The sequence below is a fragment of the Zosterops lateralis genome (genome assembly GCF_965231275.1).
Source record: "Zosterops lateralis genome assembly, chromosome: 24".
NCBI lineage: Eukaryota > Metazoa > Chordata > Aves > Passeriformes > Zosteropidae > Zosterops > Zosterops lateralis.
The window spans coordinates 6973310-7109386 of record NC_139784.1 but is presented as its reverse complement, the minus strand read 5'-3'; the positions used below and the strand labels follow the sequence as shown (position 1 = coordinate 7109386).

At 48.6% G+C, this 136077-nt stretch overlaps 9 protein-coding genes across 18 annotated transcripts in view; 4 read left to right on the top strand and 5 right to left on the bottom strand.

Moving 5' to 3' along the window:
- The window catches only part of CDC27 (cell division cycle 27), a 24630-nt gene extending 4545 nt beyond the window's left edge, over positions 1-20085 (bottom strand). The window contains exons 1-16 of one of the 4 annotated variants that reach the window (XM_083877625.1): positions 19991-20085; positions 14771-14846; positions 11304-11451; positions 10205-10330; positions 9178-9275; positions 8510-8664; positions 8171-8385; positions 7594-7708; positions 5526-5659; positions 5297-5396; positions 4888-5095; positions 3983-4155; positions 2618-2770; positions 1183-1391; positions 303-420; positions 1-69 (exon numbers count right to left, since the gene is read on the bottom strand). The exon at positions 1-69 is cut by the window's left edge and continues 60 nt beyond it. In XM_083877625.1, coding sequence (XP_083733751.1) covers positions 1-69; positions 303-420; positions 1183-1391; positions 2618-2770; positions 3983-4155; positions 4888-5095; positions 5297-5396; positions 5526-5659; positions 7594-7708; positions 8171-8385; positions 8510-8664; positions 9178-9275; positions 10205-10330; positions 11304-11451; positions 14771-14846; positions 19991-20017 — 2124 coding nt within the window. In that variant the 5' untranslated portion in view covers positions 20018-20085. Of the gene's footprint in view, positions 70-302; positions 421-1182; positions 1392-2617; positions 2771-3982; positions 4156-4887; positions 5096-5296; positions 5397-5525; positions 5660-7593; positions 7709-8170; positions 8386-8509; positions 8665-9177; positions 9276-10204; positions 10402-11303; positions 11452-14770; positions 14847-19990 lie in introns of those variants that run through there. The other 3 variants (XM_083877626.1, XM_083877627.1, XM_083877628.1) reach the window with 3 other exon arrangements.
- Positions 20086-23292: 3207 nt separating this feature from the next.
- LOC310918532 (myosin light chain, embryonic) lies at positions 23293-30116 on the bottom strand. Of its 3 annotated transcripts, none has more exons than XM_083877412.1 (7): positions 28496-30116; positions 27572-27599; positions 26846-26995; positions 26125-26298; positions 25646-25723; positions 24867-24910; positions 23293-23881 (listed from the first exon to the last, which is right to left on the bottom strand). In XM_083877412.1, exons 1-6 carry the CDS (start codon positions 28580-28582, stop codon positions 24882-24884), a joined length of 546 nt encoding a protein of 181 aa, XP_083733538.1. In that variant the 5' UTR covers positions 28583-30116; the 3' UTR covers positions 23293-23881; positions 24867-24881. The 3 variants fall into 3 exon arrangements, with proteins under 3 accessions (XP_083733538.1, XP_083733536.1, XP_083733537.1); XM_083877410.1 differs by lacking the exon at positions 28496-30116 and adding an exon at positions 27798-28310 and having other exon boundaries at positions 27572-27689; XM_083877411.1 differs by lacking the exons at positions 23293-23881; positions 24867-24910; positions 25646-25723 and having other exon boundaries at positions 25980-26298.
- A 1260-nt stretch (positions 30117-31376) lies between these two features.
- Positions 31377-36796, top strand: LOC310918863 (parathyroid hormone/parathyroid hormone-related peptide receptor-like; the record flags this gene model as incomplete). Its single annotated transcript, XM_083877836.1, has 13 exons — positions 31377-31454; positions 32474-32579; positions 32962-33072; positions 33189-33313; positions 33448-33542; positions 33871-34048; positions 34398-34551; positions 34690-34750; positions 35266-35332; positions 35606-35700; positions 35948-36089; positions 36176-36217; positions 36479-36796. 13 exons carry the CDS (start codon positions 31377-31379, stop codon positions 36794-36796), a joined length of 1572 nt encoding a protein of 523 aa, XP_083733962.1.
- Positions 36797-38763: 1967 nt separating this feature from the next.
- Positions 38764-54490, bottom strand: DDX42 (DEAD-box helicase 42). The gene is made up of 18 exons (XM_083877474.1): positions 54432-54490; positions 52356-52592; positions 51509-51659; positions 50878-50939; positions 49831-49867; positions 48569-48718; positions 48235-48339; positions 47563-47682; positions 46965-47141; positions 46372-46500; positions 46055-46154; positions 45810-45857; positions 45244-45341; positions 44109-44385; positions 43568-43794; positions 42267-42377; positions 41641-41742; positions 38764-41161 (listed from the first exon to the last, which is right to left on the bottom strand). Exons 2-18 carry the CDS (start codon positions 52574-52576, stop codon positions 40082-40084), a joined length of 3195 nt encoding a protein of 1064 aa, XP_083733600.1. The 5' UTR covers positions 52577-52592; positions 54432-54490; the 3' UTR covers positions 38764-40081.
- A 55-nt stretch (positions 54491-54545) lies between these two features.
- Positions 54546-65196, top strand: CCDC47 (coiled-coil domain containing 47). Of its 2 annotated transcripts, none has more exons than XM_083877382.1 (13): positions 54546-54650; positions 57008-57273; positions 57396-57503; positions 58347-58521; positions 58693-58814; positions 59363-59428; positions 60197-60298; positions 61144-61254; positions 61547-61632; positions 62288-62346; positions 62853-62962; positions 63123-63290; positions 63559-65196. In XM_083877382.1, the coding sequence occupies exons 2-13, from the start codon at positions 57013-57015 to the stop codon at positions 63637-63639; spliced, it is 1449 nt and encodes a 482-aa protein (XP_083733508.1). In that variant the 5' UTR covers positions 54546-54650; positions 57008-57012; the 3' UTR covers positions 63640-65196. The 2 variants fall into 2 exon arrangements, with proteins under 2 accessions (XP_083733508.1, XP_083733509.1); XM_083877383.1 differs by lacking the exon at positions 54546-54650 and adding an exon at positions 54788-54860.
- A 1394-nt stretch (positions 65197-66590) lies between these two features.
- Positions 66591-78343, top strand: STRADA (STE20 related adaptor alpha). 2 transcript variants are annotated; one of them, XM_083877357.1, is made up of 13 exons: positions 66591-66639; positions 67258-67337; positions 68498-68555; positions 69248-69276; positions 72358-72460; positions 72962-73083; positions 73182-73290; positions 73405-73528; positions 74181-74352; positions 74927-75031; positions 75181-75422; positions 76102-76144; positions 76524-78343. In XM_083877357.1, the coding sequence occupies exons 2-13, from the start codon at positions 67302-67304 to the stop codon at positions 76674-76676; spliced, it is 1296 nt and encodes a 431-aa protein (XP_083733483.1). In that variant the 5' UTR covers positions 66591-66639; positions 67258-67301; the 3' UTR covers positions 76677-78343. The 2 variants fall into 2 exon arrangements, with proteins under 2 accessions (XP_083733483.1, XP_083733482.1); XM_083877356.1 differs by lacking the exons at positions 66591-66639; positions 67258-67337; positions 69248-69276 and having other exon boundaries at positions 68541-68555; positions 76524-78340.
- Positions 78344-78658: 315 nt separating this feature from the next.
- Positions 78659-83872, bottom strand: LOC310918489 (E3 ubiquitin-protein ligase RNF113A-like). The gene is made up of 10 exons (XM_083877355.1): positions 83767-83872; positions 83337-83416; positions 83091-83195; positions 82059-82166; positions 81668-81777; positions 81398-81504; positions 80839-80928; positions 80171-80264; positions 79231-79337; positions 78659-78874 (listed from the first exon to the last, which is right to left on the bottom strand). The coding sequence occupies exons 1-10, from the start codon at positions 83864-83866 to the stop codon at positions 78795-78797; spliced, it is 981 nt and encodes a 326-aa protein (XP_083733481.1). The 5' UTR covers positions 83867-83872; the 3' UTR covers positions 78659-78794.
- A 2989-nt stretch (positions 83873-86861) lies between these two features.
- LIMD2 (LIM domain containing 2) lies at positions 86862-98283 on the top strand. Of its 3 annotated transcripts, none has more exons than XM_083877705.1 (5): positions 86862-86890; positions 94604-94740; positions 96518-96562; positions 96969-97108; positions 97563-98283. In XM_083877705.1, the coding sequence occupies exons 2-5, from the start codon at positions 94699-94701 to the stop codon at positions 97720-97722; spliced, it is 387 nt and encodes a 128-aa protein (XP_083733831.1). In that variant the 5' UTR covers positions 86862-86890; positions 94604-94698; the 3' UTR covers positions 97723-98283. The 3 variants fall into 3 exon arrangements, with proteins under 3 accessions (XP_083733831.1, XP_083733830.1, XP_083733829.1); XM_083877704.1 differs by lacking the exon at positions 86862-86890 and adding an exon at positions 92157-92273; XM_083877703.1 differs by lacking the exon at positions 86862-86890 and adding an exon at positions 92571-92676.
- Positions 98284-99696: 1413 nt separating this feature from the next.
- On the bottom strand, positions 99697-134023 carry MAP3K3 (mitogen-activated protein kinase kinase kinase 3). Its single transcript, XM_083877606.1, has 17 exons — positions 133952-134023; positions 127664-127785; positions 127022-127111; positions 124601-124641; positions 121545-121644; positions 120831-120944; positions 118505-118625; positions 115056-115189; positions 113840-113901; positions 113336-113403; positions 113017-113109; positions 111995-112186; positions 110254-110402; positions 108336-108467; positions 107534-107663; positions 106643-106820; positions 99697-104134 (listed from the first exon to the last, which is right to left on the bottom strand). Exons 1-17 carry the CDS (start codon positions 133953-133955, stop codon positions 103906-103908), a joined length of 1959 nt encoding a protein of 652 aa, XP_083733732.1. The 5' UTR covers positions 133956-134023; the 3' UTR covers positions 99697-103905.
- Positions 134024-136077: the final 2054 nt, after the last annotated feature.

The window sequence follows — 136077 nt, the reverse complement described above, 5'->3', positions numbered from 1 at the left end:
GGGGTCGATGTTGATCGCTTTGTTCAAAGTGTCCAAAGCCTTCTCGGATTTTTTCAGTGCATGTTGGACCTGGAAAACACAAAGAAGAGAGAACAATTCCAAAAGGGGAAAAATAACAGTTCATCTGCTGGGCAAGGACAAACTCTTTGGACCATGTTTAGTTACAATCTGCTCCTTTAGAAAAGTTATTTGTCCAGTTCCAGATCAAGTCTGAACAAGCTTCCCCACAGGAAGAAAAATCCTCCTCACCTCCTCCCCACCCCAAACCCTTCTCCCCACCCACGTTAATGCCATGTACTTACTACTCCAATGTGACACAGCAGGACTGAGCTCTGGGGGTTGATATCAAGTGCTTTCTGGAAATGCATTTCTGCCAGGCTGAACTTCTCCTGTTTGTAATAAATCATTCCCAACCCGTACCTGCAGCAGACAAACAATTCTGGTAAGTAGCACTGGATTTTAACCAAATTAGTTTCTGTCAGTGAAGGTGACGTGGCAGGGATGGTTTGTGGCCTTGCCAACCCCACTTAGGGTGGGAAGGGATTTCTTGGGGGGAAAAAACTGTCTAAAATTCTCTTTTCTTTATCCTTTGGGTAGCTGAAGAACTGATGTGTGATACACAGGAAGAGCTAAATAAAAAGCACACAGAAGTTATTAACGCTAAGTGACTCACAGATCTAACTTTTACTGTTCTATGTATTAAAAAGCTGTAAGAAACTAAGTGTGTTCTAAGGTATGAAGAGGCTGAGATCTCATCTCTCCAATTGCAGCTGAAGAAGCAAAATGCACAAAGAATTCTGCCCAGCAGAACAAAACAGCTGGGGTAACACAGCCTAAATAATCTGTGAAAACTAAACAAAAATTCCAATTTTTTTGCCTTCCTTGTGAAAGCAGCCCCCTCATCTTCTGCAGGGATGGCTTTGCTCTCTTCCAGGAGGGAAGAGTGGCAGGGTGATGGTGGCTGGGAGTGTCCCTGGCCAGGCTGGATGGGGCTTGGAGCACCCTGGGGTGGTGGGAGGTGTCCCTGCCATGGCAAGGCTGGCACTGGATGGGCTTTGAGATCCCTTCCCACCCACCCCAGGCTGTGACTCCACGGAATTCCAGCAGTGGCAGCATCCAGGAGATGTTCCTGCAGAAGGAATTCCGCCCCCGGGGAGGAGCAGGGGACAAAGCCAAACTCACCAGGCGTTGTAGTGCCGGGGGTTGACCCTGATGGCGTTTCTGAAACAGGCCAAGGCTTTGTCCAGCTCCTCTGTCAGCACAAACTCGTGGCCCAGCAGGGTGTAGGCATAGGCATAGTTTGGATCCACCTGGATGGCCCTCTGGAAGAACTTGATGGCAATGTCGTGCTCCCTTTGCAAGCTGAAGCAGTTTCCTGCGGCACACCAGGCCTGGAACAGGAGCAGAACCTTTTTTACAACTCTGAGTGACTAAGTTTGAGCTGAACACGTTTATCTATGCTGCTTTAAGTCATTATAAATAACTCACTCCTAGATTTAAAAAGTAAAAACGGGAATAAATCAACGGTCAGTTCAGGTTCATTCCTGTGAGGCAAGCAGGGCTAAACACACCTTCTAAAATAAATAAATAAGCAAACTGAAATACAGAAATGGAGAATCCATGGACACTCAACAAATCTGTGCCAATTAGATCTTTGATGACTAATGACTAAAGCTTTTGAAGCTGCTGAAAAAGCCAGAAATAAAATATATTTGATATTTAAGAATAACAAAGGGGGAGATGGTACTTTATTTCTTCAGCTCCCTCAAAGTGACAAATCTGCAGAGGAAGAATTTCAGCAACAACCTCCTCTTTCCCTGCTGCTCAGCACCATCCAGACTATAAATACCACAGCCAGGGGTCCCTCACTTCCCAAAATTTTTTAGCATCACTGCCAAAGCACGTAATTATTTTCCACTCTTGGATTAGGATCTGCATTTCCCTCTATCCTGACTAATCCTACTACAACCACCAACTGCTTCACTGGGTTTGAGTTTTCCTCTCTTAGGCAAACTAACAGGACAATGTGAATTGGATTTCCTCCTCCATCAAAAATATTTCCAATTCTTAAGAGCACATTTAACAACTCACATCTTTTATTTTCACTGTGACACTCATTGAGAGATTTCTGGGTTTTGGCACATTGTGACTATATTACACACCCCCTGCAGTTTAATGGACTTTGGTATAAAAATGTGCAACATCATGTCTGCAAATAAAGTCTAGAACAAATATTTTAAGTGCCAGTGAATTAACTACAGCAATTAAAAAGTACAGGAAAAAGATACTCCTTATCTCTGCACAGTGACAGCAGCAGGAGTGACTGACTAACCCATGATCTTCCTAGTTGAACGGTGCCAAGGCAAATTTAAATACCCATTAACAGATAAAAGGTTCCAACCTGTTCCACATAAGCTGATATTCAAATTTTAAGGAGCCATTTCAGGCATCAGCAGTTCAACCGAAAACCCTGACACCTCCCTCTCCAGTTCTGCCATGCTCAGGTGTGTTCCCACTGGAGAGTTCCCTGGACTGGAGCTCAAAGCTCTGTTCTCAATCACTGATTTTACCACACACAGCTCCCCCACTTCTCATTCAAGCCCACAGCATTTTATACCTCTGGTGAGTTTTTATCCATGTCTGTCAAATCCTTAGAAAGGACTGAAAGGGCAACATCTTTCTGCAGATGCCAGAGGGTGGTTGAATAGATTTCCATGCCTTCCACTCTGTAGTTTTCAATCCTCCTCACTTCTGAAAATATTCTCTCAGCCTGAGAACAGAAATAAAACTTAAAATAAGATTCCACCCACCAAGGCAGAGAGCACAGAGGCCAAGGTCCAAGGCCTCATGTCCAGCCTGAGCATCCTCTTTGCTTTTTAAGTGTTCTACACAGAGCTGCAAGTCCTGGAACTTTCCTTTCAAGGGAAGGAAGTGACTGTATCCCAGGATATTTTTGCCAGCAGGAATGCAGCCAGCTCTCCCTCCTGCTGACTCAGCTGCATTCCTGTTTCTATCCATGCTCCAGCGAGGCAAAAAACATCATCCACAAAATCAGAAATAGTGCAGCAGACTCTTATGGGCCAGTTATGACTGTTAACCATCCCAGTGAAGAGTGACAGGATAAGAGGTGATGGTTTTGCACTGCCAGAGGACAGGGTTGGATGGGATTTTGGGCAGGAATTGTTCCCTGGGAGGTGGGGAGGCCCTGGCACAGCTGTGGCTGCCCCTGGATCCCTGGAGGTGCCCAAGGCCAGGTTGGACACTGGGTTTGGAGCAGCCTGGGACAGTGGGAGGTGTCCCTGCCATGGCAGGGGTGGGAATGGATGAACTTTGAGGTCTCTTTCAACCCAAACCACCTTGGAATTCTGTGATTAAAATCTGTCCCCTCACCTTTCTCAATAATCTATGAAAGCACCAGCATGTTCCACCTCAAAACAGACTGTGCACAGCTCAAATCCTCCCTCCTCTTTGTCTCCTGCACACGTTCTGCCAAGGAGTGTTTTAAAACTTAACAAATGGGCACATCAGCTGTCAGGACAGCAGTGCCAAGGAGAGGTGAGCTGTGGGATTACCCTGAACTGCTCACTTCTGATTCTGGAGCAGTTTGGCATCACCTCAGCTATGCCAAAGCTTCGTTTGTGAGGCTGGAAAGGAAACTGGGTCACTGATGTGATCGGAATTAACTAGAATGGAGAGAAGTTTTTTTGGTTTAGAGCTTAAAATTGAGTGATTTATTCTAAAATAGTGCAGTGCCAACAATTCCATCAGCACAGCAGGAGGTGGAGACAGGACACACAAGGAGGAGACCCCAACAGTTGGAAATAACATTAAGAAAAAAATTTTAGGAAAGCTGAATGATAAAGCTCAACTGAAGCAGATTCGAGATCTAAATCCATTCCACAGATTTTACAGGAGATCTGCAGGTTTTGTGTAAAACTGCCAAAGCAAAGTGAGAAGAGGAAGGCCCAGCCCCAGCTCTTACCTGCATGTATTCTGCCAGCTCAAAGTAAGCTCTCCCAATTTGGCACAGCACCCAGCCCGTGTTGTAGTGGTGGGATGGCAAATGGCTCAGGATATTGATGGCTTCTTTGCAGTTGTACGAGCACAAGGCCAAATAACCTTTCCCCATGTCCCGGAGAAGGCTCATCAAACCTTCTAGGAGAAAAACACAATAAATAAAAGTGGGGGAAAACAAAACGAAACAAAAAAAGAAAAAAAAAAAAAAAGACAGCTGAGACTTATTTACTTGGAAGTGCTAATCCCAAAAGCTCTCCCTTGTGCACTACTCCTGAATTTGCCTATGAAAAGCTTTCAGGAGTTTCCAAACAAGGTTTATACACTCTTAACATTATACACTTAATTAACATGAGCATGATATTCTGAATATCAGCCTATGTAGGGGAAACTGAAAATAATGAGTCCTTAAACTCTGGGGCTCAGGGAGAGTGGAGTTCTGCATTTCCAGCAGCTATTCAAACATTTCTCTGGGTCTGAGCAGTTTCCACAAGCCTGGTAGCCATGGAAACATTACTGAGCCAAAAGAGGGGAATTCAGCATTTTTGCTTAGGATTTTCTGACAATCTGAATTAAAGACTTGTTTTTAAACAAATGGGAAATATCGAGGGAGAAGAGAGCACATAAAGCCATGTTGAGGGGAGATGGTTGGGTTATGAGTAACTCCTTTAATCAGTTTCCAAGGGTAATAATACCATCATAAATTATATACTAATTTTTTTTAAGTTAACAAGAAGATGTATTAAATCAGTTATTATCACTATATAAAAGTGAGAGCTAAATGGAATGGGAAAGAAGCAAATATTAAAGCAACACCAAAATGAAGATATATCAGATTTTACTCTACTACAGCCCCACAATGCTCAAACAGACCTGCTGCTGCCTTCTGTAGAGTGAAAGCCTGGATTTGTGGTGCAACAGTGGAAATTTTCCCTTCTGAAATGATGGAAGAGTCCAGTTTGGTGATTTCCAAACTGTCATTTAAGTTTGGTTGAGTTATTCCTCCCTTATTCGTTTTACTTTTTGTTTTCCTGTTCGGAATCTTAGGCGGAAACTTCATTTTTAATTTTTTGCTATTTTCCTGCAAACGAGAAAAGTAAGAGTTACATATAAAAGAGTCTTTTAAATTCAGAAATCTAAACTTGAGAGTGAACTGTGTAAAATTACGTGTAACAACAACGCCCAGCCATGCCCTGCTCACTGCAGAAGCTGCTAAAACTGCTATGAAAACGTGGAAATTTTAACATTTGGTGCAGTGGCACGGGTAAGAAAGGTTTGGTACCTTGGTTGTGGAACTATCACTGGTAAACAGGCGAGAGCTTCGTCGAGGCAGCGCGTTGGGTGGAGCAGCAATGGTTGGGCTCAATACCTGAGGAGTTGTACTGAAAACAGACATTTAAAAATTGGAAAGTAAGTTTCTTTGCTCCACTTTTAATAGTAATAACTCTTAGCTTTGTTTTGAACAAAAACACTCCAGTACTTGTGATTTTTTTTTTTTTTTTTTTTTTTACCTTGTCTGTGGACCAGAGCTCTGTGTTTGTGCAACAAGAATTGGAGTGACTTCCCGGCTATTCCCGCTCTGGGAGAAGACAGATTTTGTTCCAGCCTGGCTGATCCTGCTGACAGCCTGCACGACACAGAGTTTCTACAGGTTTGTTATTCTGTCACTCAGGAGTCTCCATCTCTGCTGCACCAAACCCACTCCACCCACCAAACGCTGCACAAGGAGAAACAGAATTATTTTAATAAAGGAGAGGGTTCCCCCACCCGAGGGGAAACCATCAAAAAGTGTTTCTTTCTCCTTCTACCTATTAATAACACCAAGACTACAAAGCTTAGGCACATTATCTGAAAATATAGAATCTCCATCTAGTGGCAAGAAACTATATGTTAAAGTGCTTGTATAAGAACAAAATGGAATTAAAAGACATCATATTTAAAGGCTTTTTCCTGCAGAAAGTTGGAAAAAAACCCACAACAAAATGGAAAGGAAAAGATTTTTGAATTATCCTATCACAACCCAATTCAGAAGCCATTCATGAACTGCACAGCACCTCAGCCTGTTTTCAGAACAGATCCTCCTCTTCCTATTTTTTTAAAAAAAGCTTGTAAAAGTTATCTTTCTGCCCACTCCAGGGACACCAACACTCAATTCAGTGATGGCTGTTTGGAAGAGACCCCAGAAAGGGACAAGTGCATCAACACCAGCACAAGCAATGCCAGTCTGTGCATTATCCAGCCTCTAAAACCCTGTCCCTCCCTTCCTTTCCCAGATCCTGTCACCAGAGGATGGTTCAGGTGGCCAGCAAGGAAACTTGCCCACTCACACAGGAAGCCTTTGGATTTATCCTAATGCTTCATTCACTTATGTAAGTGTTTCCCTGGAAACTGCCTCTGTTCAGCCACAGCTCCACCAAACCTTGTCTGACACAGAACTGGAGGAGCAAAGTGGGACTGGCACAGTCACTGTTTGCACTGGGCAAAGCACGAGGCAGAATTTAAATTGTTTATTAAAATGTATTAATTATTTGTGTCTTGGTAGTGGCACAGGGCCTGAGTGTGGAGCAGTGAAATCCACACCTCAGTGCTGTTGTGTCACACTGAGCAAAGCAAGAAAACACCAGCAAATCTGACTTGATTCCCCAAAGCTTTTCAGCTCTTGGATCTACACCTTACTGACTTTATTTCCATTTTCAGATCTGTGGAAATTTACCTTCCTCTATGTGCACAGTCCACTACAAGCCACTTTTCGAATGGTCCTGAGCAAGTTCAGGATGGGAATTGGATCAGGCAAACAAACCAACATTCCCAACTGACTGTTCCAGCACAGTTCCCAAAATTCCCTTTCAGAATGGCACAGCAGGGTGGGCATCAAGATTTGTCCAGAGCAAACCTGGCAACTCCAGTTCTCCTTTTTGAGGGATTCAACATTATTTCAAAATACTGCCCCCTATAAAACACCAACACTCCTCATGCAGCTTCTGGAATTACTAAAAATACAGGGAAAAATCCTCAGGTTTTTGTTTTTAGAAAGGAACAAATAGTTCTTCAACTGTCACCAACACTCCACCTCTCATTTATCACTATGGCAACTACAGCAGTTTCTTCCTGAGTAAAACAGGCAATTTTTAGTTTTCCCTACCCAAGACTTTGCTGAGTGAAACAGCACCATTCTCTGTCCTTCACTGACCAGCAGCAGGATTTTTTATTACTCTGATCTGTAAACTACAATTCAGTAACTCCTTGCAAGAGATCAGCAGCTTCAGCTCTCTTGAGGCTTCAAAAAATACATTAAATAAATAAAACACAAATTCCAAGTCCTCACAGTCCACCCTGCAAACTGAAAAGTTTGAATCTGCTGTTGTTTGGAAGTTTCAGTGTTTGTACAACCCTCTGTGATGGGAGGTGGACAGAACACAGATTTTCCCTAGGTTAGTCCAGCAACTCCAGGCTGGGCATCTAGGGGGATGAAAAAACCAGCTCACATGGTTTTTTTCCCCTGTAATTTGGATTCTTCTTTAAAGTGCACTGCCATGGCCAGCTCTCAGAAGAGCAGCTGAGCCCCAGAAGGGAAGGTACCTTCTTTGAAGGTGCTCCGGTGGATGGCACGTCGATGACGGAGGAGGAGTTGGTGTAGTTCTGTAAATAGGATCCATCCCCAGGGCTCGGGGTTTCTAGTGGCAAAATTCCAAAGCTGAGAAAACAAACCAGAGAGGAAGGGTCAGTGTTAGACCTGGAGAGCTGGGCTGATGCAGAGGTTAAAACAGAGACCCAGAGTGTGGAATATGCTGAGCTGGAAGGGACCCACAGGATCATCAGGAGCTGCAGTTCAAGAAAAGCCCTTTACAGTTACAGAATCCTTTCATAATGAAGTTTATTCCAGAGCAGTAGCATATTCCTTCAGAGATTCTTCAAGTGAGAACATGGCAATAAAGCAATTATCTTGAATCAACAATTCCTCTCCAAATAACCAACTGTTTGTTTAAAAACCAGAAGGGATCAGTGCTAGGAGCAAGAGCAGCTCCTGAAGTTGTTTGGGTTTCCCTTGTACAGAATTGTTTACAAACTCCACCACCACGTGTGTCTGGGTGTGCTGTGCAGCTCCAAACCCCCCAAAACAGCAGCAGCTCAGCCCTGGGCACCCCAAAGGACTTACCTTGGAGTCAGTGGGCTCAAAGCTGCAGGTCCCCCCAGTAAACTCCGTCCAGTTTTTGGTTTGTTTTGAGCCTGTTTGGACAATATGGCAGTTCCTGACCCCAGAGGGACAGAATCTGAGGAAATCACAGCTGAGTCAATGTAAGACATGGAGGAATCCGAATTCAAGGAGGAATACTTGGAATTGGAGGATTCTAGGTTGATTCTGTTCAGCTCCTGAGGAATAAAAGGCAGCTCTTAGGTACTCAAGGTATAGTTTAACTAACATTTTTTTTTTTTTTTTTTAAGCTGGAAAAACAAAGTGCTTTTAGTAAATGATTTTACAATGAGCAAAACTCACAATTGTGTCCTGGGGTGTCTCCATGAGGACACTCTCGGGCTGTCTGTGGGATATGTTGTGATTGGACACCACCGTTGTGCAAGTGTTGGGCAGACAGCTGCTGAAGTTCTGTAAGGATGTTAATTTAAATGTTTGGTCAGGGTCTGGCTTTTCACCTGTAAGAGTGGAAGGAGATTTAACAGTTATTCCTGAGTCCATACACTGAATATTCAGTCTGAAGCAAGGACAGGGGACAAAGGATTTCTGAAGTGTTTTAAAACATTTCTTAGAATCATAGAACATTTGGGCTGGGTTGGAAGGGACCTTAAAGAACATCCCAGCCCTCTGCAATAAGTAGGGACACCCTTCACTAGACCAGGTCACTCTGAGACTTTGTACTAAAGCAGAAGTGTTCTTCCATCCTTCAGCTACAAAACCCTGGACAATCAACATTTTTAATAATTTTCATTTACTGTTTTTCCAAGCTATTCTCAGCAACAGTTTCTAAGTGTCTCCTAAATGTAGGCTGGAAAGCACATCTGGATTGTTACATCCAAAAATGTATAAATAATGAAGAAGGAAGAAAACAAGACACAAGTTTTAAACAGTGGCAAACTATTTTAAATTAATTTCTGCTCACGAGAATCTCCCCAAGGAATTACACGAGTGAAACAGTTCTGCAGACTCACCTATTTCACATAGTGATTCAAAAGGGGACCAGAGGAAAGGATTTAAACTAAGGCTCTTTTGGTAACATTCTGATCCTTTGGCAAGCCGGTCTGTCTTGCTGCAAAAAAGAATGAAACAGTTCACAGGGAAACCTCAGAACAGCACTTTTGTACAACAGAGTTTTCCAGAAGAGGAGTTGAAAAACAAAAACATGTTGGGAGGCATAGAAACATTCCTCATTTTTCCAAGCCTGAGAAATACTGAGTTCTTTTGAAGTTACTTGACATATTTAGACACAGTTGTCAAAAAAAGTTACATAAGCTCTAGAATAGCTTGAGAATGTTCATTTTTAGGAAGATGCAGCTCTTTGCAACAGCTTGTTTCTTTTTTGCTAACAGTAACCTGATTGCCAGCCTTCCAGCCATCTTAAGTATCTGTGGATAATATTTTTGCAAAGAAATCAGGGGCTAAACTGTTTGGGTATTAAGTATTTGGGTACAATGAATTTCAAAAATAATTGAGAATAGATAAAATAGAGAAGAATCCAAGAGCCCCACTAGTCCTATTCAATCATTCACATTTACTGAAACCTTTCTTGCATCTTGACAAAAATCAAAACACTTAAATTTGTCAAGTTATTCTGCCTGGCACCCTCAGAACTTTGATTTGAAGGTCAGAGCTAGACACGTATAACACAGATAATAAAAATCTAAATGGTAGAACTGAGAAACAAGCTGAGAGTTTTTTTCTTAGGGAAGAATCAGAGCAAATGCAAAGGGATATAAAAAAACTCAGACTCTTGGATTGCATTCTTATCCACCTGGGAAAGAGGAATTTGTGCTCTCAGTGTTTGGGTGAAAACTAAACCAGTCTTGCATTCCCAAATCAGATTTATTCCACAACTCTCCACCTGAATTTATTGTGCTCCAAAATGGAATAACCCAGAGAGGTCTCCTGTAATGACTGAGGATGTGTTTGGCTAAACCTGAGCTTGGGCAAGTAAAAGTCTTTCAAACTTTACAGGGCAAAATGAAAAAACAACTTTACCAGTAGACATGTCCCAGTAAGGAGAGTGTAAAGCATGCAGAGTCACCAAACTCCATAATAATGTCATCATGGCTTTTCTGTTTATTCAACACTCCACCAGACAAGATCTGCTCTCCTTCTGCAAGCCTTTTTAAAAAACAAGAGGTTTAAAGGGGTTACAAGGCTCACAGTACTGGCAGTCCAGTGTTTTCACCCTGCTGCAAACAAAAACAGAAATCCACTGTCAGTGTTCGCAGGTTTTAAACCACAAACCAGTTTCTGCAAATGAACATTAAATGGATGGATTCCTCTACAAGAGAGAGGGTCAGGACTCTGCAGTCAAACAGCTCTACTGGGAGGGAAAGAACCCAAAACAAACCCAAAAGCAGAGGCACAAAATACAGCATGACTTTTCCAAAAGTGACCAATCCTAGGATGAAGGACAGGAAAAATCTCCAAGACACTTGATCTTTGAAGGTGCTTTATCTAAGCTGAAACAGTGCTTAATTTGGCTTTGTTTCCCAGAGAAATACAATCTGCAAGGCCCCCCATGCACTGAGTTAAGAGCCAATGTCTGCCTATGGCAGAGATTTTGGATTTCAATGCCTTTCTTGCCAGAAGGGCTCAAAATGAGAACAAAGGCTCAATCTGCACTTCCTCCACCTGCAGGAGCAGCACCACTCACACAGAATGGGCCACTGGCTCTCAGGCTTCAAAATTACTTTACACAATTGCTGGGGTGGGAGGCATTTTTTCAAACAAACCACCTTTTCCTGCTACCACTTGAAATTTTACTTGTGGGTGTATGCTTCTCTCAGACCATCCCCACAAGAAAATAAGGCAGAGCTGTATAAATGAGCTGTATAAAAGAGATCTGCTGTCTTTCTACACAGCTTGGCAATTCCTGTCTAAGTTACTCAACAACTTTTAGAGTTTTTTTTTTGCAACATGGCTTAATGCTCTTAACATCTAAAAGCAAAATAAATTGACTTTATAATATTTTGTGCTGAAGGACCAATGAATTTCTAGTTCATACAAGATGACACCTTCCAAATCGAAATCCAAGCAAAAACATAAATCCATTTTGTAACCCTGGGCAGAAGGTGAAGGATTTACTCACTTGCTGAGGTCCACACAACATTTTGCAAGCAGGTATTTACACTGAGGGGTGGTGCAGCTGTGTCCCTTTAGGAGCCTGTAAGCTTTGTAGGCCTTTCCTGAGCGGTAGTAACACGTTGCCAGTAAAAACAGTGCTTCTTCTGAGTGTACTGGAAAACAGAACCATCAGTCGGATTTTAATCATTTCAGTGCGAAGAATTTGGGGCCAGGGAGTAAAGGTATGGACAAGATGGAAGAAAATAGGTGTTGGTATTAGAGATCCATTCCTAATCTATATGGAATCTAGAATCCTAATCTAGAATTCCTAATCTAGGAATCTAATGGATTTCTAATACCAGCTTCTAATTGGTATTAGAAATCCCTTCTTCTTTATCTGCTGGTGATTACCAAACTTCCTGTGCCATTTCCTTGGCTCTAGTCAGATAACTCTTAACATCCATCTGTAAGGGAACTTTGATCCTTCTGGCCACCCACCCTGGATAAGTGATGAGGCAGTTTGCAGTTACAACAGCAGCAAGGCAAGGGCAGAGCTGCTTCAACAACCTGCGGGCCACACCAAGACTGACTTGGCTCAGTGTCACCACAGCTGCCACCAGCACTGCACTGCTGGCAGGAGTGCACAAATAAGGCAGTTTTATCCCCAATTTCAAGCGGTCTTTTTCCATTTGCAATTTTACTTCTGGTCTTGCTTTAAAGCACTTGAGGCTTTACCTTCACATCCCTCAGTGGAGATTTTCTGATTTTAATGAGTATTGAAGTTGGTCAGTTACCAACATTGAGTCCTTTTTGCTGCCTACTCTCATTATTTCATTGGGAACGTGGCTTAAGAGCACCTTTCAGATGTTTTGGCTGCTTTATGTCGGGAACTAGCAACAGGGACGAGTTCTGCTACAACCTGGACAGGGTTTGGGGCAAGGTGGGACAGTGGGAGGTGTCCCTGCCCATGTTTGGGGTGGGACTGGATGGGCTTTGAGGTCCCTTCCATCCCAAACCACTCTGGGATTCTGTGACTCCATAAATCCTTTGCCCAAGCTGAGATCTCACAGGTTTCTAAGCTCTGGATGAAGTAGCCAAGCATCAGGAAAACTCATCTCTATCTAAACAGGAGGGATCAGGGCAGAAACTCTTCCTTATGGCAGAGACTGGAACTATTTGGATTTACTGTTTGCTTCCACATTCGCTTCCATTGCAATGAATTATGTGCCACACTGAGGATGTTCTGCTCAAAGAGCCTGACTTGGCATCCACGTTTGAGACTGAGCTCAGACCCACTTGTGATTAAAGGACAGAATTAACCCCTTTAATCCTTCCTGTAAAGTCGCAGCCTTTGTACATCCACGGTGGCTGAACCCACTCTCTGTACTGCCCCCAAATGTTACACTCAGATCACTCTCACACAGGGATATTTTAAATCAAAAGCTGTGTATGAACATGAGCAACTTCAAACTCCGAACAATTAATAAACCCATATTACCTTTATACTTTTTCAGAAGACATTATCCTGCAAATGGAATCCAGCATTAAATAAACAATTCTGCTGTTTGTTCACCCACCTATAGGGAAATCTTTAGAAAAATCAATATGAGCACTGTATTAAAACCTCTTTGGGAATCTGCCAAAATCCTTTGCATCACTGAAAACTGATTATTTTAAGTTTTTGTCATCACCTGGACAGTGACAATGGAAACAAAAGACCCAAACAGAGGACGTTTTATAAGCCTTATCCTAAAAAACATCAGAAAGCCTTCTTGAAAGTTCAAGTTAAATCAATTTTTATCCACTACTTTAACAGACTTTGAGAGATCTGGGAAACGACCAAGCCACAGACGGCCCATCAAGGACAGTAATTGCAGGTACACTTAAAAGAAGTTCTTCTCAGGGTAAAAATCACTGCTGCCAACGTGGAGCCAACAGTATTCAAGTTCTGCAGCTTCCACTCTGCAGAGTAACCACTTATTTTAACCAGGAGCCAGATGTTTTGTTAGCAGTTAATTGCTTGCACCAAGTGTCAGCATTCATGCTGCTTTCTCTCAGCACTGCTGGCCACTGAAAAAGGCTGTTTGAAGTATTCTTGCAGAGAATTATTCTCCAAAAGATGTGTCACTATCAAGTCAGGTATTTTTCTCTTGGCTGCTGCAAAAAAAAGTGGATTCTCTTTGTTCCTAAATCGTTGGCAATTACCTTCAACCTGCCATCTCCCTGCACCTCACAGCGTGTTGTGTTCAGGGGAGCTCTGTCATCCCTAAAATACTATTTTCTTCATGAACACCTGGATTATCAGGTTCCATAATATTCTACACAACAGTTCTCATTTCACCACCAGATCAAACGCCCCAGATTCCATTTGTAACCCTGACACAAGGAAGAAGAAGCCTTTATTTCTCAAAACTTAGGTTTGTGCTTCCATGGTTAACAACTGCATTGTGGGCATGGCAGGCAAAATATTTCATTACAAAACAAGAGCATGAAATAGCTTATACAATTTAATTCAAACTGTAAGCTCAAGTTGTTTAGCATGAGAAATGATATGATGATTGTATTTTAGCTTAAGGATTGGAGTGGTTTTTGTGTCAGTGGTTAGGGAACAATACCTTTTAAAATAAGAGAAGGAAAGCTGACCACCAGTAGCAAGGAGAAAGAAATACAGAAGAACAAAAAGCTTATCTGAGGTCAGGGAGAGGAGGTTAAAGAAATAAAAGGTACTAGAATACACACACAAAAAAAAAAACAACCCAAAAAAACCCCCAAAAAACCCCCAAAAAACCCAAAACAAAACAAACAAAACAAAAACAAACAAACAAACAACTAAAAAAAAACCTGTTTGAAAGACCCAGAGAAAGTACAGATTTGTGTTACTGCTGCCTCCTCACCACCCGAGACACCCCAGCCCTGAGAGCTTTACAGTGAAGTAACAATTAGCAGGGATTCAGCAGGAGATACCTGTTCCATATGTTCTGATTCTCACTGTCTCAATTTCAAAGTGCTTTTCTCTCACCATCACAAGACTCTCTTTGAGCCAATCAACAAATCTGAGCAGCATTATTAGCAAAGACAGCTCTCAATGTCAAGCCAATTTGTAGAATTTCCGAGCTGCACCTATCCTCAAGCGCCCTTGGAACACATGCAATGCTTGAGGGTTATTAAAACCCCCCAACATTCTCCCATTTGATACCATGAACCAGATCCCTGTAAACTGCACTTAAACACAAAAATCTGAGTTTAATTTTAAGGAGAATTTACCATAAAATAACATTTTTGCTGTTACACAATTTGATTTCTCCAACCTAATTGCGAGGCATTCCTCTGCCTTCCCCAAGCAGAAAGCTAAACTTCATTATCAGACACAGGAAGAAAAACGAAGCAGGAGAAGAGGTTCACAAATCTCAAATTAAAATTGAAATAATAATAATAATAATAATAATAATAATAATAATAAAAGCATCAGCTTTATAATTGCAAAGTACACACCTTCTGCATACAACCTTTCTGCGAGGAACACGGCATCGCGGTACGCGTAGTGGTTCAGTGCTTGCCAGATAGCAGCCTGCAAGGCAAGAAAAACCATCTCCATTTAGTGGGCAGCTGGGAAAATGCAAAAAAACTCCTTACCTCTTACTGTCAAAAGGCAAAGTTCAGCTCGGTTTTATAGAGCTGTAAAAAGAAAGGGGAGGATGAACGCTCCAGCCAAGTTGTGTTTGTTTCGGTTGTTATAAGGAGGGTTAAAAATCCCCCACCAAACTCTGCACTGAAGTCATGAATCAACCTTAGAGTTTTTCCCTAATCATCCAAACCCCTGAGAAATTACTGAGTTTTTGCCTGGTGCACAACCCAGCAGGAATTACTGCAATCTGCCACCAAACACCACCTTCAGTAAAGATAAAACTAAAATCCAACCCCAACTGGTGAGAGCATCCCATTAAAGCATCTCTCCAAGACGCCAAACCAAAACCCAACAGGCCCAGAAACATCTCGGTGCTCAGGATGGTCAAGGTGAGACTTGTGTTGATTAAACACCTCAGGATAAAAAGGATCTTCCCTGAAGAGGCAACAGTGTTCCCTTAAGGGTCGAGGTGAACAGGATCCTCTGCTTTTTGTGCAGCATTTTGTTGGGTTTTGGTCACCAACTGTGAAGCAGCACCCAAGGACAAGTGCAATGCAAATGAAATGGAAAACTTGTATTCTACAGCCACAGGTGAACACAACCTACTTCTGATTTTGCTCACACACTCGGCCAAATCCTGCTCCCAGGTACTGTTTTCTTTTCCCTGATCACCGTGTTTGGGTTTGTGACAACCAATATTTGTGCAGACCAGAAGGGTGACACAGCTCCAGGGGAATAAACACACACACAGGTGTGTGTACAACCTGCCCACCAGCAGAGCAGGTGTCATTCCCTTGCCCTGCTGTCACACCAGAGCTGTGCAGGGCTCAGCTAAGAGGGTCTCACACAAACTGATTGGCCAGCTTTATTCAGGTGGCATTAAAAGTTGTCTGTTAGCAGTAAAAGAAGGCTGGGATTTGAAGAATCATTTAAGATCCGTTCAGCCTTTCCTCCCCACCTACTCCAGGGGTGCTGTGGATGCTCATCAGTCTGTGCTCCAGGGCTGGGATCAGGACAGCAGCTCCTTCCCATCTGGCTCTTTGCTCCAGTTCCAAAACCCTCTTCCAGCAGCAGCAAGGAGACATTCTGCAGTAGTTTTGCTATTGCTGATCCCAAACAAGATCTGAACTTATGAATTCAAGGCACTGTGATCTAGAATTTTCTAATATTCATCAGTAATCAAAGACAAATAAAATTTGCTTCTAAAACCTGTGAGACACTCCAAAACTGAAAGAAATCTTCCACAGCAATACCACCCTACAGTGCTATTCCCAGCGGGAAAGGCAAGTGCCAATTTAATCTAAAAAAAAAAAAAATTAAAAAAAATTTCCAAACATCACAGAGTTACATGTACCATATGCTACTCCTTCCAACACAAACTTGACAAACACAGGGTGTGAAAACTGTGCAAGTTCTCTTCACGGGAAGCCCACACAGCCGTCATGAACAGCACACACCAGGGCTCCCAAGTACTACAGGAATATTATACACAAATCCCTACAGAGAATCTGTTTTCTCCCATCAGCAGATCCCAAGAATAACACTTAAGAAGCCAACAGGTGCTTTTAAGCACGTGTGGAAGTATTTGGATGTATTTGAAAGTGAATTCTCTTCGTTTGGTCATTAGAATACGAATACTACTGTTTATCTCTGGTTGTATTTCATATTTCAGATAAGTGACACCCAGAGCCTCCTGAAGTGATTCCTCCCTGCTGCCCCCAGGCTGAAGGTGGTTCTGTGCCCTGCAGACAAGAGCAGCACAAACAGGGAGATGGAAGGTCAGGGTTACAATATTTTAAGCCATCCCGAAGCCAGAGCAGCCCAAAGTCTCCCAAAGGCAGCTCTTCCTTCACCAAGTCACAAGTGACATTTAGATGAATCCAGCCAAGTTGTGGCAGGTTAGAAACCCTGTCTTTGCAGGGCTGGAGCTCAGCCAGCTTACAAAACAAAGGTGTGGGGGTGGGAGTGGGAAAATCAGGGCCATCTGACCGCCCAAACAAGAGCAGGCTGCCAGGAACGATCCTGCCAAAGGCTCAGAGGGGACACCGGGGATTTGGAGCTGTGTCACGGGCACTTTGTAAGAGTTACACTACACACTGGGCTCAAATAACAACCCTTGTGCAGCAGAGTCCCAGGGAAAGCAAGAAACGGGCTGGTAGAATTCCCATTCTGTGACAATTATCATTTTGCAGCCCAAATTGTGCCTCCTGCCCCAAGCTGACCCACAGCAGAGTCTGGATCCTCACACACAATCTCCCAAAAGAGCAGGAGCAGGAAAAGAAGGCAGCAGGGAATCAGCCATACCTATGCAGCAACAATTTTCCATGAGAACAGAGGTCTAAACCTTGACTGTGCCTTAAAAAAGAGGACAGGAAAGGTTCCTGTCCCACTGTTTATGACAGGAACATTAATCTCAATATTGCACATATTGAGATATTGCAATATTCTTGTTCTAGAAGAGGCACAATGCACGTACACAGCACTGGTGGTACACAACTGCTAAACCACACCAGAACAGTATTCTCAGAGCTGTGTCATGGGAAGAAGAAAAGTTGGAAGGGTTTCCACATTTTATTCAAGTGCGCTTGCAGAGAGGATGAACCTCCAGGTCCTAATCGCTCTTTTGAAAAATAATTAATTTGAAATGCAAAATGAACAGGGAATTCCAAAACTACCATTACACAGCCCTGCAGCGAGGCATCCTCAGAGATGAGAGCAGGAAAATAAAACCTGATTCAGACAGGTCCATCTTCCACCCAGAAAATCCTCTGCATTGTCCAAGTGTCACTTCACATCTAAACCAAAGAACTCTTAAGAGATGTTCTCTCCTGACAGCTATACAGCCTTGGAAATTATTTTTCCAAGCTGTTCAGCCTATATACTGCCATGCTAAGCAGATTCTGCCATCATTTCAGGGTGGGCAGGGAGAAGGAGAGCTCGTGCTGATTTCCCCAGTTACACAAACTCTGCCCCCTGAGCCAGCACACCTTGGTCCTGCAGCTCACAGCCAAGTTCAAGCACCATTCCAGTGAGTCACATCACCTTGAACGGCTGAATTCCAAGCAAAGTGCTCATTTTCTCCCCAAGATGTTTTTTCAGCAGTGTCTGGAAGGCATCCAGCCTGTTCCTCAGCACACGGGACACGGAGTTTTGTGCTGGAGCTGAAGGGTTTTAAATCGACCGTATCAGGAAGTGCAGCACGGGGCTGTAAACTCTGGCACTTTGTTCCACTTAAAAGAATTTCAGCAAAAAAAACCCTAACCAGTGGCCAGGATGCTTTCTGGGACGTGAATTTCATGTAATTAAAGCACAATACTTATAAGGCTACGTAGAAACAGGATTTCTGTTATTTATCTGCCTCGCTGTAACAAACAAGTAACATCACAGCTGTGAGGATGTGAGGAGGACATTTTTTTCCTGGAATGCTGGGCCCTGAAGACATCTGAAGGGCTGGGGGAAGAACAGACAAACAGACAGGAAAAATCTCTGCAATGACAAAAATGAGAACTTAGTGTCGACTTCCCCAATCATTTCATTTAAGAAAATTATAAAAACAGAGCTAAGTACATGGACTTCAGCTAAACTGGGAATTCAGAAACACAGTGGACTTTAGCCAGTCACAAATTCCTAAACATACCAGCACTCCTGTAAGCAAGAAACAGCAGTAAAACTGACATCAGCAGAACTACTGCTAAAGGAGTGACCTGCCATTTAAAAGCAGAATCTAAATAGATATATAGTCAATTTAAATATATATATATTTTCAACACAGCAAAGCCTCATCAAAACATCCAAGCTGGGGAGAGGTTAACAATGGAGAACAGCATCAGAGGGGTCTTTACCTTGCTGAAAGACCACAACAAGACCCCACACTATTTCTGCCAGGGGCTCTCAGAAGAGCAGACATTTCCACTTGGCCAGTCTAGTTTAGCCCAGCACCGGAAACGTTTTGTGTTGTTTCCTGTCAACTTCACTCATTCACACCGCGGTGCATTCCTGCTTCCTCCTCTATTGTCATCCCGTGTTTTCCTACAACATCCAACTGGTGCAAAACAGCCAGCCCGGCCCCACAGCTCACACCAGTGGCCTCTGCAGGGGGGACCAGGGGGCAAAGGCATTTCCAGCACTGCCCTGACCCTCCTTCTCACAGGGGACGAGGGGAGCAGGGGCACCAAGGACACAAATCCTGGTCTACGAGAATCCCCTCACTGCCAGCACCTTCCACAGACAGGATGGTTTTCCACAGGAGCCTTTCCTCCCCTTTCACCTTTTCGTTAGAAAGAAAAGAGCCAAGAATTGTCACTGTGTTCATTACAGAACACACAATCGTGTTCTAACGAGGCACTGCTGCCAGGAACCTCATACTGTAACTAGGAAAACAACAAAAAAAAAGCCCAAAACATCCTGCTAAAACGCTAAAAATATATTTTTAAAAAGAACGGGAACATGAATAAGACGACTGATTAACGAAGATCATGAATAGTTAAGAGAACGGGCACACAGGAACTGAGGAAAGAAAAAAAAGCAGCTCTCAACCCTGTGAATCACGACTTTTGGATGGGGAAAGGCTGAGCACAAGAACAGGAAACCCACCAGAGCGACTGCGGCGAGACTGAAACACGAGAGAAAAAACACGAAATTTACATTATTTTTTTCCCCACCAACCCGAAGGAACCAGCTCTTTGGGAAGGAGGAACGTCCTTCACTGGCACCACACGGAGGGAGCCGAGCACGCTGCGAGCATTTAAACACCACACGGCAGCAAAAGGCAGGAAAGGTGAGGGAAGTATCAACAGGTCTCCCGGGGGATCCCCCCGGCGGGGGGACCTTTCCCGGGGGCCGAATGGGCCGAGGAGCCGCGGGGAGCCCGGCACGGCCCGCAGGGCCCGGGGGGAACGGGGAGAGCCGGGCCGGGATGGGGACGGGAGGCTGGAAGGGGAAGCCTGGCGGGAGGGAGGAGGAGCTGGAGGTCCTGCGGGCCCACCGCCTGAGGGGCCAAAGGGAGAGAGGGACGGAGGCCCGGCCCCGGAGCGGCCTAACCCGGGCCGGGCCGGGCTCTGGGGCCTGAGCCGCCCGGGGGTCGGTACCTGGACGGGTTCCTGCAGCACCGTCATCCTGCTCTCCCCGGCCTCCGCCTCCCGGTCGCCGAGCCCGAGCGGGGCGGCCCCGGTCCCGGTGCCGGCCCGGCTCAGAGCGAGTCACGGCGGGGCCCGGCCCGGCCGCGGCTCATTTGAACCCGCACCGACCGTTACCGGAGCGAGCGAGGCCGGCGGGCGCCGAGTCCGCCCGAACCGGCGGCGGAAATAGCCGAAGCGTCCGCCGGAAATAGCCGAAGGCGCGGGCGGAAAGAGCCGAGCCTCGACGGAAAACAGCTGGGAAAGCCGCGCTCGGCAGCGCGGGAGGAAACGACTCGGCGCCGGAGATGGCCGAGCTGGGGCGGAAATGGCCGAAATGGGGCGGAGACAGCCGAGCCGGAACGGAGCCGCCCGAGCTGGGACGGAGATGTCCGAGCAGAGGCGGAGATGGCCGAGCGTGAGGAGGCGGGTGGAGCCGGCGGGGCCTTGGCTCGTCCCTCAGGGCGCCTTTGCCCTCACGGAATGGAGAACTTGAATTTTATGCCCCAGAACCCTGACCTGGGCATCCCCAGGGCTGTGGGGAAGCCCCGCGTCTCTCGGGGGGCTGGTCCGAGGGCTCCTTCTGGCTTTGGCGGGCGGTTCCCGTGTCCCGTGCCCGGGGTCTGTCCCGTCACTGAGGGCTCCGTGCTGACGGTGCTCCCCAGGGAGGTCTGGCCGCGATATCACAACATCGCAGGGTCATGTGGGTTGAAAAAAGAGCTCCCAGATCATCGAGTTCAAACTGTGGCTGATCCCCACCGTGTCAGCCAGCCCAGGGCACTGAGTCCAGTCGTTCCTTGGACATCTCCAGGGATGGGGACTCAGCAGCTCCCTGGGCAGCCCCGGTTCCAGTGTTTAACAGCCCAATCTGTGAAGAAATCCCTTGTGATGTCCTCATATCCAGGAGTAAAACTGGCAGACCGGGATGTAAGTACAGGTAATTTGCCAATTACAGCTGGGATGTGTTTGAAGGTGAGATGTCTGGCACACAGAGCTCTAGCAAAAGAATGGAATAAAGACGCAACAAATAAACCTCAAATTATTAAAAAATACTGACCTATCAATAGTCATCTGGAGCTGGCAGAGAGAGGCCTCCCTTCTGTGGGTTTGCTGCATCAGCCATAACATCACCCCAATGCACACACACAGACTCTGCTCCATCCTGCTCTGTGCAGTGATTTTCACTTGCACTCAGGCCCAAAGGTCAGATCCTGATGTGCTGCCGAGCACACGTGGGCAGGAGCTGTATCTTTATGTGAGAATAAAATCTTTACACGTGGAGCAGGAGGGCTCAGCCTGCCTCCCTCCCCTCTCCCTCTGCACTTCTGAAAGGTGAAGTTACAAATCCAGTTACTGGCAGCAAATCTGCGGCTGTTTGCTCTCAGGGCGTGAGCAGGCAAAGCTTTCTTTACCTGAGACAAATAACAAAAGGGGCCCAGAGCAGTGCTGTCCCCTGGGATGGACACCTGGTTCCCTAATCATCCATCCAGGTCATTTTGCCAGACAGGAGGGCATGAGGAGATGGCAGTGAAGTGTCTCCTCCCCTGAAGGCCTTTGGCCTCGCTGGCTGAGGGTGATGAGGGTGATGAGGGTGGGGTGTGTACGTGGTCTGGGCCCCCAGGGAGCCTTTCAAGGAGCACAGTCCATGCTCACCCTCCTCCTGATCTCCTGCACTGCAGATAACTCCTCCTGGGGATGAAAGCTGGCTCCATCTGTCTCTCCCATTCCCCAGGGTGCAGAACTCCTGACATCCAGACCTTCTTTGGTATGAGAGTCTGTCTTATCACAGCCTGAGGAGATACAGGCTCTGCGGAGCGTGGGGGCTCCTCGTACCCCTCCTCAGAGTCCCCTGGAATTCGTGTGAAACATCCACGCTGTAAAAGGTCAGTATTTGCTGTTTTCTTTGGAGGTCTGGATTTACAGAGACTCCTCAGTCCTGCAGTGCAGTTCTGCCTGTGGGGGCACCCACAGATGCTTTTATGGGACTAAAGCAGCTTTCCCTGTGGAATCCTCAACTTTTCCAGGGGAGGAGGGAGCAGCCTTGCTGGGGGAAGAGGCACAGAGGTACAGACATACACACTGTGCTGTTCCAGTGCCTCATTCCAACCTGCTTTGCCTCAAACCAGCTCTGCCTTATCCTAAAGAGACACAACAGGTCCCCAAAGTAAAGCGTGGCTGGCTCTTCCCCCAGAGGGGGCTTCAGGGGCTGGATTTTTTCACGTGGAAAACTGTTCTCCTGTAGTTCTGTCGTTTCCCACTGCTTGCTTTCTGTCTGTCTCTTTGCAGGTCTCACTTTGGTTTTAATTTAGAGTTACTCCTTTCCAGAGTGGGAGCTGGGGGCTTGAACATCTCTGTGCTCTGCACAGAGGAGTGAGAGTGCAGCCTCTTGGCTTGCGGGGCAGGGATCTCACAGCTAAAGCAGGAATATCACAGCTAGCAGAGATGTCAGGGCTGGTAGGGATATCATGGCTTTAGCAGGAATGTCAAGACTAGCAGGGATATCATGGTTATAGCAGGGATATCACGACTATAGCAGGGATATCACGACTATAGCAGGGATATCATGGTTACAGTAGGGATATCATGGCTATAGCAGGAATATCATGGCTATAGCAGGGATATCATGGCCATAGCAGGGATATCATGGCTATAGCAGGAATATCACAGCTCCAGGGCCCCCAGCCCCTGCTGTGGAATTCCTCTGTGAGTTGAGGCAGGTCCCCTCCTCTCCTCTCTCCATTCCTCTCTGCCACAGCACGTCCCACTGCAGGGGTCGGTGCCACAGCAGTGACAAGGACAGACGTGACCCCAGAGAGAGTGTGCAGCAAGCAGGGTCCCTTCTGACCCTCTCACCAGGGTCCTCTAGGGGGTTAAAGCACAGATAAGTGCATTAAAAACACGAGGTGCCCAGACCCTGCCCAATGGAAGCTGTAGGAATAGCACAGAGAGGAGCTCAAATCTAATCTTGCATCTATAAACAGCTTATGTTGCTTTTTATGAGCAGTTGAATCAAACAGTGGGAATTGAAAGCAGCTGTTCCTCAGTCACTGCACAGGAACGAGCAAGCGGCAGCTGAAGTCAACACATCGGAGCAAAAATGCCTTCAATTTCTAGTCAAAGTCAGGGCGAGGAGGCTGGAATAAGGAACAGATCAAAGGGAAGTGTTTTCTGCTCCCAGGTGTTCTGCTGGTGGGGAAGGCTGAGTTATGTGTCATGAATTATTCACCACTGGTGGCGATGCTGTGAGGATTGCTCTGCAGGTAGGGAGAGGGAGAGGGAGAGGGTGGCCAGCCTGTGTCACACAGCCCCCCGACAGACAGACAGACAGACAGACAGACAGACAGACAGACAGACAGCTCCTGGCTGGAACACACCATTGCCTGGAGAAGAACCATCCAGGGAGCCCATCCCAGGCAGGGCTCTGCCCACACCCCTGGGACCCATCGCCCCGTGCCAGGAGGGTCCAGAAACACCGAGGGCTCCCCTCCACCCGCCATGTCTGTGAGTATTCCCAAGTGTTCCCAAGCCAAACAAAGCAGACAAACCATGTAAGGGAGGGAGGAATGAAATTTAATGAGGCAAATGTCACAGGTAAAAACCTGAAAAGAGTAACCAGTTGCAGAGATGTCGTTGAATCCCAGGTTTAGGCACACACACGTGGTGGCCAACGCTTCACAACAGCTTAGGCAAAACATGCCAGGAAAGGACAGGGATGGAGGAATCTCTCTCTTCATGGTGCTCAGGTGGGCTCAGGCATTTCTGAGAGCCTGGGGGACAAGCAGGAGAGGACTGAAGTCAAAGAGTCTTTGGGATGAGTGTATTCAGAGTATTCCTCCTTCTCAGATGAACCCAAAATGTCAAGAGCTGTAATTCAACACAGTTTTAAAAAGGGTTTTATATGCAAATAGTTATGTGAAGAATTAAATCTCCTGGCAGTGTTTGCCACCCAACCATCTATATTGCTGAGCTGATGAACAGGAACCGGAGAGAAATGGATTAAAAAGAAGATAAAAAGGATGCTGAACATTCCAAGTTCAGACTTCTATCTGTCTGCATTTTAACCTTCTGATGTTTAAAGAGATTTTGGGAGGGGAGAGATTTTTAAATGTTTAATTTCTGTATTTAGCAGTATCTGAAGGTCATTTTTACCTTTTTTTTTTCTCCCCCCCCCCACCTCCTGCCTTTTACAAAAGTAAATAGATAATGAAATCATAAGAAATTGGCAGAGGAAGCTGGGGCCAGGCAGCAATTTGGATTTTCTTTTTGATTGAATAGATTTTAGAGGGATAATTCACCCTCAAAGAAACCTCATCCCCTTAGCAATGTTTCTCTATTTTGCTCAGGCAGATCTCAAGGAACACAAAAAGGTCTGACAAACATCTGTGGTACATTTTTCTGTATTCTTTGTAACATTAATGGGAATGTTGATATTTCTCAGTTTGGAAATTTCCTCTCTAAGTACGTAATATTTTCTTAGCATCAAGTCATTCACTGATACAGGTTTAAAAATACTGATTTCCACTGGCTGCTGTTGACCCCCTCAGCTTCTGGGAGGTTTGAAAATGTGGCACCATAAACCACCTCTTGTTTTCTGAGCAGAGACTCCACACAATTACCCAGACCACAAATGACCATCAGAGGGGTGATGCTGTCCTGATAAATTTTAATTGGCAGGAGTTACAAATGAAATTCCTTATCATCAACACGACTTTTGTGCCTTCAGAGCTGGGATTATTCCTGTGGCATTAATCCACTGCAGGTTTGGGGTTTGGCTTCTCCACCCCTGGCTGTTACTTGCAGGATTTCCAATTTTGGAGTGAGGAGCAGCAGGAGACGCCTCTGAACTCACCTGAAATTTCTCATTTCAGCCAGACATGATGTGCTTGACAAAAGCTGAGGAGAAAAGAGAGTGTGAGGGGTCAGGACATGCTGTGAGCTGGGGGGGCAGGTGGAAAGGCAGCAGGGGGAACCCTCAGCCCAGACCCCCCAGGGATGAAGGGGCTGCTCTGCCAGGACTAATATTCCTCTTTCTGTTCCCATTTTTTGCATGCCAGCCCCAACCTGCTGAGAGTGATGCCAACCCTTTTAGCCTGTACCATTATCCCCATTTTTCTGAGGCCAAGGGAAATGGGTCCCCTCTTTTCCTCACTGCTCTCCAGTTTTAGGGGTTCCTAAATTTAACCACCTCCTACTCCAGATTTTCACCCTCTTGGAGCAGCGAGTGATCCAGGTCTCCAAATGTTCCCAATTAGCCTCTGCTGGGAAAGATGCTGGCTTTGTTTATTTCCAATAGCTTGCAACAAAACAGTGCCAAAACTGTGGATAAAACAGGCCTGAAGTCCTTGGAAACATGCTGTCTTCAGCTGCTTTTCCTGGAAATCGCTGGCACAACCACCTTGTTCCCACCCTGGCTGATATGTCTCAGTGCTTTTTTGGAAAGGCTTTGGAGGGTGGTCCAGACCTCCCTCCCTGTGATCACCAATGTCACAGAATCATGAAATGATTAAGGTTAGAAAAGACCATTAAGGTCATCAAGTCCAACCAGGGCCCTTGCAGAGGATGCATTTTACACCCTAAGACAAGACAGCCGTGTCTGAGATGGCCCTGAAGGGAATCTCCTGCTCCTACCTTCGTAGTTGATGCAGCCATTGGCATCTTCCTGCCCTGCCATGAGCTGCTCCACCTCACTTTCCGTCATCTTCTCTCCTGGAAAGGGAGGATGGAGAGGTGAGGGGAAGGCTTTGCAGCCTGCCAGGACCTTCCTGTCCTTCTTTCAGATAACCAAAGACACCAGAGGGAGGAGAAGGGGATTAAAGAAGAGCTGTGTGCCACTGCTGAGGAATGCTGGTGGGAGATAGTGGAGAGAGGACCACACTGCAACTGCTGTTTGATAACTGAGCACGTTCTGGAGTCTCCACCTTGCCTGGCTCACACATGAAGCTGTGACAGGAGATGGAAATGGCCACACAATCAGGGCTCTTGACTCCTAAAAGAGCCTGTGAGCAGCAGAGTGAGAAGGGCCAGGTTTTGATATGTGAGACCAGAGCCAGTTGGCCAGAGAGAGCTGGGGGCCCAGCCCTCAGTCCCCCGGGGCAGCCCAGGCGTACCCAGTGTCACCAGGACGTGGCGCAGCTCGGCCCCCATCACCATCCCATTGCCCTCCTTGTCGAAGACTCGCAGCCCTTCCACAAAGTCCTCGAAGGTGCCCTGCTCCTTGTTGCGGGTGAAGTGCTGCAGGATGGGGAGGAAGGTCTCAAAGTCCAGCATCTTTGTGTGCATTTCTGGAAGGGGAGGAAATAGTCAGAGATGAATCTCATGGGGCTGAATTCAGCCTCTGAGGGCCTCCTGAGTAACTCTCCTGGTCTCTTTTCCATCAGAGTGCAGGGGAGAAGCCTCGTGAGGAGACAGGACTATTATTTTAGAGATTGGAAGGTCCATATGAAGAATAAAGTATTAACATCAGGGGGCTGCACAGAGACCTTTGTGATATCAGCCCAAAACTAAACCATCAAGTGGGTCATCTGTCACCACAGTAATGTGGCCGCACTGGGACTGGTCTGGTTATACCAGTTTGCACCAGTTCAGGATAAAGTCTGCTAAGCATCACTTGCCACCATTCCTGTGTGAGGACTGCCTATCCCCTATGTCATCATCCACGGTACGGGGAAGGGGAGTGAAGGAATTACACAGGAATGAAGCCTGTCTGCATAATTTCCCTCCCAGTTCCTTCACCTTGCAGGGTCCTTCCTAGAGGGAACATAACCCTCTACTTGCTGCTGGGGAGCACAAGGAATTGCTTGTCCCACCCCATGCCCAGCCTGCTGTCACCTTCTGGCTTGGGCTTGCCCAGCACCTTGAGGACCTCGGCGTTGGTGGGGTTGTGTCCGAGCGCCCGCAGCACGTCCCCGCACTGCCCGTAGCTGATCTGCATCGTCCCCGCCGGCGTCCGGTCAAACAGCCCGAAGGCTTCTCTGAACTCTGCAGGGAAGAAGAGCTGGGATTTGGCCCCCGTGGCCACTCCAGGGGAGCCCGTCGTGCCTGGCAGGCAGGGAACAGACACACATGTGCATGTTGTGCCCTCTGAACGTGCCGCAGCCCCACAGCCCCCAGTGAGCTTGTGCAATGCAGGCTGAGGTCTGCCGGGCTCCTTGGACAAGTCGCTTGGCTGCCCGAGCAGGTTTTGTCACCTCTGCAGAGGTGGCTGGGTGACCTGCTGGATCCCTCCCTGCAGCCTCAGCAGCTGGCTTTGCTGCAGCCATCCCTACTCATCCCCTTTTCCACTCGGATCTCCATGCTCTGGGCTGTCCCTGTGTTGCCAGAGGCTGTTCCTCCCACCAGAAACCCCGACTTTGACCCAGGCTGCATCTCACACCATGAACGAAAAATACCTTTTCCCTGCCAGGCTCTGGATCCTGCTGGCCTTTCCCCCAGGAAGGGATTTGATGTGTGGGGCCTGTAGGGCCTAGGCTCTTGTGTCTGTGGTGAAAACCTACCTGGAAAAAGGATTCCCCATTTCTAAAGCCACCTCTGAGAGAAGCTGAACTCAGCACTTACCTTCAATCTGCTCTGCCGTGAATTCAATCTGTAAAGAGAAGGAAGCAGAGCTGGGCATGAGATGTGGGGGAGCAAAGGAACTCTCCCCTCTGGGCCTCCCCCTCCCCAGGGCAGAGGGCTGTATCCGTGCCCTGTTCCATCGCTGAGCACAGGGGGCTGTATCCGTGCCCTGTCCCGTCGCTGAGCACAGGGGGCTGTATCCATGCCCTGTCCCATCGCTGAGCACAGGGGGCTGTATCCATGCCCTGTCCCATCTCTGTGCCATCTCTGACTGTGCTGTGTCCCTGTCCTGGCTGTGGAGCTGAGCTCCCTGCGAGAGCACAGCTGGCAGCAGCGGTGTGGGCAGGCAGGAGGGATGCTCAGACCACAGTCAGGACTATTTTGGGTGGAAAGGATGTTATTTCAGGGCCTTATCCCAAGTTCAAGTGATTAAACAGCCTCCATGCTGAGCCTGCTCTTAATAACTCTTCTGCCACAGCTCTGGCTTGAAAATGTGAATATCCCAAGGAATCACGGGAAAAGCGAGTTCCTGTTGTTGGATAGAGGATGCTCTTGTGTGGAGGAGGCAATGCAGGCAACAAAATACTCCAGGATGGAGACAGTGGGTGGCAGAGATGCTTTTTATTGCTGCGGGGGCCCCGACACGGGGTCTGGGCAGGAGCGGGGGGTTTGATCGCAGCTCCGGCAGCGCCGTCCCGGCTCCTGCAGCGACTGCTGGGCAGGGCTGGGTGGGGAGCACCGAGACACCTCCCCGGCGAGGACAGCATCGCTCCCAGCCCGCTGCATCCACACAGCCGGATCATTTCCCCTCCCAAGGCTGCCCCTCCCAGCCTGGCTCTGCCGTTTGCAGAGCGCTCTGCATCGCCCGCGCCTGGCGGATGCCAGAGAGGGACAAACACGGTGACGTCTCCATCCCTCACTCACCTTCACGCTCTTGGGATCGAAGGCGGGCTCCGAGCCTGGAGCTGCTTTGGCCGCTTCCTTCTTGGGGTCGGGTTTCTTGAGCGGCATCGCGCTGGGCTTTGCGGAGGTGCGGGATGAGTCCTGCCGCCCGGCGAGGGGAGTGAACGGAGGGATGAAAGGCAAAGGCTGCTCCTTCCCTTATATACGGAGCCCAGTGCTCACCCTGGAGGGGCAGGCCAGCTGCTGGAGCAACTGCTACTTACTATAAAAGGAAGAAAACTCAAACGAGAGGGGCCCCAATTTGACAATTGCCCATTGTCATCGGCTCCTGGCTCCACAGAGACACCAGCTGCCCCCCCCAGCTGCAAAAGGGGGGACACGTCCCCCTCCAGCACCTGCACCGGGTGGGCTGCATGGGGGCTGCTTGCTAAATGATCACTGAAACCTAAACGCCAGTGGCTACGGGGCCAGGCAAGAAAATAGCAACAGGATGACTGATAAACCTGCCCTGATACCCACAGTGAAATGTGCCTCTTTGCTCTGCAGAGCCCTTTTGAGACCAGGATTTATAAAGTGCTGCTTCAGAGGGGCTCAGAACTCTCTGAACACTCCTCGTGCTCAGGGTCTGCTTTGTCCTGGTCTCTCCCCAGGGCTGAGCTTCTGCCCTGGAAAAGACCAGTGTAGGTGCTGACCTTCCTCAGGGTGGCTAAGGAGGAAATGGGAATGATGGCCAAAGCCACAACTGAGTTTCATCAGCACAAATCTTTCCCATCCCAAGCACCTCCAAAACCTGCAGGGCAGATGGGGGTCCTCTTTTGGCTCTTCTCCAGGTGCTGGGCAGGCTCTGGTGGGAGATGCTCCTGCTCTCACCCTCCTCTCCCAACTGTTTGAGGAGTCACAAAGGCACAGAACTCATTGAAGTTCAGCATCCCAGAAAATGGGGCTTGAGGGTTTTACTGAGACACTCTAAACCATCAACTTAAACAAGATGCGTGGGGCACCAGGGCAAAGGAGGAGTTATGGAGGTCATTCAGGAGGAGGGAGCAGCCACAAACTCCTGGGAATTCTCTGTGTGCCATCATCTCCTCACTGCTAGTGGGGACTGGGGAGCTGAGGGGGCTGGATGGGTATCATTTGCAATCATTGCTTTTCAGAGCTCTCTAGAATATAACAAGTAATTTAGCAAAAAAAAAAAAAACACCTCAACATGTTTTGTTAAGTGTGAACTCAGAGCCTGGGTCAGGTTTCGCTTGGGAAATCAAGGGAATCAAATTGTCCCTGAGCTGCCTCCCCCTCAGCATCCATCCGACTCCAAAATAACCTCCCTTTAACTCCATCTTCACTCCCCAGCAGCTTCTGGGTCAGAAATCAGACCCAGCAGAGCCTTCAGAAAACATTAATGGTGCAGTTTGACTGTTTATCCCTTGTTTGCCCTCTGTGCCCGTGCAGCATCCCAAGGAGCTGCTGGCAGGGCTGGTGTCGCACCCACAGCACGGCCCAGGTGGTGGGGACAGGCAGCTGCAGAGTGTCCCCAGTCCCTCCTTGATTTCCAGCTGATTGCACCAGCAGGAGCAGCAGCCCCTCCTGAGCCCTGGCCTTGGGATTTGCGGTGCTCCCTTGGCCTTCCCTCAGCGCAGGAGCCCAGCAGGACTCTGACCCTCATCACACCATCACTGGGGCTCGTGGCTGGGACCAGGATGAGTCTTTCCCTGGCCAGGAAAACCCCAAGGAAGGCTCTGGGGGCTCTGCTGCTCTCTGCAGGATTGGGGCACTTACAGAGGCAGCAAGAGCTGTGTCTGGACATAGATTGTATGGGCCAAGGGAGGGGCCCAGGCTGGGAGCTGCTGTTCCAGGGATTTGGCACTGGGCTGTTGAATTCCAGCCTCATCCCACTAATGACAACCTGCCCGGGGAAAGAGGGCTCTCCCCTCTTCGTGCCCCATTTCCCCAGGGGGTCACGGTGTCAGAACTGGCTGAGTGGTGGGAGCAAGGTGGGCATCAGCATGACCCTGAAAGGGAGGGGACAGCCCTGGGGCCACGCCAGGGGGATGCAGGTGACAAGGGATGGTGACAGCTCTGACCTGATGCCCAATGACTGTGTGAGACTTCATCCTGCTCCCTGCACCCCCCTGCCCCAGGATGGAGCCTCCAGCCCCTCTCCCGAGGGGACTGAATGCAGATAGGTCATTGTGGGTGCCTGGGGGAGCAGGGCAGATCCCAGCACATCTCCCCAAAACACATCCCAGCCCCTGGAGAAGGAAAAGGGTTAAACTGGAAAGACATCCCATCGCAGGAGCATCAGCTCGAGGTGCTGCTCACGTGTTTGCCCCCTCTGCCTCCCTGTGCCTCCAGCCACCTCGCTGGGGTTTTCTCCACCTTCCTCCTGCTCCTTGGGACCAGTCTGGGGCTGGGATGGACTCAGGAGCAGGAGAGCAGTGGGAGAATGCTGCGACAGCTGAAAAATGAGCCACCAGGCAGTGAGAGAAGTTTCTGAAAAGAGAAGAGGAATCTGCCTTGAATGAAGAGGATTTTAGCACCTTGGGCTAAGCCAATAAACCTCTGCCGTCCCCATCTGATCGGGAATTGTTTGCACACATTCTCGGAGCTGCTTAAGGCAGGCAGGACACAAAGAGAGAATAGGATCAAGCATGGTGGGGGGAGAAGCCCCCCTGCCTGGAGAGCCTGTGAGCAGAGCCCTGTCGGGATCCCACAGGGACAGGGGGCTCACCCAGCCCTGATCTCGCAGGGATCTGTGCCCCCACTGCCCCTCACCTCAGCGGGGCTGGCGGCCAGGAAGGCGCTCCCAGAAGATGCTCTGTCCTGCTTAACACACTCCAGCCCTCTCCAGCACTGGCAGCGACTGTGGTCCCTGAGGTCCCCACCCGAGTGACACGGCGGCACCATGGAGGCCTCTGGCCCGCTGGGAGGAATCACGGTGACTCTGCTGTGCTGCTGCCTCCTGAGCTCGGCCTGGGCTCTGGTAAGTTCTGCGTGTCCCCGGGGCTCCTCCGCTCCCTCTCCTGGCTTTAAATGTTGTGCCACCGGCCCGGGCGGGGCTGGCCGTGCTCCCCACTCACATCCCGCTCTGCAGAGCTGCTGGGCAGGAGGGGAGAGCATCTCCACTCCCGCTAAAAGCTTTCCAGCAGCCACGGAGGCACGGCAGCCTGATGGCTTTTCCATTTCTTGGACACGTCCAGGGCAGGGTTCAGAGCCTCGGAGGTTTGGGGGGAGCAGAGTGGGCGGTTTATGAGCAGGGCAGGAGGGGCTGGAGGCCCATCCTGCTGATTCACCCCCAGCATCCCACCCCTGCCCCACATCCCTGAGCAGCTCCCCATTCACCCACCCGGACTGTGCTTTGGGGAAGAGCCTGGACAGGAGTCCTGGATCTCCTCTCTAGAGCCAGATTTGGCTGTGCCCGCTGGGGGCAGTCTGGGGAGAGTGACCCCTCTGCATCCCAGCTCCTTTTCACTTCCAAAGCTGAGTCCTCATCCTGGCTCTAAACTCCTTCAAGCATCTGAGCCCAAAACACCCCAAAGGACATTCATTTGCAGATGTGGTGTCATGGGGAGGCTGAGGGTGCCATGGGCTGCACTGTCTGCTCTGGGCACTGGGCAGTGGCTGCTTTGCTGGGCTCTGGTCAGGAACTTTACCCAGGGCTTGCCAGACCTGGCCTGGAGAGCTCAGCATGGGCAGTAGGGACACCCAGCACTGCTGGTGGTGGGTGACAGGGAGCTGGGGCAGGAGCCCGACAGGACACTTGATTTCTGCACAAAACCATGAGCAGAAATGACCACAGAGAGAGTGGGGAGCAGCTTGGGTCAGCATCAGCCTTGGAAGAGGGAAAAATAAGAGCAGGAAGGCAGGAAGAGCTTTATTCTTCCCTGTGTTGTTGAATCTACCCAAAGCCACCCAAACGTGACTCTCCTGGGGAGGGTTGGGAGAGCACAGCCACGCCATGACTGGAGCCAAGGCATTGTCACTTGGGTTTTGTCTGGGCAGGTCGATCCTGATGATGTTCTCACCAAAGAAGAGCAGATCTATCTCCTGGTGGAGGCCAAGGAAAAGTGTCAAAGGGACATAAAGGCCCAGCCAGAGAAGATCAAAGGTATTGTCCCTCCCCTGTGCTTGGATCAGGCAGCCCTGGTGGAGCTGGTGACACCGTGGGGAATGCTGTCCTCTCTGTTGGGGCAGGATGGGGCTGAGGACACCCAGCTCTTGGGGTTTGTGGAGCTCTGGGTGCAGCCAGCACTGGCTCCAGCATCTTCCAGACAGCTCCATGTACACCACAAACAAGAGCTGTGGAGGGCCTTGCCCCATCTGGGAGTGGTGGGATGTGTCCCCTTCCCTGGCCCCCTGCAGCTTCTCCCTCTCTGCAGCCCAGGGGAATCTGTGGCAGCCTTTTCCTCCCCCTGGTCCAGCCCACAAGGGGGGAAGGCAGAGGTTATGCTGAGACCCTGATGTGAGATGTGTCTTTGCTCTCTGGGCAGGCCCCAGCTGCCCTCCAGAGTGGGATGGGATCATCTGCTGGCCCAGGGGCTCCCCCAGCCAGGAGGTCTCAGTGCCTTGCCCCGACTACATCTACGACTTCAACCACAAAGGCAAGTCTTGCTCCTGGGCAGAGAGCAACCTCCCCCTGGTGACATCCATGGAGCAGGGACAAGTCTGGGCTTCCCACGGGTCCTTCTGCTGCCACGGTGCCCGTTGCTGTCCCCAGGTCATGCCTACAGGTACTGCAGTGCCTTTGGGACCTGGGCCATGGCTCTCAGCATCAACAAGACCTGGGCCAACTACACAGAGTGTGCCCTGCTCTTCTCCTCCGAGAGCCGCAGCCACCAGAAGGTGCTGGGAAAGGGGTGTGGAGGGGGGCCAGGGGAAGTGCTGGGGGCAGGGGGCTCTTCTCTCTCTGCTCCTCCAACCAGCCCTGCTCCCTCTGTGCTCTGGCAGGGAGGTGGAGCTCAGTCCTTCTCTTCCAGGAGGTGTTTGACCGCCTGCACCTCATGTACACCGTGGGCTACTCCATCTCCCTGGCCTCCCTCATCGTGGCTGTCTGCATCCTCTCCTACTTCAAGTAAGGAGAGACCAAAGCCCCTCCTGTGTGGGGGAACCCTCCTCATCCCATCTCCCCTGAGCCCAGGGGGGGACTGTCCCCAAAGGAATGGGAACAATCCCAGACCCAACACAAACATCAGCCAATTTCCCAAAGCCCCAAACACCCCCAGTACGACCAGCTCCTGATCTGCTCCACCCTGCTCTTGGACAGTGTGGACACCCCACTTGCTCCCCGTCTTGTCTGGTTTCCCAGACACCCCAGAGCCCACTCTGAGACCCCCAATTCCCTGAGCCTGAGTGTGATGGGCTGGTTGGGCTTTGGTTGGTGTCACATCCCTCCTCCTCAGGCGCCTGCACTGCACACGGAACTACATCCACGTGCACCTCTTCACCTCCTTCATCTGCCGGGCCCTCAGCATCTTCATCAAGGACATGGTGCTCTACTCAGGCCCCACGTCCAGTGACACCGACAGGATACGGGAGGACGAGCTCAGAGGGCCCTTGCCAGGACAACGGGGCCACCTGGCAAGTGCTGCATGGGGGGAAAGGGGGATTTAGGGGCCATGAGATGTGCTTGGGATTGTCCTATATCAGGGCTGTGCTGCTCAGGGGAAGGGGATGAAGGTCCACCTTTGGCTCTGCTCAGCTCTTCCCTGTCCTGGTGGTCCCTGAGACCACAGCCACAGAGACCCTTGGCCTGAGTACAGGGAATTCCTGTCCTGTGGGAAGGAAGAGGCTGGAATATCCCAGGAGAGAGGCAGGTCTCTGCAAGAAGAACATGGGGCACAGCTGGGTTTTGGTGACAAGAAAACAAAAGCCACCAGGTTTTGCTTTTGGGGACCAGCCTGACACAGGCATCTCCCTGTGCCCCCAGGTTGGCTGCAAGGTGGTGGTGACTCTCTTCCTCTATTTTCTGGCCACCAACCACTACTGGATCCTGGTGGAAGGTCTCTACCTGCACAGCCTGATCTTTATGGCCTTCCTCTCCAACAAGAGCTACCTGTGGGTCCTCATCATCATTGGCTGGGGTGAGCACAGAGCCAGCCCTGGCTGTGGCCCTGGAGCTGTGGCCCTGGCCAGGGAAGGGCAGTGGGATGCAGGAACTGCTTTGATCTGCAAAGGTGATGCTTCAACCTCTGCTCCTCACTCTGTGCCTGCCCCTCCAGGTGTCCCTGCAGTGTTTGTGTCCATCTGGGCCAGCGTCAGGGCCTCGCTGGCAGACACGCAGTATGTACAGCCACCTTCACCTTGGGGAGGGGGAGAGGAGCTGAAAATGCCAGCAAAGTGTCTGTGGGCACTGGAGCTTTTTGGAAATGAAAATTTTCCAAAAAGAACAACCTTAGGGAACACACATTCAAGGCTTGTTCGTAGAATTGTCAGTAATGCAGAGCAATGGTGATTTTGTTCTGCATTTGGGAGGATGGTGGATGCAGGTTTGCAGCATAAATTGATCAATAACAGCACGGAGGTGGATGCCAAAGGGCACATTCTGGAGTGAGGCATTTTAAAAGGAGAAAGGCCACCATATGAGCAGCAGGAGTTTGGGATGAGGTGGCCAAGGAGCCCTCAGGAACATTAATGCTCATTAAATCTGCTTTGCCCCATCATGATAGTTACAAATGCTTGTAGCTACAGCTCAGGATTTACACACAGCCCAGAGATGGGGGTGCTGGGGTGGCTGGGGGTGCAGGCAGCCATCCTTCCCAGCTTTCTCCAAGGAGGTTCTTTCCTGGTCCTCTCAGGTGCTGGGACCTCAGTGCAGGGAACATGAAGTGGATTTATCAGATCCCCATCCTGGCTGCTGTCGTGGTAAGAATCCTGTGGGTGAACCTCCCATTTCCTTTTGGGAAAAGAAGATTGATAGAAACCAGAGCTGTTTGCTTGTGGAGCTTTGTCCTGGCCACTCCAGCTCCCAGGGAGAGCCCAGAGGGGTCCAGGGGCTCTGGTCCCTCCTGCTCTGACCATCCCTGCCTTGTCCCCTGCCTGCACCTCACCCAGAGCTGCCTGTCCGTGTCCTGAGGGCTCCCTGGGCAGCCCCAGGTCACCCTGGGCACCAAATCCACCCTGGGGCTCTGTTGGCAGGTGAACTTCTTCCTCTTCCTCAACATCGTCCGGGTTTTGGCCTCCAAGCTCTGGGAGAGCACCACGGGCAAGCTGGACCCGCGGCAGCAGTACAGGCGAGTGCTGCCAGCCCCAAAGCCCCACGTCCTGCTGCCTGTTGGGCCAGGACGGCTCCCAGAGCTCGGGGAGGAGGAGCAGAGCTGTGGGGAGGGCTGGAGGAGTGAGGGAGGGTGGCAGGACAGTGGCAGCTCTGCTGGATCAAAGGCTGGCTCTGGATGTCCGAGCTCTTCCCTCTCCAGCCTGGGCACTGCGGGAAGGGGCTGCCCAAAGCTCCGGGTAAATCCCCGAGGTCTCTCCTGCCAGGAAACTGCTCAGGTCCACGCTGGTGCTGATGCCGCTTTTCGGGGTCCACTACGTGGTGTTCACGGCCATGCCCTACACCGAGGTCTCGGGGCTGCTCTGGCAGATCCAGATGCACTACGAGATGCTCTTTAACTCCTCCCAGGTGTGTGGCTGCTCCCAGCATTGCGGGATGTCCATCCACGGGGGCTCGGGGGACCTCAAACTCCACCTCTTTTGGTCTCTTGGCAGGGCTTCTTTGTGGCTTTTTTCTACTGCTTTTGCAACGGGGAGGTAAGTGGGAAGAGCGTGGAGCTGAACTCCCTGTCCCGGCCTCTTTAGAGTCAAGGGAAGGCAAAACTTGCAGCCCCAGGCTGTGACAACCAGAGCAAAAAGCTCAGATCCCTCTCGATGGGATTTGGAGGGGAAAAAAGGGAAAGGAAAAAGGGAAAGGAAGGTAAGGGAAAAGGGAAAAGGGAAAAGGGAAGGGAGAAGGGCAGCAAAGGCAAGGCTGTTTGGCCGTCCCTGGGCACAGCAGCCCCCTCTGCTCCCCAGGTGCAGGCCGAGATCAGGAAGGCTCATTTCCGGAGGCTCCTGGCGCTGGACTTGGGGCAGCGGGAGCGGCCCGGGAGCTGCTGCTGCCCCGGCCGGGGCTCCCCGGGCCCCCAAAACACGAGCCTGGCGGGGCGGGGAGCGGGGGGAACCCGGGGGATGCTCCTCCCGGCCCGGCCCCGCCTGCCCGGGTACATCCCCGGCTCCGGCACCTCGGCCCAGCTCCTGAGCCAGAGACCCCGGGGGGAAAACACGGTGGATCTGACAGACCTGACTCAGTGTCACCCCCAGCCCAGCAAGGAGCTGGAGACGGTGCTGTGAAGGGGAGGGTGGATTTCCCACCTGGACACGCAGAGGCGCCTGGAAAGATGCAGATCCTCACGCCTGGGGCTCTGCTTACACCTGAAAGCAGAGCCAGGGCTGGGACAGCAGCCGGCAGAGCCTTCCTGTCAGAGCCAGGGTGCAAAGGGACCGTGTGCTCTCATTCCTCCTCCCCCCGGCCCCAAAACAAGCCATAAAACCTCATTCTCCTCCACGTGCAAGTGACTGATGTGATCTCTGTGCTTGCAAAGCCTTGGGTCTTCACCGGGAAACAGCTCCGTGTTCACTCCTACCCCGGAGTGGGAGGTGACTCCTCCAGGGCGGGTAAAACCCATCCCATGAGCCCGACCTGCCCCAGACTCCAGCTCTGGCCTTGTCCAGCCCGGGGGGCAGAGCTGGAGCTGTTCTGCCTCCCTCATCCTCTGCAGCTCCTGGGTGGAGCGGGAGGAGCTGGGACAGGGTGGGATGAAGGAGGCAGAACAAACTTCACGGCCTGGAAGGGTGCAGGGAATACCTGGATCCCAACACTTCATCCATTACCACAAAGGCCCCTGCATGCAACAGTCGCGGCCCTGTCATCTCACTGCAGGCTGAGAAGTGAATAAAGAGAGTCTGTCGGGCTTGTTTCCACCCTTGTGTTCCATCACAGGCCCAGGGGCTGGTGGCTGGAGAGCAGCAGGGGGGGAAAGGCCCCGTTCCCAGCCAGGTCTGCTCTCCCTCTGCCCCCTGCCCTGGGAAAAGGCATTCCCAAGGAGCTGTGTAGATGGCAGATAAATTAAACAGCTGGTGGTAGCATGGAGCATCTTCCTGCTGCCAGCTCCTCAAGGCAGCAATTTCATGCTCAAGACAGTGACAGGGACCAGGTAAATAATTATGTGCATTCCCAGATCTTCCAGTGAAAAGCTGTGGTGCAAAGCAAACCACAGGGAACGGGAGGGACCATGTCAGGGAAGGGCTCCAGGACTGACATTTTTAAAATCATCTCTTGGGAGGACTTTTTCTCTTTGGAAGACACCAGCACAGCTGCCACTCCAGGGCCAGGTCCCCTCTCAGGGCAGTTGGAATGCTGCTCACACTGCTCCCCTTGTTCCCAGGGATGGGCCCAGCCCTGCCCCAGACCTCTCATGGCCCTGCAAACTGACATTTGTGACTCCCTGTCACTGATCAATATTGAATCACTCTCTTCCCAAGAGGCTCCTGGTGGATGGGAGAGGGGTGAGGAATTTCAATAATCCTACGAGGAGCAGAGGGAAGTGTTAATGGGAAGGGAGAAGCCCCAGCACCTGCCTCACATGGGGTCAGTCCTCAGTGGCAGAGATGGGACCTGGCAGGGGAGGGAGCAGATGGCAGCTCAGACTGTGGGGCTATTTTTACATTTTGTTTTGAAACTCCAGTCTTTAATTGCAGGGATGAACCTTCAGGGTGGGAAGGGGAACACGAGAGCTGGTAAAGCCCTGCCAGTCTGCCCTGAAACAGCCTTGTCTTCACACTGAACGTGCAGAGCTCAAACCAGGGCAACGATTCCTGCCCAGACTGTGGGGAGGAATTCTGGAAACTCTTTTAAAAAACTCCAGCAGATTAGAGCCGGTGCTTGAGGGGGCCAAATAATCCCTTTGTATCTGAACTGTAGCCAGTTCAGGTGTCAGATCTTGGGACTGTTGCTGAATTCTCTTTCCAGGTCTCCCCCTGACCCCACAAAAAGCTGGGATGAGTCACAGGTCCTGGGCTGTATCCTTCCCTCTTACAAAGCTGAGGAAAATCTATTTCCCAGGACGCTTTGAAGCTAAAACAGGGTTTGTGAAACGTTTTGGGGTGAAAGATACTAAAAAAAACCACAGGAAGTATTTTATCAACTAAAATCCACAACTTCTGGTGAGAGAGGCACAGTCAGATCTCCAGTCAGTCAGTTCTCCATTCGCACATCAGGCAGCCGAAGGAAGTGGAGAATAAAAAGCACATGCTGCATATTTTTGTACCAGTAATAAAACATTTACTAGAGCAAGCAGAAAGTAAATGCACAGCTGATAAAGAAAACATCACAATGTCACAAAACCCTGACAGCTTCTGGTACATCTTCCAGTGGAAACGGGCCAGCAGTGGGTGCTGACACGCCCCAACTGAAAAGTTCTTCCCTGCCTTGTGGCAAAAAAACCAAAAAAAAAAGTTAAAAAACGGGAATACACACAAGAAGTTAAAAATGGGCAAGCAAGATTTTACAGATTTACTACATGTGTCCAAAACAGGGCCAGATTTTGTTTCTTTTTGTTAATTGTTTTCTGGGCTCTCCCTAAAGGCTTCTGAACAAAAGATCCCTGAATTTCTGAATCTTCCTCCTTTAGCCACATCTCCTGGGGGCTCCAGCTTCTGATTGTTGTGGTATCTCCACCTTGTTTTCCCTTTTTTGCTTTTAATTTGAAGAAAGCACTCAACCCTCTCAGAACAGAGGGTGCATAGGCACAGCAGAGACACAGGTTTGCTATGCAGGCTTCCACCAGAATGAGGGAGATTAGAAAACAGGAGGTTCTTTGAAAGAAAAAAAAAATATCTGGGCAATGGGATTGGAATTAAAATACTGACCACAAACAAGCCAGGGAGCCCAACCTACACTACAAGTGAATTTGTGGTTTGCTGGGATTGGGAAGGATCCCTTGAACAGCTCCACAAATACACACACACAAAAAACAAAACAAAACAAAAAAAACCTCCAACTTGCTCTGCTCCACCTTCAGCAAAGCAAATTGACACATTCTTAGTTGATGAGGAGAGAGGTAAGGGGTAACCTGGAGGCCAAATTATTTGGGGAGAATATGTGAAAAGGAGATGGGGGAAGAACTCACCATACTGACCAAACTGCTGCAAGATTAATGTCTAACAGGCAGGTCCTGAGCATCTCTAGGTGGACTGGACTGGTTTGTAAATGTGAACGCTGGTTAAGAAAAGACTAATTTATACTTCTATGGACAACAGTTTCTTAACGTTCCAAGGATGTGGAACAGCTTCTTTTTGTCAAGAAGATCCGTTTAAATCCAGCAGAGTCACTTGAGCACTGAATGTTTCAAAGCAGAACCCAGGGAGCTTTATCAAAATGATTTCTTTCACTAAGTGTTGTGTGCATTTCGTTCGGGTGAATCTGTCCGCAGATGAACTTGCAGGGGGGGGGTTTCTCACCGTTTCCTTCTCCTGCCCCAGCTGCTCAACAACCAGTTACCAAAAACCCCAAGAAATCCTCTGGAAAAAAAAAGACAACGCTACCTGCAGAGATTCCCGGCTGAGAACCCCCAGCTTTTAACTGTCCCACCGGCTCTTCTTCCTTTTTGGGGGCTCTGGGACAGCGAAACCATCTGTCTTGTTGTCTCGGCTGTTGGCCTCCTTCCTGTTCTCCCCGTTCCTGCTCTCGCTGCTGTTCCTGCTGTCCCCGTTGTTGTTGCGGTTGGCGCCGCCCGGCGCGTCGGTGAAGTGCCGGCCCTCGCCGTGGCGATGGATGTCGCCGCCGTGGCGATGGACGTCGCCGCCGTGCCGGGAGGGGTCTCCGTGCCGGCCGCCGCCGTCGCCGTGGCGCTGGGCGTCGTTGTAGCGCTGGGGCTGGGAGTCGTTGTTGTAGCGTTGGGCGTCGCTGTAACGCTGGGGTTGGGTATCGCTGTAACGCTGGGGTGGAGCGTCGTTGTAACGCTGGGGTGGAGCATCATTATAACGCTGCGCATCGTTGTAACGCTGGGGTTGGTTATCACTGAAACGCTGGGGCTGAGCATCGTTGTAACGCTGCGTTTCACTGTAACGCTGGGGTTGGGCATCGCTGTAACGCTGGGGCGGGTTATCGCTATAACGCTGTGGCTGAGCATCGTTGTATCGCTGGGGCTGAGCATCATTGAAACGCTGGTTATCGCTGTAACGCTGGGGTTGGGCATCGCTGTAACGCTGGGCCTGGGTATCACTGTAACGCTGGGGCTGGTTGTCACTATAACGCTGGGCCTGGGTATCACTATAACGCTGGGCATCGTTGTAGCGACCACCACCCTCCCCTCGCCCCCCGCCCTCCCCGCGCCCCCCGCCCTCCCCGCGCCGCGGAGTCTCGCCGTGCCGACTGTTCCTGTTCTCGCTGTACCGTTCTCTGCCAGCGCCGCTCTCCCCCCGGCTGTTGTTGGCGCTGTTGAAGGCCGGGACGCTGCTCAGGGTGCCCGGGCTGGTGAAGCCGGGCGCGCCCTTGGCCGCGATGGGGCTCTCGGGGCTGGGGCTGCTCTGCTGAGCTGAACTCGTGGGGACAGAGTTGAGGCTCCCGGCGCTGGTCCAGCCGCTGGCGCCCGCGGCAGAGCTCCCGGTCTTTTGGTTGTTTAAACTGGCGGCGACAAAGTGACTCTTGTACTGGGACTGCAGGAAAGGGAGAGACAAAAGAGAGCAGGTTTGGCTCTGGGCTGTGTTCATGAGCCCACCCTGGATTTTGGGAAAAAAGTTCCCAGAAAAAGTCAGTCCTGGAGTGATTACATTCCTGCTGTGGTTATGGACACACAGTAACAGGCACACACCAAGCAGGGGAATTCCTGTATTGTGGGGTTAATTTTTACACTGAAGAGAAAGAGTTTCTGTTTCCCCTTTTGACTGATTGCAATTACACCACTGCTGGGAAAGAACCTCAAGAGAATCACGCCCGGGTGCAGAATCCAGAAAGGAAAAAGGGCAAATAGGCAGGAGAAAACAAAATTTGGCAAATCTGTGCAAACGTGCCTGCACCTAATTCCACCACCTGGGACTGCTCCAAGTGATGCAGCCACAACCACCACCCTCAACCTCTCTGAAATAACAGGTGCTGCATTTTCAGGGGAGAAAAGGAGTCCAAGCATGGAACCAACCTGGAAAGCTGCTTTCATTGCTGTCAGCCTGTCCCCCATGGCCCCCGTGGATGGCTTGTAGGCCTCGTAGTTGCTCATCACACTGTTGTTGTTTCCACGGTCCTGTGCAAAAAAAAAACCCACAAAGGGCAGCTGCAGAGGTTTATCCCACACAGACACACTCAATTCAAGCACTGCCCACATCTATCCTGTCCCTGCTCGCAGGAAATGCATCCGCTAAGAATGACAGAATTCTGGAGAGCCCTGAGCAGTGGAACAGGTTTGCTCCATTTCTTTTCTGCCAAGAATCGGCCTGGAAATGGCTTTTGTAATTTATTTATTGGTAATTTATTTTTAGTAATTTATTAGTGTTTATTTTACAGTGACAGTCTATTTTATGAGGAATCTTCAAACCTTCTGGTTCACTCTAGCTCTAAAAAAAATAAAAAATCAGCTCTTGACAAGAGAAGACCAGCACAGGAGACTTTTACTTACATGATATATAATCCTAACTCTGAAAGATACTGAGCTATGAGAACTTTTAAAGCAGATATTTATAATCCAGTACCAAGATTTTTGCAAATTAAAGAGTAACCAACACTAAGTGAAAAGAATGTGTGAACAACCTTTTCAGCATCTCCACTTACAGTATTTTCTGAGCCCAGCCCGGGGCGCTCACGGTATCCCAGGCCACCTCCACCAATGTTCAGCTTCTTGCCCTTCCCTCCTTTAAAACGGGATTTCCGGAACCAGGGGTTCTGTAACAGGAGGAAAAATGTTTCTCAACAGAGGGAATAAAAAGTTTCTAAAGGCATGTAATGAGGCTGAGAAAAAAAGGATACCAGGCATTTAGAAAGAAACACATAAATATTGTTTTCCATTCAACCACACAGCTGCTCTAGGCAGTTGTGTCGTGTGGGTCTGATGCTTCAGGTTACAAATGATTTCTAATTTTACACCTTCAACTCTCATTCAGGTTAAGGTTTTGGGGGTTTGCATTCTAATAAACCCGGGAATAAGCACAATTTCCAATGCCATCACTTGGGAGCTCTGCTCTTGCTCATACTTTGGTTTCACTGATTTATCCCAGTGCTTGGCTGAGGAGAAATGAGGGTCTGTCAGCAAAACTTTCTGTACCAGGCAGTGGCCAGGGAATGTCAGCCCAAGCAGACCTGCTGTCTCCAGGTGTCTGAACAACAGTTGGCTGCACCTCTTCTTATGCCCTACAGTCTCTCCAAATGTGAACAAGTCACTTGGCTCCTACACGCTCCTCTCAAGGCAGCCAGGGGAGCTTTGCTTCACTAATTCTGTCCCTTCTGAAAATGCTGTCTGTGTCAGAAAAAGTATTTACTTTTGGCAGCTGCTGTCCAAGCTGCTTGCTAATGTATCCACAGGCCTCCTAACCTGAATCTGGGAGTTGCCAAAGAGCCTGTGGTGTCTCTCAGCTGTACAGGCAGCAGAAGACAAGAAATTAAAGGGTTGATAAGTTCAGTGGCACAAGCACAACTGCTGCAGCTGTCTGTCATACCTATAGAGCAAACCTGCCAGAGAGCAGTGCCAGGCAGGTGGAACGATCAGGCAACAGCCCTTTCACAGAGGTAATGTCCCTGTAATTGTTTTCTAGTTTAGTTTTCAGCTAAGCTGCATCTCCCAGGTGCCTGCTATAAATCTGACTGTAATGAGACACTGGAATGCTCTGCTGGCACCAGCAGATTACAGCTCCTGATTTCCTAGGCAGTGCCTGGCCCCAAAATAGATCACATACTGTGTTCCAAAATCTTCATGGATTCTTTCAAAGGCCATTGAAAACACCAGGAAATCTACTTTAAACCAGGACAGACCCCAAAAGGTCACTGCTAACACATGCTGGAGTCAGCATTGTGAGCCGGCCGATTTTGTGCCGAATCTGAAGCGAAACCTCCCCATCTCAAATTTGTCTGGTTCATACCTGCATTGCCAAATCCAGCAGCTCTTTGGAGACGTGCTGGTTGGCCCCCTCCAGGTTCCTGACGAGGTCCCCAGCGAAGTTGCTGTCCTTGGGGGTCAGCAGGGTGTAGGCCACCCCCTTCTCCCCCGCGCGGCCGGTGCGGCCGATCCGGTGCGTGTGCGTGTCGATGTCCCGAGCCACGTCGTAGTTGATGACAGTCTTGATGGAAGGGATATCCAACCCTCGAGCTGCAAGAAAGAGCAACGTGGTGGGAAGTGTCATTGTCCCCAATTAACTCAAAGCAGTTCCTCTGGTGACAGGGTATGGCCCTGCTCTGGTCCTGTGGGGAAAAGGAATGTCAGCTGATGGATGAACAGCAACCACTTCCTTCAGGCACAGCTTTTCTGGTGCCTTCCAGCTCAGGATATTCCATGGTTCTGAAAAGCACCTGGAACAGTGTCCTGCAGGTGCAGAAGCCAACCTGGTTGCCTTCCACTGAAACACGTTTGCCTTTCTGCTGATACCCACAGCTTGTCTGAGCTCTTTCCAGAAGGTCACCTACCTGCCACGTCCGTGGCTACCAGGATGGGGATCCCCTTCTTCTTAAATTCCGAGATGACTTTATTCCTCTCGCTCTGGTCCATGTCCCCGTGAAGCAGCCCCAGGTTATGATCCTCTTGTTTGAGGTTATTGGCCAGTTCCTCTGCGTTGGCTTTCTTGGTGACAAAGAGCAGGACGCTCCCGGAGGACGTGAATTCCACCAGGCGCCGCGTCAGCCAGTTCCACTTGCTGGGCCCAGAGGGGAAAATCTCCACAATCTGAGTGACATCCTCGTTTGCCTAAGGAGACAAATGTCCTGAGTGTCAGGAAAGTGGGAGGAATAGAGAGACTTCCCAAACATTCTGCATCACAAGTGATCCAGTGCACTACCAGCAAGTTTCTCCGAAAGATTTAGTTTTTACATGTTTTAGTATTGTTTCAAGGATGATGTTCCCACTACACGGAAATAGTTTAGATCAATGAGTAGAGGCCCTGGGATGGAGCTGGGAAAGGTGGTGCTTTTCTTAAGCAAAATCAAGGAAAAAATTTCCCAGAAAGAAGGGGCTTCAGGCAGTCTCTTTTGTTATAAAGAGACCTGATGCAAAAACCAAAAAACATAGATAACTGATTAAAAGAAGGATGTTCTGAAGGCATCTTGTGAAATTTCTCAACAGTCTCAATATATTATTAGCAAAGTTTCTTCCCAGCAAGTTTCTATCTGCCCACTTCATCAGCTTCCCCACAGATCCCAGCCTGCTGACAGTTCAGCTGTCCCTGTCAAGCAAGCCCAGCATCAACATTCCCATGTAAACCACAGGACAGAGATTTTAAATTTCAAATTCTTCACTGCAGAAGTTGCAATGGCTTTGTTTATGCTTTTAAGAAAAAACTAAAAGATACAACCATTGCTTCAGCCTAATAACAAAACAAAAAAAACCCCACTGCATTGATGAAACCTCCCAACACTACAGGAATATTTGTTGGTGGAAAGGTCAGTAAGATAAAAATAGAAACCCACAAACCTTTCTATTTTTGCCGAGCACAAATTATTTAAAACTAACTATAAACGACGATCTTTGCAGTTTAACTTAAATTTCAGAGAACAGAAAGAGAACAATCCCTTGCTCTGTGTTTTCCCACAAGTATCCTGGAATTACCTCTCCAATGTCTCCCTGCACAACCCGAATTGGGTCGATCAGAATATCCCGGGCCAACTTCTCGATCTTCTTACGGAACGTGGCACTGAACAACAGGGCTGGAAGAGAAACAGCCTTCAAACCCCTTGAAGCAGAAACTTCCTTTCAGAACTGTGAAAACACTGCACAGATGTTGTGGAGGAGGATCCGGATTCCTGAGTGTCAGTGAACTGAAGCTGAGGTTTTATGGGTTCTGATGGAAATTACCAACCGCTGTTAGAATACCACAAAGTGGAAACACATTTTGTGACATCTGAAATATTGATAATACGGGGCACTGCTGTGAACTTTCTCTCGTGGCAGCTCAGAACACTGAATTTCAAGGCATATGAACATGAATGCAGCTAATCATCTTTGGTGTGAGCGCGGTCAGTGCAGGGATTACAGAGAGATGAACTGAATGCCCATGTGTCACAACAGCCCACGCTGAGAATAACACCAGTGGACTTTGGCACAAGTCTCCTGGTGTGGCTGCTGTGTCCAGAACTGGAAACCCAAGCTCTGCTCCAGACTCACTGTTTACTCACTCTGTCTGTCGGGACGTACGTGGCTTGCGATTGATCTGACCTGATACTCTGCAAAGGAGAAGAAATGCTCTGATCAACCCTGTGCGCTCATTAGTTAAAAAAAATTAAGTCAAAATGCAGCCTCATTGCTTTATTTAACATATAACCACAGAAAGAATGAGTGCTTCTCCCTCACTATTTAATTTTACAGACCCCCTAAGCTGGGACTGGGCTTCCCAAAGGGGTGACTTTGGTTCAATACCTACCAAACCCCATATCAAACATTCTGTCAGCTTCATCAAACACGAGGTAAGTGACTCTCTGCAGGTTTGTGGCTTTCTTTTTCACGTGATCAATCAAACGACCCTAGTAAGAAAATAAAACACCTTTAAAAACATGTTAATATATACAACCACCTAGCTGCTCTTCATCCTGACTTACCAGAGACTTACAACAGAAAACATCTCAAGGCTTCAGTCTAGAGTTAAGCGTCAATATTCACGTCATAGGAACGGACACTTAAAACATTTTTCAAGCTCGAGAAGGGTGCAAAGCCCTGTTTTTGGTGCACACAGGTACTTACTGGAGTGCAGACCACGATCTCTGCCCCCTCCTGCAGGGCCTTGGCCTGTTCCCACATGCTCCCTCCTCCGTACACGGCCACCGAGCGCAGGTTGTAGGCCTTGCCAAAGCGCTTGCACTCCGAGTGGATCTGAGGATGTGACACACAAACACAGCACAGCTCCCATCAGACAACACACACACCCTGGAAATGCAGCTCCTGAAATGCAGTCTTAGCAACTAAGTTAATGAAATTATTCCCAAACTCCTCAGGGGTGAACACTTGGATGTGTCTGGATCATTTCCAGTAACTTGAGAAACGTATTTAGGCATCCAACAATAATTTAACCTGCAGGCTCTATCCTTTGGTCACATTGCATCTACAGCATCTCATTACCTAAAAATAATATAGGAGCACTGTGCAAAAATTTAAAATTTTAGGTTTGTCATGTCAAGAAAACAATGGTAGGAAAGAGCTGTGAGCTGGAGTCGGGCTGCTCATGCACGAAGTAGTTTTTCCAAATACTTTCCTGAGGTTCTGTGACAATTTTTGCCAAGAATTTTGCCTTTTTCTCCCAGCAGCCTGGCTGGGACATACAGGAATGCTGCACCCACCTGCTGGCAGAGCTCCCTGGTCGGGCAGACAATCACTGCAATGGGACCATCCCCAGGCTCCAGCTCCTTCTGGTCCATGATGTGGATCAGCATTGGCCAGATGAAGGCAGCTGTTTTCCCACTTCCAGTCTTGGCTATGCCAATCATGTCTCTGCCACTTAGTGCCACTGGAACACCCTAAAAACAAGGAGATTCTAAGCCCACGTTATGTCCATCATAGCACATCCTTGTGCTAGACAGCACAGGAAAAATCAGGTAATGAGGAAAGCCCACGACAAAAAAACCTGAACTTCTCATACATTTCTCTAGGAAACAGACATCACTTGAATGTTTTTCATTCTCAAAAAAAAAAAAAAAAAAAAAAAAAAAAAAAAAAAAAAAAAACCAATGAAAAAGGAATATGGATATACTTACAGTGGTCATTTAACAAGACAAAAAGTGGGTAAACTTAAATTTAAAAAATATCAAAGCTATTTTTCTAGAAAAACCCACTCTGTAGGCAACCAGAATTGCATTTGTCACATCCTCACATGGATGATGGAGCTTTGCATGTGTTCTTTTCATTCTCTTTACAAGTTTGAGAAACAAAAACACTCACCTGACATTGTATTGGAGTGGGTTGGGTATACTCAGATTTCCTAATCTGATGCATAAGTTGCTCATCAAACCCAAAATGAGCAAAACTACTGCCAGGCCTTGGAGGAGCAGCCCCGGAGACCTTGGAAAGAGAAAAAGATCTTTGTTCATGAACAGTGGGAGAAAAACAAAGAGAAATCTGTAAAAAAACCCCAACAACTAAAGGGTCTCTCTGCCTCTGAAAAATAACTTTACTTTTTGAGTGGACATTAAATTTAACTGGGTGCAAATCCCAGATGTGTTGTGTAAATGAGACTTTCAGGTATAAAAAATTAATTATCTGTCAACCAACACGAGCTATTAAACATCGTTTTTACCTCCTTGTATGTTCCACCCCAAATAATTCCCTTCACAGAAAGTCACCCCACTAACATGTCACAAATGGCAAAGAATTAACTTCTGCATCTATTTCCAGTTTTTAACTCCTAGCTCTGGAGGTCTTTAGCCCAAGCAGCATTGCTCACTGCCCACTTCCACAAATCCATAGGAGACTTCCAAGAAATCAGTGCAGATGTCTGAGAGGCTTAGATCCAACAGATGGAGTTCCCAGTGAAAATCTCCATTAAAACTAAGACAGTCCAGAAATGAAAGGGAGTTTTTTTAGCTGCTGGAGGGCAGCTCTTGACCAGCTCACCCGGAGGTTCAGCTTGTGCCGTAACTCCACCACTTGCTGCGGGGTCAGGCTGGTGATCTCCTCGTGCTCATCATAGAAATTCTTCTCAAACGGTGGGTATTCGATCTGCAATGTAATTAATTAATTACTCGGTTAGTCCAGAACTCAAAATTCCTTTTTTTCCCTGAAATTCTTAATTGTCTGCCAGAACATTTGCTGAAATGAAGCCATTTCAAGGACCTTCAATATGACTTATCTAAGAAAGCAGGGAAATATCCCAGGGGGCTCCTCAGCTCTTTCTGGAATGCCTCAAACTGAACAGAACAGAACAGAACAGAACAGAACTCCCTCCTACCTCTGAATGGTCAATGGGTGGAAGAGGATCAATGATTTTTTTGGACGGTGCGATTGGGTTCCCATCACTGTCATACTCCAGGTTATCCTCCTCCTCCTCCTGCACCACGCCGGCAGTGGGGTTCTCAGCCATGTACCGAAAATAGGCTTCCTGCAGGGAAACAGATCAGCAAACTCACACACGATGGCGGGCAGAAGTGCCACTGCTTGCTGAAGGGATGTGCTAAGTCTTTGATGAAGGATGTGCTAAGTGGCTGCTTGTTTTCATACCCACCACTGAGGAAAAAGGTAACTATTGGTTCACTAAAACAGATTCTTCTAATAAACACCAACAGATACAGCCTGAAGGACAATAAGTACAAAGGAAGAAAACAACTCCAGTGTCAGCTACACCACCAAATGCTCCTAAAAAACAAACTCCTCTTGTGTCTGCTTAATAACTCCTTCTACCAAGTCTTGTTATGTTTAACAACAGAAAGATCTGTTCCTGTTTCCACATGAATAAAGCACAAAACACTGTACATTTCTAACCAGAAAACACATTGTTACTAAGTATATGATATTGATTTTTTAAAAACACACTATGCCAAAGATAGTTTCTTTACTTCCCCTAACTAGACTTTAGGAAATGAAAATATATCTATTTTTTCACTGAGAGAGTCACCAACAAAAGTGAAAGAAAGTATTTCAGAACAGTCCTTTGAGACCAGCCTGAGTTCAGACACTGTCACCCTGCCTTGTGCCACCCTCACAGCTCACAAAGGTGTCTGTGTCTCTCAGACTCTCACTGGCACACCAGTGGTGAGACTTTCTCATGGAGAAAACACCAGTCTCCCTTGACTTGAAGCAAATATTTAAGATCAGATTTGTAAAGCGAGGCTCAATTACAAATACACATAAATACTCCTGTGGCTTTTGCATTTTCCTGGGCAATTGTCCCTCAGGCACAGAGCCATGCACACAATACATTGAACAACAGTCCCCTCACCACACTGGACTGAACAACCTCTACAGGAAGCTGAAGTTCAAACTGATTGAAAAATATTTTTCTTCATTGAATACAATTGTCTAATATTCTTTCTTAAAACACCTAGAAGGGTAGAGACAGCAGGGTAACCACTACAGCTTCCTGCTGAATTGTCTGGATACTGTGCATGATGCTGGAATTTTGTTTGTGCTCAGTAGTTACGTGTTTGGAGAGGGAAAGTTAAAAAAAATACAAAACAACGAAAAAGAAGATAGAAAGACTGCATAGGAACTCACTTGGTCATCTTCCTCTTCAATGTCATCTCGAATACCCCTGGAAAAACAAGCGGAGAAAAAACTTCCCTGCAAGTGTTCCACAGACTCAGCTCAATAGTTTCACCTGATCAGTGCTGAGCTCCAGATTTCGCAGAAGACACAACACTATCAACTCGGCAACATTTATATTCCCAACCCATGGAGTTTTCATATCTGGTGCCAACCACAGCAGTGACCCTGCAAAGACTTCTCTTTACTTCTAGTACTGAGACTGAAAGATTAGGATTCCATCTTCCCAGCAGAAGCCACATCAAAGATCATCCTGGTCTAAGCTCTCGATGCTACAGGAGTCCCATAACTGAAGAGGAATATGAGCCAGGAAGTGCAAATCCAGTTCAGACCTTCCCCAGGTGGTGATTTGGATCCGGTGTTCTGTGTCAGGACCATGTATAATCTGATCAACCCCATGCAATGTAATTTCTACCGATGTATCTGACATTTCTATCAAGAATCAACACCATAATTATTTTCTTTGGTCAAAACAAATAGATAAGCTGCATGAATTTAAACTGTTTTAAACTCCAAATTGTCGTGTGCTACCTAACCCATAAGGTTTAATGTCTAAAAACCCAGTCCAAGTTTAGAGGAGTCTCCAGTACTCCAGGTACAGCAGCACTGAGTCATCTTGCTCACATAAAGCAAGATTTTAATTTTAAACTAAACCATTCTGAGCTCTCCAAGGGTGTGGGAAGCAGAAAAACTATCCAGGCTGATCTGGAAAGTGGCAGGAGTACAACGTGCTGCCCCCATTTCTGTGGCCTAGAAAGGCTCCTGGCGTGGGCTAACTCTCAGTGTTTTTTGTCACGGCCTGCTGCCACAAATTCTTCCCTATTTTCCCATTTTTACAGCACAAATCGTTACCCACAAGATGTCATGCACAGGTTAATGATGTTTATTAGGTATATACTACACTGTCTGATGAAAAACCATCATCAACAAAATGCACTGGAATTCTCTGAGCACCACACAAGACACAGGCAGGGATGGGAGTGATAAAGAGGAACTTACTTAACGTTCTTTTTTTCTTTGTCTTTATCTTCGAGTCTCTTCATGTCTCGAGCAGCTTGATCCTAGCAGGTCATAAAATTGTCACAGGTTAAAAAGATCAAGATGGTAAAACATGGAAGGGAAAAATGTTCCTGAGTAATAGACCATTATATCACAGAGACAACACTTCCTGGACTCGATTTTCTCTTGTTCTATATCTGATTATGCTTAATAAATTCTCCTTTGAATTTATATACTACTCTAAGCTTGTGATAGCGTTATTGAAAAAATAAATTCCCCCTGTTCCTCCTGAATCCAACTAATACAGAACTGTATTAGAAACAGTTCTAAGAACTAAGAAACAGCTAATCATAAATACAAACAATTTCCATTTAGGTAGTGAAAAACGCACAGAATTTTAGTTTGATATTCAGAGACAAGCAGAGCTCTGTGTTGTGTTGTTCTGACATCCTCAAACCAGTTAAATAATTACTGTCATACCCATTTTTGAGGTCTAACTAACACCATCCTGCACAAACCCCAAAGTTAAGTGACGTTTTGACTGCCAAAGCCCTGAGCGACATTTGCTGGCCCTGAGTGCACACAGGTACAGCCACAGCAATGGATGAACATCCCCTGAGCTGGCTCTTGCCTCCACTTCAGCCATGAATGCCTCCAGGGGATCATCATCGCTGTCAGAGTCGGCAGATTTGGAGTGGAACTGCTGCCGGGTGGGGGAATTCTCTGCGGGGATGTAGGGCAATTCCACATTGCTGGAATCCTCCTCCTCATCCTCAAAGTACCTGAAAAAAAAAAAATGAACAACAGCACAGTCAGCACGTGGTTCACAGCACTGGGCTGTCATTCTGGTTGAGTCAAGGTACCCATGTGGACTACAGAAGTCAGGATGGGCACAAGAGAAGATGCTGAGATTTGTTTATTTACTGTTTATTGTTTTGGGTTTTTTTACTGTTTTTTGTTATATACTGTTTATATATTTGTTTTTATATTTGTTTCTTTATTTGTTTATTCATGTTAAAAGTTCAAAGTGATGGCAGGGCAAATAGATATCATAAAACTGAGTCTCTCTTTATCTTTCTTGTAGGCTCCCTTCAGGTACTGGAAGGCCACAATTAGGTCAGCCCCAAACTTCTCCAGGCTGAACAACCCCAACTTTCTCAGCCTTTTTTTTACATATTTATGCAGCCAAGAAAACTCTTAGAAAAGAACTGTGGAGATCAATGTTTTCCTGTGCAAAAGACACCCAAATTTATCCTGCTTGGCTCCAACTCTGAGAACACCACAGAGTGAATAAAATATGTTCTCAAGAGGGGAAACCTGGAGGAGGAAACCTTCTGCAGGCTACTATAGTATCTCACAGTCTTCCGAGTATATCATGATCTATTTATTTATATAAACATCACAGATACTCCCCCAGCCTCAGAAACAGAAAACCACTAAAACCCAGAGCTACAAACACAAGAAGCAGCTGCACTTACGCGTTCTCCTCATCGAAATTGGCTCTCTTGGAGCCAATCTTGTAGAAGGAAGGCAGCTGGGGCGGCCCCGCCTTGGCGAAGGCGGCCGAGGAGCCGGCGGAGCCGAAGGCGCTGTGGGACTGCTGGGACAGCTTGGGCTCCTCCTTCTTGCCAGGGGTGATGGCAAAGCCCCCAAAGCCAAAGCCTCTCTTGGTGCCAGGCCCGCCTTTATTCCAATTCATGATGCCCCCAGTGAACCTGGTAAAAGGAGGAAAGATAAATTAATGCCCTTTGTGCTTATAGGGAATTGTCGTGATTTTATTTTTTTTGTTGTTAGTTGCTCAGTTCAGTGACACAGGGACTTGTGGAACTCTTGAGTGACAAGAGTTTAATCTGTTTCCCAGAAATGATGGGGCCCTGCTCTTCTGTCAGTGTGAACATACCCACAATTCTTCCAAAGAAGAATAAAACCAAAGTGTCTCCCAGAACAGGTCGTGTCCTTCAAGGATTACTCAAACACCTTTAAGGTGTCGCCTGTCCTGTTTGCAATCTAAGACAAACAAACCCAAGGCCAGAACTTTGAACACCAGGAGAAACAAGAGAGGAAGAGGCAGCTCAGTGCATGTTTTGCATGTCCACACTGTCCCATCTCTAAGTGTTTCATGGCTTGTCAATGCCTCACTCCTGCAACCCAGAAACCTCCAGAGAAATGGGCCAAGAGCAGCACAAGGCTCTGAGTGAGCCCGGGCACATCTCTGCCAAAAGCTCCCTTTGCCTCTCAAGACAGCACCTTCATGATCTCTCTATATTATACATAAACATATTTATGTGCTCTCCAATCTCTGTCTTTCAAACAATATTTTAAACGCTCCACGCAACAATGTCTGCCCAGAACTTGATTTTCTAAGGTGAAGACTGAACTGATACATTAATGTGTTTACAGTTTCCGTTCTTGAGTCATTTAATTATCTCCACGGTCAAAGCAAATCATCCCTGTAAGGCAGGAAAGGGAGCAGGACACCCACTGCTCTCCAATGCATTAAAATTAACTGTCCAAAGGCTTATTAAACAAATCCTCACACTGAGAATCTTCAACGAGATCAGAACTCACTGGGAAAAAAAAAACAAAACCTCCAAAACGATCTGAAGGCAAAGAGTGCAGCAGGTCCCTGTGCTGAACATTTACCAGCTTGGGGCTTGCTCAATAAACTCCAGAGCAAAGCTCAGTAGCAGATTTTGGGGGATTTTCTGCTGTTCTGCTCTCCACGGCAGCAGCTGACCAGGGAGTCCTGTTTTCCCTCCTGTCCTGACACTCTGTAGCTTTTACCCCCGCGGATCTGTGGCACTGGGACATCAAAATGTAAAATAAAGGGGTGAGAGGTGGAACCGCATTTCTGCCGTGACAGCACACCACTGGGAATCTCTGAAAATCGCTAAGTTTTCAATCTGTTAAGTTAAAATCTTCCTCACTGTACTTATCCACCTTTCCCCCCTCTTCTGCCACCTCAAAAAACAGGGAGGAGGTCTTTTTATCGTGATACAGACGCAAAAACACAAACCACGGTCAGTTCGCCCACTGGCCAGCAGCGAGCGAACACCGAGAGGCTCCCACAGGACTCAGGGACCGCAGGAAAACTCCCGAGGCTTCTCTGCCCCGTGGCCGCCGCTCCACGGGCGGAACTGGCGGGGCACGGCCCTGCCCAAGGCGCCCCAGATCCCCGGGCACGGCCGAGATCCGCTCCCGTTCCGGGAGGGAAGGGCGGAGGGACCCCCGCCCGCCCGCCGGGATCGCCCTCCCCGGGCACTGCAGGGACCAGGGCCGGGGAGGGGACAGACAGAAGGCACGGGCAAGCGCTGTCCCGGCACTCCGGGCCCGGCGCGGGGCCCTTCCCGCCCGCGGAACCGCCGTGCGGGGCGGGCCCTTTGTGCGGGGCAGGCCCCGGCTGCCCGCGCCCGCTCCAGGCCGCGGCTACGGCGGGTCCCGCCCGCCAGAGGCCCCGCGGGCCGGCAGGGGAAGATCCACCACCGTGCCCAGCTCGGTCCGACCCCTCAGTCTCCCCTCAGGCCCCTCAGTCTCCCCTCGCCCCCCTCACTCACCCTCGGCCCCGCCGCCGCCGCCGCCACTTCCCCGGTTACCGGGGCGGGGGGTGGAGACGCCACGCACGACGTGCCCACGCTCCGTGCGTCATGCGTCACCGACGGCCGCGCGCTCTTCCCCGCGCATGCGCAGCGCCCGCGGGTGAAGCCGCGGGGAGTGAGGGCGGCGGGACCGGGCAAAGGCGGGAGCGGGAAAACCGGGAGAGAAACCCAGAAACGGTAACGGCACCGGCGGCCCCGGGGCTGCGCTGCTTCCCGGGCAGTTCCTGGTTGGTTCTGGGGTGGTTCTGGTGCCGCAGGGCTGGGTTTGCCCTCTCTCCCCGCCTACGCGTGTGTCCCGCACATGCGGCGGGGCCCGGCCTGCGCAGGCTCCGGTACGGCGGGCGCGGAGCGGAGCGGAGTGAGGGCGGGGGCCGGGCCCTGACTCAGGTAACGCTGTCCTGGACCGGGGACACTCCGCTCCCACCTCCTCAGGCGGCCGGGCCGGGCTCAGCTGCCTCCGGGAGCTCGGTACCGGGAGGGGAGCTCGGTACCGGCGGGGCCCGGGAGGGGGAGCTCGGTACTGGCAGGGCCCGGGAGCGGAGCTCGGTACCAGGAGGGACAGCTCGTTACCGGGAGGGCACCGGGGGTGCGCGGCCTGTGCTGTGCCCGGCGGGGCCGGGGGTGTGAGAGGAGCCGCGCCCGGGGCCGAAGGATCGTTGATTTTATCTCATTAACCTTGACTCGTGTACCGGGAAGGAGCCGGGGCTGCCCCCAGAGCGGCGGGACAGCGAACACCGGGGGTGGTGTCCCCGTTTGGGGTGAGGGCCCGACCTGCCGGGGACGGGCGTTTCTCCAAAATCTGCCCCCGAGCTCGGCGCCAGGCTCGGGGTGTAATGAACCAGCCCCAGGCACAGGGAGCAGCAGCAGCAGCAGAGTTTGCCTTTGGATTGTCGGGAGTTTCTCTTGCAGTGGGGTCTGTGCCGGTGTGGAGATGGGAGAATGAATCGTTTCCTCTTGCGAGGCAAACTCGGTGCCGTGTGGGTCCTGCAGGGCCTGCCCCAGGATTTTCTGCTCCCTGGAGTTTGTGCTTGGAACCCGTTCTGGCAGATTGGTGACCTGAGGGGCTGCTCCAGCTCTCACCCACCTCTGGTTTATCTGTACCCTTCGAACTGGCTGCAGAAGTTTGTTTTGCACGGAGCTGTTTGGAATTGGATCTTCTGGAGGTGGATGTGTTCAAACAGTCTTGGAATTCTTGCTGTGAATTGTTAGAGTTTGGTCGAGCAGGTGGCTCTCTTGTCCTGTCGTTTTTAACAGAGTACAAATTTTTGTCCTGTTGAAATAGTATTTTGGGTGTTTTTTTCCTGCTTAAATTCATGTAAAATTGTGAGATTCCCACACAACGTTTGTTCCAAGGTCCTGGGCTTGGCCTTGCTGAACTTTCCATCCTGGTTAAGGCTCTGTGACCACATTCTGTGCTTTTTTTTTGCTGGAGCGAGGAGTTTTTGACAAAAGGTGTTTATTTCAGTCGTCCTTGTCATTCGCAGCAGTGGGTTCCCTGCTTGAGGCACTCGGAGGAACGCCGGTCAAATTTAGAAACCAATCATTTCTATTCTGAGTTTGTGAGGGAACACTCTGATGAACATTCAGGTTTCCACTGGGATCTGGTTGCGGGAGGGAGGAAAACGAGCCTGATGCAGCTGATCCTCCGGGCCTGGTTGTGAGGTGCAGCTGGGGGGTTGTTGCTGCCCTTTTTTGGACCTTGGAGAAGGTGCCCCAACCTGGAGGGGAGGCTGGGGCTGCTTTGGGCTCAAGCAGAGGAGACAGAAGTTGAGGGGAAAACAAGATGAGCTGACAAACTCTGCAAGGTTCTGGTCGATGTGGGGAGAGCTTTGGGCTCGTGAGCCCCAGTTCACTCCTTTGTTCTGGGGAGCAATGCAATATCTGTTTGGTGTTTTTGTTTTTTTTTTTTTGTTTGTTTGTTTTGGGGTGTGGTTTGGGTTTTTTGGGGGTTCTTTTTGGGTTTTTTTGGCACAGCTTCCAGCAAAAGGCCTTTGTCTCTCTGCAGAAATCATGATGGGGGGGACACTGTGGGACTGAGCTCTGAGTGCGCAGCCCAGAAAAATCACAGATGAGCACTTTGGGATTAGCAGAGGCTGTTTAAAATGAACCAAACGCATTTTAAGATTTACTGCTGCTCTTACACATTCAGTGCTCTGACTGTGCCTCGTTCCTAGTTAACAACAACACAATTTTGGTCTTGGAAATGAGCTGCTGGCAGAGCTGGCTGGGAGGTGCTGTTGGAGTTTTGTAGCAGAACTTCCCTGCTTTCCATCCCAGCTCATTGGAACAATGTGGCCAAATGTGAATTTGCTGCTGCCACAAGCAACAGAGGCCAGAACCTCTCCTCCAGAGTTATTTTGTTCTTGTACCAGTGGTCACTTTCTTTACAGAAAAAAAATCAGACAGGGGTTTGTTTCTCTCTCTGGTCTGGCTCGTAGTGTTTTCAAATTGTGTGTTGGGGGTTACTGGGGGTGTGATGTTACAGAATTGACCAGGACTTTTTGCAATGACTGATGTAATTTTTTTTTTCCCAGTGAAAATGAAGAATTTATATATTTTTATCATCGTCCTGTTCATCCCGTGGAGCTTTTCTTTGGCAAAGTATGATGAATTTGAGGATGGAGATGACATTATGGAATATGATGATAATGACTTTGCTGAGTTTGAAGACGTCAGTGAAGATACAGTCACAGAGTCTCCTCAGAGGGTCATCACTACAGAAGATGATGAAGAAGAAGCCACTGTAGAGCTTGAAGGTCAGGATGAAAATCAGGAAGACTTTGATGATGCAGACACACAGGTAAAGCTTTGCCTCCTTGCTCAATGTGTTTCCTAACAGGGTCTCTGCACCTTTCTTTCTCTTTCTGGATTTTACTTGCTGGGCTCTGGATTTTCATGCTGTTTGTGATTTTTGTCCTTTAGGAAGGTGACACCGAGAGTGAACCATACGATGATGAGGAGTTTGAAGGGTATGAAGAGAAACCAGATGCATCTCACAGCAAAAATAAAGACCCCATAACAATAGTTAATGTAGGTATAACCGTTGATCCAGTTTCTCTTTGGAGTTTCATCACTTGTTTCCTTAAGACACTATGCCAAGAATGTCACTGGGGTAGTAAGCAATGAACACAGTGTGCTTTTAACTTCTCTGTTGATTAAATGTCAGATTAGAACTTGTCAACTGTTGGGTTTTTGAGCCAATTTCTCTGCCCGACCTGCATCACCTTTTTGCCTCCCAAAACAGTCTTTCACAGAACGATCAGGTGCTCAAGCTCTGCGTTTTTATTACCCCTGAGATCTCTTTTTAGGTATTACAGCTGACCTTGGCAGTGAAAATAAAGGTTTGGGTACTTTTATGACTCAAAGGTGGTACAGTGATAGCAGAATGACCAATTAGCCCCTGAGGTGGAAGGTCAGGAAGATTTCCCTGCTGCCCCATGGAGTCTGTGCCTCTTGCTGGCATCCTGAGAATGTTCCTGGGCCTTGGGTGTTACTTTGGATCTGCAGAGAAGTTCCAGGATGATCAGATAATGCTGTGATGGGTGGGGTATCCAGCCCCAAAGCTCAGTGAACTGAACTGCTGGGCTGTTTACTCTGAGGGATGTGTGCTAGCCCAGGCTCACTTGGAAGTGACTGCTCTTTTTGCATTAAGCAGGTATTTTGGGAATGCTGTTATCAGTTGTTTCCTGTATGATTACTGTGCCCCAGTGAGCCAAGTGCATTATGTAGGCTTAGCTCTCTCCTGTTGCCTTTGTGGACTTTATTGCTGTGTTGGGGATGGAACTTCTCCACTACTCTGTGTTCCCCAAATTTTTGTGTGTATAAAATCCACGTGTTCAATATTTAAATCACAGTTTCTGTTCCCTTACACAGGTCCCTGCTCACCTTCAAAACAGCTGGGAGAGTTACTACATGGAGATCCTGATGGTGACAGGTCTCCTGGCTTACATCATGAACTACATCATTGGGAAAAACAAAAACAACCGCCTGGCTCATGCTTGGTTCAACACCCACAGGGAGCTGCTGGAAAGTAACTTTGCTCTTGTTGGTGAGTTCCATAATGACAAGGTTTCAATTTTAGCATTTGAATAAAGCTGGGTTTAGGCTGGCTTTTAGGCTGTAGAGAATCCTTCTCTGAACTGTAAGCCTTCTGCTGAACTACGGTGTCTCAGTTTGTGAGTTTAGATTGCAATTCTCTTTCACTGTTGTTTTTCCTCAGGGGATGATGGCACTAATAAAGAAGCTACAAGCACTGGGAAACTAAACCAAGAAAATGAACACATCTATAACTTGTGGTGCTCTGGGAGGGTGTGCTGTGAAGGAATGCTCATCCAGTTAAAGGTAAGAGTGAGGGAGGTTGTGGTGCTGTTTACGTGTCACCAGTTGTCAGGTTCTAGAGGCTTTTCCATTCCTGTGTGAGCAACATGGAACCCCAGCCTGGCGTTAGTGCTCACATTCAGACACAGAGTTCTGAGTACACACACATGAGGGAAAACTGGAGCTCTGGACAGACCTACATTCTGCCCCTTAAAGTTTGCACCAAAGAGCAGGTGCTTGCAGGAAGAGCACAGAAACCAGAGGTGTAGTGTGAACAGAGGTAACTGTAGGCCAAAGAGCCCATTTGCCACTTAGAGGGATAAATGGACCAGCAGGAATTCCAAGGAAGTACAGCAAAGACAAATAAAGCCCTGCACCTGGGATAGAACAGTCCCACAGTTCATCTCCTGATTTGAGGAAACAACGCCCTGGGAAACTCCTCCAGTGCAGAAAGTGGGCCTGCTTTTGAGCTGTCTTGGTCACACGGGGAAAATTCAGGCTGGATATTAGGAAGGAGATTTTTACTGTTGTCTCTTCAGCTGTTTTCTGTGCTTGCCACCTTGTGTTTTTAGTTTCTGAAGAGGCAGGACCTGCTGAACGTCCTGGCGCGGATGATGCGGCCGGCGTCGGACCAAGTGGTGGGTACCCAGCCCTCGGATTAGCTCTGATAAACTGTTCATTCCTTCACTTCTGCCCTGCTGCTTTTGATTGTTCCAGGTGATCTCTGTAGTGTTCCACATCTTCCAGTTCAGTAACTGTTGAAACAACCTCAAAGAGTTTGTATTTCTTTTCTCGCCTGTGAAATGCAAACTGCTGATGACTGGAAGTTGCTTTATCTGTGGATTTCATTGTTGGAGTGGTTTTGTGAGCAGGTCTGTCATGATTCAAGATGTCATCTTGATAAAAAGTGGTTTTACAATCTGAAATGCTTAGTGATTGTTCATCTGTCTGTTCAGTCTGCCTGAACAGGGCTGCTTAAACCCATATGTTGGTCTGGATATTATATGGATTTATATGGTCTGGATATTATATTCTTAATTACTTTTTGCCTTCCCTCTTGCTCTTAGAGAACATAAGTGCCAAGAGAGGTTAAATTTGGAAGAACAGTGACAGTGTGCACCGTGAATATTTTTCCCATGCATCTATAATTGTATTTACTTATATAAAAATATTTAATTGCAAATTATTTTTACATCTCTTCTAGTCACTGTCATTGCAGCACAATACTGAATGCTGTGCTCAGTCTAATTAAAAAGCTTCCTTCCTTTAAGACACACTGAAAAAGCTTTAAATCAACCACCTTTTTCCTTGCTGTGTCTGTCCTTGCTAGTCCTTATTCTTAGGAATCAAAATATCAGGCAAACATTGAAATCTCTGACCAGGGCTAACAACATTCCGTTTCACAGCAAATAAAAGTGACAATGAATGATGAAGATATGGACACGTATGTGTTTGCTGTCGGAACCAGAAAAGCACTGGTGAGACTCCAGAAAGAGATGCAGGACCTGGTATGTACATGCACATTGATTAAATAATAGGGTGTAAGAATCTAATCTGCATATTCATTGTTTCCTTGGGAACAGCTGAAAACCTGTGACCAACCTGTTGGAATTTATGAGGAAAAGACATTTCCATCTACAGATAAAAGTCTGATGGAATCAAACATCAGAAGTGCTCCCCCCTGTCAGACCTGCAGGGAAAGGGGCAGTGGAAAAGCAGATTACACTTTTCTTTTGGTGTGGAGTTGGTTTAAGAGAGGCTGCAGAATTTTGTCAGCACACACGAGTGTCACTTCACGTCATTTAATCTGCACAAAAGACATCTTCAAGGACTGAAAAGTAAACTTAATTAGTGATATGTGGTGTGGAAAATTTAGGCTTAGGTCATCTGTTTTTACATGATCTGAAATTAAAACTTCCCATATGTTCAAGCCGTGAAAAGAACTGCAGAGCTTGCAAAGAATCCAGTGATAACAAGCAAAGCTTTGCAAATCTTTTCTCTCAAGTAACAGCATGAAGTGTGGTTGGTGGGATGCCAGCTTTGTTCTGTTATCAAACAATGCAAGCAAAATTCCTTAATCCACTTTGGACACTCCAGTATATATTTATTAGAATTGTTTTATCTTCTTCCTTAATGTGCTGAGTCTGGAGGAGAATACTAGCTTAAAGACTGTTGATGCTGTGTGCTTTACTTTGTTTGAAATGTCCCCAGGCAGGATGAGTGAATGAATGTATTTTTTATTGTTTCTTTTCAGGTACTTTTAGAAGTCCCACTCTTCCAGGACAGTTCAGTCTGATAAGATACTTACAGGCTTGTGTTTATTTTTTCTTTTGCGTTGCTCTCTTTGAAACAGAGTGAGTTCTGCAGTGATAAACCTAAGTCTGGTGCAAAATATGGGCTTCCAGATTCACTGGCCATCTTGTCAGAGATGGGAGAGGTCACGGAGGGAATGATGGATGCTAAGGTAAACTTGAATGAATTAATACAAATGCTCCTCGGTAATCCTGGCATTTACAACTTGCATGTTCTAAAAAAGTTAAAAGGAAAAGTTGAAGCGGAAAGTTCACATCTTTATCAGTGTCACTGTGGCAAGCTGGGTACAGCAATTTCTTTAGTGATATATAGAACCACAGAACTGTTTTGGTTGGTTAAAAATCATCCAGTTCCAGCCCTTTGCCATGGGCAGGGAACCCGTGGTGTGGGCGGGCTGCAGCTGGATTGGTGTTGGTAAAAACTAACCCCCGTTTCTCTTTCAGATGATCCATTTCCTCACACACTACGCTGACAAGATCGACTCTGTCCAATTCTCGGACCAGTTCTCCGGTCCAAAACTTATGCAAGAGTAGGTATAAAGGCTGAGCTCTGCTCAGGCTGATCCTCAGCTGTGCCTCAGCAACACACAGGCAGCAGCTCTGCTGTTTTCCTGAGCCTCCTAGTCCAGAGGTGCTTTCAGGGGCTGCTTCACAATTGCCACGTGGTGGGTGATGTGTCTTACCTGAATGACCACGTAGGTTTTTGCAAGGGTCTGTTATGCTCACAGATGTAAAAATAAATTAACGTAAAGGAATATATTTTGATTTAATTATAAGACAGTTGAAGTGTATACTTTCTACTAAAATTGTGGAGGATCTGTGAAATGTAGGCCTGAGATCTTCATATTAAAATACCATGGGATTTTGGGCAGTGAATACTTAAACTCTTGAGAAAGTAATTTGTTCTCTTAAAATATTTAGAGATCTTTAGTGGTATAAACAACAAGGGGGTGTGTGAAGCTGAATGTAATTCAAAATATACAGGCCCTCTTAGTGCTCCCATGCCCTCTTGGCAGTCAGAGGGGCTGGTGCTGAATGTTTTCACACTCGTGCCTTTTCTCTGCAGGCTTTTGGGTAAAACACTTCAGGAATCCCATTAGTTTGAAACTTAACTTTTTAAGTTACAGCTAGGGTTGTATTTGTATTTTTCTTCACTCCTACTAAACACTTGTTTCTTTCCTTCAGGGAGGGCCAGCTCACAAAACTGCCCGAAACTAAAAAGACACTTTTGTTTACATTTAATGGTAAGGGAACTGTTGTCTGTGTGTGTCTGGGGCTTTATTTGTGGAAATGACACGCTCACGATCTGTCACCTGTGGGAGATAATGTGTGATGAGTGATTTCAGTGCATGTAGCAGGGTCATTGATTGATAAACAGAAGGCAGCAATACACTGGGGACTGAGCAGCATACTGTCATGATAACAGGACACTCAGTGTTGCTGCTATTGGCCTCAGCTCACACTCCTCTCTCTTGGGGTGGTTTTTAAACCACAAACCTTGCTGTTTGAACTTGCACAGGCTCAGTTGGTTTACCCTGATTTGAAATAAAAGTGGCCTGTTGGGAGAATTCTAGAAAAGAATAGATCTTGAAATCTCTTCAAAATTCAAGCCCATAGCTCCAAATGAAGCTTCCTGAAGAGCAGGATAAGAGCATCTTTATTTCAAGAACAGTGTTAGCCATAGGAGTATCACAGCAAGCAGACAAGTGCTGCCAGTCTGTGTGAATGAACAAGGAACTCTTTATTTCAGTGCCTGGTTCAGGCAACACTTCCCCAAAGGACATGGAGTCTTTGCTGCCTCTGATGAGCATGGTTATCTACTCCATTGACAAAGCAAAGAAGTTCCGGCTGAACAGAGAAGTGAGTAGTGTCTGGTTATGTCTTCTGAGCATCCTGTGAAATTGGAACCATTACCACTGGATCCTCTGGATCCTTATGTTTCTTGTGTGACCCATAGAGATCCCGCCTCCTGCTCGTGGGGAGATCAGTACAAACCTCCTTTGCTTTTGTCTGTGCAAAGGGCAAACAAAAGGCTGACAAGAACAGGGCTCGGGTGGAGGAGAATTTCCTCAAGCTGACCCACGTGCAGAGGCAGGAGGCGGCGCAGTCGCGGCGCGAGGAGAAGAAACGGGCGGAGAAGGAGCGGATCATGAACGAAGAGGACCCCGAGAAGCAGCGTCGCCTGGAGGTGAGGGGATGCTCACTCACGTTGCTACAGGCTGCTGGCAGATCCCTCCTAGGAGGGGTAGTGTAGTAGCAGTGGCAGCTTTGATTTCTCTTTGCTGGAGGGCAGACAACTGTCAGGGTATTTGCTGCTCCTTTCTGAAACACAGGAAGGCTCCCAGTGAGGTGTGAACGCAGTGCTGGAGGGTTTTGTTTTTGGTTCTGAAATGATCTGCTTGTTCCTCGAGGAGGAGGTGACCTGTGTTTATTGAGATCCCTGTCCTTGCCTGCAGGAAGCTGCTCTGCGGCGGGAGCAGAAGAAGCTGGAGAAGAAGCAGATGAAGATGAAGCAAATCAAAGTGAAAGCCATGTGACTGTGTTGTGAGAAGTGCCACCTGTGGAATTGTAATTCACGGGGTACAAACACCTACATAACTCCATAATCCTCTGATTCCTTGAACACTAGTAACCATTAAGAGAAAAGTTCTTGCATTGGTGTTACTTATTTAAGTATTACAGCAAAATGTGTGGAGAGCTTTGTCTCAGCAGTTCTGTTCCAGGTGGTACAAAAGTTTTTGCTACTTGTCTGTTTAAAAAAAAAAAAACAACAAAATTGCAATATTCTTGAATGCTTTTTGTCATTTGTTCTTTAAAAACAGAAGATTGTAAACCTGTCCATGTGTGCTGGTAACATATTCATGCTTTGGTTTTAAACTTTGGTTTTAGTTATTGTGAGAGAAAGGGGAAAAACTTAGGGGGAGGAAAACTGCACAATAAACATTTACTGTGCATTTATTTGCATCAAGGCACAACACTTAGAGCCTTCCATACACAGTATGGATTCTTCAGGGATTTAAGCCCAGTAGAATAGAAGTTCTAATAGAAGTAGAAGATTTTTTTTTTCTCTTCTTTTTTTTTTTTTTTTTTTTTTTTTTTTTTTTTTTTTTTTTTTTTTTTTTACAAAGGCCTGAAGCAGTATTAGGTCACCTGTGGGCATGATTGGCTTATGTGTAAAACACAAAGATGGTTTAAACCAATGGAATACATGGACAGTTCCCTACTTGTGTGTTTGGATGCTGCAAATTTAACACAGTGTGGAATCTGTGAATGTCAGCACAGTGTTCCTTCAGGTGTGAGTGCATGGTGAGTTAGCAATTCAACCAGCTTTCCTTCAATATTTTTAACTGTTCAAGTTTTGCCTCAACCCCTTCTCTCCTGATCTCAGCAGCTGCTGCCCAGTTCACTTCAGCCAGGAACCAGATCTAGTGGAGTACCTGCAATTCCCAGTCTCCCCAAGGCAGTGAAAACCTTTCAGAGGATATTTGTCCTCCTCATCTGGTCAGTGATCACTTCAGGCTTTTGGATCTAAATGGGAAGAATGAAGTGAATGCCCCGTGCAAGCACTTCGCTGGGAGAGCTCTGCATTTTATAAATGCTTCCTGTCCAGAAGGCATTTTATTGTTGCTTGTAACAGACTTTTAACAGTTTTGTGGGGAAACGGTGTCCTGCATTTTCTTGTTCAATATTCATGGAAACTTGGTTCTGAGGCAATAAGAATTAGCTGCTGTTGAAACAGCAATTGCTTAAACTCCTTGTTCCAGCATGGGATATTTCACCCTGATTGAAATGCAAATGTCTGTAACCTGATACATGCAAATACATTAATTTTATAATGGTTGGTAAAATTATTTAAAACCAAAACTAATGTAGATTATGTGAAATTTTAGCACTATTTAGCTTTAAAGATTAATATGTTATTGTTTCACAGAGTTCTTTGAAAGGAAATACTAGTTTGTGCTCTTTTGAGTTAAGTGAAAGGCTTTCCTGAAGTCCCATCCAGTTGTGGGCCACGGCAGCTAATTTTGTAATACAAACATTCAAATGAACAATCTTAATGAAGAGTAAAATATAATTGAAACACTCCTGCTTTACTTGGCTTGTCTCAGTGTTCCTTTTATTCAGGAGAATCTCTCCAAGCCTCCTTTGTCCTGGGTGAGTTTTGGTGAAGGTTTTTATCAGCAGCAGGAGCCGGTGCTGCCTGTGCTGGGGGAAAGAACAGGGTGTGTCTGCCCCTGGTGCAGGCTGGGGTGGGTGAGATGGAGGATTTCCCCCATCTGAGGGGTTTGCAGTGAGAGGGGGCACAGCAGGATCCCTGTGGGGGAACAGCCCTGGGCACTCCCTGAGGGACCCACAGAACTCACAGGATCCGTGTCCTGATGGTCCAACCTGTGCCTGATCCCCACGTGTCACCCAGCCCAGGGCACTGAGTGCCACATCCAGGCATTCCTTGGATCCCTCCAGGGATGGGCACTCCAAACCTCCCTGGGCAGCCCCTGCCAATGTTTAAAAACACTTTTTGTGAAGAAATTCCTGCTGCTGTCCACCCTGAGCCTCCCCTGGCTTTATTTACTGTGGTGGGATTGACTTCAGTCAGACCATTTTCCATTGCTGCCACAGAACTACCAATACTCGATTCACAGAATTGTTCAGGTTGAAATGGACTCTTAAGATAAAATATTAAGTCCAACCATTCCTGCAGCACCACCATCCTGTTCACCACTAACCGTGTCCTCAGGTACCACATCCACACGTTATTTGAACACATCTGGGGCTGAGGACTGCACCACTGCCTTGGGAAGTTCCTGGACAACTCTTTCCATGAAGAAAATTTCCCTAAAACCCAATCCAAACTTTTCCTGGCCCAGCCTGAGGCCGTTCTCTCTCCTCCTGTTCCTGGGAGCAGAGCCCGACCCCAGCCCCGGCTGTCCCCTCCTGTCAGGGAGTTGTGAGAGCCACAGGGTCCCCCCTGAGCCTCCTTTTCTCCAGGGTGAGCCCCTTCCCAGCTCCCTCAGGGATTCTCCAGACCCTTCCCCAGCTCCCTCAGCCCCTCCTGGGGCTCCAGACACTTCCCCAGCTCCATTCCCTTCTCTGGACACTCTCAGTATCTTTTAGGGCACCAGAACCGGACACAGCACTCGAGGTGTGGCCTCACCAGTGCCCGGCACAGGGGGACAATCCCTGCCCTGGTCCCGCTGACCTCACACCTTTAGACAAGCCAGGCGCTATTTGCCTTGCTGCCCACCTGGGCTCAGGCTGAGCTGCCTATCAACCAGCACCCCCATCTCTTTTCCCCTGGGTCTCTTTCCATCCCCATTCCCTGCCCGCAGCGCTGCGGGGCCGGCTCTGCCCAAACCGCAGGACTCGGCGCTTCCCCTCAGCCCCTCCTCTGAGGGGGCCCAACATGGCGGCGCCTCCTCCTTCCCCGCCGCTCACCGGCGGTGACGTCACGCGAGCGCGCCCGGCGCGAAACGTCCCCGCGCGCTGACGTCACGCGCAGCGTCTCCCGCCGGTGAGCGGCGGCCGCGGCCTGAGGGGTCCGTGAGGGGTCGTGAGGGGTCCGTGAGGGGCCGTGAGGGGCATTGAGGGGTCTGAGGGGGCCGGGAGGGGCCGGGAGGGGCCTGAGGGGTCCGGGAGGGGGCCCGGGAGGGGCATTGAGGGGTCTGAGGGGGCCGGGAGGGGGCCGTGAGGGGTCTGAGGAGGCCGGGAGGGGCCGTGAGGGGTCTGAGGGGTCCGTGAGGGGTATGTGAGGGGCCGTGAGGGGCATTGAGGGGTCTGAGGGGGCCGGGAGGGTCCGTGAGGGGCCGGTGAAGGACCTGAGGGGTCCGTGAGGGGCATTGAGGGGTCCGTGAGGGGCCGGGGGCTCCCCGGGAGGGCCCCGCACGGGTGAGGGACCCCCAGGCTGTTCAGAGTGTCGGTGCTTTTAGCGGGGTGGGCTCCGAGCAGCTCCTGCCGGAGTTACCGCTCTGCTGGAGCTGCCCTGGGGTTACCGGGCCTGGGGGGCGTTCGGAGGTGTCGGTGCCGGTGCCGGTACCGGGTGTGATTACCGGGGTTACCGCTGTCCTGGGGCTGTCCCGGGGCTGTCCCGGGGCCGTGGGTGGGTAGGGAAGCCCCTCGGTGTTTACTGAGGGGGTGACGCGCCCCTTTCCCCGCAGGTGTCCCGCCCTTTCTGCTGCGCGCGTCCCACAGCGGCGGATCCATGTCTTTCCTTGTAAGTAAACCCGAGCGCATTAGGGTGAGTGTTGAAGACCTTCCAGCTTCCCTCGTGTCTCGGTAGAACGAGCCTGGCGTTTGTGCGGGGCGGCCGGGCCTGGAAAGCACCGTAAAGGCACAAAAAAATGTGATTGTAGAGTTGATTACAGGGCAGGGGGCGGTGTGCAGTTAAAAACCCCGCACTAAAGCCTTTATTTCTCGCACACACTCGTGTATTTCTCACACATCTCGTGGTGAGGTGCAGAGGGGCTCTGATGGGCTTTGCAGTGAAGAAAAAGGGCCTTAATATTGATTATTTTCAGTCGTTCTGTAAGGAGCAACCTCCTCACCTGTATCACAATTTATGTTTTTTTTTTTTTTCCTTCACTTTGCCTGCAAAGCCGAACACAACAGCTTTGTTCGGTTCTGCTTTTCTAAATGAGGAATTTTCTTGCAGCAGAACCATTTCTAATGCTTTTAGATGCTTTTCTTACCTACAAGTTTGGAGTCTTCCATCACCTAAAGACTCCTTGGTGCTTTCCAGGACTGGCTTCCCATGCACTGAACAAATTAAATTATTTTGCTAAGTAGTAAATTCTACCATGGGATTGTTTGTGATTGATGATTTAACTTTGTGATCAACACTCTGATGGATTAAAATCTATTCTGTTGTACCCGGTGTGTATTTATGTGTATATTATTTGTATTAGACAGTGGTAGAAACACTACCCAGTGCTTGCTGTGAATTTCAAACCTGAATTCTGGAAGAGAACAACCAGCTTTGGGATATTTTATCTTCCCATTTTGCATTCTGTCAATAGATACGTAACCAAAATAATTTGAATTCTCAAAGATGCCGCCACTTTGTAAAAAGTGAAAGCATTTTTTAAAAAAAAAACTGTTACACCTAAAAACCCAAGTTTTAATTGGCTGTATGAGGGGGTTGTGGCATGCTGGTTATTTTTGCTTTATGTGCATGTATAAAAACTTGTTTGAACGATTTAAATTATATTAACTTTATTGAAATTGCATGTTGTTTGGGAATAACAGCTGGCTGCATGTCATTGGCACAAAAACAAATTAATTTCAGACCACAGTAGAATAATTGAAATTTGTTGGTTTTTTTTTCTTGTGGGGAAGGGGAAAAGAAACTTTTCTCTAGATGGAATAACTGATTATGTGGAGAATTTTTATTTCTTTCAGCGGTGGGTGTCTGAGAAGTTCATTGTTGAGGGCTTGAGAGAGTTCGAGCTGTTTGGAGGTGAGTTTTCCTCCTGGCAAATGACATTGCCAGAAATATTTTATTTTAGCTGTAAAGCGTGGTAATTTGGTAGTAAATATGTATCTTACCACTAAAAGAGATGATTAAATCTCATTGTAAATCCAGATATTCAACCTGGCTATGCCCAGAAATTTATCATGGAAGTGTGGATGCCAAATTCCTGATCAGTGACAGGGAAAACAAACAGAGCATAGGGAATATGTCTAGATTTTGAGCTTCCAGATGGAGGAAAGGAATTTTTTATTACTTTTAATAATATTAGATAATTTCTTCCGTATTTAAAAGTCATCTCTGAATGTGTTTATAATCACAAAATTGTTCAGGTTGGACCTTTAAAGATCACCAAGTCCAGCCCCCCTGCAATAAGCAGGGACGTGACAGAAGGTTAATATTTAGAGTTATAATAAAAAAAAAAAATTGTCAATAAATTACATTTATGTCAAACACACCAACAGCAGCCCTGTGTGAATCTCTTTGATCCTGTACTGCAGCATCACTAGTGCTGCAATTCTGTGTGCAAATTAAATGTCTTTGTATAAAACAAACAAACAAAAAAAAGTATATTTGCTGTCAAAAAGGGTCATCTAGGGTTATTTACTTAGTTTTCCAGCTGTATTTTAACGGGTGTCTGTTGAACACAACATGGTGAACAATTAATTTCTTTACTCCAGAGCAGCCTCCGGGTGACTCTCGGAGAAAAGTAAGTGACTCGTGCAGGTTGTGGTGCTGTGGTTCATTGCATGGAGATTATTCCTTGTGGAAGTTTTGATTTATTTTTTTTTTTATTATTTTTATCTTAGTTCTATCTCTCATCTCTGTATTTAGCTCTACAAGTGTGGAAACAGGTTTCACCCTGGAGTGGAGATTTTGGTGTGTGGTTTTCAGGCTGTATGTGATAATTCAAAAATTTAAACTCAATCCCTCAGATTTCAATTTGTTTTCAATTCTCCTCCCCCCGGCCCCTCAAGGGTCTCTTTTTTGAGGTGATTTAGTTCTGATCCTTCAGAGAAGGAAGGAGGAGTTTAGTTTTGTGAAACTTGTGAAAAGAATTTGTTCTGATTGCTCCCTGTCTGGTTCATAATGAGCATGTAACACATAAAATATCACAATTTACCATAGAATATCTTGATCTAAACGATTCCCCACCTCCCCACACCACAGGTGTGCTCTAGTTTAAGTTATTTACAAACACAAATTAAGGGTGATTCGATCATAACTGTCACTTCAAGCTGCTTATAGTTGATTTTTGTGCCACTGTCTGTAATTTACTGGCACAAACAAAGCTCAGAATAGGAGATACATATGGAATGTTTTGTATAGAATTGAGTAAATTCACACCTTTTTAAAAATTGCTGAGCGTTAGACACGCTTGGCTGGAAGCAAATCGAGATTAGCATCTGTTTTGGTTTTTTCCAAATGGTTTTTTTGGGGTTTAGACACTTATGCTGATTCTCATTTGGATCTTTTTACATCTTTTTCCACCAGGGCTGTAGAGAAAGGTACATAATTTGGGGAGAGGGAGTGGGAGGAAAATTTTTGTTGCTTATGCTGAAGTGAGGGAGGGAGGGAGTGAGGAGGTGGAGGGGAAGACAGCAGAACAAAACTGATATTCCCCTGTTCCAAACTCAGATGGATGTCATTTGGCAAATGCAGATCCTTGCAAGCATCACATAACTGATTGTGGTATGGCATTTATGCCAGTAATTGCCTTTCAAAGATTAATTTCCTTTAAATCTATCTCCAATTAAACTGGACTCCGAGCCAAAAGCCAGCTCTGAATGAATGTCACACCACAAAACCTCTCCTGTGGGGCTTCATTTTGCAGCTGCTTTTGCCCATACACCAAAAACTGTCCTGTGTGAAACCACTGAGGAGCTTTTTTTTGCAGTATCTCATAAATGACATTTCAGTTTAACTTTCTTTTTTTTTAAAAAAAAAAACTGTTGTACGATGTTGATAAATTTCTAGTCAAGCTCCTTTTGCATTAACTCTGTTGTTGGTCACTGCTAACACGAGGAGAGGTGAGTGAAGACCTCACACTGGGAGAACAGAGAATTCACAGTGGGGTTTTTTTTCCATCACTGCACAGCCACACCGTTAATAAGATTAAACTTATTTAATTCTTTGCATCTGTTTTGTCGGCTCCTGCTCTACCTGGAGTGGAACTGGAATAAAACAAAGCACTTTGATGTTGCTCAGTGTCTCACCAGCTGTCACTGCTCCATGGCTGCTTTCCCAGCTTCTGCTTCCATCTCTTTCTGCCTGCGTGTCCCTCCTGGACTTGGTGTGGAATTGCTGAAAGAAGTGACGAGTGATAAAGCTGAGATCAGAATGGACAGGTCTCTTTAGCAGGAGTGTGAAATCCTCAGTTGAAAATTGCTGTTTGTTCTGAGCCAAGAAACAGCTCTGTGGTGTTCACTAAAAAAGGATCTGGGGATGCTGCTCCCAGGGGGTTTTTAGCTGTGCTGAAATGGGACCGAGTTGTTTGAGCTGAAATTACATCAAAAGCACCACAAATCTTAATTTTTGCCTTTTTCCCTTAATGGAAAATGCACCTGTTTTAAAGGTGGGCAGTGTGGTGTTCAAAGCCAGTTGAAAAGGTGGAATTTGGGAAGTGTGGGTCTAATTTACTCCCAGAGTACACTGAGGTGATTTACAGCAGATCCTGTCTGTGCTCTTTGCACTGCATTTACCCCGGGCTGAGGGTAGAACAGCAAGTTCCCTGTTTTTCAGCTGTCACTGTGATTGTTTCCATCTTTCAGTGATGGAAATAAAAAACAAGAGTCTGCTGTCAGGGTAGGAAAAGGCACAAACCTTTTCTGCTTCGTGTAGCACGAGAAAGGTCTGATAAAGGGCATTTGCAGTTGGTGAAGAATGAGGTGGAAGAATTGAGCTGGTGTTCCAAATGCCAGGAGGAGTTAATGTGCTGGAAATTTGAGATAACTGAAGATGGTTTTAAATACCACATAAATCTTAATCCCTGTTAGGACGCTCCCCTCGTGGCTTTGGACATTTGAAGGAGTTGGAAGGTATAAAAGAACTTGCAATAACATTGAAGTTCATCATCTGCAAAATCCTGCTGGGGAAGATTTCAGTGCATGTAAATGAGGCAGAAAGCTTTATGTCAGAGGGAGTGAGGGAGAGCTGACAGCCTTGGGGATGCTGCTTCCCTCTGTGCTCTGGGGGTGCTTTTTCCTCTTTTTATTTATTTTTTTTAATTTTTTTTTTTTTCAGAAGCACTTAGGCTTTGCAGTTTTTTGCTTTCACTCGGAGCTTCTTTTTTTTCATGTATGTTTGATTTTCTTCATCACTTGTACCATTCAGCCAAGCAGCTTCAGCTGTGCTGGGCTCATCCCAGGAGCAGCTGAGAACCAGGAGCTGCCCTGACTGTCACAGTGCAGAGAAGGGCAGTGAACAGCTTCCCTTTGGCTCAGGAAACAGAACTTTGTCATGATAAGAGAAAGGCAGTTACTGTAAAGCAGAGTTTAGGCTGTCCTGGGGAATAATAATTGGCTTTATCCAAATATTCCTGAGTAAATTCTTGCTTACAGTGATTAACAATCCACTTGTTACGTGTTTTGTAACACAAAGGGCTGGATCTTCTGAAATGAGGCATCTCCTGAGTTTCAATTGATAAATGACTATTTTAAATTATTTTGACAGCAATTAAACCCTCTTCTGCATTCTTATTATTTTGAAGTGTATGGTAATATGAGGTGCAGATGATTTTTCCAGCAGGTGATCTTTATTTCCTTTGACCTGATTTATTTTTTCTCCTCAGACAAATGAGGCGAGCTCCGAGTCGATAGCTTCTTCCCCTAAAAGGGACACCATGAGCAACTTCCTGCCAGACAGCACCTGCTATGAGTTGCTCACTATCATAGGTAATTCTGGAGGGCTGGAAGATCAGCGTCTGCTTTGTGAACAAAATAACTCCTGCAGATTTCTCATCCTTTTCTTGATTGATTGCTTATTTTTGATATGGGAGGGTCTGCATCTTTGATTTTTTAAAATCATTTGAATAAAAAAATGAGGTGCCAGTCCTGAAGGTTTTCATTTGAGAGGGGCCTGTGGTGGGTCAGTGATGCTGGGGGTGCAGTGCAGGCAGCAGAACCAGCCTGAAACCTGTCCTTGATGCTCCTGATCACTGTTTCTGCTTCAGTCCTCGATTTGAAGGACAGGATAATTCTCCTGGCTTAGGAGGATTCCTCTCAGAGGGATACATGCCAAGGAAGGTGGTATCTGATGGAGCAATTACTCTTTTTTATAAGGCCAAAAGTAGTTTCAGTGAGTGAGGGTAAAGATGATTGAAGGGTCAGGGGCTGGAGCAGTTCCTCTCAGTGCTTCCAAAGGTGTTACTGAAGTTTCAGCGCTTTCTCTTCCAGGCAGAGGCTTTGAAGACTTGATGGTTGTGAACCTGGCCAGGTATAAACCCACAGGAGAGTATGTGACAGTGAGGAGAGTGAACCTGGAGGCCTGCACAAACGAAATGGTCACGTTCCTGCAGGTAACACCACTCACCGTGCAAGCCTAGAGCATTGCCTGTCAATATTGCAGTCATGTTTCTGCGTTTACTAAATTTAATCAAAATATCTTTTATTTTAGGGGGAGCTTCACGTTTCCAAGCTCTTCAACCACCCTAACATTGTGCCATACAAAGCAACGTTCATAGCTGACAATGAGCTGTGGGTAGTGACTTCTTTCATGGCCTATGGTGAGTGGAGAGGGGGTACCTTTGTCTGACCCTCAGGTTGTGTGACATGAAATTGAAGAGCTGAAGTGTCCATGGAGCTTTTGTTCTGACAGGTGCTGTTCTGTTTCTTTCTAGGTTCTGCAAAAGATTTAATCTGTACCCATTTTACTGATGGGATGACTGAACTGGCCATTGCTTACATTCTCCAAGGGGTCTTGAAAGCACTTGACTACATCCACCATATGGGCTACGTACACAGGTACTGAAAAATCCACTGGTCTCTTTCCTCCTGGTGGAAGTTCTTGGAAATTAGAGCAGAGAGTGAATCAGGAGACACAGAACACATTAAATTTTGTATTGCTTTGCTGTTAGAGCAAATCACTTTGATACTTGTGGGAAGTGACTGGTCTTGCTAAGCTGCATGGAAGTGTCATTGTGGAGCAAACTTACCCCAAAGACCACTGTGTATCTACAATCACAATCCATAACATTTAGTCCTGCATTTCTGCTCACCACAGAAACGTTCTTTGGGAACTTGCTGAGGTGATGGATAGAATCCTGTTAATTGATTCTGCCCAGCATCCAAAGATGGTTGTTGGGAGTCTCAACCTCCTGGCAGGAAGCTGATCAGGTGTTGTCCTCTGTACTGAGCTGTTCAGTAGAGGCCAGAGAACCTGACTGCTTTTCCCTCTGCTCCCCAGGAGTGTTAAAGGAACCTGACTGTTGTTCCCTCTGCTCCCCAGGATTGTTAAAGGAACCTGACTGCTTTTCCCTCTGCTCCCCAGGAGTGTTAAAGGAACCTGACTGTTGTTCCCTCTGCTCCCCAGGAGTGTTAAAGGAACCTGACTGTTGTTCCCTTTGCTCCCCAGGAGTGTTAAAGGAACCTGACTGCTTTTCCCTCTGCTCCCCAGGAGTGTTAAGGCCAGCCACATCCTGATCTCTGTGGATGGGAAGGTTTACCTCTCCGGCCTGCGGAGTAACCTGAGTATGATCAACCACGGGCAGCGGCTCAAAGTCGTTCATGACTTCCCCAAATACAGCATCAAAGTGCTGCCTTGGCTCAGTCCTGAGGTTTTGCAGCAGGTGTGTTTAAAAGAAACTCCTTATGTTTAGTGATGTGTTGTATCTGTATAATTTTGTGAGCTCTTAGGGCAAGAGGTGTAGGGTGGGAGATGAGAGAACCTGCAGAGTTGCTTTCTTGTGATGAGCTCTAGTCCTTTTTTTCTTTTATCTTCAAACCAGTCACCCCTAGCAAGGGGAAGGGGGCATGAAGGCAAGGAAAAAGAAGAGGAGAGGCTAAAGGAAACAGATTTGGGGTGGATGCAGGGCAAGCAGGTAGAATTTGATCTAGCTGACTCAATAGTTTAATTGTAGGCACCTCTATGGGTTATCTCATTAACAAAGTGTTACATCAGATGCAAGTTACCCAGGGCAGATCCCATCCCTACAGACTGGCTGGTTTCAGGTACATAAATGTTGCCCTTAACTGTGTGTTTTAACAAACCAAAAAACTCACCACAGTAAACCAGTCTGTCTGTGGCTTGTACTGTTCCTGTTCTGACCATCTGGGTTTGTTGATTTGCAGCTGAATCTGGGTATTGCCCATTCAATCACATCCAAGTCACTGAAGCTGATTTTCCTTTTCCTTTTCATGCAGAATCTGCAGGGTTACGATGCAAAGTCTGACATTTACAGCGTGGGCATAACAGCCTGTGAGCTGGCAAATGGACACGTCCCATTTAAAGACATGCCTTCTACTCAGGTGAGGTTTGCAAACTCTTCTCCTTCACTCTGGCACCTGGAACCGCTTTCCTGCTCTGGGGTGTGAACACAGAGGGGTGTCCCTCTGAATGGGAAATGAATGGGAAACCTGAACTGTGTCTGATGTTGCTCGTGCCCCTGCTCTTGCAGATGCTCCTGGAGAAGCTGAACGGCACCGTTCCCTGCCTGCTGGACACCACCACCATCCCTGCAGACGAGCTGACCATGAAGATGTCGCGCTCCAGCGCCAACTACGGCGTGGGGGAGAGCGCGGCCGTGAGCGCGGCGCGCGCGGCCAACGGGGAGCCCGCCCTGCACCCCTACCTGCGCACCTTCTCCACCTACTTCCACAACTTCGTGGAGCAGTGCCTGCAGAGGAACCCCGATTTCAGGTGAAGCCAGGGGAAAGCTGCTCTCCCCGCCCGTGCTGGGCTGTTCTAGGGCTGGGTAAACTGTGGGAGTCAGCAGGTAGTGTTTGCAGTTTTCTTTCTGAAAGTGGGGTGGAGTGAGGATGTGCCCCGTGTGTTGAGGGTTGTAGAACAAGCAGTGTGAACTCTTTGAGCACTTCCTGTGTGAGAGCCTGAGGAATTCCTTTGCGGCCTTCCTTGGGGAATGAGTGGTGCTGCACATCAAGAAAATAAACAACTTGTGTTTCTGACCCCTGTGAGACTGGGTTTACCCAGTTCCTATCACTGCAAATGGCTGCTCTTCAGCCAGCAGAGAGCAACGATGGGAAGTGATCAAAGCTGCATTTTTCTTTCTAGTGAGGGCAGTGTGTAGACATGACAGACTTTTCAGGGGTGCCCCACTGCTCAGGCACTATCCTTGCCCAGATGGGGGTGCAAGTATGAAATGTAAAGGTTAGAAGGAGGAGGTTGAATTCCTTGCATGAAATATTACATGATTGTAAATGCTTAATAAGCAATGCTACTGCTGAACAAAGGGAGATACCCAGTAGGTGAGAAATGGGAGAGGCAGGAAGAACCCTGGTCTTTTCTTATTCCCACTACCTGACTTCAAGCACTGATTCATTTTCTTGTGTGCTTCCCTCATTCCACCTCCCTTCCACAGGCCAAGCGCAGGCACTCTGCTCAGTCACCCCTTTTTCAAGCAGGTAAGGAACTAATTTATCTACAGGTAAAACACTTTGTGCTTTGCTTTGTCTTGCCGTGAGGGTGGGGGATGTTGAGTTGCTGAATTTTCTGTGAATGGGAAGATTTAAGTCAGAGTTTTTTGACTATTTGCAGAGCAGTGTGGTGATCCTCACATCCTCTGGGGAGGTGCTTGAAGCATCTCTTATAGATAAGAGAGGCTTTAAATCTGCCTGTCCTGGTAGCCACAACCTGCAGGCTGCTGAGTCCTGGGGCGAGGCAGTTCTGACCTGCTTCTTAACCAGAGCAAAGGGTGCCCTGTGCATTTCCTGGCTGCTCTCTGTGCCTGCAGTGCTGGGTGTGGAGCCAGCCCCGTGTGCTCACTGTGCCCTTCCCCTGCAGATCAAGCGCCGCGCGTCTGAGGCGCTCCCCGAACTCCTGCGCCCCGTCACCCCCATCACCAACCTGGAGGGGACTCTGCCTCAGGATCCCAGTGGCATTTTTGGGTTGGTATCAAATCTGGAGCAGCTGGATGTGGATGACTGGGAATTCTAAGGAAAAAAAAAAAAAAAAATAGGGACTACACTGAGGAGGAGCTTTCTTGGACGTTGTAATTTATTGGTCCTGTTCATAAAAGCTGGTGAGTGTTACACACAGAAGAGTTCACAGGTCCTTGGGAAGGAACTTCAACTGCCTGTTTACTTAAGAAGTAGCCTGGATACAAATGGATAGAGGTGAGCTGGAAAAGGATCAACCCAAGGAGCTGTGGGTATTGCAGAAGGTGCAGTGCTGGAGGCCCCATTCTCCCAGCTGAGCACTCGAGGGGGTTGAGCGAGTCTGTGTAGTTATGGTCTCTATTTATGTGTTTTCTAAAAATCACTGGCTTCCTCACAGCTGAGGCTGCATGTCCCTGCCCTCTTTGGTTATTTCTCTTTTAAGGGTGCCTTAGAGTTGAGGGGAGGTGGGCAGCTTTTAGTTGGGGGCATTCTCTTAGAACTAGTCAGGTTCCTGTAAGAGTGTTGTCACAGGGCAAGTTTTAATGGGGAGAAAAAGGAATAATATTCTTAGTCACTGCTTTGTGATGAAAAACAGGAGATCAAAGACAAGCTGATGCCGTTCCATGCACTCCTGCACTGGGCATTCCTCTGCAGCACTGGGTTCTTCCAGTCTGGAGAGAGCTTTAGAAGACTTCTCACTCAGTGCTGAGCACTCTGAACTCCAGGTCAGACAGGGCCTTTCCAGCCTCCCCTTCAGCTTCTTGGGCCACAGAGCAGTGTGATGCCTGTACAATGTACCAGCTTTTTTACCCCGTTCCAGTTGAACTCCGTGTTAGCTGGGCTGGTTTCACAGCACCAAACACCTGCCTGTTCTCAGTGACTTACCCTGGCACAGAGGAAAAGTAAATTGATTTTTGTGCCGATCCTCTTGCTCACAACTCCTGTACAGAAAATTGAACTTTAACCTTTCCATTCCCATTGCTGTTCTGCCTTCCCTCACTGAGTGACAGGTAAAAGCTGCTCACGTGGCTCCCTGTGATTCAGGTGTGACTCTGCCCTGCTGCCCTGGCAGCTCTCCCCCATTCTGTGGTGTTTGGTTTTTTTTTTAAAAGTGTATTTAAGGCTTTCAGTTTGACTTTTTTTCCAAGGACCACGGGTGCTGGAGGTCATCTTCTCTTCACTGAGGCACTGAGAATCCTTGTGTAGGTGCAGCTGATGGGAGTAGTGGTGCTGGCAACAGGTCCTTCTTGTGTTTATGAACTGTACTTGAACCCAGAGAAAAGTTTGTTACTCTAGTCTGGTTTTTTTTTTTCCAAAACAAATAAAATATTTCAGAAGTTGTTTTTTAAGTCTGCTGTCTGTGCAGGATGATGGAGTGAATCACAGGCTGGCTGTGCTTGCTTTTCCCTCCTTAGTTTCATACAGCTCACCAGTTTATGGCAGCTGCCTTCATGCTTCAGAAACATCAGCTAAAGCAACAAGCTGCAAACACCTGCACTTGCTCTTCTCTGAAAGTTTCAGTAAAATTCTCACATCAGGAGTGTTTAAGGTCAGGCCCAGTTCTACTTTATGATCAGTTTTGGCTCCTGATTTAATCTTACTGATAGTAAGAAATTAATTTCCTGGCTTGTTATGAAATCTTACAAACAGGGCTGACTCAAGAGGTGTGTAGTACACTGAAGTTCTGTCCCTGTCTTGAGTTCTAGGAACCAAGCCAGGAGGGAATAAATGCCCAGGAACTGCAGTGCTCCAGCTTGCTTCCCCATGAATTAACATTTTTAGGGTGAAGGATGAACTTAATGCAAGCTATTATTTCTCATCCCTGCCCATGCCTGCAGCCTGCTCCATGCCCAGAGATCAGGGGCTTAAATTGACTTTGTTCCATGGTTACACAGCAGCAGGATCCATGCAGAGTCAGGAGTGAAACAGCAGCACCGGGGTCAGAAGCAGCAATTACGTTACTGAACCTTCCCCAGCTGCCCTCGGGGGTCCTGGGGGTGGCTCACAGCCCCTGAGTCTTACCTGTCCTGCCTTGTGCCCCCACAGGGCAGCCAAGACAGAGTCTGGCACAGGTGGACACTTCAGTAGCTCCTGGTTGGATACACAACCCTGGCTACAGCTGTGAGGGTTTTTTTCTCCTACAAAAGCTTTATTCAGTTATGTACAAAATGTTCTGCTACTGCGGCTCCTCTTCACGGTCTGACTGTTGCTCCTCTTCTTCCTCCCCTTTGTGTTTTTCCAATTTTGCCATGAGCTCTGAAAAACAGGAACAGGCAGCGTTGAGGCTCCAGGTGCAGGGGCCCAGGGCAGCTACCAAAAATCCCTTTGCCTACAGAGGCTCAGCTTGCAGACAACCCCTTTGCTGAGTCCAGGCAGGAGCTGTCACAGTCACTCCCTCAGAGCATTACTGACTCTGCCCCCATGGCACAACCCCCTTCCCTCTCCAGTCACTCCCCGGGTTCCCCACCTGGGCAAGCACAGATGTTCATGTTGCATCTGTGGCCCCCAAGAACTGAACTGCAGCTCAGGGCCAGGCCCAACACCAGGAGGATCCAGCAGGAGCCTTTGCTGCTCCCCCAAAGCCCCCCCCGCCCCAGGTGCCCATTAATTACCCTTTGCAGGGTTGAAGACCCCGTTGGTTTGCTTGTCACAGACGTAGCAGCGCTGGGATTTGCGGTAGTGCTGGAGAGCACAGCTCTCACAGAAGTAATGCCGACACCTGTGTGGGGACACAGAGGTCACTGCAAGTCACCAGACACGACACAGAGGTCACTGCAAGTCACCAGACACAACCACCGTGTCCTGGAGTCAGAAACCACTGACTGCTGGTCACAGGAACACCAGGGCTGAAAATGAGCTCCACGATCGAGTCCAACCCTTGACCAAACACGGCCTTGTCACCCAGCCCAGAGCACTGAGTGCCACCTCCAGGGACGGGGACTCCACCAGCTCCCTGGGCAGCCCCTGGCAACTCTCTCCATGGTCCCCAAGGGAGGCAAAATGAGCTGCAGGCACAGCTTCCTCCACATCCCTGTCCCCGTGGAAGGTGTTTCAGCCTTGCTTCACTTGTGTGCAGTGACAGCACAGAGCCATCAGTGAGCTCCTCCAGACACAGGTACCAGGACAGTGTTCAGAGTGAGAAAGGGCTGTCCTCAGCCTTCTCCTCATCCTTGCCAAGCTCCTGGCTTCCCCCTCCTCACATTCCTCTGCTCAGGCAGTGCAGCTGCCATTCAGTGTCCAGGAGGAATGATGGCATGGAAACAAAATCTCAAGATTAAGAGAAAAAAATGAGGTAATGAGGCAACATTTGTGGAAATCTAAAAAGTGCCTGAATAAACACTTGAGATCCCTTCCAAGGGGATGCTCCAGATTCAGCTGAGACTCCCTGGCTCTCACAGGATTCCCCCACCCACCAGAAAGCCAGGGCAGACAACAAGCAGGTTCCACCCACAGCCCGAGGGCTGGGTTTGTCTTTGCCTCAGTTGTGAATGAATGACTCCTGAGCTGGATTGACAGCACACAGGTGGCTCCTCATGCCAACCAAACACTTACTTGGTGACCACGGGGTTCTTGAAGGAACCTCTGCAGATGAAGCATTTGAAAGGCATGTCCTCCTCATCACTGCTCACCTCGTAGTTTTCATCGTCTGCAGAAGAGAAAGTGACCCAGAGTGGAGTGAGAGGAGAGCCCAGCCCAGCCCAGGTGTGGGACATGGAACAATAAATAAGGGAAGAGCACAACAGGTGGAATTCAATCTCTGCTGGAAACAATGGAGGCTCTGGCATCTGGGTGTTGCTGATGTCAGTAACACGTGTGGGACTGTGCTATAATTAGGGCTAATGAGCCAGCAGGCCTGTTGCTCATCTCAGGAGAAAATTCTTTTCTACTTCACCCACTCACTGCTATAAACAGAAACATCCTCCAGCCCCCTCCTGTTTTTCAGACCTTCTTCCAAACCAGGTGCCACCAAACTCTGGCTCCAACTGAGCACAGAACAGCCCCCATTTGCACAGCAGCACTCACGAGCCTCAGGCCACAGCTACTTACACTGAGTGACAAATGACATCCCATTTGGGGGACAGACGGTCCCATCTCCCCACAGCTCTCTGCTGGGACCCACAGCAGTGCCAGGGGAAGCCCCCCTCACTGGGGGTGTTGTGTGGAAGCAGCAGGAGCTGCCCAGCTCTGAGCAGAGCCCTGTGAGGGCACAGGGGCCGTACCGTTGACGCCGTAGCGACCTTCGTCCAGCTCCCGTTCGATCTGCCAGCCGTGCTTGTAGTCCGAGCGGTCGTGCAGGAACTTGCAGCTGTCTGAGCAGCACAAGGAAAGAGGAAATAAGAGACAGGCTGTGAGGACACCTCATTCCAGGGCAGCGTGAGCTTTGCCCAGCAGGAGAAATGTGATTGCTCCTTCTCCAGGGCAGCGCTGAGCTCCTGGAGCAGGTACAGGATCCCTCAGTGCTGTGAGGATCATCCTCTCTGTGCCACAGGGACAATTCCAGCAGTTATGCACATGGGAAGTGGGATAACAGGAAAACCAATCTCTCACATGGTCTCAGTGGACACAATACCTGCAAGAATGTGGGTCACTGGAACATCCCAGGGGACCCTCCCTATAACCACTAATTAGAGGCCCTGGACCAGCACGAATGACAACCTTACATAAACAGCTCTGCACAGAAGGGTCTGTGACTCAGCCTCAGCACCCCAAACACGGGGTCACAGCTGGACTGGATCCTTTTTAACACTCCTGTAGCTCAGCTGCAGGCAAGGCACTCACCCCCAAAGCCACAGAAGCCAGTCTCCTTGTAGTCCTTGCAGATGTCGGGCTGGTAGTCCCAGCGCACCGTGGCCCGCAGGTGCTCCGGAGCTCGGATGGGCCCTTTCCTGAAGGGGGCAGAGGGCTCAGTCCAGCTCCAGAGAGCCCCTGGAGCAGGGCCCTGGCCAGAACCAGCCTGGCCAGGCAGAGTTCCAGCCCCAAACGCTGCCTTTGGGATGGTGCCTGAGCAGCTCTGTGGTCACAAACCCCCCGAGGCTGATCCCAACCCACCTGACCATCCCTGAAGAGGCATTTCCCATCGACGTGTCCTTGGGCTTCACATATTTCTGGTAGTTGTTAATGCCACGGTAAATTTTATCATCTTCCTTTCCTCTCAGCTCCTAGGGAAGCAAAAAGAGATGATGAAGGGTCAGGGGAGCTTCATTACACAGAATAATTGTGACCACTCTGACACCAGTCTTCCCTCCCACCCCGCTTTCCTTAACACCAAGATGCCAATAAAGTCACAAAACTCCCTTATTTACACAGGTTACACTCCTGGCTTCTCAAACTTCTAGGGAAGACGAGACTCTGACTGTTGTTGGTGTGCAGAAGGGGATGAGCAAAGCACAGGCTCTCCTGCTGCAGAGCACCAGTTCCTAAAGGAGCAAGGCTGACCCACCTCCTGGATTTTCTGGCTGCGCTCGAAGATGGCCTGGGCATCCTTCTCCTTCTCCGTGTCCAGCTCATACACTGCTGTGGCTCCCATGTCTTCTGGGCCAACAGGTTTCTGAAAAGCAAAGAAAACTTGTGGCAAGAGTGGAGGGAACATCTGGACAAGACAAGACCTTGGCTACCTGAAGAGTTGTCACAGAGCAAGAACTGGACACACCTGCTTTGTCCCTTGGCGTTTGCTAAGGAGAATTCACAACCTGGTGTGTGCAGAGGCCAGAGTGCCAATTCCCCAATTTTAGCCTGCACTCGGGGAACACTTGTTTCACCCCTTCACACTCAGCCCCAGCTCAGCTGGAAGCCCCACTCAGTTTTCCCATGTCCAACACTTAAATCACTCCTGCCCACACACAGGATGTTACTGAGCTCCTGACCCAGCTGGGGGTGGCCAAAATTCAGTTTCAATGCAGTGATCTGGTTTAGATTCCTCTCTAATGGACTGAACAGATACCTATTCCTAGCTTTTATCACGTCTTCGAGAACAGCTGCACAGAAACCAGAGAATAATTACAGCCAGCCTCAATTAAACACAAATCCAACTTAGGTGCCAAAAGCCTGTGGAGTCCCAAAGCTGTCACCTCCTCCCATCCCTTCCCATTGGAAGGCAAACCAAATGCTGCCTCCCTTGGGAGCCAAAGATGGTCTAACACTGAAAACACCAACCCAACAGCTGAGCAAACCTGATCCAAGTGCTCCCTCTCCTGAAAAATCTGTGCAGTGTTGGGCAAGTCCAGTGGCACCCTGGAGTTTTAACTCGCCCCTCTAAGAGGGAAAAGTCAAACTTGTGGCCTCCCACGGAGGGAGGGACTATCAGAATAAACCCAGCACAAGGGGCTTGGCTATTAAGGGGGGGACAGGGAGGTGGATTAATAAGAAAGAATGTCCAGTCCCATGTTCAGAATGGCAGATTCTGTCTGCGAGGAGTGAAACCCCCAGCCCCACCCGAGCTGACCCTGCCCCAGGCCCCCCTGCCCGTCCTTACCGCCGACCTGGTGGATTTGTAGGTGACCCCGATGTCCCTGGCGGGATCCTCATCCTCGCTGCTGCTCGGGGCGTACTCGGGCCTCTCCCTCGTGCAGCGCCGGGTCTGGGGGGGGAAAACAGCGGGGATGGGGGAGGAAAGGAAGAAAGGAGGAAAGGAGGAAAGGAGGAAAGGCTCCAGCGCTGCCCCGGCAGAGCCCCGCAGGGCCCCGTGGATGGAGCGGCCGCTCCCCCGGAGCTCCGTTACCTTCTGGATCATGGGGTTGGGGGTGTCCCGCCGCCGCTCCTTGCGCACCACGGTGCTGCCCTCCTCCTCGCCGCTGCTCTCTGCGGGAAACCCGGCCTGAGCAGCGCGGCCCGGCCTGAGCAGCGCGGCCCGGCCTGAGCAGCGCGGCCCCTGCCCCGGGCGGGTGGGGACACCCCCGGGAGACCCAAAATCCCACCCCGGCAGCTCCCGGGGCTCTGGCAGCCTTGGGGCCGCGACCATTCCCCGGAGCCTGTTCAGTGTCCGCCCTAATCCCCTCTGACACAAGCGCGGGGCTCCCTCCCGCCCTCTGCACCCACACGGCTGGGGAGGGCACCGACCCCCGGTGTGGGCAGCCTGGGGGCGGCACCAGGCCCTCCCTCGCCTCCCCGCCGCCCCGCACAGCCCCAGCCCGGCTCCCCCCTGCCCTCACCCCGCTCCTGGTCGCTGCCGGGCCGTTTTCGCCGCCCGCTGCCCGCGGCTCGGACCCGCTTCTTGAACACGAAGCTGCAGACTCCGCTCTGCTCCGCCATCTTGTGCCGCCGAGTCCGCGGCCGGGCAGAGCGGCCCCTGCGGGCGGACAGCGCCCCCTGCGGGCGGACAGCGCCCCCTGCGGGCCCGGAGGGCTCAGCGCCCCGGGCGGGCCGGGGGTCCCGGGGGTCCCGGGGCTGTTCCCCGTGCGCGGCCCCGATTCCCGATCCTCCCTCCCCCACCCTCGATTCCGCTCCCTCCCTGCGCTCTCCTGCCCTCCTGCTCCTTCCCGCGGCCCCTCAGCCCGCCAAGGGGGCTTTTCTCCGTTTCCCCTCCGTCTCCCGCAGACCTGGCGGGTTTCCAAGGCAACGGGGACGCCGCTGGGTCCTGCGACCCTCGGCCCAGGGTGGGCACGGGCGGGGACCCCGCACTGGCCATTGCCCTGCCTGGGCGGGAGCGTGGGCTCGTGTGTGTGTATATACATGTATGTACATGCGTGTACATGTGTGTGCATGTGTAGACATGTGTAGACATGTGTGTGTACATGTGTATGTATGTGTGTGTACATGTCTGTGCATGTGTGTGCATTGTGCATGTGTATACATGTATGTACATGTGCATACATGTGTGTGCATTGTGCATGTGTATACATCTATATACTTGTGTACGTGTGTGCATGTGTGCATGTGTAGACATGCATGTACATGCGTGTACATGGTGTGTACACGTGCATATGTATGTACATGCATGTACGTGAGTGTACATGTGTGTATGTGTGTGTACATGGGTGTGTACATGTGAGTACGTGTGTGTACATGGGTGTACATGGGTGTGTACATGTGTGTAAATGTGTGTACATGTGTGTGAGCCCAGGCACAAGGGACAGGGAAGTTCCACCATCAGAGAAAAGTGCTCTCACTCGAGGTTACTCCTGCCCCATGATTACCAGTCCTATCGCTAAAAGTGCAGCAAACAGGATAATTAATAAGCTCACAGACAAGCTCATTCTGTGCAATAGGATTGGTGACAGCCGGGAGGATGGAGAGGCCTTTCTGAACACAAGCGTTTTTTTAAGATTTGTAAGATTTTTATCGTGTGCTAGGACAATGATGAGCAGCGGTTGTTGCGGGTGCTGTGCTTGTTGGATTCCCACACATCCGCCCTGGTTTTGGGTGTTTGGCTGCTCCTCTCTCCCCATGCCCTGCTGGACCCCAGCTCTGCACCCCCTGGTCTCCAGCTGTGACTGTCCCACCTCTGCCTCAGCTCTGGAGTGGAATTCCTCATTTATTTGCATTTATTTGATGGCAGAGAGCCCGTTCAGCACAGATGCTCTTTGGGCAACGCAGAGTGACAGAGGTGGTGACTCACATCACTGCTGTCTCCTTGTCCAGTGAACACTCCTGTGAATTCCTCAGTCGTGGTTTTTGCACAGGGAATTACAGGAAAACTGCCCACAGAACAGCTGTCTCTGCAGCCGGGCTCAGGCTTTGGGCCACCTCCAGCCAACATTTGGCTCTTTCCAGTGGCACCACACTGTGCTCAGGAGCCAAACAACAATATTTGTTCCAGCATCATCATCATCATTTTCAAAGATATTCCCATCACCCCATTGTATATTTTCTTCCATTTATGGCCCATTGGAGGGCTTTGGGAGCTTAAGGTAAAGCCCTCAGAGCTACAGGTTATTGCTGCCTCTCTCCTGGCTCAGGGCCATTCCGGCTTCCTCAGCTGGTGTGAAACCACCCCCAGATTTTAACTGTTTATTTTATATTTATATTTATATTTATATTTGTATTTGTATTTGTATTTATATTTATATTTATATTTTTTTCTGATGGTTTACCCTGTTCCTGGGGAAATCCCAGCCCTCCAAACACTGGGGGAAGCTGCCTTTTCAGTCCAGGCAGTGCTTTTGCTCGGCCTGTGGGACTCTGCTCCACTCACCTTGCCAGGCCCCTCTCCCCTGCTCGCCTCATCAGCTCTCCACGGAACAAATCCTCGATTTCTGAAACCATCACAGCTCAGTTTTGAGGAGTGGGGAGCACTGGAATCCTCCTGTGCTGCCGCTGCCTGATAGGATCCTTCCTTCCTATGCAAACAGTGAGTGGAGGTGTGTGTGCGGGAAATGTGGCTCCTGCAGGCGCTGGAGGGAGGGAGGGAGGGAGGGATGGATGGATGGATGGATGGATGGAGGGATGAATGGATGGATGGATGGATGGATGGATGGATGGACTATGGATGGATGGATGGATGGATGGATGGATGGATGGATGGAGGGATGGATGGATGGATGGATGGATGGATGGATGGATGGAGGGATGGATGGATGGATGGATGGATGGATGGAGGGATGGATGGATGGATGGAGGGATGGATGGAGGGATGGATGGATGGAGGGATGGAGGGATGGATGGATGGATGGATGGATAGATGGAGGGATGGATGGATGGATGGATGGATGGATGGATGGAGGGATGGATGGAGGGATGGATGGATGGATGGATGGATGGATGGATGGATGGAGGGATGGATGGATGGATGGATGGATGGATGGATGGATGGAGGGATGGATGGAGGGATGGATGGATGGATGGATGGATGGATGGATGGATGGATGGATCCTTTGGGATGCTCCAGGATCCCTTACCGGGGAGGGCAAGAGCCCAAGGCCATGTCCAGAGCTTGCAGAGAAGCCGATCTGCACACGCAGCTCACGCGAGAGAGGCTGGAAAAGATAATTACCGGTGTGGGGGTTAATGCACCCTGTGCCAGAAAGAGGAAGGGTCGCTCCCGGGGCCGGCGCTGGCGGGTCGGGAGGGCTGCGGGGAGCCCAGGGAGAGAGCGAGGGGAGCGGGGAAGGTTTGGGGTTAGAGGTTGGCTCCACACAAAGGAGCCAAAGGAGCGGCTGGAAGCCGAGAGCCAATCGCTGCTGCGGCCCCGCGATAAAAGCGCTCGGAGCCGGCGGTGGGAGCGCAGGAAGCGGCTCCGCTCCTCGGCCGCGGCCTCTGCGGCGGGACACGGGCAGGAGACCCCCCCGGTACCGGGCAGGACACACCGGGCTCGGCTCGGCTCGGCTCGGCTCGGCGGTGAGCTCGATGCGGGGGCGGCGAGGGGCGAGACAATGCCGGCCCTGGTGCGGGCGGCGAGGGGCTCCAACCCACCGGGGATTTCCCTCCACGGAGAGCCGGGGGCAGCCAGGGGGGCGGCGGGGAGGGAGAGAGAGAGGCTGGGGCCGAGGAGAAGGGATGGAGAGCAGCGGGGAAGGCGCGGGGAGAGCCCCGGGAGCGGCGGCGCCGGGCAGGAGCCGCCCCGAGGTCCGGGCTCATCCCGGGCTCATCCCGGGCTCATCCCCCGGGCTCATCCCCCGGGCTCATCCCCGCTCGCTCCGGGAGCTGCCCGGCCCCGGGAGGAGGCTCGGCCCAGGGGGTCGCGGGAGGCAGATTTGGGGGGTCGGAATTCGGGGCTGTCGGGGGCAGGCGGGGCAGGGAGGAGCTCCCGGAGCTCCAGGGGGAGCGGGGCCGGGGGTCGGGGCGAGCTCCCCCTGCCCCCAGCGAGCCCCGGGAGAGGGGCCGGTACCCCCCAGGCCTGTGCTGGCTGTATCTGCCCCGGGAGGGCCGTTTTTTGGGGCGTATTTCGGGGCTCACGCTCCCCGTTGGGGCTGTGGTTCCCTCTTTGTTGTGCGCTGCAGTACATGCCGGAGGGGGGCTGGACAGATCCATTTTATTAAGCTGATCGGAAAGAGCAGAGATGGAAGAAAAAAACCTGTTAGATCCCGAGTCCCTTATCCCCCCCTCGTTAATGCCTGCCAATTCCCCACGGTGTGTCTCCTACCGCCCCATCCAGCCTGCGTTTAAACCTTCCCAGCGACAAGTCTTTCATCACTTCCCTGGGGAGGCTGTTGCATGACTGTGAGATTTAATAACAACACAAATGCCCTGGGCTCTGACATAACCCTTAACAGCCAGGGATCTCCCAGGGTTTCACAAAGGAGAGCAGCTCTGTTTTCAGTGAGGGGAGGGGGAGAAAAGAGAACAGAAAAAAATAGAAATTATTTACCTGCTGCCACCCAAAATTAGCAGCAGATTTAGGAATCAAGCCCGAGTCCCAGTCTGGTGCTGTAACTACTGTCTTTTGAGCCAGCCTGATCTGTCTAATCCCCTTGGATCGCTTCAAACAAGCTAAGATACCTTATAGATTATATTTATGATCAATTTTCTGCTGATTTTTTTCATGGTGTGGGTATCAGTTTTGAGAAAAAACCTGATAATCCAGGCTTGAAAATTGGGCTTTGTCCACCAAAGACGTCGTGTGAGGGCTCTCACAGGGAAGACATCTGGTGCCTCAGCTGAGCTCTTGTGTGTTTAAGGCCAGGAGTAGTGCATCTGCAGCATTATTAATGTAGATTACAAAATAATTGCAGGGCAATCGACCAAGCTTAGGCTGAAACAGCCCCAGTGTCAATGTCCTTTTTAAAGGGGAGCCCTGCAAGAAGTGAATTCCCAGTTCCAAGGTGAGGGTCTGTCAGAACCAACCTCTTGGGCTTTGCAAAGTGGCTGGATGCATCTTCATTCTTATACAGCTCAAAAACAGGTTCCTGACCTTTTCTGGTCAGCAAAAATCCCATGAGACTTCTCTTAAGGGAAGGGAATGCCTCTTCTGCTTTCCTTCAGTGGAAACTCCTGTGAGTCCTCAACTACCCCTCTGCTCCTGGAGGGTGATGGAGTTTTTCTTTTCCTTTTCTCCCACCCTCAGCTCCTGCAGGGTTTTGTCAGGCAGCTGCCATGTCCCCCCAAGACACATCTGCTTTTCCCTCCCAGTTAAGTCATTTTTATCTGCCATCTGGGGGTGTTGCAGTGCTTACCTTGCTCTTAGCAAAAGCCCTGGCATGGCAAACATTAAATCTGGACAAAAGGATTATTGCAATATCGATGTTAAGCACACTTTAGACATATTTCTCACTCTTGTGGTGTGTCCATAACCCTCTCCATATGTCCAGCTTGGGGTTTTCAGTGACAATGCCTCAGCATGCTCTGATGTGCCCCTCCAGGGATTACTTTTCCCAGCACACTCATTGCTCCACTGCAATCTTGTGGATTTCACACAACCAGATCCTACACTGGGCTCTACAGCACCTTGGATACCAAAAGGGAGGATAGAGGTGAAGGCTGAAAATAGCCAGGACAGCCCAAAAAAGAATGATATTTGGAGAGATTTGACTACCAGTATGATTTTGGTCATGTTTTCTCCTTATACAATCTGCATTTGGACAGCAAACAGTAGGGCTTGTGTGGAGGCAGGGACCAAGGAAAGGGGCTGTGCTGTGTTTTGGAGTGCCTGGAACTGGACCCACTCCTGCTCTTGCTGCACCTGCAGGTGATGAAACAGCAAAAGCTTTTTGTGGGGTCTCTCGGGGCTCAAGAGATCAGAGGAACCAGAGAATCCTTCAGGTTGGAACAGTTCTCTAAGATCACAGTGTCCAGCCATTCCCCCAGCACTGCCAAGGCCACCACTAAAACATGTCCCCAAATGCCACATCCCCAGGGCCTTTAAACCCCTCCAGGGATGGGGACTCCACCATAGGAAGTGCCAGTCCAGAGTCTGGTGAGTAACAGGTGATATTCCACAAGAGGAAGTCAGCCAAGGTAACACTGAGAGGTTGTGTTAAAGGAAGGAGGAAATTACAGGCAGTTACAGATCTGTTAATTGGAGTACGAGGAAAGGTTGGTTTCTAGAACAGGTTCTGGAAGAGTAATCAAAGATGTGCTGTTGGGAAGCAGAATGAAATGCTGGGTGGTTTTAACACAGATCGTGTCACGCTGGCTCAGTGTCTTCCTTGGATATGATAAATGACTTCTGAAACAACAGGGCCTCGTGATAGAGCCCCAAGGAAAGGATTATTTTAGGTGGAGACAGGAAAAAGGAAAAAGAGAGCAAAGTGGAAGGAAGACACTTGGATTCTTCTGCAAGGAGGGATGTGAGGACATGTCAGGCTGGAGGTTTTCAGGGGTGCTGGAGTTTTGTATCAGAATACCAAGGTCTGGGATCTCTCAGACCAGCTCACCTGTTTGCATCGTGGTGGTTGTGACAACAGAGCACCCACCATATGAGAACAGGCTAAAAGGATTCTGCTTCTCCTCAATGTGGTTGCTCTTTATGAATCCCACTGAGAGGCAAATATATGATGGGAGATGAGCTAATGTCTAATGGCAAATGGATGTACATTTGTGTAGGAAACCAGGAGGTGATTCCAGGTGGAGCATGGTTTATGGAAGAGGTTAGGGAAGAGCTGACAAGGGGAGGGAAGGAGCATGAGCTGCTGTTTCCCTGTTGTGTTTGTTTGCACAAGGTTTATACTGCACCTCATTAGCCCGTTCTGCACTTCTGTCTAATGTCCAGCCCGAACCTCTCAACCTGCAATTTATGTCTGGCACTACTGAGAATTTGTCTCTGCTTGGAAAAGTCTCTTCTCATCCTCCTGGCAGAATTTCTGCTGTGCTTCTCTGCTCTATCTGAACTCCCAGCGAGATCCCAGGGAGCAGAGACTCCCTGCAGAACATGGTTTTTAATGGACACCATTAAACACAGCCACAATCCCAGGAATGGGCTGCCTCAGGAAAGCAGGTGAATGCCAGCAGCATCCTTCTGGCTCATGGCCCAGCCTGAGGCAGGGGCAGGGACCAGCCCAGTTCCCCAAGCCTGGTGGTCCAGAGCACCTTCTCCTCCTCAGGGGAGGCAGGGATGAAAGCGGGAGAGGGGAGTGGGTGGGCAGGGGCTTCCCTCGGGCTGCCCCTCACTCCTTTGGGTCTCCCATTGTTGCCCTGACAAAGGCAGCCCTGTTCCTCCCCACAACTATTCCTTGTCAGCATCCCTCAGCATTTCGGCTGCAGATTTCCTGCCCGCTGGCAGCCTGTCAAGAGGCAAACGTGGATGGAAAGGGGATTAGAGGGGCAGGCTGCTGGAAGGGATGTCCCAGCTGTGGGTCAGGCAGGGTCAGGGCCATTCCCCAGGAATGTCACCAGCAGGGTCGGGGTGTCCCCAGAAATGTCTGGATTCTCCTCCACCCTGTGCCAAGCCAGCAGGGACCTGCCCTGGGTCCTCAAGACCAGTGAGGTCAAGTGGTTGGCTCAGAGCCACACAAAGAGCCAAGACCTGGAGCTGAATTAAAGGATTCCATGCCTAAAGTAGGAGCTGTGGCCACTGGGGTCTCTCCATCTGCTGTGCCTGGCTCTGGCCTGGCCTGTTGGATGCTGGTTTTGCCCCACACTTTGTTTCATGGTGTGGATCAGCTGTGAGACCCCAAGACTGCAGAAACAGCCTTGGGAGCTGATCCCCAGGCTCAGGAGAAAGGCTCTTCCAGCTCCTGTTCACCTCCTCCCCACCCTGGCCAGCTGAGAGGGATGTTGGCCACAGAGCTGGAGGCTCAGCACTGTCCCGTGTGTGGGTTTCACTGACCCTGCAGGGGATCCATCCCCACAACCCGTGATTTCCTGGGGAAAAGCCTTACAAACCTCTCCGAGGTGTCTCCCCTGCCCTGGCCGTGCTCTGGGGATGCTCCACGTCCTCTGAGGATGGCGCAGGAAGGGGGCCCGCATCCCCCACGCCGCTCTTTGCCTTGGGGATGGAGCAGTGAGTGATCCCTGCAGTAAACAAACCCTTCCCGGGGCTGCTAATGGGAACCAGATGGCGGAGAGGGGCCTCTGGCCCTCTGCAGTCCCGCTCAGGCTGCCCTGGGCCAGAATCCCACCGGCTGCCGGGGAGACCCGGGCCGGGAACGGGCCGGGAACGAGCTGGGAACGAGCTGGGAACGGGCTGGGAACGGGTTGGGCCAGACCCGGGCTGGGAACGGGCCGGGAACGAGCTGGGCCAGCACCGGGCCGGGAACGGGCCGGGCCAGGACCGGGGACAGCCCTGGCGGGTCCCTCTGGAGAGGGAAACGGGAAAAGGCTCCCTGGCCTCGGGAAGTGTGACCCTTCGGAGGCAGGCTGAGGCTGGGGGATTGCCTTGAGGGGCCACCCCAGGTGTTCCCTCGCCCTCCACCTGCCCCAGGGCGAGGCAGGACGGTGTGAGGGGACCAGGGAGGCGGGAAGGCGTGAGGGGATGAGGGAAGGCGTGAGGGGACGAGGGAGGCAGGACGGCGTGAGGGGATGAGGGAGGCGGGAGGCGGGAAGGCGTGAGGGGACAAGGGAAGGCGTGAGGGGATGAGGGAAGGCGTGAGGGGACGAGGGAGTCAGGACGGTGTGAGGGAGGCAGGAAGGCGTGAGGGGACGAGGGAGGCGGTTAAAGCTCCGATCGAGCTCCGCGGCCTCCCTGCTCCCCTCAGGCTCCTCCCGCCCGGAGCCCTCAGGCACTGCCGGGCAGCTCCGAGAGAGGCTGGAAGGCAAAGGGGTTCTCACCTTGTCCTGAGCCAAAAAACCCTGCCACGACCTGGAGAGAGGAGGACAGCCCTGGCTCCTGCCCTTCCCAGGCTGTGTAAGTGGCTTTAGGGACAGAGGTTGGGACAGTCAGGTGTGGCAGTTACGGTGCCATTCTCCGCTGTGGGGCACGGCCTGGGCTTCCTGGCTTGGTCACATCGCTCCCCTCAAAGCCCTGAGCTTTCCTGAGCTCTGTGGAGGCTTTGTGAGCTCGGTGTCACCACATTCCCCCTGCCTTGGGCTCCACTCCCGACCTGTGCTCTCCTGGGAAGGGCAGTGACAGCAGCCGAGAGGCCTCCAAAAAACCCTCCTGCAGCTTCTCACTTGTTCTGGTTCCCTTATCGCCCCAGCACAGCCTTCCCCTTTGAGATTTCTGCTCTCGTGAGCAGGAAGGAGGTTTAGCTTGTCCTGCTCCTGGAGGGCAGCAGCAGCGAGGGGCTCTCCTGGAAACACTACACAGGGTATGTGCAGGGGGATGTGGAGGGGAAAATATCCAGCCACGGGCTGGGATAAGTGGGTGGAATTGAAGGGAAAGGGGTTTGGGGAGATGAGGAGAAAAGAAACAAATTGCAGGTGGAAGTAATTATGTGTAATCAGAGAAGACCTGAACGGTTTGGGGTGAAGGGACCTTAAAGATCATCTCGTTCCAAGCCCCTGCAGGGACACTTTCCACTCGACCAGGTTCTGGGGAAGGGCAAGAGGGGGATGATGGAGGGTCTGGAAGAACCAAGAAGGTGGCTGGGGTAGGGGAGGAAGATGAGCTGCGAGGGAAGGGAAATTGGGGCAGGACAAATATTTGTAACAAAGGCTGGGGGTAAAGGTGAAAAGCAGGTGAAAAGGGGGAGGGTTGTGGGTCTGTGTTGGAGGTGTGTGTGCAGTGGGGGCACCAGGTTTTCTGGGTCCCTCACGCTCCCTGCAGGGGCTGTGCTGGGCTGTAGGACCCGGCAGACACTGGAGACACCAAGAGAAGGTTCTGCCCCAGGGAATGGGGGCAGGCAGGGACTGTGAGGCTGGGTTTGACCCCCAGCAGATGCTGGGCTCGGCAGCAGCTGCCTGCGAGCGAGCTCGGAGAGCAGGAAATAACAACCAAACCGCAGAGAGGACGGGAAATGGGTTTGATACAACAGGGCTGAGTTTGTGAAACGTTTGCATCCAGAGCTGCGCAGCCCCAGAGCTGTGAGGGGCACCCCCGGTGCCCAGAACCTGCTTTCAACTCTGAAATTCATGAATTTTAGGTGCTTTCCTGAGTGTAACGCAAGCCTGGTGTCAGCTGCTGGGGGTTTGGCAGCCAAGAGCCCCCGAAAACTCAGGACATGTTTGCAGATGTCCCCGTGAGATGGGCATTGAGGAGATGCCCCTACCCCAAGCCCTCCACCCTGACATGTCTCTGCCCTGCGGCTTTCTCAGTGTCTGGCCCAGTCCTTGGGCAGCAGGAAGGTCTTTGAGGTGGCAATGTGAGGCCAAGGGGGTTCAGTAGGACAGGAAAGCAGCCCCAGGCAGAGAGAGGTGCTGGTTTTCCAGCTTCCAGCTCATCCCCATCATTGCAGAGCCAACCCTTCACCCTTCTTTTCGCTGCTCTGCTCCTCCCTTGGCAGTGTTCACTCAACCCTGCAGCTCTGTCCTGTGTATTCAAACCAGGGCTCATCTTTCACGGGTGCTTTGAAGGTAAAGTGTGGTGGGGAAAAACCCCTGAGGAGCTGTCAGTGCCTTTTTAGCTCGTTTTTTTTTACCAAAAAGGGTGATCTGCTGCGCTGGTGGTTTTTTGTTGTGCCGGTCCCAGGCACTCAGCACATCTCACGGGGCTCAGCCCGTGGGCTCCTCGAGAAGACAAAACCCCCGTCACTTGCTCTGCTGAGCTGTGATCAGCAAGACTTTTCTGGGCTAAAATTAGACTAAAAATCACAGCCCTTCCTCCAGCAACACCAGTCCTTCAGTGGCTGCATCAGTGAAACACGGGGTGCTGCTTTTGCTGCCTTGGCTTGGGGTCAGCCTTGCTGCCAGTGGCGTGGTCATTGCCTGGCAGGTGCTTCCATCACATCCATCACCTTCCAGGTGTTCAGAGCCCCAAACTCTCCAGCTGCTATCACAGCCTTCCAGAGCTGCCTCTCCTGTCTGTCAGTCCAGTTCCCTGTGCCTCAGTCTGTCCCTGAGGGAGGCCCAGAGCAGCAGCCCAGAGGAGGCTGATCTCCCCCACAGGAGGCTGATCTGACCCCACAGGAGGCTGATCTGACCCCACAGGAGGCTGATCTGACCCCACAGGAGGCTGATCTTCCCCACAGGAGGCTGATCTGACCCCACTGAGGAAGCTCTGAGCCTCACCAGCTCCTGCAGAGCTGCTGCATTTGGGTGATGAAACCAGCCTCACTCCTGATGACATTTCCTTTCCAGGTGTTGCAAGAGGCCTGTGTTAGACCCCTCCACAGAGAGCATCGACCCACAGAGTTCAAGCCCAGGATTAAACAGAGAGAGAAGGGAAAGGAACCATGTTCCAGGCCACGGGAGCCGCCAGCCCACCCCCAAGTCATGTACGTGGTATCCTGTGGTTTGTATGGGAATTTCAGCTGGGTTTGGGTTCTCAGGGAGGGGGGGTTGTACACAGAAGCTGTGTTCCCATTTTGGCACTTCAGGGTGATCAAAGGCACTGTCACTGCTACTCAAACAACAGAACTGGGGACAGGAATGTTCCAGCAGAAGGTGCTGTTTGCTGAGCACACTGAAAGCCAGGCTCAGGCTGTGGTCCATCCAGAGCTCTCACCCTGAGCTGTCTGGAGTTCTGTCTGTTTGTTTGTGTTTCCATGGCTTTCCGTGATCACAATTGAGAGCTTTCGGGGCTGCTTAGGACTGGAGTGATTGGAGATGGAAAAACATAAAGGTTCAAGAACATCTCCTGCTGGGACAGGATACGGCCCTTCCCCGAGGGAAGATCTATCAGATCTGGAGTAGAGAGTGTGCCTGATCGGGGCCAGGAGGTGCCGAGAAGTGACGAGCAGCCCTGGATTGCCGTAGCCTTGGGAACGGATGTGTCTCAGCTCCAGAGAGGCAGCGTTTTCCTTAGCTCTGGTCAGCTGAGCCTGGAAACAGCACATTAAATCCCAACCCCAGGAGAGCACCTGCGGTTGTCCTGCCAGTGCCAAGGGATGCAACTGGTTTTACACGGCTGAGCCTCCTCGCTGCCCATGTCCCGCTGTTGACTTTGGCTGCTGCTTCCAGCCTCGTGGGAATGAGAGGAAAATCAGGTCCCTGACCTCAGTCAGTGAGAGCAGCTGGGAAACGTCTGAGGAGGCAGCTCGGCCAGGGGAGAGTTTCCTGTGCGTCTCTTAGACAAACTGTTTCCAAAAATACAAAGGAGAAACGATGGGGAAGGACAAGGCAGGAGGAACGGGGGGTGGGGGACCAGCCTGGGGGCAAAGAGGGGCAGCGCTGGGCAGGCAGAGGAAGGACAAGGACAGCAGGGTGACATCCTGGGGTCACACAGTGTGGGGTCACACAGTGTGGGGTCACACAGTGTGGGGTCACACAGTGTGGGGTCACACTGCCCGAGCCTTGGGAGCAGGCAGTGGAGGGGATGAGCCAGCCCTGACTGGACACCTTGCTGGAGTGACCCTTGGATCCTGATTTTGGGGAGGAGGGAACACTACCATCAGAGCCAACTCCTTGGGGTGGCTGTCAGGGACCCCAAAGGTCCTGTGGGTGCCTGTGCAGTGCCCTGGGGAGGGTGCAGGATGTGGAGCAGGGGGGATTTGGGAGGGATGAGCTGCTGCAGCTGCAGATGGGACACAGTGCAGAGAGACCCTGCCCTGAAACCCGGGGCACAGGGAGAGGCTGCTCGGTGTTCGGGTCTGTGCCCTGGTGCTGCAGGGCTGAGCAGCATCTGCCCCCTGAAGTGCAGAAGCTCCCGAGCTGTGTGAGCTCTGCCCATGCCCTGCTGCCCCTGTGCCCTCCCCACACCCCCGAGCCTGCGGGGCCTCATTTCCTGCACAGCCCCAGCAGAGGAACTGGAAACAAAACATCTCCCTCAAGAGCTCTGGGACAGCAAGGGGCACCCAGCTACGCCCAGGGGGAACAGGCCACTGCCCCCTGAGCCCGGGCAAGGACCCACAGGGCAGCACTGCCTGAGCCCTGTGCACCTCCAGCAAGAGGAGTTAATCATCCTTCTCCAAGGGGCAGGAGCAGCATCTCGAGGCAGAGCTGCTGTGTGTAGGTGCATGAGCCACAGGTGATGATTTACAGGTGCAGGTCACAGAAGGGTTTTGTCAGGGGCTTGTGCCAAGCTCTCATTTTGTGTTCTCCTTCCCTTTTTAGGAGGCCAAGAACAGCTCAGGAGGCAGCACAGTGCAGCGCTCCAAGGTACCTTTGTTTTTTCTGTATCACAGAATCATCCCAGAATGGCCTGGGTTGGAATGGACCTTAAAGCTCATCCAGTGTCACCCCTGCCATGGGCAGGGACACCTTCCACCATCCCAGATTGCCCCAAGCCCTGTCCAGCCTGGCCTTGGACACTTCCAGGGATGAGGCAGTCACAGCTTCTCTGTTCACCCTGTGCCAGGGCCTCATCCTGCTGATTCCTGGCAAGGCTGGAAGGGCCAAAAGCCCAAGGACCAAGCTCCAATCCAGCCCAGCATCAGTGGAATGGCCCAGGGAGGCTCCCCAGTGCTCCAGAGCATGGAGGGCAAGGAAGAGGGCAGTGGAGGGATCCAGGGTGTTCTAAACTCCTTCCTCATCCTCTGTCTCCCTTTGCTCTGCCCTTGGCCAGTCCTTCAGCCTGAAGGCGCAGGTGAAGGAGATGTGCACGGCCTGCCAGAAAACCGTGTATCCCATGGAGCGGCTGGTGGCCGATAAGTTCGTCTTCCACAACTCCTGCTTCTGCTGCAAGCACTGCCACACCAAGCTCAGGTGAGTGGGGCTGTCCCCTGGTGGGACAGGTGTCACTGCAGCTCTGCCAGGACCCTCCCAAACAGTGCCCTCCCCATCGCAGCCCCTCACTTGGCCAGTAGCCAAAGACCCCCACCCACCCACTACAGCAAAAGAAAATCTGCACACCCAGGCCCAGGTGTCAGCTAAATCCCACCTGGTATGAAAGGAGAGATGCTTCCCTTTGAGAGGAATATGGAGCTGAGCCAGAGCCTCCTTCTGGAGGACACAGAGATGAGGCTGAGCTCCCCTGGGACCCCCCATCTCCACTCACAGCAGCCCCCAAACAGCCTCTGCTGGTGGGAGGGAACTGTTGGCCCTAAAGGTCCCCTCCTGCATGTTCCCCCCTGTGCTGTCCCAGTGTCCCCAAGCCCCCCAGTCCCCCCAGGCTGCAGCTGAGTCTCCAGGGCTAACCCGGCCCTCCCTCCCTCCCCAGCCTGGGCAGCTACGCTGCGCTCCACGGGGAGTTCTACTGCAAGCCCCACTTCCAGCAGCTCTTCAAGAGTAAAGGCAACTACGACGAAGGCTTTGGGCGCAAGCAGCACAAGGAGCTGTGGGTGCACAAGGAGGTGGAGAGTGGCACCAAGTCGGCGTGAGTGGGGCCAGCCCCTGCTCCTGGAGCCCAGCAGAGCCCGAGCAGCTGAGCCAGGTGCTAACTGAGCTGATGTACAGCAGGACCTGGGAGGGGACAGGGGGAGCCCCCTCTTTGGAGGGTGCTCTGAGGGGTTTTGCAGGCCGTGAGGATGGGGCACAGGTGACCAGGGTGCAGCCCCCAGACCTGCAGCCCTCTCTCTGCAGGCCCCTCTCCCCAGTGAGATCAGAGCAGGAAGAGTTGCCCCCCACGGGACCCCCAGCCCTGTTGATCCATTTCAGGCCTGTCACCGTGGAAAAGGAGATGAGCTGGGGGCTTGTGGAGCTTGTGAGTCACTGCAGAGCTCCCAGCTCCGCCACACCAACCCTGCATTGGATAAGGATAAGGATAAGGAGGGTCCTTGGTTTACATCAGCTCAGTTCAGCTGGGATGGTTCAGCCTTAAGGATGTTGCCCTGCCATGTTTTAAGTGTCTCTTTTTTATATTTGGCCTTCGACTGGTACGTTCTGCGCTGGAGCCTCGCGGCAGCTTCACATGCGCTCCTTTATTTTTGTAATACAAGGTTTCCAAGCCTTCCCTGTCTCATGCTGTGTTCCCAGGGGCCTGGGGAGGTGGGACAGGTGGGCAGGTCTGCCTCTTACTGCCCAGGTACTGTGGAAAGAGCTGGTGTCCATGCAGGATCAAGGAAGTGTTCTTGGATACCAGTGTGTGGGTGAGGCTGGGAGGGAAGGGAAGGGAAGGGAAGGAGGCAGCCCACCCTTCTTTGGGCAGTGCTCAGAGGGGTCCTGCAGACCACGAGGACTGGGCAGAGGTGACCAGGGTGCAGGGCCCTGAGCAGCCCTGCCGAGGGTTTGTGATGCTGCAGGCCTGGGGCCCCTTCCCCGGCCCCTTCCTTCTTCGAGAGGCTCAGAAAATGAAACCAGAGCCCTCAGTTCCGCTTCCTGCCTCTCGCTGGCCTCACTTCCCGATTCCCACACCTCCCAGGCTGCTGCACAGCAGGATGAGCACCATTTTCACAACGCCAGGTGATTTTAGGGGAGTAGGGAAGCATGGAACCTCAGGTTTTTAAGGCTAGGTTTTCAGTTAGAAAGAGAACATTAAACCAGAGAAGAAATGATGTTACATCTTTCCTTCCCTCTTCCAAATCTCATCTAAAGGCCATTCTCCACCCACCTGGGTGCTGTCCCTGGTCAGGAGAGCAGAGATTGGAGCTGTGGCCCCACGGGGGAGGTCTGGCCTCAGTCTCCTCCAGCTGAGCAAGCCAGGAAACCTGGGGACAGGTCTGCTCTAAATATTCTCTTCTCCAGCCCCTGCTCAACCACCACACTACAGGTGGGATTCTTGCAGTGTCCTGTGCAGGGCCAGGGACTGGACTGGACGTTCCCTGTGGGTCCCTTGCAGCTCAGGATATTCTGTGTCTGTGGGGAAGATTCCAATTAGGAACACACACTCTGTATTTATGGAAAGCAGAATTACCATGGAGCTACTTTCTTTTGAGAGGTGAGTCCCCCAGGAGGGGAGTCCAGGAGAAAACTGACCATCAGAAAAAGGCCAAGATGTGAATTGCAAGCAATCTGAACACACTGAGAGGAGAGGAGAAGAAAAGCATCAGCTCAAAGTGAAGGTAACAGAGAGTTCCCAATCTCCTCCTTTGGCAAAGGCAGGATCTGTGGGTTCTAACACACAAAGAGGGTGTCAGGAACCACTGGGGTTTGTTCTGGTTCCACGAGACATTTTTGTTCTGAGGCAACTGCACTTGATGGTTCTCATCCGTGCTGGCACAGCCCCAGGAGTCACACACGTGTTTGGTTCCTGTGCAGGGTGTTTATTGTATCAGCTGGTCAATCCCCCTCTTCTGATCTGTTCACATTTTACACTGACAGATATTTCAGTGTTTCACTGACAGCAGCAGCACCCTGGGAAAAGGCAGCTGGAGGCTGGTTGTGGTCAGGGCTGGGGAGGCCAGTTCCTCAAGGGACAGTGGCACCAAAGAGAGGCTGCATAAACAGGAAGGAGAACAGATGAATTTTATAGCAGCACTATTTCAGTTTGTTCCTAACTCAGCAAACTGTACAAAATCCAAAGCTGAATATATTTGGAGATGTGGTTACCCATTTCTCCTGCCCTCCTCCCCAAAGCTTTTTCTGACCCCGTTGCAGTCAATATAAGACCACCCAGATTCCTCCACTTCAGCTGGGAAGTTCCATTTCTGGAAGGGACCTCATGGTATCTTCCACTTGCCAGAGGCTTTCCTTGTCCAGATTTTTTTTTTTTTCCGTTTTAAAAGGACAATCCAAACCAGGCTTTCATATAAATGATAATTTTATTGTAAATAAAATGATACATTGGCCTGGCTTTGCACTGCAAGCCCCCGGTCGGTAAATAGAGACTACTGGGTCAAGGTCTTCTGCACAATCCAGGTTAAAGCCCTTTCTCCCTGCTTTGCATCATTTATGGTGATGACAAAATCCTTTTCTTCCTTTTTGAACTGCTCCTGGCACACCTACCTCGTCCCTCCTGGTCACTCTGTGTTGGTAACTGGTGCCAATGGGAACTCTTTGGAGCAGCTTCAAGTCCTTTGGAATATTACTCCAAATTAGGCAAAACCACACCTCAAAAAACCCATCCGAATTGATGCAACCTAACTGCCACTGGAACGGGCAAAGATGGGATTTTCTGGAGAACAAGCAAATAACCTGGAATGCACAGAATCGTCACACCAAGATCAAAATGTCACTGCTTTGTTTCCTGACTACCTCAGGGACAGCCAAATTCACCCAAGTTCCTCTCCAATGGGAATCTTGGACATTTTTCTGATTAGTTTTAACCGCTTCAGGATACTGGGACTCTGATAAGAAATTCTTTGTCAAGAAGAATATTCTCCATTTCTGCAGCACCTTCCATCAGAGATCCCAATACTCAATATTCCCTATATATCCCTCCCTGGAAGAACAGCAGGAAATCCAACAGGACATTTGGAATTGACACAATAGCTTATTGTCAGCCTGGCACTCCTCCTCCACTCTCCCCTAAATGAATTTATTCCCAGTTTTTTCCTAGTCTGCCAGGATAAAGAGGCCAGATAAAATTCAATTCTGAGGTATAATTACATTTCTGTCCACTTGAAACTTTTACTGCCAGGGCTGTTAAAAGCCTGTGGTATCAATGTCAGCCCCAAGTTATTAATTGGAGCAGTGGACTCAGGAATCCAGATCTTCCTTCTCCACAATCAAGAGGGCTGTGAGGAAACAAAGAGGCATTTTGGCTTGGCTCTACTCATTATAAACCATCAGCAAATTCTCTGCAAAACCAGCTGCTTTTTTTTCCTTTTTAAATTCATAAAGGCGTCAAATTTATTTCCCCACCTCCCCCCGCCCCACACCCCATAACAGTCGATATATATAAAAATCACCAAATATGATCTTTTACGATATAAATTAAAAAAAAAAAAACAAAAAAAACCCAAACAAAAATATGAGGCATCACCGTTTACATGATGTAAAAAGAGCTAAAAAAGAGCGATATAAACTACATTCATAAAAGTGCATCTCCAAACATACAGGCAATGCTTTGGCTTGTTCCTGTGCCGAACGCGTGGCGCCGGGTGTGCCGGGCCGAGCTGGCCCCGTGTTCTCTGTCACTGTACAACTGCTGCTCCTCCTGTGGCAGCCTGGAGCGCGGGGCTCTGCTCAGAGGAGGCACATCCAGCACAGGGAAGGGCCGGGAGCTCCGGGGCAGCGCCGAGCCCACCTCAGTCCTGGCTGCTCCTGCTCCGCTCTGGAAGCGCCTCCCGTGAGGCGGGTGAGGTAAAAGCCACAACAGGTCCTGAGGATTGAGCTGCTCTGACACAAGATCCGCCGTCTCCTCGCGCCCTGCTCTCTCCCAGATCACAGCGTGTGGGACAGCAAGAGAAAAACCACGGGAGAAGGTCTGGATTTGGTGAGGACAAGCCGAGGATAGAGTGGAACCCCCCACTGATGTCACCGTGCTCCTGATCCCTGCAGGTGATGGGTAGTGGATGAAGACTCCAATCTTTGGTATATTTAGGTTGCAAGGCTTGAAGAGCTGGGCCCCCCAGGGGTGCTGACCCCCCTACTTTTGTCACCCAGACTGCAGGGATGATCCCACATTCCCAGAAAAGTGGGGTGAGAAGCTCCCTAACCTCACACCCTTCACTTCCCCTCGTGCCAACACTGAAGTGCAGTCAGAATCAGGTCAAGGGTCTGGACAGTTTGGACTCAGATTCCTGGTTGGGAAAAGATCAACTGAAGTGCTCTCACTATAATTAAATAAATTATGGAACAAGGGCTTTCATTAAAGGGATCCCCTAAGTGCCCACAAGTGGGACAGTGCATCCTTGGAGTAGTGCAGGGAGCCTGGAAAGGAAACCAACACCAGCCTTTACTGGTTACAATTTGCTCTGGGTTTGGCACAGAAAAAACATTTCATATTGTTAAAGCTTTTCAGGACTTTTGGTTGGTTGGGGCTTTTAGGGTTCTTTTTTTCCTCTTTTAATTCAACACAGTATCTTTATGTGTTGAAGGAGCTTGGTTTCATTAAAACTTGCCTTATCCTGCTGTTAGTATTCACTTAAAAACTTAATTTTACTGCATTATGAAGCAATTTTCAGTATTTTTTTATGGGGGAGAAGAGTGGAGGTGTGAGGAACCTTAATATGGTTTCCAACACAAGAGCAGAACACCTTCAGTGTTGCCCTATAAAGCAGTATTTTAGTTAATTAACATTCGCTTTTCTTAGTTTCTTTTCTCAGAGATAACTTACAATCACTCCATGAATCCCCAGCACTTAAAAACTGTTGGTCTTTCATGAGTGAAATAAAGATTATTAGTGCCCAAATCAGCGCAGAGGATTTGAGGCCATCAGGACCTCGTGGTATCTTCCAAGTGCACAATCACTTGGATATGTTTTGCTGGTACCTGCACGGGGATCTCCGGGTAATTTTAGATATTTCCCCACCATTTAAAAGGTTTTCTCAGGTTCCCTGTTTGACTTAACTCCTACAAAAGCTTATTTAAGTTAGGCCATAATGTCTTTATGGAACTCTTAACTGATCACTTGCACACCTGTAACTGAAACAATGCACAGCAAAGGTTGAGCTCCATTCCAGCTTCCTGTGCAACAACAAGAATGAGTGTCCAGGTAATTCTCCCCAAAAAACCCCTCAATTTTCCATTAGGCCGTGTGCTCAAAGAAACTCTGAAATAAATTCCTGGGCACCAGATGGACTATCTTTGGTTAAAAGGATGGTAAAAAGTTACCAGCCAAAGAGACAGATGCAGGAGGAAGCTGAATTCCACTGAATTCCCTTCCAGAGGGGTTTTGTTTGGACCCAGCAGCCCCAGAGAGAGGAAGCAGGAGCACAGATTTGTTTGGTACGACACAAACTAACTGACACTGTCCTAATGCTGGGACAGATCAAACTTTGGAAATTAGCTCCGGATTTTCCAATGTCAGTGGGAGAGCCCTTCCCTCAGGCCCTGGAGTGATTGCATTCTGCTGAAGCTTGTCTCATTATCCTGAACGTTTAGCTGGAAAGATCTCCCTCACCCCCAGCCCCAAATCCGTGGGTTCATTATAAAATAACACTATTCACATACTTTTGAATCAGTATTTTCTGAAACACCTTCAGATGCTGAATACTCAAGAAGAAAAATATACCATACTCTAGTGAGCGCACGCTCCACGACACATGGCTTTTGCTGGATTCAGGGACTGGAGACGCCTCTGGAGCCCCAGGAGGGGAAAACCAGGGACTCCCACACACAGAGCTGCTCTGGAGGCCGGTGCAATTTCTCTTTTGCTGAAGAGTGGGGCTCTTCCAGTTCCCACTGGGGTTCAGATTTCTCCTCTGTTCAATCAGTGAAGACACTGGTCAGATTCCCCTTCCTGCGCCTGCAGAAAACACGCAGCCAGCTGCAATGTCACATCCAGGTAACTTGGGGCAAAAATGCAGCTCTGCTTGGACAGCTGTTGGCAGGATGAACATCAGTCCAGCAAACGAAGGAATCAGGCACGAGAGCAGACCCTAAGTTCCTTGGCAGAACTCCCCAAAGGACTAGGTCTAGCTGAGTTGGCATTTTGAAGATGCAGCACCACAACGGGCAGTTGCAACTAGACAAGACGGGGCACGGAAAGCCCGGCAGGAGCTGCGAGCAAGGGAGGTAATTCAGTACTGGAGCTGTGCAAACTGGTGTCTGAGCAGCTCTTCAGCAGAGGGTCTGTGCCTGGCTTCCACAAAGATCTGCTTTAGGAAGTCCCGGCAATGTTCTGATATGTGGGAGGGGAGCTGGGGGTTGGTGGGCTGGGTGGCGATTTTGAAGATCGCTGCCATGGCTTCGTACTCTGCCCAGGGGGGCTTCTCTGTCAGCATTTCCACCACGGTGCAGCCGAGGCTCCTGGAAAGCAGAAGGAAAAAAAAACCAAATGAGAATTCACTCACTAATGCCCAGAGTTCAGGGAGAGCTCCCCAGCTCTGGAAACGGCTCCTGGGGGAGTCTGTGCTTGGCAAACCCCACGTGTGCCCCGAATCCAGAGCCAGAGCTGCCAACAGCTGCTTTTCCTGCTGCCAGGAGAGCAGGGAACTGCCTGCAAAGTGCCAGATGTCCTGCTCCCCTTTGCTCAAATTCTCCTCTCAGGAAAAATTTGTGTTAACAGGGGACAAGAGGTGCCCACGGGACGTCCCTGAAGGCACCGTTTGACCTCGGTGGTATTTCAGGTGCTGCTGTTTCTGTTGTAACTCAAAGGCACTTAGAGAATCACAGAGTCACAGCACGGTTTGGGTTGGAAGGGACCTTCAAGACCATCCTGTTCCAGCCCTCTGCCACGTCCAGGGACACCTTCCACAAGACCAGGTTGCTCAGAGGCTCAACTTGCTGAGTTGCAAGGTAGAAAAGAGACTTTTTAACACTCAAGGTTCAGTGAATCAGAACTTGGTGACCACACAAAGCCATTTCAGCAAAATCCCTTTTCAGCCACAGCCTCAAAATGCCCACGTTGGGGAAAAAACAACCTAATAATACCTCCACACAAGAAACTGAGCATCAGTCAAAAAATAATTGAAATTGTAACAGTTCCAAACTGGGAAGGCAGTAAGTTAAATCCCTGTGGGACAGATGCATCATTACCTTAAGGAAAAATTCCTTGTAAAGTTAATGGGGCTCTGCAGGCCACTTCAGGGCAAGGACGTGATCCTGGGGAATGGCTGAGCCACCTTTCTGAGGCAACGTGACTCCAACACTTTCCCTGGGAAGATGGCTGCTGCAGCACTGCACTGATTGGGCTTTATTCAAAAAGGATTAATTGCTTCCTCCAGGCCACAGATTAAGTAAAAGCCATTAGTGAATTTTTAATATCCACTCCTGTGGTTTTATCACATCTTTCCATTAAAAAGGCAAAACTGCCTCCTCTCCCTCAAAACTAAACCTTCTTTTGAGGTGAAATGCAAGGAAAAGACATGCTGAGAGGCAGATTTGCATCAACTGCCAAGACAAGGAAGGAAAGGAATTAAATGCAGTGAATATGCAATAACTGATTTCTTGACAAGGTTTAAAATCCAACGTGAAAATTTTACAGTTTTTCAGCCATTTCAGACTTACCAGAAGAGAGTACAGAAAATGCAAACCATGTGTGCTGAAGTGCTGGGGGTTTGCTCAAAAGCAAGCAGGGATATATTATTGTTTAGACTGATTTATACCGTTTAAGCAGATCCGGTTTCTTTAAGATATTCAGCAAACAGCAGGAATGTTTTTCATGTCAAGTCACTCCAGCAATAACAAATAGCTCACATATTCTGCTATTTAGGAAAAAAGAAAACTGGAGAGGGGCCTGCAGCACTGGCACGGAGCCAGGTGGGTGGATTTGTTACGTTTCTGAACCTCTGGGCCATACACATCCACCCTGGGACCAGCGCTGCACTGGAAAATTCTGACCCCCCCAAAATAATGACTGGGATTGTAGGAACTGGAGTCTGGCCAGTGGCAGCGACTCTGATGGGAATGGAGCAATGTCAGCACCAGGAGGAAATCCACAACTGCACCGACCCAGGGGGAGGGCACTGCTTCACTCTCTCCCCAGGCACCCCAAAGGGAGAGCCTGCAGGACTTAACCCTTTGCAGACAAGACACGTTTCAGCTGTTTCCACTCACTGCTTGTACAGGAAACAGGCCCTGCTTTACTGTGGAGGCACAACCAGACCTTTTGTCCCTGTCGTTTACTTAAGTTTCAGAATCTCACCTTTTTAAGGCCCACAAAATTAACATTTTGGCATCAGACCATTTTGATAGAGGCTGTTCCTTGGCTATGCCAATAATAGCACAGCTACAGTTTCCATTCATGCAGATCATTTCTGATCTGAACCGGATCTTTTCTGTTATTCCGGGTTTGGGCATCTTTCCTTAAAGACTAAAATTCTATTAATTTCCAGTACACTTTAAGCATAACTCTCACTTTATATCTAAATGAATGGGCTTTCTCTAAACAACCTTCAGTTGCTTTTCTAAGGGATATCATAGAATCTCCTGTCCACAAAAGGATCATCATCCCAATTCCTGGTCCTGCACAGGACACCCCAACAATTCCACCAAGATCATAAGGAGGATGAAAACATTGCACCAGCCAGAAAGCAAAAAACCTGCTATCACTTCGAGGGAGGAATGAGTGGAAACTGTTCCTGAAAAACTAAAACTGCTCCTCAAAAACTCAACGAGTTGTTGGGTGTTAACACTGCAAAGCACAGCCTTGCAGAAATTCACGTCCTGAGTTCAAACCAGTGACTTCAATTCTCCTCCGACTTTTCACGCGGACGAGACGCAAATTTGGACAGTGAGATGGCAGGAGGTGTGTGTGTGTGATGTGGCTGCAGAAGGGCTGTGCAGTGATGTGTGGACAGCAAGGGAAAGGCTCACCACACGTCTGCCTTCCTGCCGTAGCCTTCCCCGCTGATCACCTCCGGGCTCATCCAGTACGGGGTGCCCGTCACGGAGCGGATGCCGGTGCCCGACATGCAGATTGTCTGCAGCCGTTTGCTGGCCCCAAAGTCCCCGAGCTTCACGTTCCCAGCAGAGTCACGGAGAATGTTGGCACCTGGACAGAGGCAAGAAAACGAAGACAGCTGTTTTCATGCGATCCAGCTGTTGGATCTGCAGCCTCCAGAACGACGTCCAACCCCAAATACCCGTGCTCATGGTATGGCTCCTTCCCCGCTAAGCCTCAGGTGACCTGCTAAACATCATTTCTTTAATTCGAGCTGTAGACAAGCCAATTGCTAATGGCTGTAAATGGGAAAAACTTCAGGGAAAAACACAAGGAAGTGAAGGGGGGAGGGAAATGAGAGCTGAGTCAGCACCAGCATTGTTACAGTGCCTGTAAACAGCTCAGCCAGCCTAGCAGGGCCCCCAGGCCAAGGGCTGAGAGAGAACAGAGCTGTGTAGAGAAGGATTTTACTGGGATGCTGCTTTGTTGAGTGCAAGCATTGCTTTCTGGTCAGCTGGGTAACAGATGTAGCTAATTAAACCATTTTGAACTCCTACAATAAACGAGTCAATCTCCACTTTACTTGGTCAGAGGTCCTGAACACAAAGCACCAGGGAAAAAGCAAACTTTGGAGCTTAGCTTTCATGTGGACACAAACTGAGGTTTACACACTAAACCCAATTCTCCCTCTGAAGCTGCAGTGAGATCAAGAACCTCATTGTTGGCATTATCTGGTGCGTGCCCACGTGAAACCCTTCTGCTCTCAAACTGAGTGCACCAGTGCTGGGAGAGTTCTTTTCCCCTGGCAAAGGGGAAACTCTCACCCTTGATGTCCCTGTGCACGATCATGTTGCTGTGAAGGTACGAGACGCCCTCGAGGATCTGCCGCGTGTATTTCCGGGTGACGTTTTCCGTCAGGGCCCCGTACGCCTTCAGCTGGTCCTTCACTGACCCCTGACAAAAACCAAACACAAGGAACTGGCAAAGAGGTGACAAAGCACAAATCCTGCAGTGTCCATTGAACTCCCACAAGCTCTGGGTGTAACACACTGAACTGGCCCCACAATGAGCTCTGGCCTCTGTTAAAGCCTTTCTGGGAGGCTCTCTGAGCATCTCGCCCTAAGAAGCCCTTTTTGAGAACAGCAAGGACAGGCTTCAGGCAAAAATGCCTTAAGGAGGTTCTGTCTGCTGGTACAAACTGGTTGTGAAGACAAGCAATAAAATAGTTCAGCGGACTGATCTGGGTCAAAAGTCTCTCTGTTTGGAGAGTCAGTTTTAGCCTCACTGGCTCTACCATGATTCTGGTAATTCAGTTACCGGGATTTACCTGTAGGCCCAAGTCCTTTGAGGTACTTTGGCGGAACAAATTTAGACTGAAGTAAAGAACTGGCTTTATGACTGTTACAGAGAATGTATTTCAAGTACAAGACACTTAAGGAAAAGAAACAAAGAGGTTATTTGGACACAAATAAAATGAAAGTTGGTGGCATTATGAGCCAGCGTGAGAAGGCAGAGCCCTGAGAGGGTCTGAGGTGGATGACATATCTGGGGGAATGACAGCAACTAATAAAGCAGCTGACAAACCCAGCTAGCTCCCTTTCTGGTCCTTGACTGTGCAGCTCTTACCCCTGGCATGTACTCCATGAAGATGGTCAAGGTCTTCTCTGCTCGGTCCCTTAAGCAGCCGTAATACTGCACAATGCGGTCGTGCTGGAGATTCTTCAGCAGCTGAATTTCACACTCCAGGGCACTCACTTCCTATGGATGTTGAAGGAGAAAATAAGATTGCAGCCCCAGGAAATATATAATAAATAAATAAAAAAAAATAAATTTGTCAAGCCAATGGCAGGATGAGAGCACTGCTACACTGAGAAGTGTAATCCATGACATTGCTTTATCTGCTTCTTGGAAAAGGCAAACATTACCAGGCCTTCCCCTTCATTTTTACTGCACTATCTGTAGCAAAGTGTTGGTGTGGAAGCTTTGATACAACACAGGCAGGATCATATATTGATTTAGTAGCAGAAAAACTTTGTTCTTTGCCTTGATTCTGGTCAGCTGCATGGCTTTACCCCGGGTGGCTGAAGGGATTCTCCATGGACAACCCAGGTATAACCTCACTTCTCTCACTAAGCTGAGGACAGGGAGTGTTAATTATGGAACAGCTCTGAATACAGTTACAGAACTGGAACTTCAATCCACTGGAGAGCAAAACAACAGGTGCTGAGAGTTGTTAAGCTTCTGTCAACCCAGTCCTGTTCTGATTGACGCTGATGATTTACTGGAATCAACCCTACAAACAGCTTCCTCTCCTATTTACTTCAAAGAATCTGCAGCTCTGCACATGAAACTGATCCTTTGCTTTGCTCTTGCCACAGACAACAGGGTATCACGATGCAAAGGCAAAGAGGTTATCCAGCAGTTTCAGATGGAATCACAGATGTTTGTTGCTCAGAAAGAGTATCAGGTTCTTGCTGAATACAGGGATTGAACAGGAGGAACATCAAAGGTACCGAGGAATGAGGATTTATGGAAAAAGGAATAATGTTTTCTCCCAGAATTTGTCCCGTTTAACTCTTTCCAGCCCTGCCATGGGAAGGTATCAGGTTCAGCTCTCTCACTCTGGGAGAGGATGCAGAACCTTAGAGCAAGAACCTGAATGTTGTAGGAACCAGAGGAAGCTTCTTAATCAGACCAAATAATAGTTTAAGGTTTGGAGTTTCAGTGCCTTCAAAATGTATTTCAGACTTCCTCCTTGGCTCAGAGTTACTGTCTGATTTACAACACAGACACAGCAGAACTTCCCACTTTAGGACATATCTTGGCACCAAAATCCCACATAAAATAAAAATAATTAAATCTTCATGGATCAATTATTCTAGTTCAAAGTGAATTTGTTCAATGTTGGGAAACTGGTACATTGCTAAAACACCAGCAAAGAACCCAAAGGACATTCCAGCTGCGTCCCCTGTGGAGGGAGTTGAGTGCTGTCCCACAATTTCAAGGTGCCTGTCTCACCTACACTAAAGTGTCTAAAGTGTTGTCACATCACTCTTCTTGATTAATTTACACCCCACAGCTCAATTTGTTTTTAAGGACATGGAAAATTCAGAAGTGAAAATTGGTAATTAATGCACTTGATACAGGGTCTACCCTACAGACCTAGAAGTGGGTTTTGCATGCGCAAGCAGCTTTTTTTGTTCAAAAAGGAAAAAAAAAAAAAAACCAACCCTACTCTTGCTGGGTTTAGTTTCATTCACATCCATGTCTAACCAGGAACACAGGGCAGTCTAGTATTCCTCAAGTAACCTGGCAAAAACCCAAAAAGCTGAGAAACGAGAGCCAAGAACGAAGCTAGAAAATGGATTTCAGTTTCAGGCTGAAGTTAATAACACAGAAAAGTCGTTTTTAAATTACTCCTATTCTTCTCCACATGACTCGAAACCTTAGTACGAACTAAACAAGGTGCCAGCTTTCAAGGACAGACAGAGAGAGACATTGTGCAGGACCTCAGAGGGGTTTTAGAAGCTGAGATGAGAATTACCTTGCTTGTTTCAGGGCTCTCTGGATCGAACTGGACCTGCTTGGCTGCGAGCTCCCTGCCCGTGTCCACGTCGTAGCACAAATAGACGCGGCCGAAGGCGCCCTGGCCCAGCAGCTTCCCCCGGCGCCAGTTTATTGGAGCACTCGGAGCTAAGAGACAACAGCAGGGATTTCCCTTCTCATTATACTATTTAAAAACAAAGGTGGGTTTTTCAAGGACCAATCTCTATCATAGCAGGACTGAAGCAGGTATTCTGCAGTTGAATAAACACGAGGTGCTCTCCTGGAGTGAGGAGTTTGTGGCAGAGCTCTGAACACAATCCAACCATCCAGACCCTCAGGATCTGCTGACTGGTGTCCCATTAAAATGACACCACAAAACGTTTTGCAAATGTGTTTCACAGACAAGTTATTCACTGGGGTTGGTGAAATTCCATTCCACCAGCAGGTGGATTCTACAAAACCACTACCTTAAGAGATGATGCAGCAACTAAAGAGCAGCTTTGACCCTCGATCTGTAGTTACCACATGCATCAGATGAAGAAGAGCTGGATTAGCCTTCTAAATCAATCCCAGCCAGCTGGGAATGACTTAAGCTTCTGGGACACTTGAAGGACATTATTCCGAGTTTCTTTGCCAAGCTAACTTGGGGTTACCTCTACAGGAAGGATTTTACTGCAAGGCCCTCTCTAACCAGAAGGATTAGAAGTCATAATTCCCTACTGGACATTGATAAAAGTAGGGACCATGTCAGCACATTGTGGGTATCTCCTTCACCTGCTGAACAGTCAGGCTTGATTAAAATCCCCACGATACCCAGGCAAAGCAGCATCTCCAACACCAGCAAGAGGTTCCACTCTCAGGGCATTAGGAGCCCTCAGATTGCACAAGCAGCTGTCTCCTGACCCAGAGATTAATACCTGAGCCCAGTTTTTTACACTGCCCCTAATCCCAAAGCGTATTACTCAAAGACCAGTGCTTTAGCTCCAACTTTGAAAGCAACACTACCAGATTCCTGCAGTGCAATGCATCCAATTATGTTTGATCTGACATGATCTAACAAGAAATTTTAAAAACAAAGACAGGAACCAGCCATCTGAGCAGTGTGAAAATACAGAAGAGCTGAGAGATTAGCTTTGCCACGTCTAATTTTATCAGATTTACTGCCAGCTGGTATTTTAGTGTGTTCCTTAACTCTGCTACAAGCTTATTCTTCATTTTGATCCTTAAATTACTGTATGGGATATCTGAGTTCATCGGTAATTACTTATGTTCCATTTCTTTTTTATTTTTATAATAGAAAGTTGTCCAACAAAACAACTCAAGGATGCCATTAATACAGAAATAAATCCTTCTACTAAGGAGCAAGTGAAATACATACAGCTCTCAACTAGTAGAATAACTGTAACCCAAAAGCCTGACTGAAAATGTTAATGTGGCAAGAAAATAAATGAGCTTGTCTGCCTGTTTTAAGAATCCTGTAGATCATCCAGATCAAGGAAGTTTTTTTTTTTTTACTCCTTAGCTGAATTTGCAATGCTTTCTAAAGGAAAGGCCAGCTCCCAGAAGGAATCTGAGAAGAAAAAGACTCGTCTTGTGGGTGTGACAAACAATTCTCAAAGCAGAGCCAGAGAACGAGGTGGGTTCAATGGCCTGTAAAAGCCAGGTCATGGCCATGTATGGGGTCTGGAGTTCCCCCTGAGAGCCCCCCCTGCCCACAGCCCAGCTGGGTGAGCTCCTACATTTGGTGGCGATGTTCCTCTCCTGCACGCCCAGCGCGTTCTCGCTGTCGGCGCTGCGCAGGCGGCCCCGCGGGTCCAGGTACTGCAGGGCCAGCCCCAGGTTCTCCCCGTTGGTGCTCAGGGAGCGGCTGGAAGGCACCAAAGTGAAGAGATTCCCCTGGTGGCGCCGGATCCGGGGAAAGGTCCTTCGGCCTGGGGGAGAAATTCACCGTTTTCATAAATGGCTGCAGGGGGAAGGTCGTGGCTGGGGGTTGAGCAGCGGGGAGAAGGGAGAGAAATCCCAAGTTCTGCTCTGTCCCCATGGAGCAGGATCTGCTGCCAAGCAGACGAGATGCAAAAATGGAACAGCTCAGGGCTGGTGCTGCCTGAGCTCAGTACAGCTCTGGATCGTTCCCAAAGCAGAAGGCAGAGAACACTTTGTGATGCCCTCGGTGCTGTAAGACCTAAACTTACCTTCCAAAGGAAAAATCTGGTTTGCAGGCTCTGAGCACAAGCTCCAAGTTTTGTTAACAACTACAGACAAAATTACTTTCCAGATAACGTGCCCAGACTTGCAAATAAAAACCATAAACAAAGATTGTGCCAACTTGCACCTCGTGAAATTTCGAGAGATTAATTTGCATAAAGCCATCTGATGAGCAGAGATGTAATTCTTTAAGTTCCTGCTATATTTAAAAGATCCAGAAACAAGTCTGCAATGCAAATTAGCAAAGTATAATCAATCTCTGTGGTAGGAATCCACTTATATAGGGCCAAGTCTAACAACTGTGTCCACAATTCCCCTACTCAGCCTGGATAACCCCAGAAAGGACGAAGTAAACAAAGAATTACAAACAACAACCAGTGGTTTCCATGACAATGAGGCATCATGCACAGCAGCATCAACCTCAGCACCAGCTGGAAGGATCAGGGCACTTCCAGACTCTCCAAATAGGAGTTCACTCATGTAGAGGTTGCCATTGCCTCACCTTTTTTTTTTTTTTTTTTCCCAGCCTGGAATGGGAGGTCTGAGAGCAACTCACCCTCGTTGTAGTCCTTGTGCTGCATGGAGACGTTGTAGCGCCGGGGGTAGGTCCCACCTTTGCCTGCTTTGTCATAGATCTGATTCTCACGTTCTGGCAGGAGAAGCAAAGACAAAAAGTGAGGCTACTTCAAAATGTAACTTCTAATGACAGAATTTTTCTCCAACAGTGAGGTTTTTAGGAAGAGGCAATAAATAATTTCATAGCTTATCCATCAACAGATCCCCAGTTCTATTTATACAATCCCAGCAAGCAGGGAGGGTGGCCAGCCAAGAGTAGAAAATGTCTGTATCAAATAATCTCTGCACCAAAGACATACCTGAGAACTCCTGCCTGTTATCAGGAAAGCTTTGTGCCCTTGACATCCGTGACTTCCGAAAAGAAGGACTATCAGAGAAAGAAGGCAAGAATAAGTTTTGCTGTTGTTTGGGGTACTTATTTTTTTTTTTTTTTTTTTTTTATTTTTTTTTTTAAATGAACAAGCAGAGCCTTTTCTAAAAGACATTAAAATACCCTGCAGCCAGATGTTCTCAGAGGGGTGGCTCCTCACAGGCTGCTCACTTTCAGAACTTTGTATTTATAACATAAAGCTACTGAAGCACCAGTTTGTTGGTCTGTGGTTGTGCCAGAAAATAACACAGCCTTAAGACACAGTTAATGCTCTTTAAGAAATGCAGTAGGATATAGGTAGGAAGTAAGTTCTTGTTTCCCTCCAAGAAAATGTATAGAGATAGAAAAAAAGGATTTTATGTAAGTACAACTGGCATTTCCATCTGAGCACCCACGTTCTCACCAGTTTGTACATTTGTACCTGGCTGCTCACCTGTCCAAGGACTGGCAGCTTCCTGACACTGAGTTTTCAGCACTGCTTAGAGGGTCCAGCATCTGCAACGCAGAAGAAACCACAGAGCAACATCAGTGCAGTCCAGGGCCCAGCAGAGACTGTGCCAGAGGAGCAGAGCCCACAGCTGTTTGCCTGCAGGATGTCCAGCTGAACAAGGGAATCTAAGCCCATTTAAATGTACAATTTTCCTTTATCTCCCACAGAAATTAGGTTCATATAAAATCTGAGGCACTGCTTTAGTTGTTGAAAGACTCTGCTGTGAAAAATGCAAGCTTTAGCAGCCTTGTCCTGCATTTTGATCCCAACTAGCTCCAGGAACAGCCTCTGCTGGTGCTGCTGCCTCCACCTGCAAGTCGCCCTTTGGCCTCACTTCCCACTTTTTTGAATGGAGAGCAGAGTTTCAAAAGCAAGAGGGTCACACAAACCTGGTAATAGGAAACCTTGTCACATGTGTGACAGCACCAAAACTGCTCAGTCAGAGGTGGAGGGGCAATGCCCAGAACAGGGAACTGCTTCTGGCAGCCCAACAAAGGCTTTCAACTTCCACAGCCACAATTTGAAGCTGTTTAAATGCACAAAGCAGCACTTTCACAATCCCAGAATGGTTTGGGTTGGAAAGGACTTTATCCAATTCCACTTCCTGCCACGGGCAGAGATACCTTCCACTAGATCAGGCTGCTCTAAGGTTGCCCTTGGACACTTCCAGGGATGGGGCAGCCACAACTTTCTGGACAAGCTGTGCCTCATCACTTAAAGGTGTTGATGCAACCACAGCCAGCAAATATTTGGGCAAAGACAAGGGGGCCCATGTATAATTCTGTCTCTCCCCTCCTCCCGGGGGCTTTAGCTCAGTTATTAGGAGGATTTGGAGAGAATTATACCAAGGATGAGGTGAGAGATCTCAGAAGAGGCCCTTTCCCTGGGACCTTTGTCCCAGACATTTATTCTTTGAAATTCCAGGGGGTAAAGAGGTAGAACAAAGAAAGGGGAGACAATTTATAGCCCCCTGGTCAGGGAAGAGCCAGCTGGACCACAGCCAGTGGGGTCAGAGAAGGAAGGAAGGGTCACTCTAAGTGGTGAGGAACTCCAGGGGGTCAGAAGGGAGAAACCATTCCCCTGGAGAGTTACAGCAGGCCCAAGCCCCAGCAGATCTCTGAGGCCCCAGGAGCTCCCTGGGGCTCTGGGCTGTACTCACGCACTGCTCGCTGGTCTCGGGGATGAACTCGCCCTCGCTGTGGATGCTGGTGTAGGAGCCCTGGCGGGCGATGCGCTGCTGCCGCTCGGGGACGTAGCCGGGCGGGGGAGAGCTGCGGCCCGTGTTCTGGGAGCCTGCAACGAGGACAGAGTCCAGAGTCACACTGCTGGGACACTGCTGCACACAACAATCCCCAAATCTCCTCTACCACCATCTATCAGGCTCCAGACTCACTGCTGGGACACTGCTGCACACAACAATCCCCAAATCTCCTCTACCACCATCTATCAGGCTCCAGACTCACTGCTGGGACACTGCTGCACACAACAATCCCCAATCTCCTCCTGCACCAAACCTCTATCATCGCCACAGGAACACCAGTGAACCCTCCAGTCTGGACAGACAGGGAACCAGGAAAACCAAACTGTCTGATGTGTGATGTTTCAGATGTTACACGATTACTGCTGAAGCTCCTGACAATGCAGTCATCTATTTCTAACCTCTTCTGCTCAACCCTCTGAACATAGTTTAATCCAGTTTAATCATCTGCTAATGGCACTGCCTAAAGAGTTTCTCTTGTGCTACCTACTGAGAGAAATTTCACTCTTAGAGTTTATTTTTTTCCTTGCAGATCTCAAAGAAGATGAAACTTTAGATACAGGAAGGAAAAAAAAAATCCCCTTTTTGCAGTGACCTATCCACCTGCAGCTGCCACCAATTCCCACTGTGAGTTCCAAGAACTGCTGTGGTCCAGCCAGTCTGCTCGAGGTCAGAGGCAGCAGGTGAAGATCAGCCCTCAAGCTGTGCCCCTTACAACACTGTCTTTAATTAACTGTGTGTACTCAGGTGCTAGGAAAGATGGGTAAAGATCAGCAAATATTCTCCCAAGGAAAATATTTTCTATAGAAGTTGTAATAAAGAGCAAAGGCAAAGAGCTGGGAGAAGTGAGCTGAAAAGCAGAGCACACACCTTTAAGGGGGCTGAAAGGCAGAGCACACACCTTTAAAGAGGCTGAAAAGCAGAGCACACACCTTTAAGGGGGCTGAAAAGCAGAGCACACACATTTAAGGAGGCTGAAAAGCAGAGCACACACCTTTAAGGGGGCTGAAAAGCAGAGCACACACCTTTGAGGGGGCTGCAGAAGGAAAATGAACAATACTGGTATGGCTTACAGTGCGAGGGGGGTGAACGACATGAAAAAAAAAGAGATTAATAAAATCATAGGATCATTAAGGTTGGAGAAGACCTCCAAGATCACAAAGCCCAAGCCTGTCAAGTCCACCATCTATTGCTCTGAGCTCCCAGCTGATTTCCCAAGCAGCTCCCAGGGCTCCTGTGCCCTCTGGAGCCGTTTGGAGGGTGGGATAGCCCCGGGTGTGCCCCAGGCCTGGAGCACTTTCACTGCTTCCGACAGATGCCCCGGCCAGAGGAGCCCAGCGCCGCTGGCACCGGCCCAGCTGCTCTTGTGGAAAGGCCCCATCCCTGGGCAGGAAAAGGAAGTCGGCACTAAATCCATGTATATCAAAGGAAGTGAGTGGAAAAAACACAAGCCCTGCCAGAATGCTTAGCAGCTTTTTTTTTTTTTTTTTTTTTTTTTTTTTTAAATAAAAGTTATCTTTACTTCCAAAGCTCTGAGCTGGTGACAATAGGCTCGAGGGTGTTTGGAGCTCAGCTCCCTCCCCTGCTTGCAAAAAGCTTGAGCTGAACACTGCTTTGGGCTTTAATTGCATGACATGGTACAAGCTGGAGAGTCTCTATGCCTAAACCACCAGGGCACATTCCTTTTCCAGACTGAAGACAGGAAAAGAGATGGAAGAAGAAATTGATGCACGTCCGAGGTATTGCCAAATTACCAACAAACCTCTGACAGAACTGGAACTCTTCTGGACCTCCTCATAATGTATTTTGACATGTTCAGAAAATAAAACCAATGGTTTCTTGACTGATGAATGACAAGCTATTCAGAAAGCATCCCTAAGTCGGGATAAGAGGAAAGAGTGTGTAACTGGGATACAGAAGGGGCCCCTTATTACCACAGTTTACCCATGACAGACACTCACTACAGTCTGTTGGCTTTGGCACCATTATCTGGATACCTCAGAATGTCAGTATAGAGAAATATATATGTAGATCTATTTTAAATAAAATAATTTTGACATTCAATTTGTCTGTTATAGAAGAAACGTGGTGCTCAGATGTGCATGGACACCGCTTCTCAGGACCAAGGACTGCTGCTCTTTTTATGCACATTAACTTCAAACTAGGAAGGATGGGAAAAGTCTCTTTGCCCCTGTTTCAGTCACGTACTTCACAAGCTTTCAGTGCTCCTTTGTTTGTTTGCTGCCTCATAAAAGCAAACTGTACAGAAGGGGATCAGCAAACTCTCCGCAGGATACAAGAAGGTTTGTTAGACAAGTCCCACACTGAGAACTCCTGGTCTAGTTCACAAATCCTTCCCTCTGAGCTCATCCTCCCAGTTACCTCTGGTCAGAACAGTGTGGATCCAACTCTGGCTTCGACCCCCAGTATGGAGACTGTTGTGGTTTAAGCTGATTTATTTGATACTTTGCACTGCAAATACTGATCTAAAATCGTGTAATAATTCTGCCTCAAGTTTACAGAGTTATTGAAACTGAAACACTCCTTTGAAGGTGTTTTAGTTTTTCATATGAAGGTTAACACCTTTGAGCATCACTCAAGACCAGACAGATCTTGAGATCTGTCAAGATCAAGATCTGTTCAAATCAAGAACAGATTTGAATTGCACTGCACGGTTACACAGAAGGTTGTAACATAGAAATTGGGAGAAATCAGACAAATCTGCCAGAGATAGAAGTCATAAAAACTACAAAAGTCTTACAGAACCTTGTCCCTAAACAGGAGTTCACTGAGCTAACAGAAACCCAAGGAAATGACAGAAAGGTACATATTGCTCTGTTTTTTTTTTCATTATCTTTTGTGTACCTCTGATTTTGTCTGGTGCTCTACTCACCTGATAATTCCAAGAGTGAAAGTTTAGGCAACTCAGAATGTAGGACACTAGTTGGATATGCAATAGTAATTCCTAGTAAAATGCTTGATTACAGGAGTCAGGACAGATTCCAAAGCCCGACATAAAAAAAAAAAAATCAAATCAAGGTTTCATGAACTGAAATTGCCAATCTAAATAAAAACCTTAATAGACTCACATCAGCTTTCCAAACTTCTAACCACAATGGCTCTGGCTTTAGGACATCCCCTTTAGCAGCTCCTCAGCTGTTCCACAACTTAGCAAGGAACTTTGAGACATTCTATTGTAAACACATTAAGAGCCTTTGAAAACGAACCGCCTTGTCCCAAAATAACCTTTCAATTTCTCAAGGCTCTCCTAAATGCTGTACCATAAACACTAATGCCCCAAAGATACATTTCAACAAACAAAAACATGTACAAGTGGCAAAAATACTCACTGACAGACAGATGCCTGCTCCTGGGTTCTGGCTGCTGATAGGGTGTGCTCACATCCCCCACAGACTGGGAAGTTTTAATCCTGACCTGCTTGGGCAGTCCAGAATGGGGTGAGGAACTGGTCTGTTGGGCAAAATGAAAAGAATAAAACAAAATAAAGTGAGATGAAGGAGCTCAAGTAGTCCGGCCACAGATTTGAAAATATTACACTTAGTACCAAGAAAGTGCTGAGCAACAGTTCTAGAGCCTGAAATCATCTTATTAATTCAGAAAACACACACAAAAAGGCAGCAAAAGAGCCAGGTTCACAATTATGGTGTAAAACAGGAGTCAGAGAACTCCTGAACTTGTAGAACAAGTGCAGCTCAACTCAAGTGCAGGATTTGCAGGTCCCAGTGTCTGACACTCCCAGGTAAACACGAGAGGCTCCTGTCACCCCCTGAGACCAGAACACAGAAGCACCTGCAATTTCCATCAGCCACCTTGGCCAGCAGAGAGAAATTCTGAATCTTGCACTGTTGCAGAAGAAACCTGACGGGCTCCTGGTACAAGGGACCCAGCTACTGCTGGAAAGTTTATTTGCTTTCTGTACAGATTTGTGCCGAAGCCACCTTTCCATCCCCAGAAAAAGAAAAAGAGCACAACCAAAACAAAATCTGCATCCTGTACTTCAGGAAAAATAATGCTTCCCACTCCCTCAGTGGGATGAGATCATGCAGCCAAGAAACCTCCTTCAGGCTTGTGGGCTTTATCCCACGGAGGGCTCTCCTGTCAGGCAACTCGCAGCAGCAGAGGAAGCTGGAGGAGAGGGGGGGAAACAGTGGCACTTACTGAAGGCTTTGCTGTTTGTTTCTGCTTCGAGTAAAAGAGGAAAAAACAGCTAATAAAAGGACATCAGCAGTGGCTACTGGCTGGTGCAGGGTGAGATTTACCAAGTGTTTACTGGTCATGCAAAGTCAGATGGTATCATTTGATACCTGGCTGCAGCCTGAAGGCACTGACATGAACAGAGGGCTGGCAAGGAGGATTGCCTGCCTGTGCTGTACCAAAAGTTGAGGCCACCTTTTCCAGGATGTTTCCTGACAACGCAGAACTTTGGTCTGACTCCACCAGGTCAGACCAAAGACCTTCTTGCCAAGTATTGTCTACAGAACAGGCAGCAACAATCGCTCAGGGGAAGGGCACAGGACAAGGAACAGCATCATCCCCTCCTACACCTCCCCAGTCATTTGGGGAAGGACTGTTAACACTCCTCAAGTTCTCTGTATTTCCATTACTGTGGATTATCAAATTAAGAAATAGCGAGAAGTACATTTAAGTTATCATGACAGTTCCAAGAATTACAGGTGTGATTATTTCAAGAGCTGAGCTCTCAGCCTGCAGAACTTGAATAGGGATGAACATTCCAGATTGACAAGGTACTACCAAGAGAGCAGCTTTCTGTGTCACACTCTTCAGGAGAATGTGGTAATTTGCAAATCAAATACCTAAGCTATTGAGGTCTTTGGTTTGAAAAGCTGTATGACCTTAATTCTGAAGGAAAAAAAAAATAAAAATAGAGATATTGGTAGAGTGAACTGTGTTTTCCAGTCACAGATCAGAAATAAAGGAAAATTCTGACTCTTTTTGCCTTCTTCAGATTGCAGTTCATTCATTGTCCAAAATAGGCATCTTTGGGAGCTTGACTTAAATGTCTATTTCTCATATTCTGATCTTGTCTACTGAAAAAAAGGAAAAAAAGCAAACCACATTGACACTCACTGCCACAGCCACCTGTGGTGGAGGAGAGTTTATCTTAGGTCTGAGCAAAGGCAGCTCAGGTTCCACAGAGCCAGGCTGGACTCAATGCATTAGGGCTCTAGAAATGAAAAATCACTGGGAGCTGTCCCCAGGCTTCTCATCCAGAGAAAAAAGTGCTAAAGGCTTTTCTTCCAGGACAACCTGTACTCTAAAGGCAAAATAATTTCACACATTTGCAACACTGTGCTATTAATCAAAGCTAATAAAACTTCTCTGCAAACCAAATTCATCAAGTGTTTTCTGCCTGCAGCCGCTGGGTATTTGATATAAAAAATGGCCTTCACATGACAGCTTAAAACTCTGCCATGTTTTAGTCCCCAAACAGCTGCTGCAGTCAGGGGAAAAAAAACCCAACACAAAAAGACACCTCTAGTTGAGGCAATGCAAAGAGGATAAACACATGCATTTGTGCCTGGGAAAAGTGATTTTATAATCCCTGTCACACTCAGTTAATGCTGTCACTGTGCTTTGGAGTCTTAAGGGTAAGCCCCTTGATTTTGCTGCGGTGCCAGAGCTGTTGTTACCTACATGGTTTCTGTCCTGGGACAGCAACAGTATCCTCAGGCTTTTCACATTGGAGCTCCTGTCTAAGAGATCTACAGCTTTATCCAAGTCATCTTGGTTTTTCAAAGGAATAGACAGCTGCAAAATAAAGAGCAGTAAAAAAATCACATTAGAAAAGACAGGAAAAAAAAAGAAGTCTACTTCTACAATAGGTATTTAAACAAACATTAGAAAAATGCAGACCATAAAACAGGACTCTGATCCCTCAGTCATTCCACAAATTTTCATTCCAACACTGTCTTACTGTCCTTTTTAATGAGGTTTTCCTCCCATGTCAGAGAAATGGCTGACCCTAATGCAAACTTCTCTAAAACATCACCCACAAAAGTATTAATTGCTACCTGGATTTGCTGTTTGCAAAGAACAGAGACTCGCCAGCCCCTGACTCTCTGAGGAGAAAAGAATACTTATGGATCCAGAGCTAATGATCAAATGAAAACTGGGCTTCAGGTAGAATGAGAGTGTCCTAAGCAACAGCAGAACAAGGGAACAAGATGCTGATGTTTGTACAACACACACAAATCAGTGAGAGGCTTTATCAGGATCAGCACATTTGCCTTTGGATCAGGGATTTGATAACGGTTTCTATTAAAGGAAGACCCGAAAATTAAATTTCTGGGTGTGGAATTTGTGATGGGGGAAGGAGGTGCCATGCAGAGAGCACAGAGAGCTGAGCACCTCGTTGTTCATGTAGTGCAGGTCCAGGGGCTGCCCAAAGGCTGTTTTCACTTTCTGCTGAACGTCTTCGTAGCGCACGGGACGGACAAACGGGATAATCCTGGGAGGAAAGAGAATCACTGACTCAGTTCAGAGATATACTCCATAATGCAATCAAATCACATGGCTGAGCCATTAAAATGCCCTGAATGGTCTCCTTTCATCCTCAAGCAAGTAGTGAACCTTTAGAATTTAAATTTGTATGTATTATTTCAATGAAGAATTATTGATCTCTGGCCCATCTCCATACAGTTTGTTAAAATGCAATATTCAGCTGGAGTTTTCAAATGGAATCTCTTTGCCCCTGGGTAGAAAAGTAAGCTTTTTGAATAAATGTCTTTCACATAAACAGGATAAAAATGCCCTGTGCACCTTGGCTTAAAAAAATCCCACCTGCTCTGGCACAGATGAGTTACTGCCACAAAGAGCTGGATTGTGAGCACCAATTAACAAACCTGTCACGAGGCAGAAATAACAGGATACAACAAGGTGTCCCCTGAGCCTCCTCTTCTCCAGGCTAAACAATCCAAGATCCTCTTCACACACCAACTATTATAGTATCTGGTTATACTTTCTGTCCTCGAATGGAAGATTAGTGTTCTTTCCAATTTTCGCTAGTTAACTTTTGGAAAAAAAAAGCCGGTTCCAACCAAAGAACTTTCAGTTTTTTTATGTCTCCCTCCTATTTCATTTGCTACATCAGCACACTACAAATGACCAAGGGGCTGTTTGGACTTCCAAGTTACTGAGTGGACCATGGAAGCTCCAGACCTGTTCTTGCTCATAGGGGTGACCCTGAATTATCTCACACGAGTTTGTGGGGCAAGGGAGGGACAGGGGCTTTCTGTAGGGGCCACAGATGGAAGCTGTGGCTGCCCCTGGATCCCTGGCAGTGTCCCAGGCCAGGCTGGACAGGGCTGGGAGCAGCCTGGGACAGTGGAAGGTGTCCCTGCTCATGGCAGGGGTGGCACTGGGTCTTTGAGGTCCCTTCCAACCCAAACCATCCAGGGATTCTATGATGAAACTGTGCTTTGGAGAGAAGGCTTAGTTTCCCAATCATCCATCCAACACAGCTTCATCAGCCCTGAGTATCCTTTCATGAGATGCAGCTTTTGTTTTAAACAACCAAAAAACTGGCCCTTGTGTTTAGTTGGCTTCCTCAGCCCCTTCCCATGAAGGGTTATTTTGCTACCAGACCTACAACATTCAGCTGTTTGGATGTAATTGTCCTTGCTAAAAAGCAGCCCACAATAACATTTTCTACAAACTCCTCAGAAACCCCTACATGGGATCACAGTCCTCTGGCACCACACAAACGCAGTGTGGCTCTCAGTCCCTCATAAAGGCTCCCATTCTACACTCCAGTGCTTTCAAAAGCAGAGCTGTTCTCAGGTGCCACAAATTTTATTAGTTTAAAAACTCTGCGCGCTCCTCTAACACAAAATCCTGGAACTGCAGGGTTTAAGGAGCCCATTCCTGCCTGACCACCTTAAATATTTGTGGTTAGATCTGGCAGCTCCTGTGAAACCAAGCACACACACTGACGTTCTGGTGCAAGCTCCCTGTCTGGAACTGCACACTGTGCTGGGAGCAGGGAATTCAGGCGAGCACAACTGCATAATTAGACTGACACACAATCAACCTTTTCATTTTAGAAAAAAAAAAAAAATCAGGAGAAAACTTTTCTGCCCCCCAAAGTGCACCCAGCAGACAGATGATAAGCCTGTGGTGACAGGATTTTGAGTTCCCCTGTCCTGACACAGTGTGACAAGAAATTGTGACGTGTCCCACTGTGGCTCTGCTGTCCCCACAAAGCCCCTGGCACAGGAGAGTGTGAGCAGACCTGGCTGACAAAGGAGAAGGCAAATCTCAGAGATGAGTACCTGTAAAATTCCTCCCGCAGCACAAAAAAAAATCACTGACAGAATTCATCATGTAGGATTTCAGTGAAAGAAACAGTTCAAGTTCTGAGGAAGAGTAGAAATTCTGCACAGCCTGCTTTGCCAACAAAGAACACTTCTGCTTTCCTAAGAGAAATCCCAAAATGTGGCACAGGAGGAGCTTCAGCAGCTTGGCCAATACCCTCTGCTGGAACAGGCTGTGAGGATCCCTACAGACAACTCATCCTCCTGTACCGCTGACATTAAATTTGCATTTCATCATGAAATCATGAACTACTTCATGTGCCTGGCCTGAGAGAAACCAAAGGATTCCCAGAGGATGTGTGTGAAGATGGCACACACATTCATACCTACAACCCAGTGAATATCTTCCAAAATATGGACACTGTAACCCAGCATCAAGATCACATTTTCCCCCAGTGAGAGCAGACCCAGAGACCACAGACAAGCCCAGAGCCTTCCTGAGTGTTCACACAGACACCAGCCATTAAATGTTTCAAGAGCTCCTCTCGATTTGATGGCAAATAAGAGGCTTTTTGAGACCTACTCTGAAATACTTCATCAATTTATTCATTGGAAAAAAAATGCTGTAAAAACTGAAGCTCCTATTTCAGTTATTTTTTTTTCTTGTAAAAGAATGTCTCTGAAAACCAAATATCAGAGGAAATAACAAAGAAGCTTTTACACCAATGAAAAAAAAATAAAAATCCTTCCCTTGCTGTATCTATTGCTCAATCACAGCAGGGCAGTGATAATGACAGGGCATCAGGAAGTGAGAAACTAGAAAAGAATGACGCTGATTTGATCAGCCTCGTTTGGTTCCAGTTAAATGAAACAAAATGGGAATATATCTGAAATAAGACTTTCAGGCTGAACTTATTTCAGGCTGGACAGCTTTTAAAAATGCTGCAGCTCACTTACAAATAAATATCATGGAAATAGATCAGTGTTTTATGACACACTGATCGCTAAAAATAACCAAGTTGTGTGTGTGACCTGTTTGCTATTTCCATTCAGGAAAAAGAAAAGCAAAGCCAACAAAATATTGAAGCTAAATCACTGATGACTGAATTACTCTCCATAAGCAAAGAACCAAAGCAGTGAAGGCCAACTCACCGTCTCTCCCCGTTATGTTCAAACTTTATCCTGACATCATTCTGCAGGAGAAAGAACAAAAGGTGAGCTCACAATCAGACTCTGGCACACACAACAGCACACAAATGCACTGGATTATGATTTTAGTATTTTAACTTTCTCCCTGGAAGCTGAAGCAGACTGTGGAAACAAGTGGCTGATACATGAACACGTGAGGAATGGAAACTGCTCAAGGAGAAAGAGAAGGAAAGGGGTATAAAAACTGTAATTTTTTGTAAACTGACACTTAAATAGAGGACATTGAAATAAACTTTAACACTGCATGGGAAAAAATCTAAAATTCAGTTCTAAGTGCTTATTAATCTGAAGCTAATTTTCAGTAAGCTTGCATGGCAAAAAAAAAAAAAAAAAAAAAAAAAAAAAAAAAAAAAAAAAAGAGAGGGAATGCTACATTTTTATTCCTACTCCTATTAAAAAAAAAATTATTCTTATTTATTATTCTTTATTCTTAAGATATGGACTAAATCTGTTTTTGCAAAAATGCAGCCCCTGAAACTCAGAGTTACAAACAGGCTGATTCTGTGTCACCTTTTAAAGTTCTGAGGTTTCAGCAGAGGGGTCATCACCACCACCTGGACAGTGAAAAGCACTGACTGTGCAACCTGTGCACTCACTGGAAACTCAGAAGATGCTGCGTGGCATGGAAGAGTCAACAAGCTGAACTTTCAACTCTGGACATCCAAGTTCAGATCCCAATTTAGGTGAGAAAGATAAAAATAGAAGGGAAAAAAAAAATCCGCTCTGATAAGACTCCATGATTTCTGCTGCACAATTTATGTGATTGGAATAGATTAAGCCATCTGTGAAAGCCTCAGACAATAGGCAATCATACATCTAGGAACTTCAAAAAAAAACGTGGCCAGGAAATGCTCTTTAGCTGGAGGAAGTTTCTGGCAGGCCCAGTGGTCAAGAATGCAGTTCAAAAGGAGCCATGGAGTCCCTGGAGCACAGGGAATTCCTGCAGCAGAGCTGGAGGGGCAGCAGGGACCAGGGTAAACCACCTTCCCAACCACAGCAATGACCAGCTGCAGGTGGCCCATTCACACAGAACTTTAAAGGGAGTTTTTTCAGATGTGCGAAGAGAAAGAACTCAGTCTAGAATTACTCCAAAATGAAATAAATTCTAGAGAAGCAATTCAAATTGAGCAGTAAAGGAACAATGCAGCAAAGAGCAAAGGAATAACAGCCTACAAAAGATGTTTTATCAGCCAACTCCTGATCAAAAAGTTGTTCTGAGACATATTGAATGAAGGAAGGATTGCTTTATATCAGGGTTTTCAGGAAACTAAGGCACAGGTTTTGATTTAGCTTTATACTACTTTAAGCAGCCTGGTCTAAAGGAACTAAACAGGACACTTTGGATGAAATGGAATTCACACCATTTTTCAGATGAAATTTCTGACCTCAAGATGTGATTTAGGCCCTGGAGCAGCCAAGTGACACAGCTCTCACCAGCTGAAATTAGACAACACTAAAGGATGCCCAGGGCTCTTTGGAAACCTCTCTTTAACTTGCTGGTGCCCAAACAAACTTTAACCATTTTCTCAACTGCAATGCTTGCTTTGAAACCTGTAATTTGGAGTAAAGGAAAAAGGGGGATGGAATTTGGCATTTATTGCTTGATTTTTCCAAAAAGACCTGACACTGCCCAACTGGGTTTACTTATCAAAGATCTAAGAAAAGGCATTCAGAGTGATCTTGGTGTTCTTGTTCCAGAGAAAACCTAGAGGAGCTAAACATCCAGTGCTTTCAGTTTGCCTTGAAAACAGTGAACCCATCACTTCTTAAAGCAATTCACACAAACTGTCCTCAGAGATGATTAAAAAGGCAAATCCAAGTTTAGCACTTCAGTGTTCCAGTTCTGCGACGTGTTATCATATATCATAATCACAGATTCTGATTTAAGGCATCTCTGAATTTCTGTTTCAAAGCGATTTTGTACTACTCCATCTATGGATTTGTCCAACGCATTCAAGGAAATCCCAGACCCAGCTGAAAAAGTAGATTATGAGCAGGCAAAGCATAAGGAAGACAGACATGAACTTCAAAGCCTGCTCCAAAAAGCTTAAACCTGTAACAGGAATAAAACTGAAAAGTCTTATTTTACTGACATAGGAAACTTCTCCTGTTCGTGTCAGCCTTGCTGCCAGTAACTTGATTTAATTTTGAAAGACAGTAATGGACAAATAGTTTTTGACTGAAATTGTTGCTTTTGCTTTGAAGCATTTCATTTAAATGACATTCAGCATCTCCTGACAAAAGAAGGGAAGAAAAGCTTTCCCTGCCTCCCTCCCACCTGCTTAAAGGAATTCCATAGTCACTGCACACAACCCTCAAGACTCCTAATTTCTAATTGCTGATATGGAAATGAAGTTTTCTCACCGGTATTTTCTTCTCTTCCACTGCAGAGGCACACTGGTTCATTATTGCAGGGCTGCCCAAGAGGGGGGAACTGCTGGCGTTGTGTTTCTTCTTTAAAAAAAAAAAAGAATAAAATCACTTTAAAAAATGAAATACGACTGTGAAATCAGAAATCCACTTGCTAAATATTTTAGCTGGGCAGACCATAAAACCCCATAGAAATATATACAGGTACAAATGTATAAAAACATATGGGGAGAATGCAGAATACTAAGATGTTGCAAATTATCTAATACATGTATAGACGTACATATATAATGTAATATGTATTAAATATATTATTAAACTATATAAATATATACAATAAGTATATATTTAAGTATATTATTAAGTATATTAATAAGTATATATAAGTATATACAATATATAATATACAGAGTTTATATGATATATGATATTTATTAATCTCATATAAAAATATAAAAAAATATAAAATCTATTGTATTTGCCACAGCCTGAGCAGGATCAAGGAGCGAATTCACACCTGATGCTTTGGCTGTTGGAAGCACAGGACAGAGCCAAGGCAGCAGACCCTCTGTCCACCTGCTGTGACCCTTTTATCCCCATGTCAGCAGTTCAGAGAGTCACCCCCTGGCCCGTTACCTGTTTGTTGGAGTGAGCAGTGTCTTTGCTCTTCATGGTGTCGTAGCCAGGCAGGCGGTGGCGCCGGCCCATCTGCAGCGCCACCAGGTCCTTCATGATGGACTTCAGGGCCTCTTGTTCATCTGTGAATTTTGCACAACAATTGTAGGGGTGAGTTGTCTGGGTGAGCACCAACCGTGACACTCCTGCACCTCTGACACTTCTGCAGTGGTTTTTCTGCTGGCGCACAGAGCAACAATCCTCTTCAGGATCTTTGCAAATGCACTGTGATTTGATTTAGTCATAAAAAAAGCCCAAACTTAACTGAGTATCATGACATAATAAACATTAAGTCACTTGTCCAATGTCATAGAAGGATCTGGTCATGGTACAGATGAGAATGAATATCCCCAGCCCCTAATTCTGTTCAAAAGGCTTCACAACAGACAGTGAAACCTGGACAGATTTGCTAGACCATCACAGGTCATTTAGGAAAGGCAAACTGATGTGCTTCTGCCAAGGAAAACCTGGTAAAGCTCTATTCTTTCCCATTATATATCCTGTTAACTCTGAATTCTTGCTTCCTAGTGGAACAAACCACAGCCAGCAGAGAAAGAAATGAAAATCTGGACAAAGATTCATCTCGGAGTATCTGTGAACCCAAATCCACTTGCACTGATTGCCCCAACACGTTCCTCTCTTCCCTCAGAACAAGCTGATGGAATAAAATTCAAACCATTTTATGAGATTTCAAGATCTGCTGAACAGGTTCAAGTTGTCCAGCACTAAGAACAGTCTCTGCTGGCAAAGCACAATGCAGCAGGTTCAATTCAAGGCTTCTTGCCTTGCAGCGATATAAAAACACACATTGATTTATTTTTTTTTTTCTTGTATGTTCCACTGACTAAGAATTACTTTCTGAAGATCCCTGATGTAACCAATTTAAAGTATTCTCTCCCAGTGCCTGTTAGTTTTGAGAAGTGATATTGAGCAGAACTTTGTGTTTAGAGAAAAAAAAAAACCAAAGATATAAAAGGAGAGAAATGCACAGTAGCTGGGCCCTCATGGATGGCAGGTGAAGGTCTAAAAGCTATTTAAAAGCTAATTTTTTGATATTGCAGGAGGTAAAGGAAGCTGCCAAGTGAAGTGTTGTCCAAAATCTGCCCTTTCCAAAAGAGTCTGGGAGGACCTGAACTCTAGTGTTGAATGTAAAGCTTTGTTTTTTGTTTTTTGTTTTTTTGGTTTTTTTTTTTTGGTAATTGGGACTTTTGGAAGTGATGTGAACCAGGTGAGGTTATCACAGCCCCCCTACTCAAGGTGATGGTGTGTCAGGTGTGCAGTTCCTCCTTTCTTCCCTCACTTTGAGGAGTTTGAACTGAAACGAGCCTTTCCGAAGCTGATTTGTAAATAACTGAAACTTAATTTTAAGAATCCACCATGGCTGCACACTCCTGTGTCCCTGATTCATGGGTAATCACTTGCATTTGGAAGAGTTGTCCAGGGAACAGCTGCTGAACATCCAATGATGGACTGACTCACATCTGCACTTCTCTGTAAAAGGGACTCACTGGGACTATTTGTTTCTGCAATTTCATGTCGTGCATTTGTTCACAAGTCTCTCCAAAGCAGTTAGCTTATGTTTTATGCAGAAGACTGGCTTCATAGTTAATCAATGTCTGAATAACAAACTGGATTTTCACAATGCTCAAAGACGACAGATGTGGGACACGTACGGCTTGGAGAGAGAATCCTGCTGAAAGTTAATAACAAAATAGGAAAAAACACACCTCTTTGTAAGGAGGAAACATCTGAACAAGTCCCAGGCAGAACAGAAGCCACACTAGGATTATCTTCGCTAAAACCAACAGTTTCTACCCAGGTGTGTTTTAGCTTTCACAGAGTCCCAAAATGGTTTGGGTTGGAAGGATCCCAAAGGTCGTTCAGTGACATTCAGGGACACCCTGCACTGTCCCAGGGACACCCTGCACTGTCCCCAGGTGCTCCCAGCCCTGTCCAGCCTGGGAAAGGACCTTAAAGCCCACCCAGTGTCACCCCTGCCATGGCAGGGACACCCTGCACTGTCCCCAAGGTGCTCCAAGCCCTGTCCAGCCTGGCCCTGGGCACCTCCAGGATCCAGGGACAGCCACAGCTGCTCTGGGCACTCTGTGCCAGGGCCTGCCCACCCTCCCAGGGAGGAATTCCTTCCAATATCCATCTATCCCTGCCTTCTGGCACTGGGAAACCATTCCCCCTTGTCCTACCCTTGCAGGCACTTGTAAAAATCTCTCTCCATCTCTCTTGCAGCTTCTCTTCAGGTACTGGCAGCTGAATCCTAACTCGGTGCTGAGAGCACCCGACATCCCCTGGGGACTTCAGAATGTCACACCAAAAACCAGAAACATCAAGCCTAGACCAGATCATGAAAGGGGATGAAAAGAAATCTCCTAATGCATCTGCAGAAAGCGTTAATGACAGAAAAAAAAAAATCTTAAAAAGGAACACAGAACAGAGAATATATAAAAAAAAAAAAATCCAAATCAAAACCCATCAAATCTCTGCTGTCCAAGACAAGCCAAATGAGACAATAACCACATTGTGGCAGTGGAGAAGGGAGAGCACTCCTTGACATTCCAACTGCGTGTAAAAGAAGCAAGGGGTGTAAGTAACACAACCAAAGCAAGAGGCTGCTTTTTGAGAAGCACGTCAGCCAAAGGAAATAACTGCTGGGATCTATCTCAGCACTGAGTAACCCCTTGTGGGATAAAAACGTGAAGAAACAGCTGTGAATGAAGCTAAAGTTCCAGGTAGGTAATGGTACAACTTTTTTTTTTTTTTTTTTTTTTTTGAGTTTCCAACTTTACAGTTGAACATTTAACCTTTTACCTTTACTGGAGTGTCCCCAATTTACTGGTATGCTTTCATTTTGATGGTATTAAGAACAGCCTTGGAGTCACCTGGCAGACAAAGGCTGAAGCTGTGAACAACAAAACCCTCCAACCTATGGCCTGGAACATCCCTGGGGTTCCCACCACCCAAAACACTCAGGGAAGAGTTGGGATACAAGTTTTCCACTACAGTGCACTTTGGGTTTGGCCAGATCCCAGGAGGATGAAGAAGAGCTTGTCTTGGCAGAGTTCCTTTGGGCAAGAAGCAAAGGAGCTAAGAAAGCAGTTTGTAACTGAGGGCTCAGGACAAGAAAGTCCATCAAAGAAAATGTCTGGGTATAAGAATTCTCCTCTCAGCAGCTCCATCACTGCAAACAAAGATCAGAGCTTGGCTACAGGTGTTTGATCCCGGGTTCCAGGCTGTGTGCAGTCAGCAGTCACTCACTTGTGGCACATCCAGCCAAGTTACTTTTCACATCAGTCCCTTAATGCAGATCCTACCTCAGCTAGGGAGAAAATTTATTTATTAGCAGAGGCAACTCGTGAATTTACAGCACAAACTCTGAAGGGCAGCATCTGGCAAAGAGCAGAGCTCAACACTCTCAAGGTGGGACTGTTGGGGTGTCCTGAGCAGGACCAGGAGTTGAACTCCACGATCCCTGTGGATCCAACTCAGGATATTCCATAAACTCCAGTTACTGCCCCTGCAAGGTCTGTGTCTCACCCACTGCACTCATTCTAACACTGAGATGTTATTTATCTTCATAAAACTTCAACAGTTAATGTTCTAACAAAGGGGGTGGAACAACTTCAGGTGAGTTTGAATCTTATCCATTTTTGCACTGAGCTATTGGCTCTGCATTACTAAACCATCCACCCTGTAATTCATCCCTGTGTTGATGAGGTAGGACATGGCAGAGTATTTATCTCTTAAAAGTATAAAATAAAGTCAAATATTGATCTGAGCTTGTGTAGGGAAAAACTGTATCTGGTGAGGACAGCACTGTGATGGATTGAATGCTGAGAAGCATGAACACACTTCTTTATTTCCATCCCAACAGAGGATTCCCGTAGACTGACTTGGAGAAGCAGCATTACATTAATCACACAATGCAGAAGCTGCTACAAACCAAAACGAAGCGATTTTTGGAGCACTGAGAGACCCTGTTTTGCCTGGTCTCCAGTAGGTCTGGGAAACACAGCTCTGCTTTGTGCGGGAAAGATGTTGTCCAGGAAATGCTTTTCATGTTTTAAAAACTACACTCGAGGATTTTTTATAACTTCGATAAAAGTGAAATGCTGCTCACAGAGAAAAAGTTATTCCTCTCCACAAAGCCTTCGCTTCAACCAATCTGTGGTTTGTTACACAGGCCTGAACAAGCCAGAAATGGAAAAAAAAAAAAAAAAAATCACAAAGTTAGAAGAGCGAAAGTACCTGCACATGGATAAAACCAGGAAGGCTGTGAAGCCCCCTAACCCAGGATTACATTTTATACGGTATCACAGTGGCACACATGATGCCATATTGATTTGAAAAGAGAAAGAAGCAAATACATTTGTGTGTTTGTTATCTACCACCACAGCAAAGCTGGTTTGGGTGAGTGACTGGCAGATCCAGGGGCAATGAGGAAATCCCAGACAAATTGTGCTTATGTTTTAAGCCTCAAAAAAAGTCCTGCAAAGAGTTTCCTATTGAGTTCTTTGCTGTGGGCTGTTTTGGTGGTGCCAAAACAAGCTTTGGGAAATCACAAAGGTAAGAATCAGAGATCTCCAGGAGGCTCATCCCTGTGGGATGTACTCAGGGCGCCTCTCCTCATCCCCAAAGTTAAAGGGATTTTGGGATTTGAGGCGATCCCGAGCCGCAGGCTCAGCCCTGCTCCCTCCCCCGGCTGAGCCAAGGGAAGGAAGTGACACAGGCAGGAAAAGCCAGTGGATGGAGGGAAGGCTGGAGGGAGCAGGGCCTGCACAGCCCAAACCCTGCACTGCTCACCCCCAGCCCGGGCCACAGGCAGAGCCTTCCCAGCCTGCCCAGGAGTGTCTGCAGAGAAATAAACCTCAGCAATTGTCCTGAGGGCTGGGAATGGCTCCAGATGAGCTGAACCTCTGGAGCTCCTGCAAACTCTGACACCAACCACCCCACGCGTCCCTCAGGTGGGTCATGAAACTCCAGATTAAATAAAATCACAGTGTGATATACAGCCCGGCATTCGTTATTAATTAATCAATCAGGTTATTTGATGACAGTGGCTGAATTAATGTCTGTTTTTTCCCATTACAAAGGGCTCTGCCATGATACACACAGTGCTCTGCTGGAGTGGCCCATGAAACTCTATTTTTTCATTCTGCACTCACATGTTTACAAACACCGGTCCAATCGCCACTGGAAAACACTTTCATGGAAATCCAACTTCCTACTTCTGAACCATTCTAAGTTTATGAAGCACCTTGCTGTTCCAAACAGAGTGGATTACACTATTCCTGCCTCTGGAGCAGAGAAATCCAGTGATGGACTCGCATGGATTTGTTGTGTTTACAAAATCAAAACAGAGTAAAGAGGAACTGAAGTAGCTGTAGAATAACATTCGCATCGCTTTTTGAATTTAAAGCATAAAAGCTAATTATGCACGCAGACTAAATGAAGGAGAGTCTTAGAAAACCAAACTTGGTTGTAGGGAAGAAACATTAAAGTCACAACCCACGAAACTCCAGACTTAGATCAGCAGGAATTTCCTTGCCAATATGCAAATGTGAGTAAATATTCTGGTTTAGAACAATTAGAAGTTTAATTCTACACCTCTCTTTAAGCTGAAAAAGGAAGCAGGAAATATAAGACCCCCTCCATAAGCAGCTCTTTATACAGGACATACAGTCCAAACCCAAATTAATTCGAGCTAATCAATCGAATTCAGTCACGGCAACTCCTCATAACAACATTTTCCTCTTGAAAAAGAGTTCTCCCAACTCCTCTGCTTGTTCTTACATGTTGCTGTCTGGGCAAAAATGGCAGATGAGAACTCGGGGGGAGCTCCATAAAGGAAAATCTATATTTATGGACTGCACTTAACACCTAAAAAATTCTCCAATTAACCTGGAGCACAACAATCCTCGTCTCAACAAGATCCAACTTCTCCAGGAGAGGCTGCAGGAGCCCCGAGCTCAGCCCGAGGCGCGGATCCCCCCGGCTGTGTCTGGCCAAGTTTATCAAAACCCCGTGGCACGCCGCACGATTCCCGTAAACCCATTTTTTAACCATTTTAACCCTGAAAACCCCCCATTTCCCCGCTCCGGGCCCGGCCCGGGGGAGCCCCCCATCCCCATCCCCATCCCGGGAGGCCCGGCCGGGCCCCGCCGCCCCTTCCCCTTCCCCTCCCCGCCCGGTGTTCTCTGCCCGTGAGGCGGCCCCGGTTCAGGGGATTCTCCTCACCCATGTCTGCGGGCGGCGGCCCCGCTCAGGGCGGGCGCTGCGGCTCGGCGCTGTCACCGCCGCGGCTCCATGGCGGCCGGGCCGAAAGGGGAGGGCTCAGAGCCGCCGTCGCCACATTCCCAGGCCCCGCGCCGCCGCCGCCTCCTCCTCCCGGCGGCCGCGCTCCGGGAGCGGCAGGCGGGGGCGCTGCCGGTGCGGGGCCGGAGCCGCCGGTCCGTGAGGGCCGGGCCGGGCCGGGCCCGCCGCCGCCGCCGCCCGCAAAACAAACCGCTCGGCGGCCGCCGCGCACCCGCCGCCTCCTGCCAATCACAGCGGCACCCGCCGCCGCCCGCCAATCGGCGCCGCCGTAGAGCCCACCCGACGGCGCCGCTGGCCAATGGGCGCGCGAGAAGCAGCGACGCCCCGCCCCGCCTCCCCCGCGGAGCCGGCTGTCAATCACGGGGGCCCGTTGCGCCGCGGCGGGGCCACGCCCCCGAGCACCACAGGGGGCCGGGCGGGCCAGGCCACGCCCACTCTCTCCTGTCAATCACAGTGACGGACGGCAGGGAGGCCCCGCCCACGGGTCCGGAAAGGGAAATAGAAATCAAAATAGAAATGAAAATATCGAGTTTTGTCCCTCTGCCCGCGCTGTACCTGCAGTAAAGCACCTCTGGGAATCAATTCACAGGGTTCCTAAGAAGAAATGCTCCCTTAAAATAAACTAATGAATTATAATTAAAAAATCATGCTGGGTTGGGTCTGATGCAATTGATGTGTAACTCCGTTCACACACCACTGTGTGCTACTGTGATCACCCAGAGTAACCCAGGAATTCTACTCTGAATCATGAATGCTTTGGGTTGAAAGGGACCTTAAAGACCATGCCATTCCACCCACGGGCTGGGCTTAAATCAAATCATACCTTTCAAAGCAACAACCAAATTTGATTTTAATGCTCACTCTTTGTGCCAGGATCATCATAAAAAGGTTTTTTCTCAGAGAGGGAAGAGCCCAGCCCATGCCCTGGGAGGCAGAAATTTCCTATCAATTCCCAACTGCACCAGCCCTGATTTCAAACCACTCCATCATCAATAACCATTTGTTATTTTTGCCTATCTTGAAGATCCTACGTGTTTGCACATATAAATTCTCAGTTGAAGTCCTGCTAAATGAGAATGATTCCACATTCTTTGTGTAGAAACTGAGTCCAAAAGATATTAGAGCAGCGAGTGGCAGCTTGTGAGAGGAGCCAGGAGCTCCTGGCAGATGGTGGGAGACACCCACCCTGGTGGAACTCACTCTTCCCATCTCCAACTGCCCGGGGTGTCTGCATTTCACTGAGGCTTTCCCCCCCACTTTAACAAATTGAAAATAGAATGATTTGTCCTTAACAGCTCATCACTTCACCCACCTGTTAAGCCTAACGTGTAAACCAATAATTTTATCTCTTGATGTGTGGTTTCCCCACTTTACAGACATTCTCATATCACCATCTACATGCAAGTGCCATCAGGGCTTTTTTTGGACCACTACAGACCCTCACACCATTTTTTTTTTTTCTTCCTGACAAGCTGGTAAATTCTTCCTGAACTGGAATCCAACTTTTCTACTAAAATAAGTGCCCCTTTTTTGTGCAACTTGAGGGGAAAAAAAAAAAAAAAGTAATTCCTTTCTGACTTCTACTTAATATTAATTGTACTTAATAATGTACTGGCTTTGTGGATAATTGCAGAATCCCAGAATGGTTTGGCTTCCAGCAGGGAAGGTTCACTCCTGTAAAGAGAAATTGCAGAACATACTTAACTCTTGGATTTATTCAGATTGTCTGATGCCATTCAATGTAAAATCATCAGTAAAGATATTCACAAAACACAGGAGCTCCTGTGTTTCCAGTCAGCCCATTTGTTGTAAAGGAACTTTATGAGGCCTAATTGTTTAATGCTGTCACGCAGCATCAGCTAAGAAAAGGAAGTGTAATCCCTATTTTAGGGACTTAAGGGCATTGCACAGAGAGACAGTGACTTGTTAAAAGTTACACAGGAAGTCTGGAGTAGACCTTTGGGATTTAACTCCTGGCATCTTTTCCTACTGTCTTAATCACTATGCCATCATCTTATTTTCTATTTTGGTAGTATTTCCATTTTCTG

What these genes read in the sequence shown, in the direction of transcription:
- LIMD2 (XM_083877705.1), top strand. Translation starts at nt 94,699, where the DNA reads ATGTTCCAGGCCACGGGAGCCGCCAGCCCACCCCCAAGTCAT. An exon ending in CCAGCCCACCCCCAAGTCAT is followed by an intron (nt 94,741 to 96,517) that starts GTACGTGGTATC and finishes TTCCCTTTTTAG; the next exon opens with GAGGCCAAGAACAGCTCAGG. An exon ending in CACTGCCACACCAAGCTCAG is followed by an intron (nt 97,109 to 97,562) that starts GTGAGTGGGGCT and finishes CTCCCTCCCCAG; the next exon opens with CCTGGGCAGCTACGCTGCGC.
- STRADA (XM_083877357.1), top strand. Translation starts at nt 67,302, where the DNA reads ATGTCTTTCCTTGTAAGTAAACCCGAGCGCATTAGG. An exon ending in GTAAACCCGAGCGCATTAGG is followed by an intron (nt 67,338 to 68,497) that starts GTGAGTGTTGAA and finishes TATTTCTTTCAG; the next exon opens with CGGTGGGTGTCTGAGAAGTT. An exon ending in AAATGGTCACGTTCCTGCAG is followed by an intron (nt 73,084 to 73,181) that starts GTAACACCACTC and finishes CTTTTATTTTAG; the next exon opens with GGGGAGCTTCACGTTTCCAA.
- MAP3K3 (XM_083877606.1), bottom strand. An exon ending in GAGGAACATCGCCACCAAAT is followed by an intron (nt 110,403 to 111,994) that starts GTAGGAGCTCAC and finishes GTTGTCTCTTAG; the next exon opens with CTCCGAGTGCTCCAATAAAC. An exon ending in AGAGCCCTGAAACAAGCAAG is followed by an intron (nt 108,468 to 110,253) that starts GTAATTCTCATC and finishes CAACATCCATAG; the next exon opens with GAAGTGAGTGCCCTGGAGTG.
- LOC310918532 (XM_083877410.1), bottom strand. Translation starts at nt 27,836, where the DNA reads ATGGCACAGAGATGGGACAGGGCATGGATACAGCCCCCT. An exon ending in GGGCATGGATACAGCCCCCT is followed by an intron (nt 27,690 to 27,797) that starts GTGCTCAGCGAT and finishes GCACGGATACAG; the next exon opens with CCCTCTGCCCTGGGGAGGGG. An exon ending in TGGCTGCATCAACTACGAAG is followed by an intron (nt 24,911 to 25,645) that starts GTAGGAGCAGGA and finishes TTTTCTCCTCAG; the next exon opens with CTTTTGTCAAGCACATCATG.
- DDX42 (XM_083877474.1), bottom strand. Translation starts at nt 52,576, where the DNA reads ATGAATTGGAATAAAGGCGGGCCTGGCACCAAGAGAGGCTTTGGCTTT. An exon ending in AATTTCGATGAGGAGAACGC is followed by an intron (nt 51,660 to 52,355) that starts GTAAGTGCAGCT and finishes TTTTTTTTTCAG; the next exon opens with GTACTTTGAGGATGAGGAGG. An exon ending in CCAGGGAGCTCTGCCAGCAG is followed by an intron (nt 46,501 to 46,964) that starts GTGGGTGCAGCA and finishes TCACATCCTCAG; the next exon opens with ATCCACTCGGAGTGCAAGCG.
- LOC310918489 (XM_083877355.1), bottom strand. Translation starts at nt 83,866, where the DNA reads ATGGCGGAGCAGAGCGGAGTCTGCAGCTTCGTGTTCAAGAAGCGGGTC. An exon ending in AGGTCGCTACGGCGTCAACG is followed by an intron (nt 80,265 to 80,838) that starts GTACGGCCCCTG and finishes TCTCTTCTGCAG; the next exon opens with ACGATGAAAACTACGAGGTG. An exon ending in GGTCTTCAACCCTGCAAAGG is followed by an intron (nt 78,875 to 79,230) that starts GTAATTAATGGG and finishes CCTGTTTTTCAG; the next exon opens with AGCTCATGGCAAAATTGGAA.
- CCDC47 (XM_083877382.1), top strand. Translation starts at nt 57,013, where the DNA reads ATGAAGAATTTATATATTTTTATCATCGTCCTGTTCATCCCGTGGAGC. An exon ending in TTGATGATGCAGACACACAG is followed by an intron (nt 57,274 to 57,395) that starts GTAAAGCTTTGC and finishes TTTGTCCTTTAG; the next exon opens with GAAGGTGACACCGAGAGTGA. An exon ending in ACTTTTGTTTACATTTAATG is followed by an intron (nt 62,347 to 62,852) that starts GTAAGGGAACTG and finishes TCTTTATTTCAG; the next exon opens with TGCCTGGTTCAGGCAACACT.